Genomic DNA, 121896 nt, shown 5'->3' on the forward strand with positions numbered 1-121896 from the left:
TTGAAATGTCCATTTACATCAAGTACAAGTTAGCCAAACATAGATGAATCTTACTTGTACAGAAATTCTTCTCCGTTTTCAGCCGTCTCCAATCTTTCTAAGGCATCTCCTATACAGATCCTCGTTTTATTTCATACTTTGTCACTAAGTATTTCGGATTCATAACAAGGTTTTTTTGGTTTCGCAACGTTAGACATTTTTTATCCGATTCTGACATGTTTGTAGCTGCAGCTGTGGTAACTAGAGCAGAGCTGGCAATCCGGATGCCGCAACACTACTGACTTCGTGATTGGTGGATAGGTGGAGGACGGCGCATCAGACCAAAACACAACATCAACATCAGTTGAGGGCTGCAACTTCACTTTTTAAATGACAATATCCTGGCCGGACTACTGTTGTCAGTGATATAAGTATTTGAAATGAACATCATTTCTTAATGTCTAGTGACATTACACTATTTCTGTGTAGCTATTTCATTAGAATTAAATAAAACAATGTGAATTTAAGTGACAAGTCAAAAGTAACTGTATCAAAGTTACAAGGAAGGAGAATGTTAAAGTAACTTTAATCATACAATAAACATAAAAAACAACAAAACGAAAGGTGCGGCAGAAGGTCGACTGTGGCATATAAGCATAATAAAAACAGCAACGTAAAATTTCCCAGGCTCTCAGCCCCTATGCTTCATTCCACAGTAACGCTAATAAAACTTTTAATACATTAGCTCATCCATGAACATGATTTCTACCGGAATTTCATTGGATTGCTTTCCATCGGCTTGTGGAGGAGGTGAAGATGACAACTCCCATGATTTTACGCTCATTCACGGTGCCCTCAAGCTACGCCTTTAAATAAGCCATCTCTAGCGTCGAAACTTACTTGCATACTGTGCCTTTAAAGGGATACTCCACTTTTTTCGGAAATAGGCTCATTTTACAACTCCCCCAGAGTTAAACTGTTGAGTTTTACCATTTTTTAATCCATTCAGCCGATCTCCGGTTCTGGCGGTACCACTTTTATTATTACGCAGGAATGAGAGTATAGTTCATAGCCATATCAGCCTAGAAAATCGCAACTTTACATTTTTCGTCGGCCTTAGTGCACAATGTAACTACAGAAGAGTCAAGTTTTAAATAGGAAAAATATCGAAACACTTTGGTAATTTTTTTTGGAGAAATGCTAATGGTCTTGTCCACTTCAATGATATATGCTAAGCTATACTAAAAGTGGTACCGCCAGAACCGGAGATCGGCTGAATGGATTCAAAAACGGTAAAACTCAATAGTTTAACTCTGGGGGAGTTGTAAAATGTGCCTATTTCCAAAAAAAGTGGAGTATCCCTTTAAGAATTGCTTTTGTAAATGCACCATTAAAATCCTGAATTCCCTGAGGAATCAGAATTCCTTACGATTTCCACCTCTACATAACATTCGTACATTTTTAAGGATGAGTTCCTAATGCTTTTGGGGCCACTGTCCTTTTTTCTCATTTCTTTTATTAAATTATCTGGTACAAGTCATTAAATGACTTGCATGTTCTCTGTAAGAGCCAGAGGTTGAGTTTAGTTCGGTTGTTGTTACTGCTCTTGCTTTTGTAGGAACACCAGTGAACCGTGGTTTCTTTGAAGATTATTCCAGCAGTCTAGAGCCGAGTGAGTTCTTCCTCATCAGTGAAGAGACTCAAAAACACATCACATCTCCCGTATCCATCCACTTCCTCATTAATGATAATTTGCCACATATATTTAACCTCAGAAATATATATTCATTATCTGGAAATCACATAAACGCATTCAAAGGGATCTATCTAAATCTGGGATCTATGGTTGAGTGATTTAAGGTGTTTAAGGCTGGGTTCGCACTTACCTTTGCACTTGTAGGTTTGGAAGTTAAAATCAGTTTTGTCTGTGAGGGAATCACTGTTCTTTATCTTTGTATAAGGTGGTTTGAGTATCTCAAGCCAGTGTGGTAGATCACATCAGTGGAACTGAGTGGGTGTGTTGTTTATGGGTGGAAGTTTGATGAGCGAAAAAGGTGGTCCTGGTCCAAAACCTCTGGGGGAATTCACTGAATAGTTGCACTACTTTAGCATTCAATATGCCAAAATATTATTCACAAACTATGCACAGTACAGCACCATTATTGTTTAGATTTTTATTTGATCTTAATTAAGCAACAGATTCATCAACACAATTGTTTACTGAATTGTGATTGGTCTGTTCTTTCTTAAATCAACTGTATTCAACCATCTATTGGTGCAAAGACTTGTGGTGGGGATTTTGATTCATTTCATTGACTCCAATCTTCTGAATCTATTTATTGATTTGCTCACTGACTTTTTCTCCAGGTTATATCATTATGTCAGTAGGTCTTTTTGTGTTATGAGTGAGACCCTCCTTCATAAACACGACGACCCAAATCATTTAGTTTCTGAACGAGATGTCTAGTTAAGCTAGCACGTTAATCATTTAGTGATAATCATAAAAAAGTATTAAACATTTATTCTATTAGAAAAGGATGTAAACAAAAGAAAATATGTGTGCTGAGTGTAATGTACAGGTGCTAAAACTGACAACTAAACATCAATATTGGTGGCCGCAATTCATTTTTAGTGAATTCCACCTCGGATTTGTCTGGGATTTCTGGCTTTCTCTCTGTACCATCCCTCCCCTTTCCTGGGGATTCCTCTATTTTCTAAATTCCCCTTTCTGTCTAATCAAGTATCAAACTTCAATTCTCTCCCACTCACAAGCTTTATTACCCTCAATAAAATCACCAATCACAAGTATGTAGAATGACACTGCTCCACTCAGATTCTCACGCATGCCTTGCCTGAACACCACAGTACTGGTCATCTTTTCTGCCAATTGTGTGTTTGTACAAACGGCCGTTCACACTTATTACTCATCATCAGTGATGTCACGATGCTCACAGTGCCTTTTATTGCATGTTAATTTTGCACGTAGTAGTCACTATAATTTCAGTTCAATTACAACAATAATGGTAACACACTCCTTTTTCTTTTCCCACTTTCTCTGTCTTTTTTATCCTTGTTCTGTGTGTTGGTATGTGTCTGTCTGCCTGAAACTGTTCACCTTCTCTTCTTCTGTCTCTTTCTCTCTCAACCTCTCTGCTAATTTTCATTCGGGCCGTATGTGTGATTGTGCTTTGGATGTGGTCTGTTGCGTGTGTGCTGTTCTGTGTGTTTGTGTGTGTGGTGGGGGTGCCCCTGAAGTCCTGCTGCTGTCTGCCCCTCCGACAGTGCCTAGTTTTTGCTGCACGGTCGGGGTGGACTGGAAGTCCCTCACCACTCCTGCCTGCCTCCCCCTCACGACCGATTACTTTCCCGACCGCCAAACCCTGCAGAACGACTACACAGAGGGCTGCTACGACCTGCTGCCACACACTGACCTGGACAGGTAACAAACATTGGGTCAAAACATTATGTCTGTCATATTATTTTTAGTGATATTTTAAGGGATGCACTATAAATCGGCACTATATTGGTTATTAGCCAATATGCTTTGGTTTAAGTCAGATATTCCTATTATTTCTACTTTTTAAATAATCATGTTTAACTGGAATTCCTGCTGGAAAAACAGAATTACCCAAGACTCTCCATTAGTCAGGGAATCGCAAGAAGAAAATTGCACTAAAAGAGCACTTCAGCACCTGCCCACTTATCCAGATTTTTTTAAATTAATATCTTTTGCAGTGCTTCATTGGATTGTCGTTCATTCCCTCATGAAAGCTGCTACACAGCCTTGTACTTTTGTCTGATATTGTAAAACTTTTTTGCTTCAAATCAGTTTGTAATGTTGCGATTCACCTCATACCTGGTTTATTTGACTCCTTATTGTAGATAAAGAAAAAAAATCCCAATTGGACAAATTAATACTTCCATTTTTCATTGTCCCTGCTCATGAAACAATTAAATGTTATGCCAAAAAGTGCCCCTAATGTGCTGTTTTAAATGTTCCTAATTTTGTTTTGGAGGTATCCTACAACAGGTTTACATGCATCAAAAGTCAAAATGCACTTTAATTTTATCATAATATACATTGCACATCACCACATTTTTCAATGATTCTCGAACGACTCGCCCAAGGATTCAGTCTCTCTAAATTCCTCCTTTCCGCGAGCTGCTCTGTTCTGATTGGCCAGAGGGCCCATTCTTTTTTGATTGGTCGACCGCTTACAGCACATGTCGGAAACAAAACAGCCATTACCATAACTGAACTTCAGCTCCGGAGACTTCCTAAATCCTCAGCGATTGTACGCACTGTAAAGACAGTAACGATGACGTTGATTTTACCAAATTAATCCGAGCGCGAGTCCGATGATGAAGAACTAGTTATTTAACCCGGACCTCCATCGCAAGGATGACTTGAGCAGGACATTTCTCAGTGATATGCTAGATTGAGGAACATTATGATATGTTGCAACTGTGTCCATCAACAAACCAATGTATGCATTTCTAATTTATTGAAGTGCACGCGTGTGGAACTGTATAATTATCTGTATCAAACAGCGCATGCGTTAGCCAAGCACTAACCTGAATGACTGACATTAAAGTTTGTAAAACCAATCTCACTCCTTCCTTTATCTTTACTAAAAGTAGTAATAACAACAGACAGTCTGCATTAATGGATACAGTTTCAGGTAATAGTGGGCCCACAGCTGATTTGCAGTATTTCAGTAGGACGTGAGTTAGCCGGAGACCTACACAAAATAAAACGCAAAACTACGTATTTTGAACACTCTCGGTAGAAAATATATACATCAATAATGAATCATACTTACAGGTTGTGATTCTGATGAGAAAGTTGGCCCAAATAAAGTGAGTACAATCCCATCTTTAATGGATAAGCATTTTGTAAATCCCATTTAGACCTTACGAAGATTTGAGAGGCAATCATCAAAAGGTTATTCTGCTGTTGTATCGCTGTGGTGATTTTAACCACTGACTCTTCGCAGATCCTTTGGAACTGTTATAAAGAGAATTAGCTTTTGCAGAGCAGAAAACAGCAACTTCTCGACATGTACAAAACCAGCTACAGTGTACAGAATTCCTGACGACTCGTTTATGCGGTTCAGAGTCGATTCTTTCTTTTGGAAGACAATAACTTTATTTATCATGCATTTTTGACTTTACAACTTTGCAGACTGTTTACATTCATAGACGGCTATATTACACACTGCATGAAAGGTAATATTGGAAAAAGCATAATAGGTACACTTTAAAACTTTGCACTATTTGTAGGTTTCTAATAAACATTACAGTGACACTGTACGTGAACTGCTTTGTAAATAGTCACATTCTTGCTTCTATTGAACTCAACTTTTCATTCATTATTTGTAATTAAATACTGTATTAAATTTGACTGATGCTAAATTCTCAAGTATTCTTAGACTTTTGAACCACACTGTAGATTTGATATATTGAATATCTCAGTCCAAAATTGATGTGCTCTCCATCTTATTTAGACGCGACGATGAGTCTCCAGTGATGACAGCCCATCAGGTGTTTGAAGAGTTCATCTGTCAACGACTGATGCAAGGCTACCAGATCATTGTACAGCCAAACAGGAAGCCTAAGCCTGCTATAGCCCCACCACTCAGCAGCAGCCCCCTTTATTCCAGAGGTACATCCCCTGCTGAACACCCCTCAGCTTTGCATACTAGTTGGTTTATGAAACCTTCATGTCATAAATCATGCTCCAATGTAATTCAGGTGAGAGATTTGAAGGTCTGCTTTTTAGGGCTGGTGTCTCGGCGTAAACCAGAGGAGGAAGAGAGTCTTTACTGGCTCAGTATGGGGAGAACCTTTCATAAAGTCTGCCTTAAAGATAAGATCATTACCGTTACCCGCTACCTCCCAAAGTGAGTAGAAGCTTTTAGTAATTCAGATTCAGTTCATGGAATATGTTCTTCTAGAAATGCCTACAACTGTGTTTTTGTTTGTCTTTAGGTATCCATATGAATCCACACAGATTCAGTACAGCTACAATCTGTGCCCTCCGCATGCTGACGCCCACTTCCTGCCATTCTGGGTTGAGTTCAGCCACGAGCGGCTGGAGGAGTACAAATGGAACTACCTGGACCAGTACATCTGCTCTGCCGGCTCAGAGGACTTCAGGCAAGTGGTACTAGCATCACAACTCTGACACAAAACCTATGTACATAGATTCCCCACAAGAACCAATTCCTCTCTCTTCCACAGTCTTATTGACTCTTTGAAGTTCTGGCGCACACGCTTCTTGCTGCTGCCAGCGGGTGGAGCCAGGCGAGTGGCGGATGGTGAGGGTCACTGGGACGTATATGGGGAGGGGGCGGGGGCAGGGCGGGATGGCCTCTCTGGCAGTGGGGACTGGTCTCTTTTGGATGGATTTATCCGCTTTTTGGAAGGCCTGAACAGGATTCGCCGGCGCCATCGATCTGATCGTATTATCCGTGTGAGTGCACAGCTACAGGATAAGCACAAATGATTTATTAAAGGGATAAAACCACCCATCTGGGCAATACAATAACAATTATTATGTTTATTATAGAAAGGAGCTACTATTAAAGGGCTGCAGGTGACAGGGGCCCTTTCATCCTACAACCCGGAGCCTATAGCACCCCCTGTGGGCAAAAAGGGTACCTCTGCCCTTTCTGCACTTCTGGAGCTGGATCAGACACAGAAGTGAGTTGTGCTGGCAGATTTTGGCAAACCAAAGGAAATAAAATACCGCAGTGCACAATCAAGGAGAAACAAGTGTTTGTTCGTCCCACGTTTTATTTAGTGCCACATATGGTAAATGTTTTATAAAATGCCAGAGATTCCAGGTTTTTCCTAATACTGGTTAGATGTCTTTGATCTGCAGAAGTTTAGAAGAGCAGCAGCTTGCTGCTCAGCATGGTGGGAAACCATGTGGACCTTTCAGTGAAGCTGCCAGCGTTGCCCTGACAACCACCTATGTCGATAGCCCCCGTAAGGTGAGAGCCCGAGGCAGACCGCCGAACGGACTAGTTCATGGCTTCCTGTGTGTGTATGCTTATGCTTTTGAGTGGGGAAGAGGCCTATTGCGTTTGTACAATATGTATAGCTTGCTGGCTCTTTCCTCTTTTTTTGTGGGCTTTTTCGACTTTGTCTGCTTGGTTTGAAGACTGATCACAGTATTTGAAAAAAAAAACATTTGTATAAAATACAACTATTATAAAATGCCACAATAATATAATGTCTTTTAATTGGTAGTTGCATATTGTGTGATCTATTCAATACAACATTTTTAATCAATTGACAGCCCTACTTTTCATTTGGTTCTTTATGTCTTCCTGTATTTGATTATGGATATTATTTGCAGTGGGTTTATGTTTTCTTCCTCTTTCGTTGCCTCTCGACCTTTGCCTCTTCCTCTTTCATTCCTGCCTTGTTCTTGTTCTGATCTCTGGGGGTCATTTTCTCTCTTTCTGGTGTTTTCCTCCTAAAATGCTGACAGGATGCTGCCTTCATTTTGGACTTTATTCGTAGTCCACGTTCCTCCTACATCTGTCACTCTCAGGTCAGTCACTGCCCACTCTCTGCTTTGTGAAAGTCGTCTGTCTCTTGCAACTCGTGTGTGTGCGTATAAACCATGTGTGTATGTCTGTGTACTTGTCAAACCTCTCACTGGCATTAAAAATGTTAAGGTTGGTGTTTCTATCTAGTGTTTTTATAGTGAGAGTGATCATGAAGAGTCATCCCTGTTTGTTTATGTATACTAATCATCATTCTCATTATAACATAAAATGCTAAAGAAATTAGATTCTTTAGATCTACTTTGTTTAACATCTAACCTCTATGAGTTCTGCTGTAGACTGCACCACTCCGGTTTGGCCAGTGAAAAAATGCACGTGCACTTTGCATTTAATCTCTCTTCACATCCTGTTTTCATTTAGAATACTGCTAATCTCACGTAGCCACATTTTTGTCTAGCGGCATAGAGTAGTTACCAAAGATCCACATTGCAGCTAATTCTGGCCAGGAGCAGATGGAGAGAGGCCATCTGACCAACATGTATTTATCACAGTTTGCTTTTTTTTTTTTAAACATAAATCTCACATTTATGATGTCACGGTATTAGACATCTGGTATCTGGTTATTGTAATTCTGAAAACAAAGCAGAATGTAAAGAAGAGATTGAGGAAATTTTTTAATGGCACAAACCATGTATAAATTTCACAAATCCAGTCGCTAGCTCATCTTGAGTGCTCATTGTAGCAACCTGGTACCTTGTCAATATCGCTGGCAGACTGACAAAAACGGACATTAGGAAATTGTAAAGCAACCAGTCAGTCAGATTGGAGCTGGTGGTTTGAACCAGCTCTTGGCATTATACTGTGCAATATGCTTCATAGAGTCTATCAAGGGATGTGCTGTCTGATACTAGAGTACCACAAAGATGCATTCCTGCCAGTCACAGGATACTGATAAGCATGAAGATCTCTCATAATTTTGCACCTTTGTCAGTCTTGTGTAGTTCTGTTTTAGACTTGTTTGCATGAAATTAGATAATGTCAGATGTGCTAGTTCCTGTGCAGGAAACATAAGAGTGATGAAGGCAAACTGCATTTCAACATTTTATCTGTTACATTTCCCAATGGGTCACTCAGCTGCCCACTGAACAGGTTCCAGCTAATTCCATTGAGGGAGGGCTATCAGACAAAGGAGGAAACCAACCAGGAGAGAGAACATCTGCTATGTCCCAAGCCACAGGAGACCCAACCCCAGGCACAGGTTCAGAGACATGGTAAGAGAACACCTCACTTTATTCCGACAGTCAGAACATGGCTTCCCATATATTCAACTCAGAATGTTCTACTTTCATGTTGCTTTGTAGGGGGCAGTCAGGGTCCAGTGGTTTGAGTCTTTCCTCATCTTCCACACTAATGGAGATCCTGGAAGCCATTAAGCATCCCACGTGAGAGTCTTTGATTCTTTAATTATTTATCAGTCTTCTATTATGTCACCCATGTGTGATCTAAATTGATTTCCTGTGCTTGCAGTACTGGAGTGCAGCTTTTGCCAGAGCAGAGGGGCCTGCCTCCCAACTGCTTTGTCAGTGCTGAGGTTGTACATTGGCTGGTGAGCACTGTGGAGAATGTCACCACACAGGGCATTGCAGTAGAAATCATGCAGGTAAAATTGAGAACATTGCAGAAGTCACAGTAGTCTGTGCTTGTATTTAAAAACTTGACTTTATCTCTGACGCTCCTATAGAAAATGTTGGATGAAGGTCTAATTACTCATGCCTCCGGTGATGCTATGAGAACCTTTGTCTATGGCTTCTACTTTTACCGGATTGTCGACAAAGACAGCGAGAAGGGTAAGAAGCGACTTGACTGTCATGATTACTTCGCTAGGGGTTGCCAAGAGTCAATGAATCAAGGGACATTCACACTGACAGTGATTTGCAACAACAAAGCATCTAGATGTCTATTTTCAATGAAAAGTGGTGATTTTGGGGACATGAGACAAGTGATCCATAGTGATCTGCCACCTGAAACAGTTGGATACCTAGGCAGAGTAGGAACGCCTTCTAAAAATCAACAGCACAGTTATACTGCAATCTCCAGCAATCAATTTTTATCAATGTCAGTGTTGAACAGGGATTGATTCAGGGGGCAGATATCACTGTCTGCAATCCAGTTGGAAGCATGACTGTACCTTGGTGTTTCTACGCTCAATGAAACAGACTCTATTCCTTGTAGTCATTACAACTCAGCTGCCCCCAGCTGGAGCCAACGTATGGTCTGCCGCAGCTTTGGAGGACTTCGCCCTGTTCCAGAGGAAGTGGTTTGAGGTGGCCTTTGTTATGGAGGAACGTCGGCCCTGTGACTTACCGGCCTTCCTGCTACCCTGGTTGCCCAGCCGGCCGGCCTCGTACGCAAGTAGGCATAGTTCCTTCAGCCGCAGCTTCGGAGGACGCAGCCAAGCTGCTGCACTGCTAGGTACACACAGCCGGCTCTGACCCCAGAGCAGCCATGATCTGCACCTTAAGGCAGCATGCCACACTCGCTCCCCCAAAAGTTCAGGAAGGCTAGTGAAGTGAAGAGTCCCACAAAGTCAAATAATTTCTTGTTATATTACTAAAGCATTCAGACACCACCCATACCATCTTCTAGCGACTAAGCAACAATGCACGGAAACTTCCACAACTCAACTAACTTATAAAAATGAATGTTGCAACGACATCACTGTATAACTCTATACAGCGCTATATTCTTCTCAGGAAACACCAAGCCAAGCTTTTGATTCAGCCCCTTCCATCAAGAGTTTTTAACCTATTCAGTTCTAATAATCTGACTTTGTGTGACTCTTCTCCATTCTAGGACTGCATGCTGTTGTAGAAAAGTAGTCCCTTAGTTCATCCAATTTATTCCCAGCATGCCCAAATCATGTTGATGACATCATGACTCCCTTTTCTAACTGATTGAGGTAGACCGTGTTTGCAAATCTGCTATTATAACAAACACAATTAGCCATCAATCAGTGTGACGGTACATGCACTCTCTAAACGATGTGGTTCTTCCCAATTAGGGGACAAATTGTTTTGCAAGCTCCTCAAATCAGAGCATGGACTGATTGCCCCGGTACACCATTAATCCACAGTTTTAGGTGTGTCATATTGATGTCTTGTACACCAGTAGTGCATGCTGCGGTGAAGTAGTGGCTGTGGTCCAGTAGTGCCTTGGTATGGGTCCTTCCTGCTCTCCTCCATCTGTCCTGTTCCAGCTGGATGAATTGTGTGCCTCCATTGTTTCCAAACCTAAGCAAAGCTATTCTGCCAACCCGTTGCCTTCTTGCTTATTGTGCCGATGCACTCAGCTTTCAATGTTTTCCTGCCATGGAAGCTTCATACATCTTATTTACCTTCAATACTTTGCATTATGGAAAATCATCCCTGGTCTAAGAATCATTATTTCAATTCATTCACAATGTTTATTGTCTCAGATGTCATGATCTAAGCACTTACTGTCATAGACTCTATCACAGTTATTCTTCATTGACCCATTTATTATCTTAATGACTCTGTGCCAGACCTCATTGTCATTTCATCCTCTTGGCCATTTCTACTCTTCCTGTCTTTCTCTCTCTGTTTTTGCCCCTCCTCTCTCAGCTGCCACAGTTCCAGAGCAGAAAACAGTCACCTTGGACGTCGATATAAATAATCGTAGTGATCGGACAGAATGGTGCAGCTCCTATTACCATGGCAACTTCTCCATCAGTGTTGCCTTTGAAATTAAGCTGCACTGGATGGCAGTCACTGCAGCTGTACTCTTTGAAATGGTGAGCATGGGATTGATATAATTGGCAGTGAGGTGATGAGGTGCTGGATGACATTTTTATAATATCAGGACAATAACTAGAACTAGATGGTATCAAGAAACATAACATGTAAGGTTGAGACATAGTCCCAAAGCACTGCACTCTTCTTTTTCAGGTGCAAGGCTGGCACAGAAAGGCAGCATCTTGCGGATTCCTGCTTGTACCTGTGTTAGAGGTGCCCTTCGCTTTGTCATCGTACCTATATGGCGACCCTCTCCGTGCTCAGTTGTTTATCCCCCTAAACATACAGTGTCTACTAAAAGAGGGCTGTGATAACCTGTTTGAGGGTGAGGACAGAAAAAGTAACAGATGTTTATTGTGATGTTTGTAAAAGTCTCTCAAATCTAGCAAATACATTATGTGTGTTCAAATTTGTTTCCTTATGCACTATTCTATGCCATTTTATAGTATAAATAGTGCGAGTAGTGTGTTCACATTGAAAATTGCTAAAAGGAAAAGTGCACTTCAAATACCCGGATGATGCTCTTAATTAACTGAAAAAACAAAGTATGGAATGTTGGACACATAACTAATAATAAATAAACAAAAATACATAGTGCACTGATATTCTGGGTAATATTCTGTTTTGTATATTTATAATCAACAATTCTATCATTTAACATCTTGGATGGATTAAACTCTTCACAATACCTATGTCATTTATTGTTAAGTAGACATAGTATATGTAGTATATGATATCCTCCAATACGGCACTGCTTTATATGTGTAGGGTTTGAGCCAGAGACATACTGGGACAGAATGCAGTTGTTTCAGGAGGCCGTACTCTCCAGGTAAAGAGAGCATATAATTGTATTTTTCACTATCACTATTGCTCAGTCTTTGGGTTAGTGAATTGAACAAACTTAAGTTTATTTTTTAGAGTGGTATTGTTAGGGTGACCAGATTTCTCAGAGTGGAATATGGGACAGGCACCTCCACCCTTACCCCACCACACACATAAAAGTATCTTATCTACACGTATGTAGGCCTATATTTATCTGTGTGTGTTTGCGGGTTATAGCCTCAGATTTGCTTTGAGCAGAAGAAAATTTCGGATCATAGTCTACAATTTCTTGATCAATTTCGCAGTGAAGTCAGCTTACCCTTACCCAGTTGTCAACATTATCCCTCAACATTTCCATTGCTGCCTCTGTCAGCAATGGTAAAACGGGCTCACCGAAAAACGGACGGTATCACTGAAACTGGCGTCGGATCCTGCCTTCATTATCGTTAATTGAGATTTGAATGGTCATTTTGGTCTTCAAAATATACTATGACGTGATTGGCTACCTTTGATTAAGCTATTCCCACGTGACAGAAGACTCACTCTATCACTTAGCAATAAAGACATTTTAAGAAAGATAAAATACGGGACAAGAAGTACGGGGAATTCATAATATGTCAGGACTAAAAATAAAGCTGAAATAAAGGACTGTCACAGGAAAAATGGGACGTCTGGTCACCCTAGGTATTGTCCTGTGTGGTCTCATACTGAAATAACTTCCCTTTTTTGCTTTGTTTTTGTTTTTTTTGGAAGATTTGGCTTTGTGCAAGACAAGTTCTCAGCGTCAGCTTTTAACTTTCCATCAGAGAACAAACCCCAGTACATCCATGTAACAGGTACATGCTTTTATGAATAATATACTTTGGTTGGAAATACTATGATAGAAATATTTCTCGTTACTTTATTCTGTCCATCTCTTTGTGTTGCTCTCTCTATCGCTATCTCTGGGAACTGTTGATCCAGGTACAGTTTTTCTTCAGCTGCCTTACTCGAAAAGGAAATACTCCAGTGGGCAGCGGCGGCGCCGTAACTCCACCACCTCCGCCAGTCAGAGCCTGTTTGGTTCTTCTGAGGAGCGAGTGGGCTACAATTGGGCTTACAATACCATGTTGACCAAAGCCTGGAGAACTGGCGTTCTGGGGGACGAGAAATTGGCTGACCGCCTGCTACGAGATTTCACAGACTTTTGTGCCAACAAGGATAATCGACTGGTGACTTTCTGGGAAAGTTGTGTGGAGAAAATGAATGCCAGTGCCCCTTGAGAAAAGAGAATAGAGGAAAGGCAATGGATAATTTCAGAGAAAAACGAGACAGTTCGCCTTTACTTTAAAAGCTAATGTACTGCTGCTATCATTCCTATCATCTATTCAGAGGAAAATAAAGAAACAGCCTCATCATAAAACACTCAAATGTATGAGTCGTATGTTTTCAGAGTGTTTGCACATGAGCCTGCAATGCTTTTGGGCCGTTTATAATGGGTTTGAGTGTACGGCAGGTCTTCAGTAAGTTGTATATAACAGGATCAATTTGTTATTGCTAAACCCCATCTTAAAAATGTTACTGACCAATCATACATTAGTAACTGTTTCTATCCATATTATCAGACAAGATTTTTAACTTCTCTAATACAAATCTATAGAAGACTTGTGTTTGGATGGTTTTCAATGAACATTTTGCAGAAACATCGTAAAATGTTTTTGAAAGGTGGCAATTATAGAAACAGTTCCATTTACTTCACACTAATTTGATTTGTAGTCACTTTCAAATGTGGCTTCTCTTGTCGGATGAATGACCAGAGTTTGCATTGATTCTGCACAAGCAACAGTAACCAAGGTGAACAGGGTTTATCAAACGATCTTTTAATGGTAGGGTAGGTAATTTTTTTTTTCATAATCACTTTTTGTTATTCTGGTCTGAAACTCTTTCTCATCCTGATAGCCATCAATAATTGAAGTGGTCTAAATATTTAAAAAAAATGTAAGTCAGCACCAAATAATGTTTTTACAATGCAATGATACGTTGTCCTACCTGCCAGTCACCGTATGTATTTCCATACCTTCACGCAGGGATCACACATCATCAGCACGTTCCGTAAGGCTATGCAGAGTTGTAGACAGACAGACACCAAGTGCCAAAAACAAACAGCATCCGCCTATTACAGTTCCTCCTGGATCAAAACAACGATTATGCTGTTCAAGTCATGTTGTAACCGTAATTACGAGATGACAACCCATGACGTTCCACCCTCTCTTCACGTTTTCAGATTTATGCTGTAGTCAGGTGGTACAACTAGAGCTCTGTACGTTTTTTACGTTCATTACTAATGTAATGCAATGTGCTTTGAGACAAGAGATAGTTTAACGCCGTATCTTTTGACACTTTGCTAAATCTGTGTTAATTTGTTTTGAAGGAGGCGTGGCATTGGAGGGTGCGATCTAATGCTTTCAACGCTAGCTTGCTATTGCTAGCCACTCTGAAATATCCTACCCTACCTTTAATATCAGGTCTTAAATTTATTTTTGTGCTTGGCCCCATTGATGTACATTTTCATAACCTCTATGTTTAGATTGGTTTAAATTGTTTTTAAATACCCTGATAATTAGGAGCTAAGTAAAGGTCTTGATCAGGAGTTAAGAGATTTGTTCAATGTTATAACTGTCATGCACATCTGTAAACACCTTTGCATTTTGGTTATGTAGTAGAAATTTGAATAGTCATTGATCCCAAACAGGTATCATAAGACAGAGAACCTATTCAATGTATAAAAATATATGTGTGTACATGCTTGTGCGTGACGTTCAGGAACATATGGGTCAGTTTTGGCCAGTTTATTTCAGTACCAGTTTGTGTCTTTAAGTAGAAACTGAACAGCAGTAAGGACCTTATCTGGGTGGGTGAAAGGTACAGCGGGTGAGAAGGAACCTTGAAAACAGTATAAAGGCTGTCTCATTTCTTCCTGTGGGGTGTCACTCTCGTGCACAGCGTAACTTCTGTGTACTAGACTGAACCTATTCTTGCAAGAATAAATACTTATCTTTTTATTAATTTGACTCTGAGTGTCTCTTACGCAGTGATGATGTTTAACAGAACTTTTACCACAAGTTATCAAAGTAAAATCTGTTGGGACATAAGTTGAATTCTTGAACCAAATTAAAGATATATAAGATCCAACTTTGTTTACATTATCCCCAAGGTCAAATTGATCCAATTAAGCCCCACTGTTATAATGCAGTAACTGCATGTTTTCAGCAGTAACGTTAACAATGCAGAGACATCAGCCAGTGCACGAATAAAAACGTGATCTTTGTTAACATTGAAAATACGCATCTGTCTGTCCACATCAGTCCATTCATGTTGTCTGGACAAACATTGCTAAGGAAGTATGTCCATGCGTCTCATTATCCTTTGATCATCAGTTTTTAGACAAACAGAAGCATATTGCTTGCTTCATTTGAATACGGAAGAGTTTCTTCTCGCGCGCACGCGCGGTAAGTGCCGCTGCATTGAACAATGCAGCAAACCTCACTGCGCATGTGCGCGGCTGCAGGGCATGCGGCTATTTTTAGAAAATTACGTCATCCTGAAATAGAGCGAGTGCGCGCACCCCCCTCCAGCTCCCCCTCCACCCTGTTCGCTGGGATTGACAGGACGTTTGCAGCAGCAGCACCCCTCAAGACGAAAGAAAAAATAGTAATATTCGGGCGAAACTTGGAGGATATCGAGGGCTGGGAGGGGAAAGAAAGCGTTACACAAATATATAGAAATTAATATATAAATATATAAATCTGCACCTTCAACCTTTGGCTTGCCGTTCCAACCTCACGTGCGCGGCTGCTCCAGATTTTGCTCGCGGCAGTGTGCTGACCGGAACGCGCGCTCTCTCTCGCACAACCAGTGTGTTCTGCCGAGCAACGACCGAACCCGGTGCGGACCGACAGCCTTTGATCAGAGAGGATGGCAGATAGGGAACAACTGATCCAAAGAGCCCGTCTGGCGGAGCAGGCGGAGCGCTATGATGACATGGCCTCCGCGATGAAGCTGGTGGGTCATTTTTAATATACATGCATTCATGCACAATCAGTCAGATGCATTGGCTTTTAATTTTTATTATTATTTTAATAATGCTCAAATATGGGTGCATTTCTAGTTTGTACAATTAAATAAGCTTTCGCTACTGTCAAGAGCAGCTCTTATATATAAAGTATGCGGTGTTAGAGGGATAGTTAACCTCAAATGAAAATCATGTCATAATGTATTCACCTTCTTATCGCTGCATCTTCATTGCTTTGCTTCTTCCCTGAAACACAAAAGGGAGAGATGTTAGGCAGGAAAGTCTAAGTCACCATTCACTTTCATTGAATGGAAAACAGATGCAGTCAAAGTGAACGGTGACTGAGACAATCAGTTACTAGCACTAGCATTCTGCCTAACCTCGCTTTTTTTGTGTGTGTTTATGTTTTGTTTTTTGTAAAGAAAAAAGTATTGCGGGTGTGAAACGACATGAGGGTGAGAAAATAATGAAATGGTTTTCATTTTTGTATTAATTAAACCATTAAATGTTGGGTAAAAACCAATTTGCATTAAGAAATTAACATATATGATAAGTAACCAACAGACAAAAAACGGGAGCGATGACGCTACATAATGCTAATAAAGTGTAGGTTTCGGTTCGGTATCGAGCTAAACCGTCGTTATGGTGGATGAACATAGGCGGCGATATGATACCCTCATCCACATCCATTGTGTATCTGTGTCTCTGCGAAAATGGGATAAAAACAACAATAGCTACGTTTTAAACAATGAACGCTGTTATATAGTCATATAAAACTTTAAAACAATGTCTCAACAGTTAATGTTAATTTGTTGTCAAAATAAAGCTCAATATAATGTGAGCTAGGACAGCAGCATCAGCGGTCTGGTTTGACATCGGAGCACAAAGGATGAAAGTCAGTCAGTTAGTGTGGACCTGGAAAATACTCAGACCTGGAAAAGTAATGGAAGTCATGCCATCAAAAATATTTCTTTCAAAATTTCTGTTTAAGAGTAAAATCTTATTAAAAAATTAAATCTTATTCAATGATCATAAATTACATGATGTTAATTTGAAATAATTTAATCATAAATGTTTGGGTTTCTTATTCACATTGCGTTAGGAATGTATCAGTGACTATATGAGTATCAGTGAATATTAGCCTTTTTCGTTAATATCACTATTATTAATTATTATCATACAATCTAAATCTAAATTTTGGCTGCAAATAACTTGAGGATTTCTTCCAGTTCAAAACCTTTTCTATTCTATAAAAATATTTGTAAACAGAAATTGCGCGTTATCCTTTTTCCAGGGTCTTGATAGATTTTGATCAGAACACCTTTGTACAGCACCATATTGTCCCAATTTCAAACAAATATATACGTTGCGAACGTAATTGCCTTTATTGACCCAACATCTGGCCTTCTGCACCATCAGGTCACGGAGTTGAATGAGCCGTTGTCCAATGAAGACCGCAACCTGCTCTCGGTGGCCTACAAGAACGTGGTGGGGGCCCGGCGGTCATCTTGGCGTGTAATATCCAGCATAGAGCAGAAGACGGCTGCGGATGGCAATGAAAAAAAGCTGGAACTGGTGCGTGTCTACCGAGAGACCGTGGAGAAGGAGCTGGAGTCAGTGTGCCAAGACGTTCTCACCCTGCTGGACCAGTACCTCATCAAGAACTGTGACGAAACCCAGCTAGAGAGCAAGGTCTTCTATCTGAAGATGAAGGGCGACTACTACCGGTACCTGGCCGAGGTGGCCACCGGCGAAAAAAGGGCCTCTGCCGTCGAATCGTCCGAAGGTGCCTACAAAGAGGCTTTCGATATTAGCAAGGGCATGCCGGCCACCCATCCCATCCGCCTGGGCCTGGCACTCAACTTTTCCGTCTTCTACTACGAGATCCAAAATGCACCCGAGCAGGCCTGCCAGCTTGCCAAGGAAGCCTTCGATGACGCCATCGGCCACCTGGACAATCTGAACGAGGACTCCTATAAGGACTCCACGCTCATCATGCAGCTCCTGCGGGACAACCTCACCCTGTGGACCAGCGATCAGCAGGACAGCGAAGGAGGGGAAGCAAATAACTGAGAGATCAGCCATGTCCGCTCTCACTTCTAGCTGTAGTAGCACCCGTCTGACCCTTCTGCAGTCTTTTTTGATGCTATATCTTATTTCTCTCTGTCTTCTCCTTCATCCTCTCTCTTTCTTCTCCATTCCATCTTCCTCGTCTCTTTGAGACACTCCAATGCTCTTCTTTGGTTCCTCAGGGCAGCACTTCAGAACATTGATCGCTCTTTCACCTGTTTTACCCCTTTTCCGCCAACAGGATGCCGGTACCTATTCTGGACCAGTTCCACTGCAGAAAAGGTGGTCCTGGGATGGAAAAATGCCGTTGGCCTCTAAAACCTGCTTGTCTCGAACCTGAAACCGATAATGTCACATGTTCGCAGCAAATACAAGATGAAAAATAAAATTAGCCCCCAAAACAAAATGTATAAAGCATTCAGTTCACACATATTGTCTTTTTTAGGGCTGTCAGTTAAACGCGTTATTAACGGCGTTAACGCAAACCCATTTTAACGGCGTTAATTTTTTTATCGCGCGATTAATGGTCTTTTTGGCCTAGCAAACTTTGAAGTTTTTTTTCACATGCTTTTGCAATAGGACGCGGCTTGGACGTTTTGAAAGCGCAAGCGGATCTAGCTAGACCGGAAACAAAACAACAGGCACGCCGCACACACTTGTTTGGGCTTGCGAGCCGGATGCGCGAGCGCGAATCTCTCTGGTCGCGCGTGGAATATAATTTGCCGAGCACGAATCTCTCTGCTCGAGTCGCGCGCTCTCAGATACACGCTGCTCTTGTTAGAATTTTCTCTGGGCTCGCTCAGACAATATGTGCCTGCACTTAAAACGTGTTCAGTGCAATCGCGAATCTCTCCTCTTCCCCAGCTAACAATTTTAGGTTATAAGAACGTTTTCATAACGTTCCCATTAAGTTATAAAAACGTTATTCCTGAATGTTATAGGAACGTTCAAAACGTCCAGTTTTGAGTGGATGACGAGCGCGAGACACCGAAATGGATGCCAATAAGATACTGAATGGAACGTTTACTTTTAAAAAGTTGCCAAATGGTTCCATTGACGAGACCAAAGTGATCTGTGTGTTTTGTCGTTGTGAACTGAGCAATCATCATCGCAGCACGTCCAGTCTGAAATACCACTTGATGATGGCCAAACACACACACACACACACACACACACACACACACACACAGCTGATGCGAATTCTCCCCCCCCTCGTCAATATCAGGACCTCGTCAGTATTTCTTTCACCCTTTTATTGATGGACAGTGTTACATTGTGTGAGAGATTATTTGCTCCAAGTAAGAATGTTTTAGTGTGAAATTGAACACAATATATGCCAATGTTGTTTTCAATAAAAAACATTTGCACAAAGCAAGCCGATCCACTTTTCCATGTTGATAAGAGCATTAAAATGAGAAAAAATAATGGGACAAAAAGAAATCAAGAGACATTTAGAATAGATAAAAATGTGCGATTAAATGTGATTAATCGCGAGTTAACTATGACATTAATGCGATTAATCGCGATTAAATATTTTAATCGTTTGACAGCACTAGTCTTTTTATTCCTTATACATTACTTGCAATGTAAAATGCATTGCAAGTCTTACTGCCACCCGTAAGAAAAGTAAACTATTTGAAATGCTTATTTACGAATATCATACATGCAAATTGACTACTATGAAAACTATGAATTTTAATATATAATACTCATAAAAACAATGATTCAAATTACTTCGGATGTTCAGATGTATTTCTAAAAGATTCATAACAAATTCAAATGATTTTAGAATGTATGCACAAATCGAATCCTATTAATTTTGTTCGTTGTATATTGCTTATGATACAAAGATGCTAAAATTGGATGTTCAGTTGTATTCTCAAAACACGTAAAAATATATAAAGGTGTATATAACATATTCTTCTGAATATATTCGTCATGATGTCCTTAAAACACTTTAGATTACTTTGAATGCTTAATATATATAGTCTCAAAACTCATATAAAAAAGACGCGGCACGTTTATTTGTCAGTTATGTCACTGTTCTGCACTACAGCTGGTTCTGAGACCATTTTGGCGAAAAAGGGGTATTTATTTACCCTCATTTGCTCTGTTTTCCCACCTACTCCTCTTTCCCTGTCCTTAACCTCTTTTTCTGTATATGATTCTTCTTTTTCCTCCCAGAACGAGCCACTGATAGTCTACTGGGGCTGTATTACAGATACTTCCTATCTTAATTCTTGGTGAAAAATTTTGAAAAAGTTATATTTCCCAAGTGAAATTACCATGGTTAGTAAACAGAATAGATAAGATAGGATTCTAAGGTAGGGTGCTACTGTAATACAGCCCTTGGCCTCCACATGACATTTATTTAGTGTATACTTGTAAGGAATCGATCTTCGTAGAGACTCTGTAACACTTATTCCAGGATGACATATTGAGTATGTGGCACAGTATAGTGCTAATGTTACAGTTTACTACATTCTTCTTCTTCACTTGTCTTTGATCTGTACCTCCATCTCTGCTTAGATGTGTTTGTCTGTCGTTTCCCCAATCTCACCTTGTACACCTTGCTAGCCCTGTGAATTGTGTATACCTGCTGATCTCGAAACAGTATGTGGTCATCCAAAATGTGGGCGACACTGTTGTGAGATGCAATGATCAAGAGTCTTTTGAATAGGATTACATATGCAAGGTTATGACAGAATGACATTAAAGACATTGCTTACCATGGGAACTCTCAAAATGCTGTTTATCTCTGGCACTTTATTGTGGTTACACACATTTATTATAAACTTTACACTGTTTTGAACTCCTTCACACACATGGCTGAACAATATTGGTTTTCTTGCTTTTGGTCTACAATAATCTGCATTCATAACACAATCGCATGACTATTCGTAACTATTTCACATTTTATACTCATACTCGATCTCATTCATATGTTTTTGTACGACCTGCCTACACTGAGCGTTTGGTTTAGAGGTAATATGTTAATGCTTACTTTATTACAAAACGTACATTTTCCTATGAATCCTTTTGTAGGAATTTGTGTAAAATTGCAGCTTTGTAAAATACTTACATTTTCTCGTGAAATAGAGTGGGCAAATGAAGCTGAATTTAAATTCATTTTACTGTAATATGAAGTCTGTCCAGGACAACTGTCCTGATATCATCATAAATAAATCAGCCTCATTAAAAGAAAGAAATCCTTAATGAGTAGAGTTTGACAATCTTTACTAATAAAATAACATTTTAACAAAAATTCTAATTAATATCTGAAAAACTTAAATATCATTTTACCTTTTTATGACAAGCCAAAGTTAGTTCAGGGTGTAAAATGTCATGTGGTGCAACTCCCCAAAAATGTAATGATATTAATCAATTAATAATAATTCATGATATTTGTGTGTGTTTGTGTATATATATATATATATATTAGTCATGCTCAAAAGTCTAAATACACCTTGCAGAATCTGCTAAATGTAAATTATTGACAAAATAAGAGCATCATACAAAGTGCTAAATGTTATCTTTTAATTAGTATTGTCCTGAATAAGATATTTTACATAAAAGATGTTTTCATATAGTCTACAAGACATAAAAATTGCTGAATTTATAAAAATCTAAAAGTTTACATACCCTTGATTCTTAATAATGTGTGTTGTTACCTGGAGGATCCACGACAGTTTTATTTTATTTTATTTTTTATGATGGTTGTTCTTTAGTCCCTTGTTTGTCCTGAGAGGTTAAACTGCCCAATGTTCTTCATAAAAATCCTCCAGGTCCCGAAAGTTCTTCAGTTTTCCAGCATATTTTGCCTATTTAAACCCTTTCCATGAGTGACTGTATGATTTTTAGATCCATCTTTTCACACTGAGGACAATTGAGGGACTCGAACACAACTATTAAAAAGGGGGTGAAAACTTTTGAACAGGATGAAGATGAAGATGTTTATTATTTTGTTTAAATATATATATATATATATATATATTCATGTAGTGCTGCCCTTCGGAAGCAGCAGAAGATAATAATTTTTCCCCGAAAGACAAATTGAGTACAATTTACCTTAATCTTCAAATTCTAAATCAGTTCAATCATCAGTGAATGTTTGAACCAGTTTTAATTGTTGTGTTTGAGTCCCTCAATTTACCTTTTTTAAGATGTGTACTCTCAAGGTGCAAGGAAAACATGTTGATTATACATGATGACTGCACCACATGACATTTTTTAATGGTATGAAAGTTTTTCAAAACCATATGAAACAAACTTATTCATTAGCCTGTTACATGACCTACGTGACATCATCTTCATAGGAAAGCTGTTTCTGGGGTGGAGATGTTGATGGAAGACGTTTAATACAAACTTAAATAGAGTCTATTTTGATAAAGAATTCATTAAAATGCCTAAATCTTGTTGCCATTCTGAGAAACCCATCAGTCACCAGCTCTTTGGTCAGTGTAATCTTGCTGTTTTTTATTATGTAAAAATTCTGGCAAGAGATTCCTTTAACAGACAATAAATAGTGATATGCAAGTTACATTGTATGATAGATATATAATAGTATAATAATAGTGAATAAGATGAAGGTCGTGCAGAAGGTCAGATGTTTGTGATTATAAGACCACATCTTATAGATAAATGTTCATGGCTATGATGAGATATGATGGTATTTCAAATGGATTGTTGAGAAGTTGATGAAGCCAAAGATGTCAACCAAACCTTTTGCCATTTGATCTGTTTTTAACTTTAATCTGTGCACCTTTGTCTGAACTATGAATTTCCCTGTTAGATTTCCCAAAAAACAACAACAAAAAAACAGGATAGAGAACATTGAGATTTGGCTGCTCAACAAATGGTATCGTGATATAATCAACAAGACATTATTTTCATCTACTATCTGAACCTGATAATGTTCAAGGCATCATTAGTTAATGATTGATCCTTCAGCCGCACGTTCAGTGTTGTAGCAGGTTTCTAAAGAAAAATGTGGTTATCTAATGAACTAAAAGATAGTGGCAAAAATAATGCAGTTTCCTTGTTGATACACCCAAGAATGACATTTCGACAGTGTCAATGGTTATTGCTCAATGGTTATAGTCAATCTTACATTTAAGCTTATACAGTATGACTAAATGCAAAGGGTTTATAAAAGTGAAACTTACCAAAAGAGCATTTAAATGGACTGCATTTATATAGCACTTTAACAGACCCATGGCCGCCAAAGCGCTTTACATATTGCCTCACATTCACCCATTCATTCACTCATTCATACACCGACGGCAGTGTCAGCCATGCAAGGCACCATTCAGCCCGTCGGGAGCAGCTGGGGTTAGTTGTCTTGCTCATAGTCACCACGACACTTGGTCTTTTGGAACGGGGGATAGAACCGGTTTGTAAACAACCTACATGAACCATTGAGCCACTGCCGCCCCTCTCAATTTAAGGCTCAAGATTTGGCTGATTAGCATGATCCTGTCAGTTTCTGCTAGCAGATGTTAATTAATGCTGCTCAGTATAATATTTAACTGTATAATTACACTGTAACAAAGACACCTTAAAATTAATTTTAAGAATTAAGCCATAGCATCTACGGCTCATGCTACAGCGCTAACGTGAAAGTTCATATCCCAGCTCCTAAATCAGCTCCTTAGTTCAGTAGGCAGGGCACTTTCAGGGTGTTAGCCATTTTAAGTGCGGTCTCAATCGCCAAATCCTTCCAGCGCACTAAAACACTCCCTTAAAAGTCCCTCAATGCACCATGAAAACAATGGAGTATCGATGCTCACTATAGCTGCGTCTGAAATCGCTTATTCTCTTGAGTAGGTACTTATTTTGAATAAGTAATTACTTGGCGGCCGTTAAAAAAGTATGTTCTAAATAGTATAAATGTAATCCGGATGGATTACATTATCATGTGACCTACCAGCGTCAGTTGCGTCGCTTCACTGCCATTTACAAATTCTCTCCCGTGGCCTCATGGGATTGTAAAGTGTTAAAAGTTAGTAGTAGATAGGTCATCTGGTTACTTTTATTTCGGACATACTTCTTTTGTCACTTACTTTTTTTCTCCTTCTTTATAGTAGGGAAGTATGCGATTTCGGATGCTCACTGTATGCTCCCTTAACGGAAATTCTGATGTGTGAAACATAAATCACGTGAGCCAACTCACTGCACATAATGACATGCTATAGATATTTTTTTTAAATACAAACCATTATTTGTTTAACATACAGGTAGATGGTGAAACCTGCTGGGCATTTCTGCCTGTCGCACCTCCACCGGTGCCTAAGAGATTGAGACGTACTGAACGTGTACATGTTGGGGAACACTACAGAGGGCATTTATGGGTCATCAGCTGGGGACCACCAGTCACGGATGTTTCGCTCCTTTAACCCCAGTACATCCCATGGTGGCGGAGCGATGGCAGGGATTTCTCCCTGCCACCCCCTGCTGATGCCCTAGGTGGTATGTGACTGCCCTCCAACCAGCCTCCCTGCACTCTGCAGCCAGTTCAGAATATTTGGCCCGCTTCCGCTCATGGGCAGCTTCAAGTCCTCCTTCCCATGGGACTGTGAGCTCCACCATCAGGACAAACATGCAAGCAGCAGACCACATCACAAGGTCTGGACGCAAAGACGTTTCCACTATCTCCCTGGGAAAATGGAGCTGCTTCCCAAGGCCGACTGCTAGCGTCCACCCCTTGCCTGGTGTGAGGAGTCTTTCTGTGTCCTTCTGGTGGTGGGTGTTACCCCTCTCCCCAGCCCTCGCGAACTGGATGGAATGTGCGGTTAGGGCCGGGGGCCTGCTATTCGCTTCCTGCCTGCATGTTTCCACTACCTCTGAAAGCTTCTTCAGCACCAGGTCGTGCCTCCACCTGTAGCGCCCTTGTGCCAACGCTGTCTTGCAGCCAGTCATGATGTGTTGGAAGCTCGCATTGGGAGTGTTACACAGGAGGCAAGATTCCTCGTTGCCAAACCATCGGTGGAGGTTGCGGGGGCAAGGTAAGGTGGCATATGCTGCTCTGAAGAAAAAACTTAGCCTGGCCTGTGGAATCTTCCACACGTCAGACCAAGCCAGCTGCCTTTCTAGAAGGCCTTCCCACGACAGCCAGCCTCCCTGTTGGCCCTGGGACACCGCTTTGATGGTAAGTCTCTCATGTTCAGCTCTCATAACCTCTGCTGCCACCATGGCCTTCCTCTCTTCTTTAGATGCATTCGACCAGAAGAGGGGGTCCTGTCCCCAACCGAGGCCTGCCCGGCCGTCCTGTACTCTGCCAACCACCTCCCTGTGTTGCAGCCTACTTATTGCCAGGTCAACTTCCTCCTTGGCCTTCCATTTTCTCCCGGTTGAAACATGGGCATCCGCAATTCTCACCAGATGGTCTGTGGACTCTCTTAGCTCCATGATCAACCGCACCTTCTCCTGCTTATATCCCCCGCTGATGGAACGCAGGGGCAGCTAGAGCTTGGTCTTGCCAAAGAGACCCACATCAGAAAAGCATCTTGGTAGCCCGAGCCATTTCCTGATGTACGAGTTTGCCAAGCTATCCATCTTGCTCACTGTGGAGGAGGGAACTTCGCTCATCTTGAGTGGCCACATTATCCTCTGGTACAGCGTGAATTGGTAACACCAAACTTTGTATTTGCCTGGGAGCTGACTGAGGTTGATCCTGGCAAGGCCGCCTGCCAGCTGTCTCTTCACCACATTCCCCATCTGTTTATTCGTGAGATCTGCAGAGTAGATTCGGCCGAGGCTCCGGACAGGCTGGCTAGACAACATGGGGATTTCCTCACTGCCAGCACTAAAGATGGTGCGGTCACTCCTGACCCCTTTCTGAAGGGACAAGCTTTGTGACTTTGAGGGCTTGATTCTCAATCTTGCCCACTCCACGAGTTCATCAAACCTCTTAAGCAGCCTCACAGTGCATGGAGCTGTCTGGAGTATGGTGGTAACGTCATCCATGTACCCTCTCAGTGGAGGTAGCCTTTTGCCTGATGGCAATTTCACTCCTCCGACCACCTGCCTTGCCCCAATGAGGATGATCTCAAACGCTGCTACAAACAAAATGGGGGAGATTGAACACCCCATGGCAATGCCAACTTCGAGTCGTTGCCACTTTGTGGTGAAGTCTTTATGTGTGCAGCATATCTGGATGTCCTCAAAGTATCTGGATATCAATCCTTTACAGGGATCAGGGATGTAGAAGAAATCCAGAGCGAATGTAATAAGTTGGTGGGGGACAGACCCATAGGCGTTGGCAAGATCTAACCAGACGACATGCAGATCGCCCTTCTCCCTCTTTGCCATATCACTGAGGAATGTTCAACACACCCTGGAAAGCCTGGTATGCCAGCCTTCTGGCAGCTGGTATCTATAAACCCGTTTCGCGTAAGAAACGAGGTCATCCTCTTGGCCATGATGGAAAAGAATATCTTTCCTCCTACATTTAGAAGGGCTATGTTCCTAAACTGGCCGATATCCTTTGAGTCTTGCTCCTTGGGAATGAGGACAGAAGGGGCTCTCCGCCACTCTACATGGACAACTTCTTTTTTCCATGCTGTTCCTAGGAGTTACCACAGGATCCTCTTACGCCGGGACAATGCTAGTACAGCTTGTAAGGTATCCCATTGGGGCCTGGTGCTGAGGCTTCTCTAGCCTTCCGAACGATATCTGCGACCTCACTGAGTTTAGGGGGTGCAGTATTGAAGGGCACGGCTGGGGGGGCTGGGCGAGGAACATACCCCGAGGAACCCAGAGGAGTCATTCTACCAGCATCACTGAACTGCTGACTGAAATACCGTTCAAGCTCCTCCTTTGTTGTCTCCAACTTCCCGCTCCTCCTATTCTCCAGCAGCTGCCTTGCATGTTTGAAGGGATTCTTGAAGAAATCACTCCTCTCTTTCTCCTTTCGTTTCCTGCACTTACAAATGCGCTCAGCCCTTCGCAAGCCAGCCAGGCTTTCCTTCACTTCCTTCCACAGTGGCTTCAGACCTTCCTTCTCCTCTTCCTCTGCTTTCCTCCACTGCTTTCGGAGCTGGCGCCGCCTCTTCACCAGCTGCTCGATCTGTTGTTCCCTCCTTCCTTTCAGCCTTGCGCCTGCGCATTTCTTCCCCGAGATTGTTCCGAGCCTGCCTCTACACTCCTCATACAAGATGTCTCCGATAAAATTGAGCTTGGCCTCAATGTTGCCACGAAGTGAGTGTTCCAGAATGGTACTGAGATCCGCATCCAGATGTTGCCACACTGCCACTTCCTTGGCTTTTTGCCACTTGATCGCTTGTCTCCGCCCTGGCTCTCTTCTTTCCCCTCTACGGACTGGCCCTTGATTGTCAGGCCCAAATATTTAATTATATTTCAGCATAAACATACATCGCTAGGCAGATAGTAAACAAACTAGCTAACATAATGTTTTTATGGCTGAAATGTTGCACGTATATGTAACAAGCAAAGTATTTATCATAATGTACTTTAAATAACATTGAAAAATAATGTCAAAAAGATATCAGTTCTGTTGTTGTTCATAAATACCCGTAGTGATGTTGTACAAGGAAGATGTTGTCAAAGAGCCAGAAATAGTCATCAGTGTCCCAATATATGTAACGACTGACACAAATCAGACACAATTATTTGTTATAGTTAACAAATAATATTTAAAACTCACTCTGGGATCTGTGGTCCCATCTCCCAACAAGGGCAAGAAGGGTCTTTGGATATCATGACTACGATCAGATAAGTTGGTTTTATTGCTCAATCAAAAAATCAACTGCAGTAGCCACCGTTCAACCTGAAGAGGGCAGCACTCAGACGTTTTTACACCATATATTGTGGAATTAAAACACTTTAAATCCAAATGTCAAAAAATTTACTTGAATCAATGAACAGCATTTACAAAGCTCCATTCTTACAGATCATTACCTAAAAAAACTTGTTTTAGTGTTTAGTTACCCTTTAAAACAAACTTTGCTGCATTAATCATAGATGAACGGATCTATAAATGAACATGCACCCCAGAAAATTTAAGTTGGATGTTTCATCAGCTATTTTAACTTCTTTTGTCTTCAAGCTGCAATGCCACTTTGCACCTCAGGGTGTCCTTATAACCATTGTTACAGTGTATACACTAATGTCTGGATCATAAATTGCAGGAGTTGATCTTTAGCTGAATCAATGAAACCCATTAATTAAGATGCAGGTAATGTGGTTGAGAAAAGTGTTTTTACACTTTACAGGAACCCAGTCTCACACTTCCCACTATATAAGTTGATCATTAATGATTCTCAATCTCAGATTTTGACAGCTGTAAGTCACAAACACACTTGTATAATTAACTCTGAGGAGGTCACACCCATCTGTAGACGCACACGTATAAGTGGAAGCGTGTGCACACACGGTCACACACCTGCAGGTGAATGTTTGAGTCAGGTCTCTTTACCATCGTGTCAGAGAGGGACGCAGTGTGGTGCTCCACTTGCCCTGCTCAAACACCAACAAAATGGGGGCAGATTATTTTGGATTCTCTTATCTCCGCAATGAGAACAAAAGAAATATCACCATTTATATTAACAATCCAGCGGACATCTCGGTGATTGTTATATATTTTCTGGTGGTTCTGGCTGTGGGAGTATGGGTAAGTGGCCAATAGTTTATATCCAACAACATTTTTACCATTGACAGACTTGTGAATTGTTAACCTTGCGTCAACAACATTTAAATGAAAAAGGGCTGTGTGAGATAAATTTGATCAATTTGAAATTTGTTTATAATATAATATAATATAATATGATATAATATAATATAATATAATATAATATAATATAATATAATATAATATAATATAATAACTGGAATACAACAGGGGTGTTTTTTTGTGCAAAAAATGCTGAAATCTATCAGGAAATTAATTGTTGCAATGGTCTTTTTTGTTATAAATGTGGATACTAATAATGATACTTCTATCTATTAAACACTAAAAATATAGTTTAATAGGTATATACATATATTATATTACTAGCATGACTTTTTTATTCAACTATATTTGAACATTGGAAATACAGAACATTTTAAAACCTCTTGTGAAAATTCAAACATATTTGATCAAGCAACAAACAAGGCGATGTGAAATGTTATTGAGAAATGTGTCTGCAGGTATGACACCATATAAAGTCAAATGTGATTTTGTCTAAAAAGTTTAGTGTCTGTAACTCTTCATATGCTGAATTTAATTCCCTTTTTTTTGTTCAAAGGCAATGGTACGGACCAATCGATCAACAGTAGGAGGCTTTTTCCTGGCTGGCAGAAGTATGGTGTGGTGGCCGGTAAGGAAATGGACCTGGATGGTGGATGTCCAAGCTTTAAACCTTAAAAGCATTTTGTTTTGTGGGCCGGATGTGATGGACATAAACAAAATTACATTGTCTGATCATTTACTACATCAATAGTGGTCAATCAGTGTGCAAAATGTGGTGGATTTTCTGTCATAATGTACTACAGTACGTAAAAAAGACTGAAACGGCCATAAAAGTAGGAGCTGATAATGTATATATCACTACCATGACCAGTGATTTCACTTTATTACAGACATGGCATGATAATGACCTTGACTGCCCCTCCATTTCAGAACCTTGATATCGTGATAGGGTGAATGAAATCTTTTTATTGGGCCATAATGCACTGATGCCAGATGCAACCCACAATTCATTACAGCTGATATGCTTTGCTCATGCATGCAGTATTTATGGAGCAATCATGCTTTGGTCCATGCTAAAGTTGTCACTTTTTATGAAAGTTTGAAGCTTTTTTTTTTTATTTCCAATTTAATTGTTCCAATCGTTATTGTTTTAGTTACACCTCAGGTTGTGCACAAGAAGCAGTTTTATAGCTTATCATTATGGTGAGTTTATTGCCAGTTATAGTCAAACAGTAGACAGAGTTAATATATTCTGAAGCAGGACGCTTCACATACAGTTCCCACAATCCTTTGCTGATGGACTTTTTAACCATTCTGACATCCAAAAAGGCAGCAGATCCCTTAGATATGGATTTCTGTTGGGTACCCCTTACACTAAATATAAAATGTTTGTTTATTAGTATATGAAGCACAACTGAAGTATTTAAACTATTTTTTTATTTTTATTTTTCAGATTGGAGCCTCTCTCTTTGCAAGTAACATTGGAAGTGGGCATTTTGTGGGAATAGCAGGAACTGGAGCAGCTGCTGGTATCGCCATTGGAGGCTTTGAGTGGAATGTATGTGTAAAAAAGGCCTAATAATTACATTTATGATATGTAATAATTACGATGTGTGTCATGAATTTATGTTTTGGCCTACTATTTAAGAAAAAGAAAAGAAAAATAATGTTTTATAAGTATTTTGCATATAAGTGAGCTATATTATTGCAGTATGTTTATAAATAATATTTTATTAATAATTAAGGAATAATTTACAATAAATAATTTTGAATACAATTAATCATTCAAATGATAAAAATGTCAGATATGCAGAACTTTAATTATTATTTTATGTCTATATAATTACAAAAGTATAATTATTTATTAGAAGGATAAAAGTACACTATGCATTATTATTATTATTGTTATTATGGTACGATATTAATAATATATTAAGGATATTAACCAATTAAACATCAGTGTTAATTTAGTAATATTTATATAGTGTTATTGTAAAATGTGTAACACAGAGAGTAAGAATCCATATGTGAACACAAGTTTATTCGAGAAACACAAACGCAGAATAATCCAATCCAAGAAACAAGAGTATAAATCCACACATCAAAGGCAGGAGAGCAACAACAGGAACACACATACAGGATCAATGACCAACAAACAATAACTGAAGCACAAAGGTTCAAATAGACAGCTTATTGAGGGGCTGATTAGGGACAGGTCTTGGTGATTAGTAGTCATGGGAACTAATGAGGGTAACTAAGGAAAAAAAAAATTCAGGCAAGACAACAAAGGAAACAGGAACCAAACACAGAAAGAGAGCACGGAAACAATAGGAACTGAGAATACATTTCAACATAAAAGTTCTCTCAAAACACAAGACAAAACCAGGATCGTGACAATTATAGTATTTATTAATATTTCTAAATTAGCTTTTATTTGTACATTTTCAGGTTTCATTTTAATTTTATTTTAAGTTTTAGTCATTTTGTTATGTGCTTTTGTAATTTTTATTAGTTTTAATATTCCTTATTTAGCTATAATTTATTTTTATTTCAGTTAAAGTTTTAGTCATTTAAGTACTTTACATTTCAACCTGTATAACTAAAACTATTTATAAAACAAATTGCCTACCCTACCTTTAACTAACTTTTAACAACGACTTTTGCCTCAATAAACTTTTAATTACAGCTGATTAGTACTTAGTAAGGTAGTTGTTTGTGGGTAGGATTAAGGGATGTAGAATATGGTCATGCAGAGTAAGGCATGAATATGTGGTTTATAAGTACTAATAAACAGACAATATCCTAGTAATATGCATGCTAATAAGAATTGGACCCTAAACTAAAGTGTTACCCTATAGTTTTAGTTAACAATAACTACACTGATTGGATTATGTGTACAAGATATCAAATCAAATATCTGTAGTTACAGTCTGTTTTTAATTTTTCCCCCTCTCAGGCTCTTGTTGTTGTGATTATTCTGGGATGGCTCTTCGTGCCAATCTACATAAAGGCTGGGGTATGCTTACATTTCTTCCTCTCCAACCAGCATTACAGAACAAATCTTTCAAATATTGCTTACTAACACAACATGACTGTGTACTTTATCTCTGTGATATAATTTTTATGGTCTTTATTGACGTTATCTGCAGGTCGTGACTATGCCGGAGTACCTAAAGAAACGTTTTGGTGGGCAGCGTATCCGTATCTATCTCTCTGTGCTGTCCCTGTTTCTCTATGTTTTCACCAAAATCTCTGTGAGTCCAAAATCTGTCTCAGCCCTTACAGAAAAGTACAGGTATCAAATAGGCTACTAATATGTTAGTACTTTGAGAGGTAGCTGTCATGCAATACTTTAAGGATACTTTAACATACTCTCAGCGATGTAACATGCTACTCTTGTTAATAATTCTGAATGCAGCTTTTTTTTTACCAATTATGAGAGACTAGAATGCACGCATCAAGTACAAGAACATTTTAAGTAAACTACATTGTAACTAGTTGGTGTACCAGTCAAAAGATCAAAGATATACACTTTTCCTTACAGTATGCTTTTATATAAAGTTTTACCTTACATTTTAATTTTCCCCCTTATGCGTCTATTGACAATGATTAACTGAAAATTCAGTTGGAACTTGCCAACATTTTCACAATACGGTGCTGTCTGTCCAGCCTCTGTATTTAGTTTGCTGATAATCGTTACATAAAGTCTGCACTAACACAGGTTATAGTCTGAATGGCGGTGATTTCCATGTGGAAATATCTTTTATTGCCATGTGTTGTAAGATTTAGTATTGTAAGACTAAAAGGGGTTTAGATTATAAAGATAAAGACGTTGTTTTGAAAGGGACAGTTCAAACAATTTTTCCCCTTTTCCATTTCTCAGGCGGACATGTTTGCAGGAGCCATTTTTATCAACCAGGCTCTGGGACTGAACATTTACCTGGCCGTGATTATTCTACTGCTGATTACAGCTCTTTATACAGTAACAGGTCTGTTGATGTAAATAGTGCAAACTTTACCATGGCACATTGCACTGTATAGTAAATGACAGTATACAGTTGTAATCAGATTTTCAGCTGTTTGCAATAAACAAATCAAACAAAAGTAATTGAAATAGCTCAACACAACAAATGTTTCAAGTGTTTTCCCCAAATTCAACTGAAAATGCAACTTTTAATGACTTCTGCAGTCTAAAAATTATTCAACCCCTTCATGACAAGCATCTTTAGTACTTGGTAGAACATAATTTGCTGTCATGACCTGCTGCAAACGAGATGTATAACCAGACACCAGCTTCTGGCAACGTTTCTGAGGAATCTTAGCCCATTCCTCATGAGCAATGACCTCCAGTTTAGCAATATTCTTGGGTTTGCGTGCTGCAACCGCCTTCTTCAAATCCCACCAGAGATTTTCTATGGGGTTCAAGTCAGGTGACTGTGATGGCCACTGTAGAATCTTCCAGGACTTCTTTGGTATTTGAGGAATTCTTGGGATCATTGCCCTGTTGGAAGGTCCAATGACGCCCAAGCTTCAGCTTCTTCACTGACGGCATGGTGTTTTCTCCTAGGATTTCCTGATACTTCAGTGAATCCATCTTGCCTTCCACATGCTGCAGTTTTCCAGTGCCAGGAGGATCCAAAGCAGCCACAGAGGATCACCGAGCCCCACCATGCTTAACAATAGACAGAGTGTTCTTTTCAGCATATGCTTCATTCTTCTTCCTCCAGACATATAACTGATCCATAGGGCAGAAAAGTTCCAGTTTTGTCACTTCATAGAACAGAATCCCAAACCTATGTGGCTTATTTATAAGATTTTGAGCAAATTGGAGCTGACTTTTCTTGTGTTTTTGGGTCAGTAGTGGTAGCATGCGTTTAGTATCCACCTTATTGTGCAAGCTGAAACCTCAGTGTCCCGTGGCCACCAAGTCTTACTGCAGGTCTTTTGCAGTCACTCTAGGGTTTTTAGGAACCTGCCTTCTCAGAAATCTGATTGCAGCCATTGATAGCTTCCTTTTCTGCCCCGTCCAGGTAGTGTAACCACTGTTCCTTAAACTTTGAACTTGCGATTTATGCTTCCAATGGTGTATCTGGGAACATTTAGTGCCTTTTCTATCTTTTTGTATCCTGTTCCTTTTTAGTGAAGGGCAATACTATCTCCTATTAACTTTTTGGGCCATTCTTTTTACTTTTCTAACATGCAGTCAAACGTGACACTCAACAAACCTAGCCAGGTAAGAAATTTCATGTATTCTAGCTCAAGCACACCTGGTAAAACTAATGAAGCCCTTGATTAGTTGCATCAGATGTGCTTGAGACAACACCTGTTTTGCAGATTTGTGCTGTTGTGAGGGATTCTATTCAGGGTAGTTGAATGATTTTGAGACTGCAGAAGTCATTAAAAGTTGCATTTTCAGTTGAACTTGGGGAAACCAGTTGAAACATTTGTTGTGTTAAGCTATTTTGAAAACTTTTGTTTGATTTGTTCATTGCAAACAGCTGAAAGTATGTAAATTTTGCCAATAAACCTGATTTGCAATGGGGGTTGAATAAATTTGATTACAACTGTATATATATATATATATATATATATATATATATATATATATATATGCATTATACCCATTGAGATATATATATGTATTATACCATTGAGATATATATATATATATATATATATATATATATATATATATGCATTATACCCATTGAGATCATTGAGATCATTTTTTTTTTAAATGGAACGCAGGGAATGTGGGCATAATGCATTTATATATATATATATATATATATATATATATATATATATATATATATATATATATATAAATGCATTATGCCCACATTCCCTGCGTTCCATTTAAAAAAAAATAATTTCAGGGATGCGAAATTGTTGAATTTTTATATAGTTCCTGAAGTTTATACCACATCAGAGAGTAAAGTCTAGGGTTGTAGGACCATGCAGTGGGATACTTATTGTAGCGTGATATGTATGTGTTATGAGTAATTGCCCATTCTGAAAATAGATGATAAGCCTGTGCAAGGCAAGCTGCATTGTGACTTTAAACTTCTGTCATGGTCTGTTGTGTAATAGGTTTATCTCAGGAACAAACCAGCCTATCAATAAACCGTAAGAAATCAGACATAGTCCTGTCAGCTGTAAATGTTTACATGAGCTGTGGCTGAGAGTGGTCTTATGGCTGGTAAACTTCTGTTACTAAGGCTTTAGAGAAATATTTTTTGGGGTGAAACATTTATCAGCCAAATCAAAGTCATATGGTTTGACCAACATGTAAAACTGTGCATTAAAAAGCAGTAAGCTACAGGAAATTATATCATAGAGAGGACCCCTCCAGACCCTCATGAGTAAAAGTCAATATGTCCTTAAAATATCAGATAATTGGATATTTTAAGACAAGGCAAGAATAGCTTGCAGAACCTGGGGCCAGTTGCATAAACCTCTAAGACTAATCTTACAAGTTAGATTAGTTTAATATTTTTTTCTTTAAGACTGTTTATAGCTTTTTTAAATCAGTTACATAAAAACGTAGGCTAACTTGATACCAAAAAGCAAAAAGACTGACTGCCCATGACTAACTGCTAATGGGTCATACTAGAACTTAAGACACTACTCTTAACAGTGATTTCACCAAGTACCTGGGTCATCTTTGTTGATCCTGGAAGAACATTGCAATCAATCAATCAGATCTGAGGGACAAGTTTACAGTTTATGTCAAGTTTAAGCCTAAAACCAGGGTTAGGTGCTTCTACATCACTATTATTTAACTATCATTTCCCTCTGGTTTTAGGGATAATTTATTGATATGCTTAGGTTTCGGAGATGAGATATGGTTTGGATTAAATTTTCGGACAGGAAATTTGTTCAAGGATCAACTAAATATGTTGACCCTTGAACACATCTAACTCGAAAAAATTAAGATGTGCAGGATAGTTCACCTTTGTGAAAAAGAAGTACACTTTAGCATCCTTTTAAAAAGAGTACTTATTAAGTAAATAACATACTTTAGTGTGAAAAGAATATACTTAAGTGCAAACTAAACGCAATGTTTTTGGGCATTTAATTGCACGTTAAATGCAATGTCATGTATTCAAATATATTTGTAATTAGTATTAATGAAGCTAAAGCTTAATACATTTAAAATATATTATAAATATATTACCTTTAAATTTAATACAGTTAAAATTGTTATAAACGAAGTTTATGTGCTTTACCATGTTAGTCAACACTTCAAAATAAAGTATGTCAAAAGCTTATTAAAACATCATTTAAAATGTACTTTAAAGTAAAACTTTTGGTAATACTTTATTTTAGTGTCCTTGTTACACATCTTACATGTACTTACTATAGTAATAACAGTAAATCATGCATAACTACAAGCAATTTACCCTAAACCAACCTCTAACTCTAATTAAAATAACATGTTGTTTCTTAATATTACTCAGTACTTATTTGTATAAGTACAAGTGATATTAATAAACAAAGTATTGTATACAAGGAAACCTTAAGTAACCAAATGTTTAATGCAGCATTATTACAGTGTATTTTTCAAAAGTGTACTCAAGTGTGTTAGGAACAGTCATAAAAGTGACTTTAAGTGCTCTCTTTAAGTGCACTTACAGTGAGTGTCACAATCCTCAGTCACCACAGAACTACATTTCCCATTATCCCTTCTGGTCGCTACCTGCACTCCCTCAGCCATCATCACACCTGCCACTTACAATCACTCATCACCCACGCACCATATAAGCAGTCACTCTTCAGTTCACCTTTGTTTGGCCTCGTCGTTCCTACCAAGAACAACCAACCTGACCACCTACCTTTGAGAAACATACCTGTGCGATCTTCTCCAGTCTTCAGTCATCCGTCCTCTCCTGCCATCAAAGTATGCTATCATCTTCACCTACAACTGATAAGATCTGTCATTCACCATCTGCATTTCAGCATTGATCCACCAATTCAATACTCACCTGTTCCCATCACTACTTTCCTGCAATAAACCACTGTTTGGATATTACCTGTGTTTGCCGCCTTCTATTCCGTGACAGAAGACCAGACCTACAGCTAACACAACAACCATGAGCCAATTTCTCCGCCCAATTGATTTGTTGCTCTCCTGCACTTAAGATAGCCTCCGCATTGAGTAATACACTGGGGAATTCCTGGAGCTGGCTAACAGTATACATAGAAAATGTTGTGCTGATGGAGATTTTTCATAGAGGTTTGTATGAACCAAGATGCCGAAGATGCCATAGAGGGGTTTGAATATGTACACTTTAGAGCAATATATTATTTACTCCGTTCTACTCAGCCCAGCTAGTCCTGAAAGACCACTAATTCTTCCTTTGATTTCCGAGTCTGTCCCAGTGAAGTCCGCACCAGCCATTGAGCCCGTTTCAGCCCCAAAATTCAGTAATGAATCTGTTCCAGTGAGAGAAATTCCTGAGTCTGTTCCAGTGAGAGAAATTCCTGAGTCTGTTCCCGTAAGAGTCAAGTCCAGGGAGAAATGTCCCAGTCCATTATAGTGGGAGAAATGTCCCAGTCCGTCATAGTAAGAGAAATTCCCTAGTCCTTTCCGGTGCATGAAAATCCAGAGCCTGCCCTTCCTGTCTGCCCGGATGGGTTTGAAGATGTTGTCCTGTCCAGTTATGTGCATTTGGGCCACACACACCCTGGTTCCAGCCCCTGACTAGAGCCCAGTTATGGCTCCAGTCTTGACCAGAGTCCAGTGATTGCTCCAGCCCCTGACCAGAGTCTAGTGATGGCTCAAGACCCTGACCAGAGTCTAGTGATTGCTCCAGCCCCTGACCAGAGTCCGTTCCCGGCCATGAGGCTGCTCCAGAGTCCGCTCCAGCCCATGAGCCCACACCAGAATCTCCTCTAGTTCATAACCTCATAGCTTCCACTAGGTTATATGTCCCTGGCCATAGAGGCCAAACCAAGCTCCCTGAACTCCCTGCACATCCCTGGGTCCTTGTACTGTTGGCACCTCCATGGCTCCCTGAGCTACCGGCGCCTCTCTGGCTCCCATCAACTACAGGTACCGTTCTGGCTCCCTGTATTGCCAGTGCCACCCTGGAGGCTACCCATCCTGCCGGCTCGGCCCTGGTCACTGCTCCCCACTGACCATCCTGTCCAGCATCAGGATGCCCGCCCATTCACCCTATACTTTTAAGATCAGAAGTACACTATAAGTGCACATTCATTGCAGTTAAACACAATTAAGGGCAAGAAAAATTGTGAAAAAAATACTATTTGAAAATACCGATATAAACTTACATGCAGGGCTGGACTGGCCATCAGGCATACCGGGCATTTGCCCGGTGGGCCGACGTGCTTTTTGGGCCGATAGGCCTACAGATAATTCTTTAAAAAATATATAAAAACAATTTTTTTGTCTAAACGGCCCATAATACTCATACATCGGCGGCACATTCGTTTAGTTTTGCTTAATTGGTGGCGCTGGGATCTGTGTGCCAGTGTAATGCATTGGACAAAAAAAGTCAGCGTAGGTTTTTTTTTTTAACAGACCGGCCCGTGAAACACGTAGATCAGCGGCCCATTGGTTCTTTTCTTGATTGGCACTGGGCTGGTCCAATCACATCTTTAATGTGCTGGTCCAATCTCCCCCTTTGGGCTCTAAGCGCGCGTGCAGTGTCAGTGCGTATCTGTCAAAATAGTCAGAGATGGAGAAGAAACGCAAGGAATGTGCAGAGAAATAGCGTGAAAATGAAACGGCCCCTTCAAGTGTCTTATATTGAGGATATTGAGGATATTGAGGAGGATCAGGAGATCAGGAGGATATTGAGGATATTCATATTGAGGAGGATATTGAGGAGGATCAGGAGAGAATGAGTGAGTGTAGAGAACTGTGGTAAGCAGAACTAGGCTACTTTCAGAACACTTACGCTATGAGTGTAGGAACCCATTACCCAGTTACGCATTATTTACACACCTGCATAGTTGACGATTACGCATTTTACTAGAAGTGTAATGAGGCGCGTTTGTAAACCATGTTTTCCGCCAAAATAAAAGATCATGTGTTTATCTCTTTCAAGCATGGAAATTAGTACAAAACTAATTATAAAAGTTCCTTTTATTTTTCAGTGCATTTGTTTTATAATATATGGCTATTACTGTCATGGAATTAATATTATAACTATTATTATGTAGTAGTGTAATGCAGACAGACACTATCACAGCTAAAAGAGTTTTGAGTTTTTCTTTGTCCAATTTCCACACTGATTATGGGTTGGAGCTCTTAATTTTTAACTCTCAAAGTGCACCAGATTGATTAATTTAACATTAAAAAGCACAATTTTTTCTTACGGGGGGCTCCCCCGAACCCCCCTAAAGGGACAGAGATCCACCCACCACAGATTTACCAAAAATCCTTTGTCAAACACTGGTATTGCTATGCCAATGCAGCTTATAGTTTGTTTTAGGATTCATCATTGTGGAGTACTTCGAATGTATTTTACAATTAGTAGTTATTTCATCTATTAACTCTTACTCATTCCTACTCACTCATTAGGCTACATGGCATTAGTGGTTTTAATAGGAGATAGTATACATATTCAGGGGCGTGAAAAGATCGGTTGTGTTTATGATTATATGTAGTGGGCCAGTCTGGGCCAAAATGCCCGGGCCGATTTTTAGTCCCAGTCCAGCCCTGCTTACATGTATTCAAGGTGTAAGGAAAATATGTGGTTTCACTTTATTTTGATGGTCCACTTTAGACTTTCTACTAACTACTATACTATACTATAACTACTGTAAAGTCATTTTGCAACTACATCTCAGCTAACTCCCATTAGAGTGTAACAATCATCAACTCATAGGTTGAGTCACAATAGTTAAAATTAGGGTCAGATTAAAATGTGTGAGGTTGAGAGTGCTTTAAAAAGTATTTACAATGCTCACATAAATCTTATAACAACACAGTAAAACCAGGAAACCTCAGTCTGTTAAAAGCAGTCCATAACAGTGTACCCTAAAACAGACCGAATGAGTCCCAGTGTGTTGATAGTCCCAATGTGAACTTGTCCACCGGTGTATACACAATCCACAGCGATAATCCAATAAAGTTCTCTTTTTGTAGTGATGGTGAAGTAAAGCTTTCTGAACCAGCAAAGCTTTCCACACAATTGTATCAGAAAAAGGTTAATTACTCGATGCTTTTCAAATCAGAGCACGACAAGGACATCTGCTCGTGAAAGTGAGGGAAAGCGCTGCGTCGCAAAATGTTTCACAACCGACAAACGCATTAATCTTAGAAGCCAAAATGAATGAATGGATAGATAGATAGAATAAATAAACGAATCAATATATTAAATACATAACAGCAATCTATTTCATTTCATACTCCTAGTAACTCAAAACAATACAGATAAACTCCTAAACTCTCACAATACAATAAAGAGTTCAATGCAACGCAATACTCCTTAACAACCCACAAGGACGTGCCCAGTGTCGCGCATTTTTAAACCCTTGAATCAGAGTACGATGCAGTCACATGGGTGTGTGTGAAATGAAGCTTCTGACGTCATTGGTCACGTGATTTTGATAGAACGAATCAAGCATCGATACAACACCTAACTGAAAATCGCTTAATTTTTTTGACACACGCTTCAGAGCTTTGGTGTCATGGCTAACATTTCTAGCTTTCTGGAAAGGTAAGTCCTCAAAACGTAAGTCCTCAAAAGGTAAGGTAACTCCACAGTCCAGGCTCTTGGTGTTCATGCCATGCTGCTTCCTTTATGCTGTGTACTTCCTATTTCCTGGCATGTGAGTGATCACATTACTGGAAAGCATGATCACATGAGCAGACCTATGATCATTTAAAGACATACAGACATATAAAACAGATAAGAGGAATAAAATGGACTAAAGACAACATGTAAACCTATTAAAACTCTAATATACATAAAATCATTAATATATGGTATATAGAGTTGTTAAAACGTGTCATATGTGACAGTGTCAGAAGAGTATTAGTAGACTGTAGTAGACTGTTAGGTTAGGGTTAGGTGTTCAAGGGGTTCAAGTAGAATAAGTTGACATGTCGTTGCAAAGTTACTTTTAGTCAGTAGAATGTCTGTTGGTGGACCATCAAAATAAAGTGTTAGCAGATATTAATCAGACAGTCTACTAATACTCTAATAACTGGTAGCTGACATGTAATTGCAAAGTTATTTGCAGTCAGTAAAATTTCTAAAGTGGACCATCGAAATAAAGTGTTACTGAATATGTTATTACTTTTTACTAAATGGTGACCCCACAAGACATTTGTAAAGTCATTAAATTTAAAGTTTCTTTACAATATTATTGTAACGAGGTTAGATGTTGCGGGAATAAGGAGGCGGGAACCGGCGAACATTTAAAGACTTTAATAAATAAATAAAACAAAACATCAAATAAATCCAGGCCTGGCCTCTCTCGATCTCCTCTGTCGTCGCTCCTCCTTTTATGCTTCCGCTCCTCAGTAAGAGATATGAGACTGGTGCGTCGTGCAGGTGTTGCTCATCAGTAATCACGGCATCGGCCTTGCGTCGTTCTCCCACGGCCCTCGTCCTGCTCGCCACAATTACATATATAAAAAAAACACCTAACATGATGGCCAAAAGTACATTTCTAAAAACTTGATTTTTTCAGTTGCTTTGTTGTTGTTTTTTTACTTGAAAAACCTTCACTGTTTCTCCTACAGGTGGTCTAGCTGCAGTCATCTACACAGACACCCTGCAGACCATCATCATGGTTGTGGGATCATTCATTCTCATGGGCTTTGGTACGTCCGTTCACTTTTGTCCTGTACTTTAAGCTTTTTTGAAAAAAAAAAAAGTATGCTTAATGACTACTTGCTTCTTCAACATCAACCATTTTCTTTCAGCGTTCAATGAGGTCGGAGGCTATGAGAACTTCAAGGACCGTTATATGAATGCAATCCCGTCAGTGGTGGGTGCAAACATCAGTGAAGCGTGCTACACCCCTCGTGCGGACTCATTTCACATTTTCAGAGACCCCCTTTCTGGCGATCTGCCCTGGCCCGGACTGATCTTTGGTCTTACTATCCAGGCTGCCTGGTACTGGTGCACTGACCAGGTACTGGTTATTTTTTAAGGCTGCTGACTCATTTTTGTGGAGTAACACTTTAGATTGTGGCTACTTTCTCGTATTGCTTTATTCTGTGTGTATTAGTTTTTTTGGACATAAGAGGTATATTCTATACACATGCTAAGACATTCACACACATACAAATTAAATGCCTTCTGTTTCCACTTTTGGACGACAAACTGCACTTCTACCTTGAGTTTCTCAGGATGTTTCTCGTTTCATGTTTTAGTCACAGTGAGTCTAAGCTTAAACAGACATGCTTTTACTTTGACCCCTGATTAGTCCCCACTAAATAAGATGAGAGACACAAACAAGCAGGTTTAAACTTACCACAGTTAAGTTAGTTCTGTTGAAGACTTAAAACATAACTGTTTCAGAATCCCATGTTTGGTTGCCCTAGTTTGGTAATTGGGTGATTTAGGTGACATTAGTAAAAATGATCAATATTTTAGCTTTAAAAGATGCATGGAGACATTTAAACAGATTCACTCCTCATTAAATAAGATACACAAACAGCCAAAGAGAAGCAGATATAGAATCACCACCGTTAGTTTAGTTCAACAGCCCATTAACAAGACTTAATGCTTAATTATTTCAGACTATAGTATGGTAATTTGGTGATTTAGGTGACATTAGCAAAATTGATTAATATTTTAGCTTTAAAAAGATGCATGGAGACATAAACAGATTCACTCATGTCAAATATATTGTGATGGGGATGTTCTTCCTCTGAGGGGAGTTTATCGTTTAGTGAAGATTTTTTCCACAAAATGTCTTATCAGTCATAAAGGCTGGTTTTCACAAACAGTATTCCATATTCTTTGTTTGCACTCTGGCACTATAGAGAAAAATACAGCCATAAAAGTTTATTATAGTTCATGACGCACATTACCTGCATCTCAACAATTGTTTTATTTGCATCTGTTTTTGTTTCTCTATGCAGTGTTGATTCTGTATCATTTTAACCCGGGGTACCTGATATGTTTTGGCGGGAAAATTATTATACCTTAAATGTCCTAGGTATTATTTGTATATATGTATGTGTATACAGGTCCTTCTCAAAAAATTAGCATATTGTGATAAAGGTCATTATTTTCCATAATGTAATGATAAAAATTAAACTTTCATATATTTTAGATTCATTGCACACCAACTGAAATATTTCAGGGCTTTTATTGTTTTAATACTGATGATTTTGGCATACAGCTCATGAAAACGTCCTGGTTGCGTATGCAACCCACCGTTCCCTGAAGGAGGGAACGGAGGACGTAGTCGACGTGGACTGAAATGGGATCACGCCAGGGAGCCTATTGTCTTCGAGTATTATTGAACGAGCCAATACACATTGGCGTGCGAGATCTGCATCTCACACTCCGCCCTGCAGCGCGGGTATAAGTACGGAAGTAAATGCACGCACCATTTGCTTTTCGCTGAGGAGCCGAGCGTAACTCTGAGTCAGTGGTGGTCCAGCGGTAGTGGCAAGGGGACTACGTCCTCCGTTCCCTCCTCCAGGGAACGGTGGGTTGCATACGCAACCAGGACATTCCCTTTCAGTCGATAACGTCGGACGAAGTCGACGTCGACTGAAATGGGATCACCCTTTGAACACGGCACTAACGCTGCTTCCTTCCAGTGCCTAGACAAAAGCCTTCTGATCCTCCCGACGTTTTAGCGGAAGAGGACAGGGCTTAGGCCAGGAAGTCGCTGCTGTTCCACAAGACCCACTCAGTTAGACTTGGTAACACTGGGAAAGCGTGCCCAACATCGGAAGGAGGGGACGCTACGGAAGCCCAACCAACCCCGAAAACAGGGGGGGGGGGGGAATACGCATATGAACTGGGCGGAGGACCGGGCAGTACAACATATGGAGTATCACTGGGGTGGCTCCAGCCTAGAGAGGGGGGAGACAACACCGATTTACAGTGACGGCAGGACTCTGCCAAGGGAAAGACACAGGCTCACCTTGGGGAGCCATATCGTGGAAGAATACACATATGGGGTCGCCGTAGGGACCGTAACATATGGACCCAGCCTAACACGGGTTCCACACTGCATACGAGTGGTAGGCATAACACTGGACGTTCCGCCACGTCCGACGTTGGAGGGGTGTGGAGGAGCTCAACAGGTTCCGGATATGGGAATTCAACTGGAGCAGAAATGGCGCACGTATCCGGTCCGTAGGAGGGGAATGGCGCAGCAAGCCGACACTAAACCGGGGCTCACGGTGTTACTGGCTTCTATGAGAAGAGAGCACACGGGAAGAAACCGGTTCGACACGTAGGCTATAGAATCTAGCAAACGTATTAGGTGTCGCCCAGCCCGCAGCTCTACAGACATCTGTCAGCGAGGCACCCTGCGCCAACGCCCAAGAAGCGGCAACACTCCTTGTGGAGTGAGCTCGTAGTCCTGGGGGACAGGGTTCACCTTGGGACTCATACGCCAAGCTGATGGCATCCACTATCCAGTGGGCCAACCTCTGCTTGGAGACAGCCTTTCCCTTCCGCTGATCTCCGTAACAGATGAAGAGCTGCTCTGAGGTCCTAAAGCTTTGCGTTCTGTCCGCGTATAAGCGCAGAGCGCGAACGGGGCAGAGAAAAGCCAGGGCTGGGTCTACCTCCTCCGGGGGCAGCGCTTGCAGGTTCACCACCTGATCCCGAAAGGGGGTGGTAGGAACCTTGGGCACATATCCAGGCCGGGGTCTCAGGACAACGTGAGAGTTAGCCGGCCCGAATTCCAGGCACGACTCGCTGACCGAAAATCTGTGCAGGTCCCCTACCCTCTTGATGGAGGCCAAAGCAAGCAGGAGGACTGTCTTTTGGGACAGAATTTTTAACTCTGCTACCTGCAAAGGCTCGAAGGGCGGTCTCTGCAGTGCGGTTAGCACCAGAGATAAGTCCCAAGAGGGTATAGAGGGGGGGCGAGGCGGATTCAATCTCCTCGCTCCCCTCAGGAACCTGACGATCAGATCGTGCTTCCCCAGGGATTTCCCGTCTACTGCATCGTGATGTGCGGCAATAGCAGGAACATACACTTTGAGGGTGGAGGGGGACAGCCGACGCTCCAAAGCCTCTTGCAGGAAAGAAAGCACGGAAATGATCGAACACCTTCGGGGGTGTTCTCTGTGAGAAACACACCACTCAACAAACAGGTTCCACTTCAGGGAGTAAGCAAGCCTCGTAGAGGGAGCTCTCGCTGAAGTGATGGTATCTACGACTGCCTGTGGTAGATTACCTAGAACCTCTGCGTCCCGTCCAGGGACCACACATGGAGTCTCCAACAGTCTGGACGCGGGTGCCATATGGTGCCCCGTCCCTGAGAGAGCAGATCCTCTCTCAGAGGAATGGGCCAGGGAGGAGCTGTCGAGGGGGGGAGAAAAAGTTCGGGGAACCAGGTTCGGTTGGGCCAATAAGGGGCAACTAGCAAAACCTGCTCCTCTTCCTCCCTGATTTTGCACAGTAGTTGTGCCATCAGGCTCACTGGGGGAAACGCAAACTTGCGGAGGCCCCGGGGCCAGCTGTGAGCCAGTGCATCCGTGCCGAGGGTCCCCTCGGTGCGGGAATAAAACAACTGGCACTGGGACGAGTCCAGAGAGGCAAACAGATCTATCTGTGCTGCCCCGAAGTGGTCCCAAATCAGCTGGACCGCCTGGGGATGGAGTCGCCATTCCTCGGAGGCCACAATCTGTCGTGAGAGCTCGTCGGCGGCACGATTGAGCAGGCCAGGGATGTGAACGGCACGAAGCGACCTCAGATGCTTCTGACTCCATAGGAGGAGGTGGCGGGCGAGTTGTGACATGCGATGGGAACGTAGACCACCTTGGCGGTTGATGTACGCAACGGTCGCCGTGCTGTCCGTACGGACCAGTACATGCTTGCCGAGCAGCGTCGTCTTGAGGCGTCTCAAAGCAAGGAGCACTGCTAACAACTCGAGGCAGTTGATGTGCCAATGCAGGTGGGACCCTGTCCAGGTGCCAGCTACTGCATGCCCGTTGTACGTGGCCCCCCAGCCGGTGTTGGAGGCGTCTGTGGAAACCCCAGCATGCCTGGACACTTGTTCTAAGGACACACCGGCCCGGAGAAACGAAAGGTCCGACCACGGGCTGAGGGTTTGGAGGCAGGCCGGGGTGATTTTCACACGGAGCATGCCTCTCTGCCACGCCCACCACGGGACTCGGTCGCAAAGCCAGTGCTGGAGTGGTCTCATATGAAGCAGGCCGAGCGGCGTAACTGCGGCTGCGGCTGCCATATGCCCCAGGAGGCTCTGAAATTGTTTCAGATAAACCACTGTACTGCTCTTGATGAGATTCAGGCAGTTCAGCACCGACCGGGCGCGATTCTCTGTGAGGCGTGCCGTGTGTTGGACCGAGTCCAGCTCCAAACCGAGAAAAGAGATCCTCTGCACGGGGGCGAGTTTGCTCTTCTCCCAGTTGACCTGAAGACCCAACTGGCTGATGTGCTGGAGCAGCAAATCCCTGTGTTCGCATAACTGCTCCCGAGACTGCGCTAGTATGAGCCAGTCGTCGAGATAGTTGAGAATGCGAATGCCACGCTCTCTCATGGGAGCGAGGGCTGCCTCCGCGAGCTTCGTAAAGACACGGGGTGACAGGGCCAGCCCGAAGGGTAGGACTTTTTACTGAAACGCCTGACCCTCGAACGCGAAACGCAGGAATGGCCTGTGTCGCGGCAGGATGGAGACATGAAAGTACGCGTCCTTCAGGTCTATCGCTGCAAACCAATCTTGGGGACGGACACATTGGAAGATGCGTTTCTGCGTTAGCATTCTGAACGGGAGCTTGTGGAGGTCCCGGTTCAGGACTCGCAGGTCCAAGATTGGTCGTAACCCACCACCTTTCTTGGGTACAATGAAGTACGGGCTGTAAAAGCCGGTCTTCATCTCGGCTACAGACACCGGCTCTATCGCGTCCTTCGCCAGCAGGACAGCGATCTCCGCGCGCATGACAGGAGCAGATTTGCTCGACACCGAAGTGTGGCGAATGCCACTGTACCTGGGCGGACTCCGGCGGAACTGAATCGTGTAGCCGAGCCTGATGGTACGGAGGAGCCAGCTGGACGGGTTGGAGAGCAACTTCCAGGCCTCGACGAACCGGACCAAGGGGACCAGAGGCACCACAGGCACACCCGGGGTGGGGCAGCGAGGTGGTGGACAGGGACCCGGCTCGGAAGGCCCGTGGGCGGCCCGAAGCGGGGTCTGAGTGAGCCGTGCTGCACTTACCTGACTCCACGGGGCAACAGAGGATGGGTGAGAAGGCGGATGACCGGGTCCTCGAACGCATCGTGTTGCCGGCTGGCGAACAAGAGGGGGCTGGGGGGAGCAAGGCTGTTCCACAGGGTCGCAAACCGCCAGCCTCGCCCTCTTGGGACCCAGGGACGGAGACATTCTCTCTTTCGACAATTTGGGTACCACTGGACTCCGGAGAGCCAATGGTGGAACGGTGACCATCTGAAGAGCTAGTCCCCCCATCCCTGGGTGGCCTGTCTCAGGAATGCTTCTGACACTCGCCCCCTGGCTGGGCAGTGACTGAGACAGACCGGGCGGCCTGCCTGCTGCTGGTTCTACGCTAGGGCCTGGGTGAAGGCTGTTGTGGAGACCCCGCGGAACCGGAGGCAGCGGCAGGGGGACGCCCTCGGGGACGAACGGGCGGAGGGACTATCACCGGCGGCAGGGTGGAGGCAACAGCGGGCCGCCGGGATAGGGTGTGTCGGGGAGCCTCCGTCCGAACCTGGGTGGCAGAGAACTGTTGGGCGCAGCTCTCCGCCACGTCGCCGAACAACCTGGGAAATTGGGGAGTCCAGGAACCGAACCTTGTCCGCATCCGCCATCTCAACCAGGCTGAGCCAACGATGGCGTTCCTGGACCACCTAGGCGGACATCGCTAGACCGACCGCACATTCCTCGACACTCGTTGCCCGGAGGGCGAGGTCAATGGCAGTGCAGAGCTCACTCATGAGCGCCCGGTCTAAACTACCTTCGTGCATGTCCCTGAGTGTCTTGGCCTGGTAGACCTGCAACAACGCCAAGGCATGCAAAGAGGAAGCGGCTTGCCTGCAAGCTCTGTAAGCTCTGACCCCCAATCCTGACGCGAACTCACAGGCCCGCGAGGGGAAACAAGGATCCCCCATCCAGGATGCAGCGGCCGTTGGACATAAGTGAGTCGCAACAGACCGCTCCACTGGAGGGATAGCCTCATAACCCTTCACCGCTCCTCCGACAAGGGTAGTGAGGGAGGAAGAACTATTTAAGTCGTTTTCAGCAGTAAAAGGTGCCGTCCACGACCAAGTAAGCTCTTCATCCACTTCGGGGAAGAAGGGCACTGGGGTGGCGGGCTGAGAACCAGCACGGCCCGCCCCGAGATACCAATCATCCAACCGAGACTGAACAGGACACGGTGGAGGGTTCCACTCGAGCCCGACAGCCTCGGCGGCCCGTTTCAGCATAGCTGACAATTCTGGATCCGGCTCGGGCAACATTGAACTCCCAGAGGGAGACAACGCAGCCAAGTCGTCATCTCCAGAAGTCAGCTCACCCTCCGATGCTGCAATCGACGTCCTGTCCTCCAGGGGAGCCCCGAGTGAAACCGCTGGCCGACCCATTACAGATGGACCAGCGGACAACACCGGAGGCTCCAATGGCAGCAGTGGAAGGGAGGGGTGAGGAGCCCACAGGGAATGGTTACCGGGCGGGACATCCAACACTACCCTCCGGTCACCCATCCCACACAGCACCCGTGCAGGGTGGGGCGTGGTAATGGGGACTCGCTCTCCGCGAACGAAGGCGAGTCTCGCCCTCAACACTGCGACAGTCATGTTCCCACAGTGAAAACATGAGCTGTCCACAAAAGCTGCCTCAGCATGCTGTAAGCCCAAACACGTGATACAACAATTGTGACCATCAGAGAGAGACAGGGAACGACCGCACCCAGAAACGCATGGGCGGAATGACATCTTGAGAAAGACGCAAACGCACCCGTGTTGCTCTTTTAGGAAGGGAAAAACTCTCACCAGTGCCGGAGTACACAGGGGAATGACCGCGGCAACACCAACACAGGAATGGTGCACCCTGTGTTAGTGAAGCACTCACTTTCGCGCCCTCAACTGACCGTCAGACAAACAAACACAAACAGAAACTTGGTTGCTGTGAGAACAGCAGTTGAGAGCTTGAAGCTCGCGATCACCGCTGCACTCGCGCTGCAAACACCGACACCAGGAGAGACTTTCCAATGAAGCGCCGACACACTCGCTCGTTGTACAACAACACTCTTCAGATCCAGACATGAAGCTCGGCTCCGAAGCGAAAGGCAAATGGTGCGTGCATCCACTTCCGTATTTATACCCGCGCTGCGGGGCGGAGTGTGAGATGCAGCTCTCGCACGCCAATGTGTATTGGCTCGTTCAATAATACTCGAAGACAATAGGCTCCCTGGCGTGATCCCATTTCAGTCGACGTCGACTACGTCCGACGTTATCGACTGAAAGGGAACCCAAAATTCCTATCTCAAAAAATTAGCATATCATGAAAAGGGTCTCTAAACGAGTATTAACCTAATCATCTGAATCAACTAATTAACTCTAAACACCTGCAAAAGATTCCTGAGGCTTTTAAAAACTCCCAGCCTGTTTCATTACTCAAAACCGCAATCATGGGTAAGACTGCCGACCTGACTGCTGTCCAGAAGGCCATCATTGACACCCTCAAGCAAGAGGGTAAGACACAGAAAGAAATTTCTGAACAAATAGGCTGTTCCCAGAGTGCTGTATCAAGGCACCTCAGTGGGAAGTCTGTGGGAAGGAAAAAGTGTGGCAAAAAACGCTACACAACGAGAAGAGGTGACCGGACCCTGAGGAAGATTGTGGAGAAGGACCGATTCCAGACCTTGGGGGACCTGCGGAAGCAGTGGACTGAGTCTGGAGTAGAAACATCCAGAGCCACCGTGCACAGGGGTGTGCAGGAAATGGGCTACAGGTGCCTCATTCCCCAGGTCAAGCCACTTTTGAACCAGAAACAGCAGCAGAAGCGCCTGACCTGGGCTACAGAGAAGCAGCACTGGACTGCTGCTCAGTGGTCCAAAGTACTTTTTTCGGATGAAAGCAAATTTTGCATGTCATTCGGAAAATCAAGGTGCCAGAGTCTGGAGGAAGACTGGGGAGAAGGAAATGCCAAAATGCCTGAAGTCCAGTGTCAAGTACCCACAGTCAGTGATGGTCTGGGGTGCCATGTCAGCTGCTGGTGTTGGTCCACTGTGTTTTATCAAGGGCAGGGTCAATGCAGCTAGCTATCAGGAGATTTTGGAGCACTTCATGCTTCCATCTGCTGAAAAGCTTTATGGAGATGAAGATTTCATTTTTCAGCACGACCTGGCACCTGCTCACAGTGCCAAAACCACTGATAAATGGTTTACTGACCATGGTATTACTGTGCTCAATTGGCCTGCCAACTCTCCTGACCTGAACCCCATAGAGAATCTGTGGGATATTGTGAAGAGAAAGTTGAGAGACGCAAGACCCAACACTCTGGATGAGCTTAACGCCGCTATCGAAGCGTCCTGGGCCTCCATAACACCTCAGCAGTGCCACAGGCTGATTGCCTCCATGCCACGCCGCATTGAAGCAGTAATTTCTGCAAAAGGATTCCCGACCAAGTATTGAGTGCATAACTGAACATAATTATTTGAAGGTTGGCTTTTTTGTATTAAAAACACTTATTTTATTGGTCGGATGAAATATGCTAATTTTTTGAGATAGGAATTTTGGGTTTTAATGAGCTGAATGCCAAAATCATCAGTATTAAAACAATAAAAGACCTGAAATATTTCATTTGGTGTGCAATGAATCTAAAATATATGAAAGTTTAATTTTTATCATTACATTATGGAAAATAATGAACTTTATCACAATATGCTAATTTTTTGAGAAGGACCTGTATATAATATATATGTATAAATATTAAGCATATAATGCAATTTTGAACAAAATGACAAGCAGGAAAAAATCAACAACAAAAAAAAGAAGAATGGAGAAGAAGAATTTTAAGAAATGAATAAAAAAAATCAATACAAACTAATACATTAATACTTTCATTCAGCAAGGACACATTAAATTGATCAAAAGTGATAGTAAAGACTTTTAAATTTACAAAAAGTGATAGTAAGGACTTTTACATTTACAAAAGATTTCTTTTTTAAATAATTGTTGTTCTTTTGACCTTTCTATTCATCAAAAAAACTTACAAAATTATGATTTCCACCAAATATACTTTGATAATGTCATGAGGTTGAAGGAGAGAACCCAAACGCAGATGATATGCAGCAACAGGGATTTATTGAGGAACAAAACAGTAAACCAAATAACCCACGAGGGGGCAAAACAGACCTGAAGGGCAGTAAACCAAGACTAAGACAAGAAAATGAACTAGGACTAGACACTGACTTGAAGACTAGAACAAAAGAAACAACCAGCTACACAAACTCACAATACTTTTCACGAGATTCAGACAAAGTACTCACAAAGAGTTACACGCATTAGTTGACAATGTACCGACCCTCGACAGCAAACACAAGGGGATTAAATAGGGAGAAACTAATGAGGGGAACAGGTGACACAGACTAGGTGATGACAAGACGAGAATAACAAGGGGGCGGGGTATCTAACGAGACAACACAAGCACATGGCCCAAACAACAGGCCATGCGCTAGTACACAGAACATGGTTCTGCCATGATCCTGCCACAAGACTAGGAAAATCAAGAACATGATGGCAGAATCATGACAGATAATAATAGGAAATAATAAGAAATGTTTCTTGAGCAGCAAATAATCATATAATAATGATTTCTGAAGGATCATGTGACACTGAAGACTGGAGTAATGATGCTGAAAATTCATCTTTGATCACATGAATGTATAACATTTTAAGATATATTCAAACGGAAAGCAGTTATTGTAAACTTTAATAATGTTTAATAAATGCAGCTATGGTGAACATAAAAGACTTATTTAAAAAACCTTCTTTCAAATAATCTTTCTTAACTCTAACCTTTGAACAGGTGTGTAGTTATATTGAACAATAACTATTAAAAAAACTCTAAAGGTTTAAGTTAGCAAGCCCTTGTAAACTTTTTAAACAGTAATTTAAACAGCCAATAACTGGACTAAACGATTCTAAGCACTAAAATGTTCCTCTGGGTTATTCACACAAACACTCCATCTTGTTTTAGGTGATAGTGCAGCGCTGTCTGTCTGCCAAGAACCTGTCCCATGTGAAAGCTGGCTGCATCCTGTGTGGTTATCTCAAACTTCTGCCCATGTTCCTCATGGTTTTCCCTGGCATGATCAGCAGAGTGCTGTACACAGGTGAGAACGATTGGCAGCATCCTGGCTGAGATGAGTGAACTATTTTGTAAATGTTAGCATATACGTTGACTGAATCCTGACTGAGTGATATTACATGGCAACTTTAATGTGTGAGGTGATATGGCCAACTAGGTTTTGTAAGTCTCTCAGAACTATATTTTTGCCCATCAGAATATAGTCTGGTCCATGTATTTCTCACAGAATATGCTAGCAACTTACTATCATCTTGTTCTAGCAAACAATCGCCTAAATACTTAGCATTTCCCAAAAGCAACGTTAGCTAACTATAGTCGGAAGTTTTGTCCTTATCAGCATAGTTCAATGAGTCATTGTTTCCCAAAACCATAGTTCCAGCGAAAAATCGCAAACAGCATCGTCTTGTTTACTAATGTAACCCAGTTCCCTGAATTAGGTAACCGAGTAGTTATGTCAGAACGAGCTGACGAATTAGGATCTTGTCACATTCGAGTGTAAACAAAACAAGTCAATTGATATTAGCGAGTGAGATTTGCATCGCGAACCACTCCCTGCAAGACGGGTATAGGCTACTGTAACTGTATAAGGAAGCGTGCAGCACTCCCTCATTTAAGTTTTGGCTTCAGAGCCAAGACGGCGTCCTGGCCGTGTAGTGGTGGTACATTGTGGTACAATACTCTCTGGAGAGCTACTTCCGGGTTTGTAGAACACTGTTGAATGTTGATTGTACAGCAGAATCAAGAGAAACGTTCGGCTCTGATGCAAAAGCTTAAATGAGTGAGTGCTGCATGCATCCTTACACTCGCCTTGCGGGGAGTGTTCACGATGCAAATCTCATTTAATTGCCATTATTGCCAATGTTCATTCGCTTGTTGTAGTTGTTTAAACTTGAAATAAAGCAAAATAACAAAAAAATAAAATAAATGAAAATTGCATTGTCTGTAAATTTAGCAAAAAATCAAGCATTAATTCGATCTCAAACGGATTAGTTAAAAGAAGTTATTACTCCACCACCTGCATGACATCATTAATCAATGTGGTTGAACGACAACTTTGCGACAATACGATTTATTCAATAAATTAAGTATTAAGTATAAATGAAAAACTGTTTTATACAGTGAATGAAAATTAAAAATGTTGTAGTAACTAAAATAAAATAAGTTTAAGTTGAAATACTGTAATTCCTAAAACTGAAATAAAAAGTTAAAGCTAAATAGAAATATAAAAATAATAATAAAAACGACAAAAGCACATAACAAAACCACTACAATTTTAACTAAAATTAAAATGACAATAAAAGGCAAAATATGAATAAATACTATGTTACTATATAAAAATACTACTAGTGATTTGCATGTTTTAATTAGTTCTTTAATATGTTATTAATACCGTTCCTCAACTAAACTGATCATATAAAAATAATAAATAGCATTGTTTGATGTGACATTTCAGGGGGGTAAATCTGAAGATCGTGATTCCACAACAATTCTGTTTTGTGATATGAAATTCTGTCAATCCAAAAGTAATGCACTCCCATTTTTGTATGCAATGTGCATCAGAAGGTCAGTGAACAGTCAAAGACTACTAGTGAAAGCACTCTTTGTGTATTCTCTTGTTTGTGTTAGATGAGATTGCATGTGTGGATCCAAAAGAGTGTGACTTTTATTGTGGAGCCAGTGTGGGCTGTAGTAATATTGCTTATCCGAAACTAGTGGTGGACCTGATGCCAAACGGTAATATCCTGATATTTCTAGTTCTGTCTCTTTACATGCTTTGATAGATCTGTCTGGTGTTATGGGTCTAAACTGCTGTGTGTGTTTCTGAAGGTCTCAGAGGCTTGATGTTGTCTGTCATGCTGGCCTCTCTGATGAGTTCACTCACTTCCATCTTTAACAGTGCTAGCACACTCTTCACCATGGACATCTACACCAAGATCCGTCCCAAAGCCAAAGAGAAGGAGCTCATGATTGCTGGGAGGTGCGTTCTCGTGTCTGTTTGTATGTGTTGCATATTGATTTTCTGACCTTGTGAGCAGACAATTATGTGATTAAGCTCTGATATGCCTGTTGTACAGGTTGTTCATGCTGTTTCTGATCGGCGTGAGTATCGCATGGATCCCCATAGTTCAGTCAGCTCAGAGCGGCCAGCTCTTCGACTACATTCAGTCCATCACCAGTTATCTGGCACCGCCCATCGCCGCTGTCTTCACCCTCGCCATTTTCTGCAAGAGAGTCAATGAACCAGTGAGTTTTTTGCTTGTTAAATTCAGCTTGATATTTAAAAAAAAAAAATTCTCTCAAAGCCGCTCAAAGTCTTGCTGTACATTTTTTATCTATTGACACCTGGTGTTGATATTTCCTCACAGGGTGCTTTCTATGGGTTGTGTATTGGTCTTTTGGTGGGTCTGGCGCGTATGATAACTGAGTTTGCATATGGCACTGGCAGCTGTGTGAGCCCCAGTGACTGTCCCACGATCATCTGTGGTGTGCACTACCTCTATTTTGCACTGATCCTCTTCAGCCTGTCCTGTATATTGATACTGGGCATCTCCCTCATGACCAAACCCATTGACGACAAACATGTAAGCTCTTCTGATACTCTTCAGTATTATACAGTGTTCTTAATCATTCTTCTGTACCACCATATTTTCTTTTTCTTTTTTTCTTTTACAAATATTAAATATTCCTATTTTACTTGAAATACACATATTATATGTGTGTAGAATTTTTTTTTTCTTTTTAGATAAATTATTACTTTTATTTAGAAAAGAAGCATTAAGTTGATCAATAGACAGACAGACAGACATGAAGCAAGTGTATACTGTTGCTGTATTTTGTATCTATAAAAAAAGCTCCTTCTCTGTCACGGCCCCGCATTCTGTGGCCCCTTGTTTTTGTGCAGCTGTACAGGCTCTGCTGGGACTTGAGAAACAACACTGAGGAGAGGATAGATCTGGAGGTAGATGACTGGACTGATGAACAGGATTCCAACTCTATGGAAACAGAAGGTACGTCTGCACAAGCCACCAAATTCATAATCATTGATAGGTAGCACAGGTAACACTCACTGTTTTTGTGTGCAACGTGCATCACATGGTTTAGTGAACAGTATGTGGGCGTCTGTGGGTGGACCGTCTGATGCTGAGACTAGTTATGGCCATTTTAATTGACTAGATTGTAATTTGTTCTAGGAAAACAAAGGATGTTGATTGATCCAGACATGTCTTATTTGTGTAAATCACATTGAACATGTAACATTAGCTTTTAATAACCAATAACCACCGTTTCCGTTCATCTCTTGACCCTGCAGAGGTGCGTGAGGAACCCAGCTGTTGTAAGAAGGCCTACAACTGGTTCTGCGGCTTTGATCAAGGCAGTGCCCCTAAACTGACTAAAGAACAGGAGGCGGAGATAAAGTTGAAGCTCACCGACACCACTGAAAAACCTCTGTGGAGAAACGTGGTCAACGCTAACGCTATTATCCTCCTCACCGTCTGCGTCTTTTTGCATGGTTTCTTTGGTTAAAGATCACATCTGTATCATCTAACTCTGTTAAGGATATTAGACCTGTATTCTGTGGACAGAAATGTTACCTTATCAGTAACATCAAGCTAAATGTGATTAATCAGATTGTAAGAGGTTACAAAGTTCTTCTTGAAACATTCAATACTTCCTTATAATATCCTCAACAAAAATCCATTTCATCCTTATTTTACTTTGATTTGATGGCAGGAACCACAATACAAAATATTTTTTTCTGTAATTTTTAATTAATATAATATTGTTTTTAGCACCCAAACTGACTTTCATTGTAAACCCAAGACAAAAACTAATCATAATCATGTCCTTGTTTATTTGTCAAATCATTCTTAGCTGCAACAGTATCTGATTTAACACATACCCGGCAGTCTTTACTGCACATTTAACAATGTTTACTTGTTCAAAACCGCATGTTCTTCCTTTATATCTTTGACATATTACAGAGTAACAGTTTCAATTAATAATACGAAGTTCTAGTCCACTCTGTTGTATCTTTCCTGTAAAGTCTTCTGATACATTATGATCAAATCAATGCAGAGTCTTTTTCAGTGCTATTTTTAAGCTGTCTCTTATCTACCAAACTCCAAAAATAAGTTTTATAAATGGTCTTACTATTTGGCAAGGTTTGATTTTCTTGTAAGTTATATATATTAAATATATATATATATATATATATATATATTTTTTTTTTTTTTTTTTTTTTTTTTTGTCTGGGAGAAGGTAAGACATTTTATTTAATAGTAATATTGTTGCCGTAGTGTATACTCTGTAATATATTAATTTAATGTTTTCTGTCTTCATTGTAATAAAAATGAATACATTTTAGTGCTTATGTGTTCATTGAGGTGCACAGGTGTAAGAAGCCAGAATTGTGTTCAGAATTGCCGAAATTACCACTGAAAATAATTATATAAACTTCTAAGTGTAACGTGATGTGAGTAGACTCAATCAAATGCCTGAGCACCGGAGGAAAATTAATATTTAATTTTCATGAAGATTCTATCGATACATCTGAAACCAAAGTCCAGGACCATTGTGGTTTCCTTCAGCAACTCAAGACACAATGAGTGATCTATTAGTGTGATTCAGTGATAAATTTCCCTGAAGAAGATAAAGGAAACATTCTTTTGGTTGATGAGTTTCACATTTTAAACATTTGAAATGGTAGAATGTAATTCATGTTATCTGTTCACCATTTTAATACATCTGAAAATGTAGTTATAACATTGAATATATAAATGTAAATATGATAATATAGTTATGTCTGAAAATATAAATTGAACATGACTATTTGACTACATAGTTATCACTGAATTTATTCACCAAAAGTATATTGTGAATAGATGTAACAGCTAGTAACACTTCACACCAGGTTCTATTTGTTAACATTAGTTAACTGTATTAGTTAACATGAACTAACATACTTCTAAAGCCTTTATTAATATTAGTTAATATCTACATATACAGTGGTGGAAAGAGTACTGAAAAAAAATACTCAAGTAAAAGTACCATTACATTCCAAAAAATGTAGTGTGAGTAGAGTAAAAAGTACTTGTCCAAAAAACTACTTGAGTGAGAGTAAAAAAAGTAGCTTATTTAAAAGTACTGATGAGTAGTGAGTAGTGAGTACTGAGCTGCGGATTCTACCCCTTATAATAAACACTGTGCACTATAATTTATAAATTTAAAAAAATTGCACATACTGTAATTCACATTATATTTTGTTCTTTGTCAGAAAGATTGAAGAATGTCTATCATCCATCTTTTTAAAATGCATCAAATCAGTACACTCATCACCATTTAAATCATATTATTTGGGGGGAAGCATTTAAAATTAGGTGAAAAGCCACTGGGCCTGAGCATGCTATTGTTGCACATAAAATATCAATATTCATAACTGTGCAAAGAATTCAAAAACCTTTAGAAGCTCATATGATAGTTCAGCATCACACACCATGAGATGGGTTAAATAGAGAGATTAAAAAATACCCAATTTCTCTCCAAAACGGTATCAATGTTAGTGTTTTGATGAATGAGAATCACTAATATTATCAGATGACCTCACCTAATGCACTGAAAAAGGCTAAGATAGTGAGCTAACACTAATTACACAATTTAATTCCATGCTATTAAATATGTTACAATTTAAATGTAAATGCACATTGTTCTAGAAGGGGGGCATCATCCCTTACATTTTACACAGCTAAATTTACTCACATTGTAATGCTGATAATATAATTTGGAAGAAAAATTGTGAATTAAATAGGGAAGTTATATCCAGGAAACTTTTACAAAAGAAACAAACACACACACACACACACACACACACACACACACACACACAAATGCATGTCTCTTTGTAGTCTCGGTGAAGCTGTTTTATCAGCAGCATCCACACACACACACACACACACACACACACACACACACAAAGTTCAACATGAAAAATGTTTTTGCGCAAGTGCACTTGCCAAATGAAGACGGATTGTATAATCGATCAATCAAAAAACGTTGTTTATTAACGAGCTGTAGTCACGCAATGACAGAAATGCAGTTCAAGTTAACGCCATGGTTCATAGAGTGCACTGATTCTGAATCTGGCGGCATGGCGAGCGCGAGACGCGCCAGTGCACAGATCGTGACACGCGTCTCTCTATAATGTGATTGTGAAGTAAATGGGAGCGGGAATTCACCGCATTATGAACCCGTCACGCAATTCCCCCAACCTCAGACCAAATGTTAGGCCCTGTAGGCAGGCCAGGCCACCCTATATAAATATCATATTAAGCAGAAATGTGGAATGTACATTTAGCATATTAGAGGAAGACGCTGATATCTGGATTGAATTGATGCGTGAAGAATGCACTTCCACAGCAGCCACGAGTAAAAGCAGGAATAGGCGGTTAAAGTTTTCTATGCTTAATTTGATTTGATGACAGTCACGAGACCGATTACTCGATCCAATCACGTTGATGGATAAAAATTAAATTAAATTAAAACAAGCATGTAACGAGTAACGACCACAAACAGAAGGAAAATAGCGGAGAAAAAGTACCAATACATCACTTAAAATGTAGGCTACTCAAGTAAAAGTAAAATTACACAATTTTTAAACTACTCAAAAAAGTACAATTTCTGAAAAAAACTACTTAATTACAGTAACGTGAGTATTTGTAATTCGTTACTTCACACCCCTGAACATATACTAATACATTATTAAAATTCAAAGTTGTATATGTTAATATTACAGGCAGTGATCTAACAATGAATAGCAGATTATATATATTAACTTGAACATTAACAAAGATTAATAAATAGGCTACTTTAACGAATGTATTGCTCATATATATATATTCAGACATACACAGTATAAACAGTTTATATATATATATATATATATATATATATAAACTGTTTATACTGTGTATGTCTGAATATATAAATGTATTCATAATGAATATATTTATTTGACATATTAAATAAAAAAATAAATACCTTCTCATTCAGTGCTTGTGAAAACTGTGAAAACTACCATGCTAAGTGAATACTCCCATGTAAAGTTGACTAAAAAGAGGAATAAAAAATAATCTTTTGGAAATTGATCTTAATGACATAATTTTAAAAAATAGGAAAAATCCAGCCTTTAAGGACACCAATTTTCTTTGTGAATGAATAATGTATCATAATTAAATAAATGTTCTTCCATAAAATACAGGGTGCATAAGTCAGTACACTCCTATGTTAAATTCCCATAGAGACCGGCAGATTTTTATTTTTAAAGACCAGTTATTTCATGGATCCAGGATACTATGCATCCTGATAAAGTTCCCTTGACCTTTGGAATTAAAATAGCCACACATCCTCACCTACCCTTCACCATACCTAGAGATTGGCATGGGGTACTTTCCATAAGATCATCTCTCAATGCAAATCAAACCAGCTATTAGGCTAACTGAAATAAAACCATGCCAATCTCTAGGTATGGTGAAGGGTGTGACGTCATATTGTGTGTGCGTAGAAAGAATTCGTCCGCTGCCGCTAAAAAAGAAAAAGAAAAATCATCCGCAGCCGCTCTACCGCTCTAATAAGTCCACCGTCAGTGTTGTGTAAGGTAAGCAAGGCACTATAGGCAGGTTTTTTGTGTTAATTTATATTTCCTGTCGCTGTGCAGGCTCTTTTAGGAATCATTGGAACAAAACACATTTCAAGATTGACACTTAGCCTAACTCATTAAATAATGATAGGCTAATCCACTCCAATTCAATTTTTTCTTTAGTTTCTCATTTGCTTTGCTCAAATCTGACCGTATAACTTTAAAAACGAAACTAAAATATCTGTGCATGGAACTGTGTCGCGGGCATTTTATTGGGATAGGCTACATGTGCTTGCTTTTGCGGGCATTTTATTGGGATAGGCTACATGTGCTTGCTTTTACGAGCATATAGCCTCTTGATACGGGGGTAGATCGTGCTCCACTGACAGGCGATGCCTTTTTTGTTTTTCACATAGGCTATGCCAGGGATGAGAACGCTAGCTCCATCTTAGCCCTATCCAGTCAATCTGCGTGCACCAGTACAGAGGGCGGAGCTGAGCTGAGCGAGCGATTTAAACTCATATATGATATTTTATTTGATGTCATTGTTGTTCGGCTTATTTATATTCGTTTGGATATGCTCATATGTTGGTGTTTTGATATATTTTTAAAATATATGCTATAAAAAGTTATTATATCTAGGATAGTTATTTTAGGCTGTTGAAATGGGGGGGGGGGGGGGGAAGCTGAGATAGGCCTATTTCACAAAAATGGCCGCCAAGACCGGAAGTAGGGTAAACTTTTTTCCGGTGAAAACGCTAGGAGCAGGAGTTGCAGTCGGAGGACAAAATAATGCAGAGACTATTGCGGACCTTTTCAACCCAAAGAAGAAACAACCCTATTTATCACTTCACAGCTTTTCGTGTTTTGCGGGGTTTCATGGAACAACTGGGGAGAAGTTAAATCACGCCAGACACAGACGGCAAAAAGACGTGTGTGGAGGAAGCAGATGTTGAAATGGAGTGATGCCCTGAAACAAAACATGCTTATATTGCACTTGATTGTTATCCGATTTGCACGTCATGAACTTTTATTTATTATTATTAACTGTTGGCAAATTAAAATTGTTTGTAGAAGTTGAAAGCAGTTTTTCCCGTGAGTGGGACTGGAAAACCCGGAGTGGATCAGGAGCGGAGTGATAACAGAACGCTTACTGTGCGTTCACACCGCCGCCGGCGAGAGCAAAAATTCGCCCTGGCAGCGACGCCGTGCAAAGATTCGTGGACGCTCTGATGCTCTGATGTAGATCGAATGCTTGGTCTTTTTTAAAACTTAATTTAAAGGGGCCGCAAAGCAAACAAGGATGTCAATCGTTATTATTGCAGAAAATTGATCGATGGAAAGAACTTAACAATTATAGTGACACGTTTGCTAACGAAATAAACCAATTAAAAGCCATGTGTGTGGTGTGACTTTTGTGTTCATGGTTAAGTTATATTCTAATTTACATTCCCGCAGAAAAAAAGTTTACTAGCGCGAAAATCTTGCCTATAAATAGTGTTGCGCACCTTCTTATCAAATTCAAATGATCAACCTCTCCTCTATTTTGCTTGGGAACTAACGTGGTCGGAACCAAAGTTTACAGGACTGCGTTCTCTAGAATCCTCTCAAACGGAGCACTTCTACATTCCGATTCGTTGCCGCCGAACCGTGTCATAGCTCATTACCATAAAGTTAACCAGATTTCAACTTTTCTCGCTGCTCTCACCGTCCAAGACACGCCGCGCCGCTCTCGCCGGAGCTCGCCGCCGGGCTCTCATTGAAAATGAATGACTTCCGGCCACTTTGACGCTCTCGCCTAACCTGGCCCTAGCCAGATGAATTTCACTCCGCCTAGCTTCACTCACATCCATCTGGAACCTCTTCCATTGAGAGTGATTTCTCCAACCAACTTTATGGTTTAGCCAATCAGGACGCAGGGCGGGAGTTTCATAGATGTGACGTAGTGGAGAAGCGACCGTGAGACTGTTTTGATTCAGACAACAATGGCGGCTCGCATCGAGGAAGCAAGCGTTAACATTGATGCTGCTATTTCATCCGTGTTGTCCAATCTACCTAATATTGTTTCATTAAAAGAACATCAATGAACGGCTCTTAAGGCTTTTGTTGGTGGAAACGATGTTTTCGCCCTTCTCCCGACCGGATTTGGCAAGAGCTTGATCTACCAAATGGCTCCTCTGGTAGTTAAGGAAATGGGACTAGTGCAGCACCCCATCGTTATCATCGTGTCCCCGCTGTTTGCTCTCATAGAGGATCAGATCAGAGAGGCTGGAAAATTGGGTGTTACAGGTATGCAGCTGGGAGGAAGAAACGAAAACGACATCCTCGACGGACGTTGCCAGCTGGTATTTGGAAGTCCCGAATCAGCGTCACGGGTTGGCTTCGGTGTGAGTGGTTGAAATAGCACGTCGATAAAGATGACAGACAAGTGGCTTATCCAATCATATGCAAGGATTTTTGATAAGGCCCAGCCTTCTGAAACGCCATTTCAATGGATCCGTTCCAGATGGATGAGTGAAGCTAGGCGGAGCGAAATTCATCTGGCTAGGGCCAGGTTAGCTCTCGCCGGCAGCGGTGTGAACGCACAGTTAAAGTGCAGAGAGGAACGAGCTTTTGCTCCAGTCCAGACTTTGATCACATCCCCCTAAGCAGGGTGAACAGACACCTCGTCCTTAATTTAAGACCCATTCAAACTAAAATTAAGACATTTATTACACTATTTGAGAAATGTGAGCATATTTATGGCCTTAAAATTATGAAAAGTGAATTTAAGACATAAGGACAGTGGGGAACCCTGATATTGCCGGAAATCCGTCGTAGACTCTCTCGAAGCGACGGAGAACTTTTAATCCCTGAGTATATATTATCAAAGTCCTTTTACTTTGTCCAATTTCGATCTTTTCACAGCTCCCTGAAAACTATCAACAAAACGGACAACATCTGCTATTCTTACTTTTGTCAGATACAGTATATGAATGACTGAGAGAGAAAACCATAAACAGTAAAAGAAAACAAGCTGTTCACAGTCCTATTCTGTGGCACATCTAGCCAGTTGACAGCAATGCGCCTGGAACTACGTCATCACGTTGAAAGGTCACCGTGCGAAGGAGGATAGTTCAAATTGTATTGTGTTAAATGACATATTTATGTCTTTGAGTCATATTATTGTTTAAAATGGTCCTTAAGTGTGCGTATCCTGTGTGTTTAAATCTTTTAAAGCCTAAAGTTTTTGTTTTTTTCAAGCGTGATTAGGTAGTTCCCGGCGCGTTGTAGATTACCTCAATCCGAACAATTGTAGTTAAAAAGTATATATATATATATAAATATATATATATGTATATGTATATATTTTGTATATATATATGTATATATATTTTGTATATATATATGTATATATATATTGTATATATAAATATATATGTATATATATATATATATTTTTTTTTAAATGACCTATCATTTCGCTAGATAAGACTCTCTTCCTCAGCTGCGATCGTGCACAGCCGTTTCAAGCACTTCAAAGATCTTTGAAACTGCTTTGATTTGGACTTCAAAATGCTGGTTGACATTGAAGTCCATTATTCGAATAAAAATCCAGAAATGTTTTCCTCAAAAAATTTAATTTCTCTTCCACTGAGGAAAGAAAGACATGGATATCTTGGATGGCATTGGGGTGAGTAAATTAGAGTTTGTTACGGGGGGAAGCTTGTGGGGGGGGGGGGGGGGGGGGGGGGGGGGGGGGGGGGGGCATATTAATATATATTACAAATAGTTTTTCAGCGTGATAAAATACAATGTGTGGCGGGAGAGAGCCCTGCTTCTGCAGTTCAGGTAAATAAAGGCCCCGCAATTTATTCATGCCTCAATGCATGCTGCGAATCATGGAAGATATTTTGTACTATGCTGTAACCCGGCATGCATTGCAGCCTGAAACTTTTGATTGCTACCATTGTTGAGATTCATATGCCAATTCTTGATGTCTGCGTGTGTCTGACTGAAATAGAATTTCAAGCACAAACTGTTTCAAGCACAAACTGTTCTCAAAATCCTTCATATTTTCTGGTTGTCAAACCACAGATAGATCTCATTCTGTAGAATCAGTGATACCATAATCAAAAATACAACACATCACTCATATAAATATACATTAAACACTAAATGAGATCAGTGAATCAGGCCTCTAGAAGTCTAGATGATGACTGTGACAATAAACAAACAGTCACTGTCATCTAATCCCATTTCAGCTTTTTTGCCAGAAAAACTAATGTTCAAAAGTCAAGGGTCAAGAGCCCAATTGAAGCAAACACTGATCACCATCATGGTAACATCAAATAAAACAATACAATTTAAACCTCTGTCACTTTTTAATAAGAACTTCTGTAGATGGATGACAGAAATAAAGTCAATCTGGTTAGTAATAAGTGAAGCTGGTAATGCTGTTGTGGAGTTGTTTAATCCTCCTCTGCTGAGATCTTCGGAGATTTAATGTCTTCTTTTATCTTCAGTTGATTTCATCTTTTTCTGTTCTTCGTCTTTCCTACAGAGATTCTTATTGTTAACAGCAGGTGTTCATCAGTGTCTGAATTAACTCACTTGTTTTTCTTATCTCAGTCAAGTGGACTATATTGGTGAACTAATGTAGAAACTAGTAAATGAGGGTATATGGTGTGATTTGGAACACAGCCTCTGAGTGTTGATTTCGAGTGGTATTAATTCATGGGGTGCTTCTCATTTCTTATTTGTGCATCCTCGTTTCCTTTCCTCGCTTCCTTTCCTAGCGCCTCAGCTCCTCCCCCTGTAGGTTGTGAGGGAAGGACGCAAGGAAAGAAAATGAGGACGGAGGAATTGAATGAAAGTTTTTTTTATACATTGGAATACTTGATCACTCGAGCGTCACTTCATATCGTCATCAGCAGCGCTCAAAGGATCTGCCTTATGTTGTTGAAGTTTGTTTATTTAAGAAATGCATAATGAATAATAATAAAGCAAGATACCCTGTTGAAATATGTGAGATGTGTAGTTTATATAAACAGCAAGGGTAACGTATAAATTCAAATTATTGTGACCGATGTGAAGGGAGAGGAGAATGTATACGTGCGTCACGTTTAGTCAATAAAACACTTCCGCATAGGATACACCTGTGTATCCTCGCTCATGACTCCTCTGAAAGCCTCCTCACTCCTCGATCCTCGACTCCTCGCGGTGCAAATAGAGAATTGAAATGTCCTTCAAGATGGCTGTGCTTGATTGGTATCCGGGTCATAGGATGGAGGACAGAGGAGCGAGGAGACGAGGAGGGATATTGAGAATCACCCACGGTATTTGCAGTTGGCTACTTTCTCGAAAATGACAAATATCACCCAGAATGCATTGTTTGCTACGGTATTTTGACGTTAATGTTAATGGAAAACAGCATGTTACTGTCAAAATTTGGCCCTTTTTTAATTTATTTGAAGTTTTTACACACAATTTAATTTTGTTAATTCAAAATAAATCAGTTTAGTTGTGTCAACACAATTTAGTTGGTTTAGGTTAAATTACTTTATTTAAGTACATTTAACTTAATATTATTAAATTGTTTCAATGTTTGTCCAATTTAATATTTGTTTTAATTTTCTAAGACTTAATTGTATTATATTCAAACACAACATATATAATTGACAAATAAGTAAAGACTGGTTTACTACTTCTCTTTAATGTGGATTACTGAGTGCCCAGTAAGCAGAAGCGCTACTCTTCTGCATAATGGTAACCACAAAATTCAAAAGAATTACAAAAACTCCTCTAAATGTCCAACATAACATTAAATACATATACCAACATCTTTCCCATTACTGAAAAACACCGAAAATAACAATTAATCTCGCAGTCCCTTGAAAAGCATGATAGGACCCACTGCCACTGCCAGTTTTAACACAAATAATAAGTTAAGTAAACCTCAGTTTTAAATATATTAGGTAGATTGAACACAATTCAATTACGTTGTGACAAAATGTTTAAAAAATCATCTCACTTTAGCTCATTTTAATTAATTAAACTGAACAAGAGGCAAGCAAATATATATTTTTTGAGTTAGAGGGTCAAAAGCAGGATAGAACATATCCTTTTTCTTCCAAATTAGGATGGCGTTTGCTATAAAAAATATTGCTTACATTTTAAGTGGATCTCAAAGAAAATGCAGTTCATGACCCCTTTAAATCAAATCAGAATAATGGTAATAGTCTGCAACACAATGTACACATCATCAACTGTGTGGGCGTTAGGGGCCTTTTCAAGTAATCAGGTTAATAGTGATTAAATACATTTTCCCTCAAAATAACAAGTAAAAGCTAGCATTTGTGGGAATGTTACCTGCGCCTATTTGGTAAATAAAGCACAACTCTTTCTTCTCACTTCCTGCATATTAAATCGTGTGTGTGTGTGTGTGTGTGTGTGTGTGTGTGTGTGTGTGTGTGTGTGTGTGTGTGTGTGTGTGTGTGTGTGTGTGTGTGTGTGTGTGTGTGTGTGTGTGTGTGTGTGTGTGTGTGTGGCTGAATGGTCTGCAGAAACATTGGACTGCATGACCAGTGATGTACTGCAGGGGGAGCAAGGCTAGCTACAGCTTCCAGAAAGAGCTTGTATGAGGGGATGTTTTTATTCTTTGAAACATGTACACATGCCCTTAAACTACACTTTATGTGTGCAACTCATTAGATATGAATGCAACCTCAAAATGGGCAGCCTTATGAGGCAAATTGTTCACGTGTTTCACCTTTTGGATGCTAAAATAATCTCATTGACTTACACTGAAGGGCCCATGTTATATCTAAAGACCACAGACTGAGGAATGAGACTAATTTGACCCAGCACTCCCTAGCGAACACATAGCAACCACCCAGAGCACCTTAGCAACTGCTTACGGCATTAATGTGACATAAATGTTGTGTAGACACAAAATCTCGTTGATGTTGTTTGTGTGTGCACATACATACATGATTCCCCTCTTAGGGCTGTGGATTATCTGTAGGGAAGCACAAGGACATGTGTTAAGATAAAACTGATGAAAATCTCAGTCTGTTATATAACACAATCCCCCAGTCCCAACATCCCCCATGTTGTTCCAGCTCCACATAGATAAATAATGCACTACCGCAGACCTACCCTCTTCAAACATGTTACATCTGTACGTTTGCGCACCACTTTTAATGAAATATTATGAGCTAACTATCAGCATTTCAGCGTCATAATTTGTATTGTATGTTTGTGTATTGCATCTCTCAACCTGTCACCTGGTTGTTTACAATGCTGTGACAGCGTAAGAATGATCCAGAGCAAATTCAATGACAAAACACAAATGCTCTATGACTGCGTGTGTGTAGTTGCATCTGTACCCTGTTTGAGGCAGAGTCAGAGTAAAACAAAGAGATGGATGGAGACTGAGAGAAAGAGAGCTTGCAAAGGGAGGGGGGATGAGTTGGGGTCTCTGATTGGCTGTTGATGTTTTTTTTTCTGGTGAAAACGTGATCCAGCCTGCAGAGGCACTGCAGCAGAGAAAGATAGAGAAAGAGAGGGAGTCTGTGAGGAGGTTGAGTCGAGATACTCACAGAAACAGAGGCAAAGCATGCACTTGTGAGTCAGAGAGTGTGTGTGCGGGTGTGTATGAGTGTTTGTAAGAGAGAGAGAGAAAGAGAGAGAGAGACAAGAAGAAGACAGGGAAAGACATATGGCTTCAATGAAAGATATTGCAGTGAAATAGCATATAAGTGAGAATTCCCAATAAGAAGAGGACGGACAGAGCGTGAGAACTTTAAAAAGGAGGAGAGCGGACGCAGAGAGCCACGAATCCTCTTACACAACTGACTGACTGGGTGAATGAATGAATGAGTGAGTGAAGGACCAGGACCATCACTAGACAAAAAGAGCCCATCGTGGACAAGAAGAACAGAACGGTGCTTTATGACGCATTTGACATCTCGTCCTCCATCTTTCCCGTCCTACTCTCTTCCATCCATCCTTCTTGGAGACAGGCAGAGAAGTCTTTCCTCCGTCCTCTCGAATGCAACAGGAGCATCTGATGCGATTGGCTCTGCTCAGAGGGACAAGGTAGCTTGAAACAGCAGCTGAATCACAGGAACTTTGTGTCCCCATGTGAGAAAAACGTTAAGGTCCTGTGAATTGAACACACCACACCACCACCAAATCCAGAGACTCGCCACTAAATACGCACTAGAGACAACTACATACAGGTAAGCATGCTTAAAAAGGCAGTATTATTCTAGTATGCTCAAATGAGTTTGATCCTTTGCATGAGCATATAATCGTAAATGTTATTTAAATGTTCTACATTGTAAAACAAGAATGTGCAGTTTTTCCTTGAGGTATTTCTACCTAATACTTAAAAATACAACAACATTAAAATATATTGGCCTAATATTGGTGCAACATAATAGATCCAGGTTAAAACATTACAAAATACATTTGACTTTAATTTAATATATGTGTACTATATTATATTCTATATAAAAATTAAATAATCCAGGTTAAAACATTAAAAAATACATTTGACTTTAAATTAATATATGTGTACTATATTATATTCTATATAAAAATTAAATAACATTAAATATGTATATGGTAGTATACATTTTTAATATTACATTTTTTAGATGTTATAGGTTTATGAAAGTTTATGTAATAATATATTATAATAAATATGTATTCTACATATATATATATATATATGTATATATATATATATATATATATATATATATATACAGTACATATGTGTGTGTAAATGTTAAATATTGTATTGTAATTCATAAATAATCAAAAAAGATGCATATATATTATTATTAGATTCATATACATAATCTAGTAATAGATATTAATCTAAAAATCTAATTGAGAAATAAAGAACAAAACTACTGAAGACCTTGTTCTTTATTTGTCAATGGGATTTGTTGTTGTTGTTGTAGCATGTGGGTTTGTGCATCTCTGTGCATTTGTGTGCAACACTAGTGTGTTATATTTCTGCATTTCTGGGTCCCACATCCTCATGCAGGACTTGCACTTCAGTTCTTGTGTGGCCGTATTGACTGTGTTGTGGAATAGGGCAGGTTGCAATTCACGATTGCATGCACACATAAACACAGATTCCATCAATGACTCACATTATCCGAGTGGGCATCTGATCACATGGGGCTACTACACACGACACACATACTAACCAATATGTGTGGTTAAGACACAGGAGGACCTATGCTTGAGGGCGTTTGTGTTTGTGTGTGTGTGTGTGTGTGTGTGTGTGTGTGTGTGTGTGTGTGTGTGTGTGTGTGTGTGTGTGTGTGTGTGTGTGTGTGTGTGTGTGTGTGTGTGTGTGTGTGTGTGTGTGTGTGTGTGTGTGTGTGTGTGTTGCATGCACGGGTGCTGCAGTCCGTGTGCTGCGTATGCTGCTCTGGTTGCATAACCACCGCTACTGGCACACCCCTCCCACGACACTGCACTAAAAACTGCTAACACAGATGCACACACTCCCAGAATACTAATAAGCACCAAAAAACTCAACTAAACACCCAGAAGTCCCTGTCTGCTTCCTGGAGTGTAGATTCAGCCCCGTCACAATGAAGAATCAGCAATCGATACTGTCCGTCAATATCTCAAAAGAGGAAAGCAGGAATCTGTCTGTGCACCTGAGGTCATGCCAGAATCAGCTGAAAATAATGGCTTTGTATTGATAAATGTTATTGGTGTTTATTGTTGGTGTCACCATTTAGTGATGGCGGCAAATTGTTTACCCCGATTGATCAAATCAAATACTAGAAGATTCTTGTTTGATATTAGGATTGATTACGATTTCTGATTGTCTTAAAGAATAAATTGGACAAAATACATTTTACCAGTCTATCCTATTATAGTTTCATCCCATTAGGATTGCTTCCAAAATATCATTAGCTTATAGCTTTTGATGTGGATGTTTTGACAAAGACTTTTGGGTATATTGTTTATTTTGCATGGCTACAGTATGTAGAAAAATCCATGTTATAGTGGTAAGACAAGTTCAGTTTAATCATTAGCCAATGTTTTGCGATGATTAAGATTCACTTAATAGCTTGTTTGTCACTCTGCTAATGCTAACCTTTCAAAGCTAATTGGTTGTATTGTACGCAATTTTCTCACGATCGGCCAGTTTCTAACATTGTTAGTAATGATATTTGCGACATGTCCTGTAAAACAGACCAGGTGATCTGTCAACAGAGGGTAAGGGAACAAACTGTCTTTCCCGTGAATGAACTGTGGGTAAAATGGCTGACGCATGCTTTGAATGACAGCCACTGAATTATTAAACAGTTCCTCCTCAACGCTAAAACTAGCATGACCTGCGTTCTTTACAGCAGCTCGGCACACACAAAACAGCCGTTTCATTGAAGATGCAAACAAAGTCTGACAAAAACTTGATCATCTTACAGTACCAGAAAAAAAACATCCGTCCATATTTTCTTCTTCCAGAATCATCACATGGCTTCATCTGCTCCATCTTGATCTGATGTTTGCAACATGATTTCTCAAAGAAAACTGTGCTTGTTCTTGTAGATTTATAATACAGCCAAAAGACTCCATCAAATGCTATTTTGATCCCATTAGTATATTAATAGGTAAACTGTGGTTCTAACACATTTTCATATGTAGAGTAGTTGACAGCATTTAAAACACAAACCTTTAACATTAACAATTTTAGAAGTGCATGAATGTTGCACACCCTTTAGTTTGTAAAGCAGCAAATAAACCGTTTTTTAACAGGTGTAATGATCTCAAGATCAGACAGGATTCGTAAACAAATATGAAATAAAAGCACATTTTCAAAAGATCCAATCACATTTTGTAATCTTATTTCTATGAAAACAGATAAGGTAAGGTTAGTCGTCTTTGATGTAGTTGATGAAATGGTCTCGGATAGCTTTTATAACCGTTTTCTCATTCTCAATCATGGTTGTTTTTCTAACTCAAGAATTTTGCGATAAATTTAATGACCAGGACCAGACAAACCTTTGTGAAGTTTATTTTTTTATTATTTTTTTTAAGTAAGCTAGAGAGAGATTAAATTCAGTTTCTTACATCTCTCAAAATAGCGTACTGGTGATTCCTGCGATCTCATTGGTGGATTTTGGAACCCATGGCATTTTTCCTATTTATTTGTGTATAACGCTGTACAGCATTACAATACATATAAAATAGCATATTTTTTTTACCACCATATACTCCACAACTATAAATTAGTAATTTATTAGCGTTTTCTTGAACATATGGAATAATCTCAAGATCAGAAAGAATTCATAAAGGGGTTGTAATCCCTAAATAAATATGGAATATAATCACATATTCATTGAATCCATTCATCATATTCTGTAATCTTATTCCTAAGAAAACAGGTAAGGATAGACCTCACTGATGTGATTATGAATCAGTCTCTGAAAGCTTTTTTAAACCACGCTTGCATTTTCAATCATGGTTGTGTTTCTAACTCATTTAAAGTATTAAAATCTCAAGCCAAGAATTTTGCAAAAAATTGAATGACCAGGACCAAACAAACATTTGTGATTATTTTTTTTTTTTTAAGTAAGCTAGAGATATTTTACATTTTAAATTTTCTTACAACTCCCAAATGAGCATACTGGTGGTTCCTCTGATCCCAGTGGTGGATTTTGGAACCAATGGTATGTTTGCTTTTGTTTGAATAAAATTGTGCAACTATAAAATAATTACAATATAGAAGATTTCTGTCAAATCTATCATCATGTTTCTAACAATTAAAAATTAACAAATTTATTATATATTTTTATTCAGCAATTGTATTAACCTCAAGATCAGACAGGATTCATTAAGAGGATTGCAATCTCTTAACAAATATGGATTTTAATCACATATTCATAGAATCCAATCATCATATTCTGCATTCTTATGTTTAAGAAAACAGGTAAGGATAGACCTCACTGATGTGACAATGGAATGGTCTCTGAAACCTTTTGTAAACCGTGCTTGCATTTTCAATCATGGTTGTGTTTTAAAATATATTACAATCTGAAGCCAAGTATTTAGCGATAAATGTAATGATTTGGACCAGACAAACATTTCTGAAGTCTTTTTAAAGTTTGCTTGAGAGAGTTTAAATCCAGTTTCAGCTACTCAATTTAGCATAGCCTACTGGTGATTCCTGCGATCCCATTGGTGGATTTTGAAATCAATGGTATTTTCACTATTTATTTGTGTATAAAATTGTGTAACTATAAAATTGCACATTTCCATAAAATACTATTGTATAAGAACACCTAAAATGTGTGTTCATTTAATTAAAAGGGGACAGTTGGCATGGAGGCTTGTGTGTGTGAAGTAGTGTTGCTTTCGTCAACGAAAATTATGACACATATAGTGTGTCTGGGTCTGAAGTAGTGTTGCTTTCGTCAACGAAAATTATGACTAATTGTGTCATAATTTTCGTTGACGAAAGCAACACTACTTCACACCCACAAGTAGTGCAATTTTATAGTTGCACAATTTTATAGGCTACACAAATATATAGTGAAAATACCATTGGTTTCAAAATATCGTCGTCAACGAACCTTTATCACGTGACGAAAACGAAAACAGACGCAACGTAAATGCTGGTCATGTGACGATGACTATAATTACGGTAAATGTATAATGCAATATTGTTGACGAATAAAAACGAGACTAAATGTGGATTATAAAATAAAAACTATGCTAAAATGTCTCTTCATTTTCGTTGACCAAAACGACGAGACGAAATGTTATTTAACGTTATTTCGTCTCGTTTAGGCCTACTTGCGTTATTATTATTATTATTATGCAGCATTACTGTTTCCTTTGTAACTTCAGGGGCTGCATCAGATCGCACTGCGCAGACGTAGGCGACTTGACATCCTCAAGCCCCACTCGCGACATTATTTAGATAGAAGATGCAGCTGCGTGAGTTACGCCTGTTTCACACATAGACTACTCCGTGTGTAGTGCTTATGTGGAGCGTGTTGCAGTGTGTATGCAGGAGCAGCACGCGCTATTGTGCTTCCACATGTGCTGCGTTTGCAGTGCGCAATGGATCTATGGCTGTACCACAATCACAATATGTATTCTCTATTTTTTAGCCTACATCCATTATGTCGCGTTGTTGAGGTCCTGTGTAGATCTCTGCTCTGCTGTTATGCACGCACGCTCCTGGATCGCATTGCCGGACCGCATCCGCGTGCGGTGTGAGCGCTCTAACCTATTAACATGGGTACGGGGAAAAATACGCACCACATACGCACTGAAAACATGTGTGAAAAAGGCGTTAGCATAAACGACAACAAACAAAGTTAAGTCTGACACAGAGAAAGGGATTCGTCTTTGGGAGAAAAAGAATTGACATTTGGAAAAACTTTCAATTTCATGTGTGTAGGCTACTTCTAACATGTTTTGTTGGTAAAATAAATATTTTGTAAATTCAAATCAGAGCGTCTTCTGTGTCTGGAATGGATGTATTCTTGAGTCTATGATGTAACAATAATATAATAAGATAACTATAATAAGATCATATTGTTTGAAATGGGTTTTTGGCTAAAATACAATTTTGGTTTCATCTATAGGCCTACTAGGTTGGCTACTTATACTATATTGACTGGGTTAAATAGAATTGCATTACTAATGATGTAATGGAAGTAGTGACAGATCACTTTTTTCTTTATTGAGATTTGTTGAAAAAAACACACTAATTTGACTAGTATTAAATTACTATTCTACAAATGTTCAAATAAAAGTTTTTAGCAGAAATGGTCAGTAACAAGTCTATGAAGCAGCAAAGTTCAATTCCCTACATGATGTGAAAATATTTATAATAATATTCATAACTAAGCTAAGCTTCTGCTTCTGCTTCATCCCGCTCCTTTTCAAACATATTGTAATTATTGTTATAATACTTTATAGATATTGCTTTTTCTTTCGGTATATGTTGCAACATACTTATTGTATTTTTATATTTTATTTTATTTGTATCTTTTTTGTTGTTCGAAATAAAACATAAAAAATAGATAAAGAATAAATAAAATAGCAATGCACACCTAAAATCAGCAAATTACTTAAAAGCAGATAGTATATATCATAACATTGACAGTTTTTGCATTTCAAGAGTGTAAATGACTTAACTTTTATTTATAATATTTATAATTCATACAATTCTCTGACTTTATTTGTATAGCGCTGGTATATCTTAATACCTTCATGCCTTATAGTGACATTTAGCAGATTAGAGTTAGACAATAATAATTTTTACATTTTACAATCAAGCTGTTAAGATTTGCAATATAGTATCACTTTACACTTAAAGGGATAGTTCACCCACAAATTAAAATTCTGTCAGTATTTACTCACCCTCATGTTGTTCAACCCCGTAAGACCTTCGTTCATCTTCGGAACACGAATTAAGATATTTTTGATGAAATCTGAGAGCTGGATCACTCCTCCATAGGCTTCTAAGGGATTGAAACGAGGCCCACAGAGAAGGAAACAAATAGTTGAAATAAAGTCGTTATGAATTTATTTTTTGCGCACAAAAAGTATTCTCGTCGTTTGATAAACTTAAGATTGAGTCACTGTAGTCACTTGGACTATTTTAACGATATCTTAAATAACTTTTAGGGGCTGGCAAGTGTCAATCCCTTAAGAAGCCTATGGAGGAGTGATCCAGCTCTCAGATTTAATCAAAAATATCACAATTCGTGTTCCGAAGATGAACGAAGGTCTTACGGGGTTGGAACAACATGAGGGTGAGTAAATACTGACAGAATTTTCATTTTTGGGTGAACTATCCCTTTAATATACTGGGCCTATATTTCTTGTTACGTTTAATGTTTAAACTCATGTAAACATTTAAAAATATTGACATTTTTTAAATATTAAATGTCATTTAATAATTATAAGGCCTTTAAAAAGATCTTTCTCTGACTACCAGTCAACTCTGATTTAATTTACTGATAAATCCACATAACTGTGTTTGCATTTAAGATGCTGTCAATTGTTGATATTTTGTTTCAAAATCATGCACCTTATGTCCAAAGATGAATGAGATAATGAAGATGAATGAGCCTCGTGACTGTATGTGTGAGATTTGCTTTGGCCGTAAGGGCAGGGCTCAGGACAGGCTTTGAGTCAGAGGTGAACAGCTGATAGCATCGCTGGCACAGGACTTGATGCCCTCTTGCTGACTGCCTCACTGCACAGGTGGAATGTATCCAGAGAGAGAGAGAGAGAGAGAGAGAGAGAGAGAGAGGAGGGTGGTAGGGAGAGATGTGCTTGTGGAATGTTCTGGGTGGTACCTGTGTGTATTTTTGTTGTGTGTTGTATGTGTGTGTGTGTGTATTTGTGGGAGTGAGAGGGGTATGAGGACTGGAATGTTCTCGATATTTTGATGACTGTGCGTCCATCTGCCTGCTTGCTCTCAGTGTTGTAAATCACATTCTGTTCATGATGGAAGATAGAGATTTTCAAATAACTTCTGTAAGGAGACAAAAGGAAGGCAGGGCTTGATTTTATCCATCAGGATTTGATTGGATAATGTAAAAGCAGGCGTTATTTACCAGAATGAAGCCAGACCGAATGCGAGTTTGCTAAAACCATAACAAGCGATAACAAGCTGCCTAAATATGGACTCTATGGATTTCATGTTCTCTTTCGAAATGAAGTGTTTCATTTACATCCGGAGAGTCAATTGTAACACTCCCCCTTATTTGCCATAGGTCACCCAAACAGATAGTCCCGCCCCTAAACTCGCGTTATTGGTTGAGCTGTTGCTGTGTCAGGCTGATTGTCAAACAAACAGAGCAATGTTTTGATAGTGTTTGAACTTTGCAGAAAAAAATACCCAACAAATGCTTTACTTATAGATGCATATTAAACTAGGATAGAAAGTATTCTAACCTAAAAAAAAACAATGTAAGGCAAATTACCTTGTGTATTTGTGTCATGGTTTTGTCAGAACGTACTGGAATGTAATGTCTTGACAATGTGATGAGGTAGTGGAGAAACTCAAGAATGTTGTTGACTGTTACTCAATGTATTCAGTTACTAAGCCTGTCAATGTGTCTCTTTTTTTAACCCATATTTCTGTATTTAGTGCTTTAGAGGAAAAGGTAAGTAGGCCTGTGGAGTATCATTATGAACACAACAGAGAAATATGTACTCCACATTATTAATAAGCGAAGAAGCAATGAGATTTCACTCATCTTCAGTGCAACACTGAATATAAATTAAGTGACCAACAAAATGTCACATGGTAGTCCTACATGTAAATGAGAATACAGTAATCATTTAGTACTATGATATAAATAAAAAATTGCATAACAGTCTGATATCATCAGTCTCCTCGAAAGTAAATAGTAGAGAACATTGGCTTACGATGCTTTTGTGAAACGCAGCCCTGCTCATCTCAATAATTCGCTGTCTCTTCATCAACCTCTCTGCCTCTCTTCATCATGTTTTGTGCTGACAGGGTCGAACACACACATGATTTCATTAAGCGCAGCAGTGCCGTGGTTAGACGCAAACTGTTGGCCTGCTTTAATATGTTTTCTGCTGTCTTTCTCTCTCTCATGAGCCTCTTACATAACGGAGGAGCTTGTCTTATCAAATATGAAATCCTGTGTGGCTGTGTGCAATGGTAGCAGAGAGGCTGAACTGCATTTGCTCCTCACAAACAAAAAAATGAATAGCAGTTAATCGGTTCACAGAGCTAAAGTGTTTCGGACACTATATTTACTGATATTCCCTTACGTAACAAAATGATATGGGAATATACTGCAAAATATAATGCGATATATTACATAATACATTTCCATATATGGGAAACTACTGCTTTATATTTTTCAATACTCTGCAAGCAATATATGCATTGACCATGTATGGCTATATATTGGTACATATATAAATATTTAGAAATGAAGACACAAATAGCATTACATAATATTCATAAAGTTTTATCCTTTGATGTGTACATTTATTGCACATACATGTTCCCTTATAAATGTGAATGTATTGTACACACATATGTACACACATTCACGGAATGAGTTACAATCAGTGACAGATTTCTAGTTATCAGCATGCTTTGCTTCTGACTTTTAAAGGAGAGTAAATGTTATAAATAAGTGTTATTTCATGTGTTTTGCTCAATATTAATATAGGGGGAGATCTGTTAGTCTTTAATGTTCTATTATTTTGGAATTTAAAAGGTTTTCTGGTATGTCTGAGTTTTTAATTTAATATATTGATCATTCATATATTAAGAAAAATATTCTTCTTTGCGTAAGGGTTGTAGGATGTATACGTTTTGAGAGCACTCGACTCAAGTCACAGTTACAGTACAATAAAATCTTTTTAACAAAAAAAAGTACCAAGTTAGTACCATGTCTTTTTTTTTTTTTTTTTTTTTTTACAATGGTAATGCGTACACAATGGTACTTTTGGGGTTCCATGTAAATACAACTAACCTTTTGAGTTCTTTGTGAACGGACGTAAAGTTTCTCAACAAATAATTACTTTGTGAGCGAATGTAAAGTTTCTCGACAAATAATATATTCCTCATCCCATTTTCATTTATTTTATAATGGCCCTTTAGGGGCTCCGTAGCACAGTACTTTGTTAGAATGAAAACAAAACCCTGAATAAATGTGGTTTATACAGAGCCCCTAAACGGATATGATGAAATGTCTCGCAAAACTTTTGCATTCCCCAAGAAACTTTGCATTCACGACATTTGCATTTCCCTGAGAAACTTTGCAGTTTCTTGGGGGAACGCTAGACATTTGCAAGAGAATGCAAAAGCATTGACTTATTATTATTTCCTCCCGTCATATTTTTTCCACCAACATGTCCCTTTAGGGGCTCTGTAGTTTTACAGTAAAACAAGCAGCTGTAATTTTGACATTAATTAATTGTATATATCTTTTTTTAAATCTTTTTTTTTTAGATTCGGACTTAGAGACCACAAAATTTAAGGAAATAATAATTTAAAAAAGTTAATGTGTTTTTGTTGTTGTTGTTGCAATAATTAATTTCAATGCAATAATTTATGTAAAATCCAATTATTTATTTATTGTGTTCTGTTGAAAGCCCTAGTTTGTAACCGAGGAAAAACAAATCTGCATATAACTTAAAAGAATCTCCTACGTCACAATTATTATTTTTCTCACACAATAGAAATGCATCTTTATTTATGACAATATACTGTAGATACCTACCATAATATTTTAGGAAGCGATTGACATTTGGGGGTCCATTTTATTAAAACGTTTTATATTTAAAAAAAAAATTCACAGCTCTCAATACTGTACCATTCAACCGATTTCTGACTATTTGTTCACATACTAAAATAATTCTAACTCAAATCCAAATTTCACATATATTTGGTAGGATAATGTACAGTTCGCTTTGTGTTGGGGTCCTGATCACCCTGTTGGGGTGTATTTTGCGATGATAATGTCTGTTATGTTTGAGGATCTCTAAACAGAAAGGATTTACAATCATTTCACCCATCACATCTCACGGTTTCCAACGCCCATGCACCAGCTGACTATGCTGATGTCAGAAAGCTTATTCACACCTTTGTGTGTGTGCATGTGTGAACCAGTGAGAGCGCGTGGTTATTTTTGGCTCTGCCTCACAGCTCTGTGGTGCCGTGGCAACTCGAATGAATGTGACTGACAGTTACTGGCTGCCTCTGTGACCTCCAGAAAATGGAGGAAGGTTTGGAGCCACATCCTGTGTTCACATCCTAATTAAGCCATTGTAAACAACTAAACCAATAAGAGAGATGGGAAATAGAATAGACATAGGTTATGATGATGAGTTATTAGGTCTGACTGGTCACAACAGCGTCAAGAATAAGGTCCAAAACAAGCGTGTTTTTGTCTGCTCGCCTGCACGTGTCCATGTGTTTGTGTGTGCGCGCGTGTGTGTGTGTGTGTGTGTGTGTGTGTGTGTGTGTGTGTGTGTGTGTGTGTGTGTGTGTGTGTGTGTGTGTGTGTGTGTGTGTGTGTGTGTGTGTGTGTGTGTGTGTGTGTGTGTGTGTGTTTGAATGGAAGTCTTCGGATGTGAATCTTCAAGATGGGGGAGGAAAGAAGAATGCAGATAGTGGAAAGACGCCATAAATAGACAATCTAGCTTACGGCACATTCACATCATTTCACATCTTATTCCTGTGCTAAATTCAATTTCTCGACTGCTAAAATACTTTTTTAGGTGTATATAAAAACATGACCAGATATATCTGCAAAGCAGGGATTATCCTTTGACCCAGAAAGGCCTAAATTGTACTAAATTATGCTATACACTATGCACTTGTACTCTACCATCTATATAATAAGGTTATTTTATTCTTACCTTTATAGTCCGAAAAGTCCATTCAGGATAAACTTGATAGTACAGTCTGCAATAAACCATTTAATATGATGATGCGCAATGATAAAGCCTTTATGTAAACATTTTGTGAGGGATGTTCGTCCTCTCAGTGACACTGACACTGACATTAGGCTATATTATGGGCATGTTCACACAGCAACAGAATACGGCTGTCAGTTCTGTATTTGAATGATTAATATGGTTATTTTGACACACAGTTTGGTTATTTACGGGAGTGACACCTGCATTCTGCTGTATAACCATGTCTGCACTTGTCTCAAATGCTTCACTCACAACTTAGATATAAAAGCTGCTGTCTGTTAATTAAGATTTGACAGATGAGATTGCACTGTATTAACTGTGATAAGTATTTTCAGTGTTATTTACATCACCATCTTTGATATTTACTTTAGTCATTGTCACTCTAGTTCTGTCATGACAGATTGGTATGGTAATAGAGATTGGTACGGTAAGGGTTATGGCAATGTTAATGTATTTGTTCTTTCGTGGAATAGATCTGCTACACTGCTGCTGCAGAGCAAGTACAGAGACTTGCTACTTCCAATAAATAAACAGACATTGCTGTGAGCATGTAAGACATGCTGTATGCTGCTGCTGCACATGTAACATACCTGAATTAACCCCCTTAGCAGATCAGTAAAGGTGGAGCTGGGGAAGGTGGAGGGTTTCTAAAAGCGAGCTGTAGACTGCTAACAGCAACACTACCAGTATTTGTTTGAACGTTGAGCCGCAGCTCATTGCCGCTGATGGAACAGCAACTATTAAGCTGTGTCACAGTATGTAGATAATGATGATCGCTACCAAATGAGTTAGGTCTATCAGCCTGCACCATCTAGAGTTTAATGCCAGAACTAGGTATTTTCAGTAAAGAAAGTTACTTTTAAAAGTTATGCAGTAATGCACATACAATATTGTGTGACTCCCTAAAAAGTAAATACCTGGTTTACTTAGTTACTTTTTTTTTATTTCTTGCATTACGTTACTTTTGCATTACTTTTTCCAAACAAACACACACGCACACACACACACACACACACACACACACACACACACACACACACACACACACACACACACACACACACACACACACACACACACACACACACACACTAACCCTACCCCTAAACCTGCCCATCACAGTAAACTTTCTGCATTTTTACATTTTCAAAAAACATCACTTAGTATGATTTATAAGCTATTCTCCTCATGGGGACCAAAAAATTTCCCCACACGAACAAGGATTTCAGAATTGCCATCCTTATGGGGACATTTTGTCCCCATAATGTAGGGTTTACCAGGCCACACATACACACACACACACACACACACACACACACACACACACACACACACACACACACACACACACACACACACACACACACACACAAACACACACACACACACACACACACACACAACATTATTGGCTAATGTAATGGTCCTTTCACACCAAAAGTGAAATGAATCAGATTCAGGCTGAAGGAAATGCAAATTTACGCCTATACAGTAGCGGGCACAGCTCAAACATACCTAAACTGGCATCTTGATCGCAGAAGAATCGGACGCAGGTGAAGAAAGTTCAACACTTACTTAATAAATAATAAATTAAGAAACACAAATGTGATGTTTAACTAAAGTATTTTTTTCTTATTAGTATGGCTAAATTGGATCATCAACAGTCAGCAGAAAATATATTAGTTTTAAATTGAGATTAAATACATAAAGTATATTTGTGTTATTAAACATATTTACAGTTTTTTCCAGTCGCTAACAAGCGTTTGTCCAACCAGTTGTCACATTTTCAAAACTCTAAACACAATTAACACAGCATCGGCCTTTTGTGGCCATACCATTCACACATTTCATGTCGTTTTCACACAATATGCAGTCAGTGAACACATTTCCACAATGCTTACATTTTCTTACTGTAACAGACAAGCTATACCTCCCAACAAAATTATGGATTGTTTTTGTAATATTTACAAATGTTAACACACACCATCCCACAATAGAAAAAACAATAATCCCAATCTTAGATACAGTATAAAAACCTCTGCTTCTGCAATGATATCAGTTCAAAAACAATATATATCAGCTGATAATAAACAAACAATTGAATAATTGACACACAGCTGATTTATGTTGGGTAAATTGGGCCAACCATAGCTGATTCCAATCTGGCTTAGACTCAGTGGCAGGGATTATTTTTTTCTGTTACATTGACAATTATACAGTAAAAGAGGACTTTGAGGAGTGATGTTTTTGGAAACAGAAAAAGACAAACACTGTAATGTCTGGACGAGGAAGAGTAAGAGCAAGGGGCCCAGGGAGAAGAGCAGGCCCAGTGAGAGATGCAGTGAGAGAGGCAGTGAGAGATGCAGGCCCAGTGAGAGATGCAGTGAGAGGTGCAGGAGCAGTGAGAGATGCAGGCCCAATGAGAGATTAAGTGAGAGATGCAGTGAGAGGTGAAGGAGTGGTGAGAGATGCAGGCCCAGTGAGAGATGCAGGCCCAGTGAGAGGTGCAGTGAGAGGTGCAGTGAGAGATGCAGTGAGAGGTGCAGTGAGAGGTGCAGTGAGAGATGCAGTGAGAGGTGCAGTGAGAGATGCAGTGAGAGATGCAGTGAGATGTGCAGTGAGATGTGCAGTGAGAGGTGCAGTGAGAGGTACAGTGAGAGGTGAAGTGAGAGATGCAGGTCCAGTGAGAGATGCAGTGAGAGGTGCAGTGAGAGGTGCAGTGAGAGATGCAGTGAGAGGTGCAGTGAGAGATGCAGTGAGAGATGCAGTGAGAGGTGCAGTGAGAGGTGCAGTGAGAGATGCAGTGAGAGGTGCAGTGAGAGATGCAGTGAGAGATGCAGTGAGATGTGCAGTGAGATGTGCAGTGAGAGGTGCAGTGAGAGGTACAGTGAGAGGTGAAGTGAGAGATGCAGGTCCAGTGAGAGATGCAGTGAGAGATGCAGGCCCAGTGAGAGGTGCAGTGAGAGGTGCAGTGAGAGGTGCAGTGAGAGATGCAGGCCCAGTGAGAGGTGCAGTGAGAGATGCAGTGAGAGGTGCAGTGAGAGATGCAGTGAGAGGTGCAGTGAGAGGTGCAGTGAGAGATGCAGGCCCAGTGAGAGGTGCAGTGAGAGGTGCAGTGAGAGGTGCAGTGAGAGATGCAGTGAGAGGTGCAGTGAGAGGTGCAGTGAGAGATGCAGGCCCAGTGAGAGGTGCAGTGAGAGGTGCAGTGAGAGGTGCAGTGAGAGATGCAGTGAGAGGTGCAGTGAGAGGTGCAGTGAGAGATGCAGGCCCAGTGAGAGGTGCAGTGAGAGGTGCAGTGAGAGGTGCAGTGAGAGATGCAGTGAGAGGTGCAGTGAGAGGTGCAGTGAGAGATGCAGGCCCAGTGAGAGGTGCAGTGAGAGGTGCAGTGAGAGATGCAGGGCCGGGGAGAAGAGCAGGCCCAGGGAGAGGGCAAGGTAGAGGTGTAAAAATGCGTGGTGGTGGCATTCCAAGGGCTGCAAGAACAGTAGTCAGTGATGAAATTCGTGCCGCTATCATTGACCATGTAATCAACCACGGTCTTTCACTAAGAGAGGCTGGTAAACAGTAAAGGAAAAAAAAATGATTAGCTTTTTATTGAAATAATTTTTGAAATAATAAGCTTTTGAATGTGAACATTACTGTACATGTGGACATACAGTTCCTAACCAAGAAATTTAGTGTAAAAACGGTGGATTGCATGTTTTTCATGCAAATACCTGTAAAACTGAAACACAAAAGTCTATGAAGTTTTTGTAATGTCAACAATAGCCAGCAACAATAGCCAGTATTTTGAAACCTGGTGTACTTTGATTGACTGCATGTACCTTGTGAAGTGAAAACAATTGTTATTCTTTGACAGAATAATTTCATTCTGAGTCAGATTTCCAGTGTTTTGGTAAAGTTAGTGTGTGCAGAAAAAGAGGTGTTCTATTTTGAAATGAAGAGTTAGTATATATTTAACAAAATGTGTTTTTGAGAAGAAAATTATCCATTTGGCCAAATGTGTTTTGTAGGTGTGAGTCTGTGTTAAGAGTTTAGAAAAAGTATCTGAAGTATGGATAAGCGCTTGTTAGCGGTTGAAAAAAACTGTAATTATTACAGGTTTGCAAATAATCTGAGTTTGCATTTCACTGTTTTTATTCATTTTGAGGAATACTGAATCTGTTTTTGTCCAGTCAAGTCACCTTTATTTATATAGCACTTTTAACAATACAGATTGTTTCAAAGCAGCTTTATAGAGATAACAGGAAAATAATGTTGTAATAGTATTGTTAAATATAAAATTAAATGTCCCCAACGACAAAGGCGAAGAAAGGCGAAGAAAGGCGAAAAAGGCTACAGTGGCAAGGAACCAAATCTCCATCGATGACAGAATGGAGAAAAAACCCTTGGGAGAACCCAGGCTCAGTCAGGGGGCCAGTTCTCCTTTGGCCAACGAACCAAAAGTATATGATTATGATTTAGGCAGCGTTACAGGTCAGAAGTCAGATGGGATCAGAACTTTCACAATATTTATCCAGTTCCATCTAATGGATATTGTGCCAGTGTGATAAGTAAATGTCTGCTAACATTTAGTTTATCATGTTCTCCTGTTCCTCTGCATTACTCCCGATTTGTCTCAACACGTGGACAGTTGAGGTGTCAGTCAATGAATGGCAAGACAAAGTCACTTGTGTTACTTATTTGAAAAAGTAACTCAGATATTTTGTTGTGAATTTAAAAGTAATGCTTTACTTGAACTAGTTTTCAAGTTGCTTGAAAAAGTAATCTGATTACGTAACTTGCGTTACTTGTAATTCGTTACCCCCGACACTGATCATTGATATTAACGGCTGTATATTCATACAGACAGTATTCGAGCCACTGATGTAAACAGCTGTGTGAGCAGGACATTTGAGGCTTGTGGTTGTTAGATCTGACAGTGTGAACAATGGTACATTGCATGAAGATAACTTAAAAATTGCAAGCTAAATGTGTTCATCCATTAAATTAAATTAAACTCTCATTATTTACTGACCCTTATGTCATTCCAAAACTTTAGAATACAGCATAGTGAGAGATTTTCAGTTAATAATTACTTACATTTTGTGTTGTTCCTTAACCAGTGCTATCATAGCTTCAGAAGAGTGGCAAAATAGTGCATACTATTGTTGGTGTATTTTTTGTCACTTAACATCTGGTCTTGAAGTTCTCCATTTGTTTCGCAGAAAAAAATAGCCATACAGAGGGTGAGTCAATAATGACTGTAAATAACAATAAATTATGAATGATCTTTCATTTTGGGTGAAATATCACTTTAAGTGTTTATGTCACTCCCATGTTGGTTGTTTTTATATGGTGTCACAGCATGCTTTCATTAATTTCTGAGTTTCCAGTGAGTAATTACAAGTACAAAGACTGTTTTTTACTAATCGGAAGCTGGTAATTATGGTAATTCCAACAAGACATGAACGTACCATTCCCCTCCTCGACTTTGGTAGCGAGCAGAGCACTGTTATGCGACAAACTGCTCCTGTGATAATCATTAAAGTACTGTCACATGCATGCAGTGTAAGCAGCTTTGCTAATTTAATGGAAGTGCTCTATTTTATCACATAAGATGGCTAGCACAGTGTGGCTGTGGAGTAAAAGGACGCATGTTCTCTCTACCTTTTCTGCTGCATGTAGGTCAGCTTCCTCTCTCTGCTTTTTTCTCCCCTCCTCTCTTTTTTCTCTCTCTAATACATTCTCTATCATCATATCTTGCACAGCGCGCAGAGAACTCTTACAGATGTGTCAATGTTCTCACCGCTGTTAATAAAGCACACACACATTCACAAACCACACCCAACCACAAAATGTTTTTCTCAGACGATAATTCTTAATATTGTTACACATTTTCTCATGTTCATCTATACATCAACTAATGACATACTACAACTAAAACAGATTGTTTTGGTCCTGGACGCTGACTGGAAAACACATATAAAAAGCATATGAAACTGAGAACACACTGTATATCTGTGTCATTAATATTATTATAAAAAAAGCTACAGAATACTCAAGCCATGCTACTGTATAATGTGAATATATCACAACTAAAGAGGGGCTCTGCTGTTTTTCATGCCTAACAACTCCCTTTAGCTGTGACCATATTCACAAACTATTCCCAAATATGTCACAATACATTTGTGAATCTACAGTAAGTCACCCTGGATAAAATCTCTACTAAATGTAAATATAGCTCAGTGTTTCATACCATTCTTTAAGTCAATATGAAATTAAAACAAATAATTTTTTTGACTTAAATGCAAATTACTGTCTTATGATAAGCAATTTACTGGTAGCCTAAATGTTTGTCTTCATAATCTTTTTTCTGGAATGTCACACCCACTTTTCACCATACATTCAATTTATGCTAAATAAAATCAAGTCCCGTCCTACATTATTTCTTGTTGACCATCCTGTTTCATTTGGAAATCTGCCACATTATGAAAGTAAAATGGGCTGCGAACAGCAATTCTCATTTACTTTAAATAAGCACTGGCAGCCATTTTAGAGGTGTGGGCTTCTAAAATGTTGTGTTGTAATGCATGTATAGATTTATAGCAGTTGGACAGATTGTTTTGTGGTCAGGTCCTCAGTCTCTTCCTCCACGGTGCCCATGCCCCACAGGGCCCCAGATGGCAGCTGGTAGAAAGAGCAAGGGAGTTTTTTAGACTGGAAAAAGATGCTGCGGGGTTCCAGATATCTGCTGTGAATGGACATGTTGCGCAGATCACAGTCTTTTGCACAGAATCAGCTCTTTAATTTTCCTCATCCAAATTTGCCCATTTCTGTTTTTTTAGCTATAGATGACAGGACAGTTTTTAGACACTGTTCCCAAGAATGCATGCAAATGGCCTGGAAAAGGCTGAGCTGTGTCCTTGCATTAGCATCACCTGAACTGTTTTATTTTTTTCTCTAGGAAAAGAAACACCACTACCTATGAGTCTGCATATCTGTGCCACCCTGGGGAAAGTGCTGGAAGCAAGTATGGTCTGGCAAGACTCCTGAGACACTCTTAGACCTGTCACGTCACCAAAGAGTGGACGCACAATCTGTAAAGCTCAACACAGACCCCTTAAGGAATTCTGGTATTTTAAGGACTGGGAGAACGCCTTCCAGATCTTTTCGATGCCACATGATTACCTCCTTGAAAAGACTTTGCTTATCAAAACACAGGTCAGGGAGGTGTTAGTGCAGTCAATCAAGAAAAGAAGCAAGAAAAGGGCATGGTCATACCAGACCTGAAACAGGAAGAAGGTTGTGACATTGAGGTGGATGTAGTTTCTGTTAGGCTGGTTGCAGCAGTTCCTTTCTGAAACTCATAAAGCAACCTATGAGAAAGTCTACAGATGTTTGGCTAACAACAGTATTAAACTAAACAGTATTTTTTAGTAAGATCCTAAGATTCTCTTCAAGGTACTCTGTGTTTTGGTCCTTATTGCATTTATGTCCAAATAAATGTGCTGTAACAGTAAAAACACTGAAACAATTGCCAACATATCTTCTGATCTTGAGTGTGATTGACTTTTATTTGAAAGAAATAATATCATTGAATATCACATTACATCGAACTCTCAATTGTGCAATATCAGTGAACAGGGTGTAATTCATTGCCTCAAAACTTTGTAAACCACTGGAGCCACAGGCTGCAACTTCTTGTGACATCTGAAGCAAGTCACAGTCATCTATTGTCCTTCAGGGCTTTTTATACTGTGCACTGGCTGGAAGTCTTAGTCCATCTGTGCCGCATAAAGATTCAGGGTGACGCAGCCTGTAACCAAGGAGGGACTTTGAGACAGCAATGGACAAACCCATCCGTCCTCACGTCCCCTGCAATGGCTGAGTGTCCTCCCCCAGTGCACTGAAGACGTTCCCTGCAGGACCGTACGCTACACCCAGTTCCTCTAGCCAAGAACACCACGCCCAGGAGTGAATATCCTGCCTCCGGCGCCAACCTGTGGCCATCCCTATGGACACCGTCAAGATTATTCAGTCGGAGAAGTTCCCTCGGGAGTGTCCGATCCCTGTGACCCAGCCTCGCTACGCACCACCTCCCCGTGTGGCCTGGGATGGAGGTGGTGAGGGCGAGGTTATTGTTAACCAGGCATGTGGCGACCTGTCCATGGAGGTCAATGGGAACACTGTGGTCCCACCCAGACCCCTAGTGTCTCCTCCTGCCCCCGTCCTCCGCCGTGAAGCCAGTTATCTGGCCCAGCGCAAGACCAGCACGTCCGACATCTGCTACCATCAGTTCCACTACAAGATGGACAACGTAATCGTCAACCAGTACGTGCTCCGCTCTTCCTCCACCTCTTCCTCCTCCTCCTCCACCTCCTCAGGCCCAGTAATGCCATGCGAACCACTGGACTGCCCCACGTGTGGACACACCTATAACTTTGCCGGCAAGCGGCCACGTATCCTGTCCTGTTTGCACTCGGTGTGTGAGGAGTGCCTGCAGATCTTGTATGAGTCCTGTCCCAAGTACAAGTTCATCTCCTGCCCCACTTGCCGCCGCGAAACCGTGCTCTTCACCGACTACGGGCTAGCCGCGCTGGCCATCAACACCAGCATCCTCAGCCGGCTGCCACCCGACCCGGCGGGGGCCGTGCAGTGGGGCACCGACGGTGACCGCAGCTGCTATCAGACGGTCCGCCAGTACTGTCAGTCGGCTTGCACTTGCCACATTGCCAACCCTCTTTCCTCCTGTGGCATCATGTAGACCGAAGAGGGCTGATGACCGGCACAACTCATCCCAAAAGTTATCCACCTGTGCCCACCATCTGATAACCTTGAGTCACACACATCCACCGTCTCCGAAGGGTCACAGATGTATCTGTATATTTAATAGCACAGGATGCTATGTGGACTTGAAGTGAAAAGGACACTTGTGTGCAAAGACAGAGATATGAAAATATCAGAGTAAATGTATTTTATGTATGAAATGATTTCCCTATAGCCCTCAATCTCTTGTTTGGATGTGTTCGTCATTGACATCTCTTTACATGGGAATGCCAAGGGAAGTCTATCTCCCCCATACTGGGTATAATAAAGACTAATAAAGAATTTAAAGTCAAACTTTTTGTTTGGTCTAAACTTTTAGTAGCATATTTAAGTGCTGTAAGCAATTCAGCCATTTTGCTAACATTTTCTAAATCTGGGCTGCATTCAAAATCACATACTGTCTGAATAGATACTACTTTTGAATAAGGTAATTACTTGTTAAAAAAGTATGTTCTTTATAGTTCGTTATAACTTTTGAATGCGTGCACTTTTCACTTTGGCTTTTGAATTAGCGACCATGAGTACTCTGTGTATAGGGAGTGACAGTACTGACCAGATATTGTACAAGATTTACAGATATTTGTCAATGACGCTTAGATCTGTTGCACACCAAATCCTCCACCATAATCCTGAGTCATCTCTCCTTACTATCATCATGTGATAAGTGAAATCTGATGTACTGTACTGGAACCGACTACCTCAGCAAGCCTCCTTTAAGGGACTCCATAGAATGCTTTACTCATTTACCGTGCCTTTCCGAATTTGGATTTAGGCTTCGGGCACATTCCTAGTTAACTGTCCATTGCATGCGCACTTTAGAATCTTGGTAGTAGCAGGTCATCCTGGAACTTTTCGGCTACTATTTATACTATGAATTCGTACATACTATTACTCTTTACACATACCTTTCTGACCTACTATATAGTAGAGAAGTATGCAATTTAGGATGCAGCCTTAGTCACTGAATTAGAAAACTCAAAAATCATTTACAATTTTTTTTAAATCATTAAAAAATATATATAAGTAAAGTAAGACGAATCTGAAAAAGTACATTTTGTTTATCACTGACCTGATGGAGATAACTGACATTACAAATACATATACACATATTTACATATATTCCACAAGCCAAAACAAATGATCATGTTCAAAAGTTTACTACCTCCTCAAGCATCAATGACTGTTTGAAACCTTTTGTGATAGTTGTGTATAAATTCATATTGTGCATATTGTGATAAATTCAGTACTCATTTTGTATTGTGGAATATATTAAAAACTGTATCAATGCAAAAAAACTAAAAATGCAAAATATACAACTTTGCTAGGGCAATGTAATTTTACTGTATATGCGACAGGATGTAAACCTGCAAACACAGATGTATATTGTATATTTTATTACATAAAACAAGTATTATTAAAACACTTTACACGTACAAAATAAGGTAAAAGAAAAATTGTTTTAGCAGCAAAGGTTGATGCACTGAGATTGACCATGATCAATGATAATATACTAAATCAAAATGAAAGGATCCAGCAATGAATATGAAACAAATACAACAATTTGCAGTGCATGCAAATGTTCCATACCCAGACAGCGATATAGTGTCGGCCCAGATCCGGCCCACATCTGGTACACGTGGATTCCTCACGAACCAGGTGTGGGCCAGATCTGGACCGACACTATGTTGCTGTCTCTGTAGCAAATATAACAAATAAAAAGTGCATTGGCAGTTCCACAGAACAATGAAGTACATGAAGATTATTAGTACTACTCAGTACTTTTTTAAGTGCAAAGGACTTGACTAAAACACACACAGTTACACATAATAGTGCCATTATCCTCAGACAAATGACTACTTTGAAACACCATCATTAGGCATCAGTGTGATCTGAGTGTCACAGGCGTGTGGTTATCGTTCTGCTCCTGAAAATCTTTGGCAGTTTTGTTTTCTTCTTAGGCTGAAAGCTTTGAGTAAAGGTACATTCATGAAGATACACTTAATAAATCTACATTAACAAATGATACAATGTTACATACTCATTAACATAGGGATAATATAAAAATTTTGCGAATCAAGAGAAAAAAAAAATCAGACTTTGATTTTCTTGAATTCTTACCTTTTACTTTCGCTGTCAGACTTTTGTGTTCCCTGCCTTCTAAATGATGTAAATTTCAGCTTTTGGATCTTACTTAGCTTTTTGTGTTCATTTTCCAGTAGCTAGTTTAACAAAGAGAGGAACAGTGATATTATAATAAATTACAACATCCACATTTTCATGCTGCTCAATACTAATCCTTTTAGTAAAGGGATAGTTCACCAAAAATTTTTTAAATAAATAAATAAATCCAGTCATTATTTACACACCTCATGTTGTTCCAAACCTGTATGAATTGGAATATAGATATGGAGGAGGTGCTTGAAAAGTAACTTAAGTCCATATGACTTTATAAACCATTATAATATGCCATCGAAGAAGTCTTCTGAAGCCATAATATAGCTTTTTATGAGGAAAAGACAGAAATTAAAGTCATTATTAAATAAGAATATCTGTCATGGTCAACATTTCCTTTATTGTATGAAAAAAAAAGCTTTTTTATAATAGTCTGTTATCAATAACATAATCATACAGGTTTGATAAAGACATTGGTGTGAGTAAATGACAGAGCTTTCATTTTAGGTCAACCTATTCCTTTAATATCTATAATGATATTATCACTGTTCACTTACAGGATCTTTACCCTCAGGCTCCTCGACTAAGATATCAGCAATAGGTTCGTCTTGAGCAAACTTTGCTCTCCCTGTAGGGCAGAAATTTATTTTTAACAGACATCCACTAAAGCCAGAATGTCTCTTTTTAACATATTTACACTAATGCTGAGTTCATCTGTCAAAAACAATCGAGACTCACTGTGACGGCTGATGGCTGCTTGAGTGTCAGACACTGATCTGTGCCGAAACCCCATGGATTCCTTTAGGCGAGATGATCCACTGTCTGGATCTTCATGACCCAGAATCTGTAAACTTTGACTGGCTGGATCGCTTATTTCCTCCTTATGAAAGCTTACACACTGAAAACATTGAGTTAGAGAGTAAATGTGCTGGAAATATGAGCTTTCAGTATACAGGAAACAATAAGAAGTCATTGGACACCACATGACACTGACTTGATAAAACTGGAAAGTCTTTAGAGAGTTATAAGACCTAAAATAGCGACTTTTGTATATCAATGTCTCTAACCTTATTTTCAGCATGCTGACTCTTCAGGATCTCCAACTCCTTATGCAGGGTGTGATTTTGCTGCTGTAGCTTTGCGATGTTCTCCAGCATCCTGCACACCTGCTCCAGGTACAGCAACCCTGGAGAGAGCTTGTCCAGCCTGTATTGATCACCGTCTGCAAACTGCTGAGACAGAGAGATGAAGATCTGTATTCATTAAGATTCCCGGTGTTGGCAACGTAAGGCTTTTTATCAACTAATTTGGTGGGATATAAAAGGCAAAAGCAAATCAAAGAACATTACTTGTACTGTATAAAATGTAAAACATGGTCTCTGCTCTAGATTCAGATTTTGCTAATCTTATCATTAAATAGTTTACAGATTATATATATGAACGTCTATTCTGTGCTGCTCTGAGCTGTTTGAACAAAGGAAAGTCTCAACATAAGGAAGCAGAGCTTCTGAAGTCCCTTTAAAGGAAGTGAATGCAAATAAAAAATGTTAAAGCAGAAGTGTGTGAAACGGATTTACTAAAATGATGACTGAATGTTTTTAATCAGGTTTTCTGAACAAGCCACCTTTCAGCTATTGGTTGAATAAACAGATAGTCCCACCCCCAGACTTATTCAATTGGCTTAGGCGTTGTCACATTTTTGTTTGAAAACACATCTTTTTCTTTCTGTTTTGGCCTTCCGTCCACACTGAGACGGAATTTTGGAATTTTGGCGGCTGTGAAAACGGAGGTATTTGAAAACGATGACGTAAGTTTAGTCATGTGACGCATATTGAACCCATAGATATTCATGTTTATACCGGTATCGTGCCTGTAGTGTGATGTTCACTTTGCACAGTTGCTAAAATATGTTACTTTGCACACTCTTCATATCACAGTCCTGCAAATATGACATAAAATTCACTCACATTTGCTGTCCTGCGGTAAAACATGAGAGCAGTTGAGATTTAGAACAAACATATAATGGTGAGCGAGTGCGACCTGTATGCATCAGTGAATGGTGAGATATTTTTGCCAAATAAAATGATCATGCCAGAAGAATTGCGTGATAACTTTTTTATTTCTGTTCCGTCTGTATCATCTCAGTGAGCTTTTATGAGGATTTACACATGCGCTGTAAGTTGAATTTAGCGCTTTCCGACGTTTCAGTGTGGATGAGAAAATTTTGAAAAATGCTTGAAAACACTAGTGTGGACGGAGAGTGTTTTGAAACGAAAACTCTTGTTTTCAAATCTATCCGGATTAAGACGTAGCCTGAGATAATGTTGCTGATTAAACTGAGTAATGTTTGGATAATGCCACAGTGTTGGAACATTACAGGGAAATCAACCAACAAATGGCTTGTGATTGACTCTGCATAAAGCAGAGATAGAAAAAAGTATTTTAACATAAAAACCCACAATTCACTTTAATAAAGAGCAGTATGTGAATTATACAATGACTATATCTGACTATATCTGAAACCGGTTCAACATTTCCGTTAAAATCTACCTGAATACAGTTGACCTTTGTCTGAATGTATGTCAGTGTGGTTTTTGAACACTAGCTAATATAAACAAATTATAATTAAAAATTATTTTCGCAGTTTGAGTCAGAGCCTTATAGTTACTAAGATAATGAGTAATTGAGTTACTAAATCGCCTCTAGTTCCCTCATGATTTTCCCATGGGGTTTTATAATGGTGTTTCTCATTTCTAATAAGTAACTAGATAAGACAGTTTGGGGTGTGTGAGTGTGTGCAGTTTACTTTGAGCGAACTGGGGCGAATTAGTCTTCCAGGATTTGACGTCATCCCTGCACCACTCTATAAACTTTGTGACCGCTTACTCATGTGTCAATTAGCCCTTATAGACTCCTCTATTTAAAAAATTGCAATAACCACTATAAACACTCTCTGGTGACTTTTAACACCCAATTTCTTTCAAAATGATACAAGGAAGACATTTGTTATTTCCTTATTAGAATGAAAAGATTGTTTTGGTTATGGTTCTATAGAGTTTTCTTCCCCCCAGCGTTACCATTGAAGCGATAACGTTCAGACATGTCCCGCACAAATCATTCTTCTCAGCCTGCTGGCACCATTCCAGTCATTCCTCTCTCACCTGAACCGACCGGTTTACAGTCTTAGAGCGCTTGTTTAACATCGCATGACATAGATCCAACCCAGAGACACATAGAAATGATGTCTACACTGTGCATGTGCATTGTGTGCGTTCAAGAAAGATTCAAATGCGTGTTTCAGTGTGGTTGAATATGTAAGGGGGTAACCTGCTCATTATGTACTATATTATAATATATTATGTACCTGAGCTAGTCATAAAAGGTTATGCAACTTGAAGACTGCTTGTCATTTCTTGACCATGAAGACTCACATGACAAAGGCAAAGTGCATTCAGATCTCTATGCCTTTGGCCTTGACCATTTCACCTGTTACTCCTGGGGAGATTTATTTTAAAAAAATCTTATCAAATCATATAATCATAATCAAATCACATCATATCTTGGATCAAGGAATGGAACATTTCTTGAAACTCCTTTTTTGTCTAATACGTCGAAAACATCTTTGAAAATCACATTCAACTATGAATACATGAATCGGCCTTTTAAGCAATTCATATACAGTGGTGCTCAGAATTAATGGCAACCCTGGTAAATATGATCAAAAATGCCTGTAAAAAATAAATCTGCATTGTTTATCCTTTTGATCTTTCATTAAAAAAAAATCTCAAATCTAACCTTTCACTGAAGTAAAATAATTGAAAGTGTGTGTGTGTGTGGGGGGGGGGGGGGGGAATCACATTATGAATGAATGTTTTTCTACAAAACACGTTAGCCACAATTATTGGTACCCCTAGAATTTTTTACGAGTAAAATATCTCTGAAGTATATTCACATTAATATTTACCTTTTTTTAGCACACCAGGGTGACTAGGAACATGAAATTGTCTAGCTATGACTTCTTGTTTCACAGGAGTTTAAATATGAGGAAACACAAAGGCCAAATTCCCTTATTCATCCATCACAATGAGTAAAACCAAAGAATATCCCCATTTTGACCATCAGGGCAATAATTAAGAAATTCCAATCACCTAAAGATGTTATGAATCTGTCAGGAAGAGGATGTGTGACTATATTGTCTTAATGCATGGTAAGGAGGAAAGTTTGAGTGGCCAAAGACTCTCAAAGGATCACAGATGGAGAACTGCCGAGATTACTTGAGTCTTGGAGATCAAAAATCCTCCTCACTCCTCCAAAAACAAACTCCAGCATATTCAGTTGACACAACTGGACTGGATTCTATGGTCAGATGAAACTAAAAAAAAAGAGCTTTTTGGCAGCAAACCCACTAGATGTGTTTGGTGCAAACAAGGATAAAAAGTACCCCATGCCTACGGTTAAATATACTGCTGGATCGTATATGTTGTGGGCCTATTTTTTTGCTGGAGATCCTGGACATCTTGTTCAGATACCTGGAATTATGGATTCTAGCAAATACCAACAGATAAAAAAATCAAAAGCCTCTGCTAGAAATCTTAAAATGGGCCTTGGTTGGATCTTCCATCAGGACAGCGGTACAAAACAAACATCAAAATCAGTACAAAAATGGGTAACTGAGAACAAAATGAAGCTTCTGCCATGACCGTCCCAGTCCCCTAAACTGAACCTTATAGAAGATGAGTGGGCTGAACTGAAGAGAAGAAGCGCCAACATGAACTTGTGAATCTGAAGGATCTGGAGAGATTCTGTAAGGAGGAATGGTCTCTGATCTCTTGTCAGGAGTTCTCCAAACTCATCAGGCATTATAGGAGAAGACTCAGAGCTGTTATCTTGGCAAATGGAGGTTGCTAAAAGTATTTAATAACAGGTAGCCAATATGTTTGGAGAAAAGCATTTATCTCATAATGTGATTCCCCCCCCCCCTTAATTCTTTTACTTCAATGAAAGATCAAAAGGATAAACAATGCAGATTTATTTTTTACTTTCATTTTTGATCCTATCTACCAATGGGTGCCATTAATTCGGAGCACCACTGTTTATAGATAAATGTATGTAAAAAAAATAATAATAATAATATGTGTGTGTGTGTGTGTGTGTGTGTGTGTGTGTGTGTGTGTGTGTGTGTGTGTGTGTGTGTGTGTGTGTGTGTGTGTGTGTGTGTGTGTGTGTGTGTGTGTGTGTGTGTGTGTGTGTGTGTGTGTGTGTGTCTGTGGCCTGGTAAACCCTACATTATGGGGACAAAATGTGATCAAAGGTCATAGTTTAGACAATTATATTGTTGCAAAATATTAAAAATGCTTTTCTTTTGAACTTTCTTTTCATAATTCAGATTATATAAAAAATCCTGAAAAAAAAAATGTATCACGGTTCCCAAATATTAAGCAGCATAACTGACTTCAACTTTGACATTAATAAGATATGTTTCTTGAGCATCAAATCAGTATATCAGAATGATTTCAGATTTGATTACAGGAATAAATTACATTTCAAAATGTATCACAATGGAAAACAGTTATTTGAAATAGTTATAATATTCCATGTTATTTTTTGATTAAACAAATGCAGTCTTGGTGAGCATAAAATACTTACCGGTATGTCAAATCCTACCAATCCCTATTTTTTGAATGGTATAGTGTGTTTTTATATTAGGGCTGTCAATTTAACTTTAATAGTATACAGTATTATTTGATATAATTATTTGATGATTCATTTCTATATCATGTTACTGGTGCACATTACTACTACTATAACTAATGTCTGTTTTCCAAGACATGCAACAATACAGTACATGAAGTCTGGTGCAAATACTAGGTAAGTAATTCTGGAGTGTGAGGATGTCTGATGTTAAGTGTGTGACATGAAAGACAATTAGCATGTAATGCGCGTGTCAAGTACATCTGAAGCAGCTCACAATGAGGTAGCAAAGAACGTGTTCACAGGTGGAACAGCATGATTACATTAGTAATCAAAGTGAACTATTTTATGGCAAATAAAGAGATATGCTAAACAGTGTTCCCTATTGTAGCAAAATGGTTTCAATGAATATGAAAATGTTTATATTTTATATTTGCAGTCACTTTCTATTTTAATGTGATGTATCAAAAACAAACATCTTTAGAGGAAGTAGATTTTGACTGCTTACCACCAACTGGCTGTCTAAAGGTGGCCAATGCTGGTCATGTTTAAGAATTTTTCTGTAGAGCTCTGCTTTCTTGGGATCTGAAGGTTGTGAATGTGTTCTCCTTGGGCGGGCAAACTTATGATGTGGTCTGGAGCTGGTTGGGTGACATTTGGTTGGAAAACAGTCCGTGTTACAGCGATACAGTGGGCCAGTTGCCCCCCTTTCCATCTGGTGCAAAGATTTTCTCCATGATGGTGGTTCTGTCCTTCTCAAAGCTTGCTCCACCTTCAGACATGTTTTTGGAGCCACAGAGCCGAGAGAGACACATGAGGATGAGGAGGAGCAAATAGAAGGAGACGGGGATGAAGATTGAACATGATCCACTGTAGAGCCAAAACCTGGGTTTGATGCATCAGATGTCAGTGCACTACACTGGTGAGAATGGCAAGGAGTTGTACTAAACGTCTCAAATCCCGAGTCTTCGGATTCTGATTTTACACTGGATAATGGGACGGAGTGCCTAGACACAGAGTCTAATATATCCACACCATGTCCCGACTGATAGTGTAAATCCGAGTTGCCTTCAGTCACCCAACTCTCAAGAAGATTCCCAAAATTCCTATATAGGTTCATTCTCTCTTCAGTATTCTATTTCTATCCTCAGGCTCTCGTAGTCAATCAGAACACGTGACCTTCCTCGCAGCACCTTGACTTTCTCACAACTGACTAGAAACTTGCAGGTCGGTTTTTGAAACATTGAACTAAAAACACCTTTCAAGGGCCGCCCACATTCCAACTCCTATGTTTCTCAATCAGCTTCTGACAACTGCTCCACTTCCGGTGCCGTTCCTACAATCCTGAGCTCATGTTCTTGGCAGATCTGTCAAGACATGTATGAGGGTGTTGAAACTTTCACAAAGCCCTTAAACAAAGAAACTGCTGGTATGCCGAGAAGAATAAGCAAATGTCTCCATAGCATTGAAAAGATCACAATTTATCCAACACAGAGCCACTATAGACCCCCCCCCCCCCCCCCCCCACACACACACACACACACACACACACACAAAAACAAATCAAAGCAAAGAAGAATTCCAGTGCAATAGGCTACTTCCGTTTTACCGGTCCGGTAAAGAGGTGCAAGGCAGATTTAAGTATAGTTAAACAATTAAAAAATTTTATATGTGTTCTACTGTAGAAATTTTAAATGGCCGACAGTAATATGCAGTAATTCATAATTGAATGTGATGAGACAAAAAAAAAAACTTACATTAGACAAAAAATGAGTTTGGTCCTGTAATGTTCTAGACATGTTTATGCTCTTAATCCAACATCAAATGATGGTACTTTTTTAAATTCATAAATAAACAGTAGACGAGAGAAATGAACAAAAAAAAGGGTACTTCAGACTCATTTGATCACATGGGATATAATTTATATATATAAAAAGAATGCACTGAAACTAGGACCATAGAGTTTCATTAATTTCACAGCTATGCAGAAGCTGCACAGAGGTATAGACATTCCTTACCATTGATAAAATCAGCATTCCTCTCTGTGTAGGAAAAATGAACGTATGCAACATCAAAGAAAAACTGTCAAACACTAATAATGTTTTTCAAAGCAAATGTATAATGCACGCCAAAGAATAAATTTAATTCAGGCTGATTGGATTTATAGAATTATGACAATAATCTATGTTATTAACTTTATTATTCATGCCATTATGATTGTACATAATAAAATTGTACTTCAATTAAAGTTATACTGTAGCTAAATAGGTATTTGCACATGTTAAGGTATAAAGAAGAAACTGACCACAGCAATGTCAACACATTTCATTGAGGTCCATTGACTCTTTAATGGGATCCAGACCTCAGCCGTCCTGCGCTGAGAACAATGGTTAATCTGCATATCACACATTTAAACTAATATTTTAAAAACTCAGTGTAAGCTACACCAAGTCTCCGGGCTCATGGTATCTTAGATAACACCAATATATTAAAGGTGACATATAATGCCCCTTTTCACAAGATGTAATATAAATCTATGGTGTCCCCAGAATGTGTCTGTGAAATTTCAGCTCAAAATACCCCCCAGATCATTTATTATAGCTTGTCAAAGTTGCCTCTTTTTTGGTGTGAGCAAAAAAATATATATTGCTATATATATATAACATACTTATAACATACTACATATACAAGATAAGAATAGTTCTGTCTTTAGTTTTGTCCACTGGCTGACTCTCGTAGTTTGTGGCAGGCTGTTACATATTTTGCTGCTGTTGTGATTGAGCTAGAGTTTTCTCCCAAAATATGATTTAATTTTTCTGAATTTGGTAATGCCATAAAATGTGGTTCTAGTTTTTAGAATCTAGTGAAATAGTTGGATCTAATCCTTTGATAGTGATCTCAGTGTACCAGGAAGTGTTCTTCTGTCTCCACCTCTCTCAACACAGTCTCTGCTCTCTCGGATGCCATAACACACACACACACACACACATACGCACGCACGCACGCACGCACGCACGCACGCACGCACGCACACACACACACACACACACACACACACACACACACACACACACACACACACACACACACACACACACACACACACACACACACACACACAAAGACGCCTTTCTACAGCCAGACTGTGGTCACTCAGTCTGTATCTGGTTAGGGTCTTTCTCAATTATGCTCTTTCACACAGCTCAGGTATTCTGCTGGTTTATAATCTCTTTTCAGGTGTAAATAGAGTTCCATCTTCTTTTATAATTTAGTAGCATCTTTCCAATAGCTGTTGTAATTTTGTTTTTGTAATTGTATAATTAGTTTGGGGCAGATAGTGCTGTGCTGGTCTGGCTGTAGTTTCAGCATCAGCTGTGAGAGTGCGTTCCTTACACCGCAGGGCTACAGCCTGGTATGAGTCGGCTCACTGCACTTCAGGTGCTGGTAGAACTTCACAGCCGTTTTTTGGATACTGATCAGGGGTATTGTCCTAATTCAGCTCTGCACAAGTTGTTTGGTGTCGCTCTGTTTACTTTTGGATGATTTTACAAATTTGGGTATGCAGAGTTTCAATTTCCTCTTTTTCCCATTTTGAAAAAATTTGGGTTATATCTCGCTGCCATAGAGAGCAATTGGTTCAATTATTGCTTTTAGGATTTTTAGCCAGGTTTGAATTGGAATTTCATGTCGAATACTATTTTTAATCATGAAGAAGACTCTCATTGCTTTTGCTTTCAGCTCATTCACAGCCAGATTAAAGTTCCCTGTTGAACTCAGTTTTAGACCCAGATATGTGTATTCGTAGGTGTGTTGGAGGACTTCGTTTCCTGCTCTGAAGATGTATTTATTTTCCCTACACCTGGATCTATTTTGAAAAATCATTATTTTTGTTTTTGCCAAGTTAATTTTGAGAGCCCATGTTTGACTGAATGTCTCTACGACGTCGAGGAGCTGTTGTAGTCCCTCTTTTGTTTTTGACAAAATGACTAAATCATCTGCAAAGAGGAGACATTTAATTTCTGATTCAGTCAGGGTTGGGCCGGGGGCAGTGGAATTATTTAATGCTTTGGCTAATTCGTTTAAATAAAAGTTAAAGAGAGTAGGGCTCAATGTGCACCTTTGTCTGACTCCTCGTTGTTGGGGGAAAAATTCTGTTTGTTTATTCCCTATTTTTACACCACATGTATTGCTGATCAAATAAAATATTTTCCCTCCAATCCCATTTTCCAATAGTTTTATGAAGAGTCCTTCGTGCCAGATCGAATCGAAAGCCTTCTCAGTCAATAAAGCAAGCAAAGACTTTGGATTTATTTATCAATGATCGTGTGGAGGGTGTAAATGTGGTCAGATGTTCTGTGTTTGGGCAGAAATCCAATTTGACTTTTGTCCAGAATTTTGTGGGTTTTGAGAAAGTTCTGCAATCTTATGTTAATAATCGAACAGAATATTTTCCCCAGGTTGCTATTGACACATATGCCTCTGTAATTGTTTGGCTCATATTTGTCCCCTTGTTTAAGGATTGGAGTAATCAGGCCTTGGTTCCAGTTGTCTGGGAAATATCCTACACTCAAAACAATGTTGAATAATTTGATCATTGCGGTTTTGAATTTGTCATTGGTGTATTTGATCATTTTGTTTAATATTATTCCATCAATGCCACATGCCTTGTTGGGTTTTAAAACATGTAATCGATCTGTAAGCTCATTTACTGTGATTGGGAAATCCAGGGGGTTCTGATTGTCTTTAATTTTTTCTTTCAGGATTTCTAATTTGGTTTTTAATTCATTTCGAGCTGGATTTGTTTCAGTTGTTTTGTACAGATTTTCAAAGTGTGTCCTCCATATGTTCCCGTTTTGAATGGCCAATTCTTCCTGTTGTGGTCTATAGAGCCTGTTTCAATTGTTCCAAAAGTTACTATTTATTGACTCCTCCATTGCTTGAAATAATTGTTATGTGTGTTCTTCCTAGTTTACTCTTAGAGTTTGTGTGTACAGTCTGAGAGCTTCAGGATATTGATGGCGGAGTTTTTCGTTCATTGTCAGGATCTCTGTGCTTTTGATTTGAAAGATTTCGTACTGTTGTTCGAATATGTTTGCACTCACTGTTTCGTTTGTGTTTTTTGGTTTCCTTTTTGATGATTTTCTCTTCAAATTGCACATGGATGCTGATTGGTGGAATATGTTGGTAATGTCACTTAGTGCCAGATTTATGCCTAATTTATTCTGTGAATATGTGTTAATTATAAATTTGTCCAATAATAGTTTGATCGTTTGACTTTCTATTGCATTTCGATAATTTTCTGTGCTGTTTTTTTGTCCACTTGAGGGTGGTTGCAGCCTCAGTAAATGAGAGGGCTGTCTGCGTGATTTATTGCTATGAGTTCGTCTTAAATATAGCTAGTGTAATTTTACAGTGGTCTGACAGAGGTGTTTGAGGACTGACTGTGAATGCCCTGAGATGTACTGGGTCAATGTCTGTAATTAAATAATCTACAGTAGGCTACTGTTGCCCAGGGAAGAGTTAAGGTATAACAACCAAAAGAGTTCACTATGGCCCAGTGATGGACTGGTCTCTCGGTCTCTCTCGGTCTCTCTCTCTCTCTCTCTCTCTCTCTCTCTCTCTCTCTCTCTCTCTCTCTGTTTGTGTGTGTTTTGGCCTTTTACTGTTTTGAAAAGGGCAGCCTGTGAAGATTCATTTTTCATAAATCTCGTTTCGTTAAAATCTATCAGCATGTGTGGGGTGGGACTGGAACGTTATTAGGGTAAGCGATGACGGAAGTCTCATTTTTTGGAGAACTATCCCTTTAATATCACCTCTAAAACAAATAAATTTCACATCAGTAAATAGGCCAGGTTTTGTCCTCTTGGGTCAACAGAATCATTTTTATTCATAGATAACGCTTAACCTTTTTCATTAGAGCCAATTTCCTTTTTGTGGCTATAAATAATATATCCGGGTGCTGCATTTCTCCTAGTACCCACAAGAGGCTGCAGCATCACAACTAACTGACTGGTCATGTTAAGTTATTAACAGTCTATGGTCAACACACTGTACCAGCCAAATGCAACGACCCCATGCGATTTTAAACCGGTCAATGCAGTATCGACGTTTAGATAGAACAACAACTGCTGATAGAGCAAAGTTTATCATCAAACAATTTAATTAGAACTATATGTGTAAGAAAACCTCTTTTCTGTTCGTTTATCAAATCATTATTTTATTTTATTTAATGTAGGTGGCTGCATACTTTATCGAGTGCTTTCATCACGATGACCATAGAACACCATACGTCATTACCCGCTCTCTGACATAATAATGCCATGCGGACGCTCGCTCACCTTGACTCCCTCACTAGCAACCATTACACAAACACTCACAACAACTGCCGCGGGTTTGAAAAGATGGAGCAGTTTCCTCCAAAATTCAGTAAAGTGCTGGTGACACCCGACCCGCAGTACATCCCTGGGTGAGTTCTCAGTTATTTCTCTGAATTGTTATTAAATGGTTTGTTACTTATTTTGTTACAGAAGTTCACAGAGGTTGGTATTTTCTATAACGTTACAAAAAGCTAACGTTACTAACATTTCTAAATGTAACGTTACCTTCAAATGAAGCATACTGACAGCTGTCAGTCACTCTTGACTGTTGAACGTTATTGGATAAGTTCACTGGTGGTCATTGTAATCTCTATCTGTCTGCCTGTCTAAATGAATGAATCAATCATATTTTCAATATCATTGGAAATGCTAATATAATATTAAATCACTAACGTTAGGTGATTTTCCAACTTTACTAACTGTATCCCCCAGGGGATTTCAATCTCCATCATTTATTTAGCATATGTATTGTTTGTGTTTTATTTATTTAATCTTGACTCAGACTTTTAATTTTAAACCATTAAAATCCTCCATAAAAATGCTATCCTAGATGTATTTGATTTTCTTGCTTTAGATGAACACAAATTAAGAGTTTTAGGAAACTATCCATCTCTGTCCATGTAATGCAAGTTTATGGGACCCACAAAAGCTGACACTTCATAAACCACACAAAGCAAACACGATGGTAATCCCTACAACCCCAGTTGATGAATCAATGTCTTCTGAATTATAGGTGTGTGTAAGAGAAATACTAATATTTTAAACTTTTTTTTACGCTTTCGCCCAACTGTCATACACGGGTTCATGAGAAAGTTGTAAAGCACTACATCAGCATGTTGTGAATTCAGAAGCTCACGTGAGAAGTGAAGTGAAAGCATCACTTGGAGTAACTTACCGTCACTTTTCACTTGAGTTTCACAACACGCTTAGGCCTACATCACATCATAAAACCGTGTTGTTGTTTTTTGACAATTGGCCAAAAGTGATAGTTTAAAAATAAAAAAAATCTGAATTTTTCTTACACTCACCTATTGTTTCACATCAAAGGACATTGATTTGTCAACTAGGGTCATATGGATCACCCTTTTTATTTTGTCAAATTATGCAAAAAAGCCCCAAATGACACTACTATACTTATACTATCCTTGTGTATGAATTTTAAAAGGTTATTTTGTCATTCAACATTGGAGTCTGAAAGCCCCCTTCCCTTTCGCTACGCAGGCTAAGTTAACCTGCGACAGTTGAGTGCATGAAGTGTCCAACATTCCAAACTTTGTTTTTTCAGATAATTAAGGGCATCATCCAGGTATTTAAGTGCACTTTTTCTTTTTGGAAATTTCAGTGTGAACACACTACTTGCAGAAGAATGCAAATTGGAAAGCACCTTGTGTGTATTTAGAATACATATGCTAGCAGCAAAATTAGACAAAAGAGTCAAAAATTAGAATTTTTTTTTTTTAAACGACACTTCTGTCACAGAATGCATTGTGGAAATTACATTGTGGTGGCAATGATGGAAAATGACTGTATGCAATGCGTGTATGTCCACTATGTACAGTATGTACACATGGTTGACATATCATTATATATCCATAACATAATCATAATTCCCAACATCTGCTGATGGTTGTGTGCAGGTATGCAGGCTACTGTCCTCAGCTGAAGTATCACGTGGGCCAGACTTATGGTCAGTTAACAGCAAAGCTCCTGTCTTCCCCGGATGTATCTCACTCACAGAGGCTTGTACTCCATACTGGTCTCCCATCCACAGAGAAGGACACAGAGCCCTACGATGAGGCCTGGAGGAGCCAGCATGGAAGCAACAGGAACCTGGAGAAAATGATACCGGGATACACAGGTTATTAACAGCTTGGGGAATTGCAGTACTTGGTGTCAAGTTTGCAAATCTGTTAACATATCTGTCTGTGCTCCAAGGTTTTGTTCCATTGCGCCAAAACTACTTCTGCAAAACATATGCAGAAACCTGTCGAGATGCAATATTGGAGTTCAGCCAGGAACAAAAGAAGAGACTTCGTATAGCTTCTGCTGACCTGTCTTTTGCTGTCAACAACAGCGTCCCAGGCTTCAAAGTAAGATGTCACAGTCAGTTTACTCCTCTTTCACAGCTCCCCTGTGTAGGGTCACCCTGTTTAATTATACATGCTAAATATCCAGTATCGAAGCAGGTCGAGTGTCACATGCCTGTGAATGAAAGGAAGAACTGTTACTAAACAATCTCCAATCAGGATACTACATGATTTCTGGCAATTATCACCCCATTGTGATGAAACAAGCTGTGAAAGTCCCACCCCCTGATTAGACAGACAGACAGATAGATAGATAGATAGATAGATAGATAGATAGATAGATAGATAGATAGATAGATAGATAGATAGATAGATAGATAGATAGATAGATAGATAGATAGATAGATAGATAGATGCTGTTATTTGTTTTAGCTATATTCATCAGCTACCTTCTTCAGCTTGCAATATCTTTGTCCTTTGTTGTAGCCTGGAAGATTAAACAGCCCTCTGATTGCAATATCTAATGATCCTGCCCCCTACAAGGCCCCGGACCCCTGGATGCCACAAGGCTCCCCGTACCTCATGGAGGATAACAGTCCACATAAGTATTTCATTTCAGGTGAGCCAGAGATGGGCTTACCAAGATTACCAAGGTATTTTAATGAAATTTGCACCAATGTTTAACAATTGTCATTTTGACAGGTTTTACTGGCTATGTCCCCAAAGCTCGGTTCCTCTTTGGTACTGGATATCCAATCATCACCAACAAGGCACTAATCCACTTTAGCAAGGAAATGAAGGCAGGTCAGACCTCCCTCAACCTGCAAGAGGAGGAGTCTACCAGCTTGCCTCTGATACCCACAATATACCCCTCCAAATCAGGTCTCCTGCCCTCCTACACAGGTCACATACCAGGTCAGTGAAGATGGTAATTACTGTATGTTTCTTTCCAGAAGTGATGTTGTCTTTTCCAGTAGAAGAGCAATGAAAAGTTATCATTTTATATCAACAGGGTACAGATTTCAATATGGCCGTACATTTGGGAAGCTCACCCGTAATGCTTTGGGTCACACTGGTACTCAGAGGAAGAACACAGGACCAAACAGACTGAGCTGAAGACCCAACCGTGCAATTGAAATCAGTGATCACACATAACTCATCTAGGGACAATTAAAGTCATGTGGGTCATCTAACAAGCAACATGAAGCTGTGGAGTTAATGTTGTCATATTTAATGAGATTCACTATAACTTTAAAAGTGGTGGAATTGGTATGGTTTAGAATTATTATACAAAATCATATGATCACTGAAAAGCTTTTCATTTAATCCAACAAAAAGAAATTATTTTGACAAAATATATGCTTTTTACAAATACTTCCTAAATTCTTCTTGTACATGCATACCAAAAAAGCACACAATACAAACATTAATGACAACAAATCTTTATTATCACAAGGTTCCAATCAGGCACAACTTTAATATCAGGAAATAGAAAAAACACTGCCGTTAAAACTTATAATAATAGTCAAATAGTCACTAATAATCAAATCTTCCTCTTCAATGAGCTCTTGTTCATCTTTGCATCACTAACATCAGGAGTCACGCTTGGGCAAATGTAGTCATCAACAAATATCACGACTTAACTAGTTGTGCTGTTAAGTGATAAATAAGTAATATATAGCTACTCAGCATGCATATTTATCAAAGAAAATAGATAGATTTCATCGTGCAAAAAATGCAATAAACCAGCAGTTGTAATTTACTGAATACGAAAAAGGAAAACTACAGTATTAGTTTGTCATGTGTATACATTTATACTTTCATGCATGGAAATGGCTAAGTAATAGAAACTATTTTGAATACTTTTTTAAAGCCACATAGTTCAATAACAGCAGAAATTATATACTAGATGACAAGACAGCTAATGACCTGAGATGGAGATAAAGTGCAGGGATTGGTTGGAAAAGACTTCTGGGGACCTCAGTTCCAGTTTTGTGCTTGATTGCTGATAGACAATATACATCTTTGCACAAAATTTGATTGTGTAAATTTAATCTAAAAACCTTTATAACATCATGGCTTAAAAGTAAGTGATAATTTTGATACCTTTTAAAGACCAAGTTATAACAGAAATTCTCCTGATTGGTAAATCACTATAGCAATATTCTATCCAGGAACAGATATGGTGCACTTGCATTGGGTAAAATCTCATTCAGGTGATTTTTTTTATTTTGGATTAATTGTGCTTCTACTCTGTCTTGCTGAAATCAGACTCCTTGTGAGGTCTTAAAAGTTAATATTTCAGCTTTATTTGCTGTGTCTCTGTCATGGTTACCACTTGGATGAGCCTCTGGCCATTTCCCTGTCCACACTGACTGTGCTAGCAGATCCACTTTTGATGCTCCAAGCTTCAGCCATTCTGAGGGCCGCCTAGAAGAAGACAAATGTTCTGTCATAAAGACAACCGAAGTTAACAAAGTCAATTTATCAGAGGTTTTGGGGAATCACAGCTACTGACCTACTTCTCAGAGATCCACTAATGCTCTTTTGTGCCGTCTGTGGCCCAACTAGGGTTCCAACTCCAGAGCCAAAGAGTCTGGCCCAACGCAGTTCACTGAAGTGTTTCTCCTCCAGATGATTTGTTGAAGATTGTGGCATCTGAATGTTTTCCATTCCGATTGCTCCATTTTCTTTTTTCTTTGTTCCACACTCTGAGGTGGGTGTCTGATTTTGCCAAGATCCGTCGGTTACCCTTTCACTAACATCACTGTGGCCTGTTGAGCTTCTGCTGTTTGTCTGGATAGAGCTCATCTGAAGAAACTGAGCTGACTGGGCAAGAAGCTGATGAGATAGAGGTGCACTGTGCTTTTGCTTTTCCATACTTTGAGGTTCGGGTGGCAGATGAAGTTCAAAGGGCACCAGGGAGAGTGGCCGCAGCAAAAGAAGCAGCTCTTGAAACAGTTGTCCATAAATTGGCCCCTGGGCCAGAGCCAAGAAACCCCATTGGTGATAGTGTTCCGTCACAACATCTATGAATTGAGTATAAAATGAGCATTCATTTTAAAAGTATAAAATGTAGTAAGGAATTAAGTATTGTCACGACGGACAATACATTCCTTTGTAGTTGTCGCTAAACATTATAATACTTACCTACGCAAGTGTATAAATGATGGATCCAGAATTCCAAAGCACGCAAGCTAAAGAGCAATACGTTCATTAGCTAACTGTACTGTAGCATAACTTTAACAGATGTATTCAGCATTTGACCTACTTTAGCAGATCTATGATGAAGACTCTGAGCCGCATGCGACTTGATATCTGGGAACATTTTTTTACCACAGATACCAAGCTATCAGGGATTCGGGTAGATGAGCCTATGAAGACAGAAACATTGAATACCTTGGGAAAGTGTCCAATCAGCTTTTGAGGGCATTTCACTTGGGAATGAAGTCGTTTCATTTAATTATCATCTGACTGACTCCCACAGACCTGGTTGTGCCGTGGCCTCCACGATGTTCCATAGTTTGTTGAATCGCTTTCCAATAATTAAGTCAAATTTATAGGCCTTTAAACCATCTTGAAGGATGTTCTGGATTGCGGGGTAGAGCTGTTTAAGGACAAGGATGCTGATTGTGGTGCACAGTGAACTGTTTCCCAGTCTGATCTATATACAAAATGACAAAAGAATTTAAGAGATCTGATTGAGACTTAATCTTCTAAAAGGACTCTATGTCTGTACATTAAACAATATACACAATTTTTGCCTGGCAGTCTAATTAGAAACCATGGGTAATATTTCACATTTCTGTTATATTCAATGACACATCTATCCAATATATTTTGCACCACTTTCCATATTAGGTTTAAGAAAGATTTTTTTTTATTTATTTGAGTCCTGATAGTACCTTTTCCTCTGGGTCTTGTCTTGAGTTGAAATGAGCTATTATTAGATCCACTGCTAAACTCACAGCTTTCAACATACCTGCAGAAAAACAGAAAGAAATGAGAGGGATGGGAAGGAGTAAGAGATTCAAATTAATTCTGTAAAAACACATTCTGCTGATAAACAGTGTTTTTGATCCCTCAACATTCAGCCTGATGCTTTGTAAAGGAATTTAAGACTCAATAAATATTTACACAATGCAAATTAAAAATGCTGTATTTTTAGGTAATTTCTCTCAATCCCTCTAAAGGACACGGACAACTGTAAATGAAGATACGTGAACCATAATAAAAAAGCAACATATTGTACTACACACATTTCTGCTCACATTGAAACACACATACAAACGTGCCGAGTGTGTTAGCCAATCCAAGGCAGTGAGAGTTAAAAGTAGGTCACATTTTCCCCTTCAGGGAAGCAGAGGCAATGCTGCAGAGATCCACTTTGAATCTTTCTGTAGCAGAAAGGATTTTTGCCTTCAATGGCAGTCAATTGTACTTCACTTGTAGATCCGTGTTTTCTGCATTTGGAATTCCTATGCAGTACAAGCTACTGTAGAAATGTTCATATTCACATAAGTATCCATACATATCATGGGCACATTGCTATTCTGAATAACAAAAACAGAACATTATATATTGGCAATTGATAATAATAATCATGTAATAATGTAAGATGGGTGTTTAGTCATAAAAATATATGCAGAATATTTATCATCTCACTTCTCTTGTGCAGAAGATCAATTGAAAGAATATCTGAAGGAGCTTCTGGGGAAAGGCAGAACTCGTCAGGGGGTCTGTCAGTCATAGAGAATGAGTCACTGTGTTGACGCTCCCTCATAACACCTGCAGAGTTAAGGAAGCATGCATAAAAATTGACTTAAATGCATAACTTCTGCCAGATTGTTTAGTATAAATTTAGGTGCGAAGTTGAACAAAGGTTTTACGCACAAACATCCACAGCAGTACAGTAAGTGAATGGAAACAATAACATAATTTGAGATTCAATGACACTTACAAGGTGATTTCATTGGCCCAAATATGTAGTGAGCATTGGTCTTGGGTTCTTCATTGGTGCAAACCTGTGATGAAGCTTCAAGAGGCCAAAGGGATTTTTGTCCAGTGCCGGGTAGAGAGATGAGGGAGGAGATAGGAGATGAGGTCAAGGAGATGACTGATGTAATGGCAGGGGAGGAGCTTTGATGTAAAGGGTGGGATGCATCCAGAGGACCTGTAGTCTCCTCTATAATTACTGGTGGAGTCCGAGTCTGAACAAGGGGCACCTGCTCGAGAAAACAGTTGTGAGAAGCCTGTTTTCCAGACCAGGATTGTTTTTGACTTTGACTTGAGCAGGCCGTTGGACTCCCTTCTGTTTGCTCTGGGCTTTGAGGGTTTCTTGGTCTCATATTTGGACTCAAATGTGGATTTCTGTTCATCAAGTCCTGGTGAATAAGCCCTAACATTGTGCTGGGCTGGGTACAATAGGGCAGATTATGGGGCAAAATAGGACTTGATGTGCAGGTGGAACAACTGTCTGAACTGGTCGCTGCCTCCAGGTGAATGTTAGAGGAACTCCCGAGAGGAGAGGGTTGTACATGGTGCGGATGTACCTTGCTTTTGCAAGGAGCTTTGGATGGACCAGCCTTGGTGTACTTGTCGCTCATGTACTGATTGAGAAGAGAACCAAGAGTCTTGCTCTGTTGTTTTCCTGAGGGTGCCTGAAGCACAAAGGGCTGAATGGGGAGAAATGTGGGCCTTTGTGCTTTTGTGTATCGCACAACTTCTGGGGATGAAGCACATGCACCTGTAGACACAAGAAAAAAATTGTGGAAAATTGTTGCGGTTTTTCTATAAAACAAAGACCTGAATAAACAAAATATTAAGGGCTTTCTAGTTTTTTTTCCTTCTTGATTGGACTGATTACAGCTGTCAGCACTCATGGACTCGGCTGCCATCTCTAAATCATCCTGTTTCTGAATGGAGGAGAGATTATGGATAAAGTGTGAGCCTGATGGATCCTCCATGCTCTTTTTCATAGATGATTCACCATTTCCCTTCTTACATCGGACAATTTCTGCAAAAGAGGTGGCGTGTTTCCTAGATAGAGGTGAAGATACATTTGTGTCTAAATGGCAGGGACAGCTGGTTTGCAGGGCTCCCAGCTTCGATAAGGCAGAGCATTTCTGGCTGCCAGTCCAGCTCTGAGACTGAGTCGTCTTGATATAATGACAACTACCATGTTCTCTTGAAGCGGACGGACAACTTTTTATGTGTGCCATCCTCTTTTTTGTTCCCTTAGATTGGTCCTTTTTCTTCCCTTCATCACCCTGGAAAAGTTGGAAAATTGTTTGTTTCACTGTTGTGGATATCACTTGGTAGATGTAAATTATACATAAAGATCAAATAATTTGGCTATTCAAGGACAGTATACATGTTATAACACATTAATCCCTTAATCAAACCCTGAAACTAGAAATTTACCATAGGTATGGTACGATAATGGCTTAAATACCTGGTGTTCACTTTGGTCAACCTTTGGCTTCTCCTTTTCATCTCGCACTGAATGTCCAAAAAGGAAATATTCTGAAGGTGGTGAACAGCTTCCATGGCTTTGAGTCTCAGAGAAACTGGTCAAAGAGGACCAGGGTGGGCTGGGTGAAGACTGGGATGATAGGTCACATGTCACTAGTTTATAGTAATTCTGGGTGGAACCTGCTAACCGTGCCTGACTCTGCAGACACATGGTTAGGTCAGAAATTTCCATTGATGGGAAACCATCAGAGTTGGATGGATACATGTTGCAGTTTGGATCACTGCTGTGTGATGACCATTTGGGCAAAGGGTTTGAACTGTCTTGTAACACTGAACCTGATCCATGAACAGGACTACCTAGGCTAAGTGGAGTTGCAGGAACTGCATTGTTGGTTTTATTGTATATGGCACTGAAGTTAACTAGTACTCCATCTGAGCTATTACATGAAGAGTCATTGATATAGTCTGTTTGGTTTTGAGTAAAGGATTCAATAAGATTTTCAGTTGGAGCCCAGCTTCCAGGTTCCTCTAGAGTTTGCTTGCTAAAGTCTTCCACATCACCCCAATCCTGTTCATCACATTCCATTAATACAGGGGTTCCTTTGCTTTCACCGCATGTGTCAAGCTCCCTCCCTTGTTCTTTATTTTCTTTGGCTTGGCTAAAAGTATTCATATTACATCGAGTCACATTTCCTTGTAGTTGAAGGGATGACCCCTCATAGTACTTATGCAAGTTGTCTCCCTCCGAGTCCTCATCCTCTTCATCCTCATTAACTTCTGATTCAGGGATGAAGAGGTTCTGCAATTTGGGATTACCTCTGCGATGGGATGGCTCTTTATTTAGTTGAGGACTGGTTGATGGAGAGTTCTCTGAAAAAACACAAAGCATTGGGAACGATTTATATCCTCTAGAATGTTCAGTCCCCTTCTTGTCTGCTATTTCTGTTGAACTTGACTTACTTGTGTGGCTTAGACTGCCATAGTCAAGTGCTTCCCTTGGGAGATCTCCTCTCTCGGGTAGGGATATACTGTGGGTTAAATTCAGAGAGCGTGGCTGCCTAGATGTCTGTACCGAGTTATGTAGGTGCCACCCAACAGACTGGCCATGGATGTGGTACACAATCAGAGTTTCTCCTGACTTTGGGGAGACGTCCATTTTCTAAGCACAGCACTTCAAAGGATCAGTCTTTGCATGGCAGGCTGGTTAAGTGAAAAAACACAGTGAATACAAAGCTCAGTGTCTGCATTTTTATTGCTTTCAAGCAAGAATCTAATGGAGAAAATAAGCATTCAGTGAATTAGCTATAGTAATGCTTTTATATAAATCATGACTCCATACTTTACCAAACTTAAAGAGTTAGTTCACCCAAAAATGAAAATTCTGTCATTAATTACTCACCCCCATGTCGTTCCAAACCCGTAAAACTTTCATTCTTCTACGGAGGTTAATCCACTGGAGTCACATGGATTACTTGAACAATGTCTTTACTACCTTTCTGGGGCTTGAAAGTGGTAGTTGCGTAGCTGTCAATGGAGGGACAAAAAGCACTCATATTTTATCAAAAAGATCTTTATTTGTGTTCCGAAGATGAACGAAAGTCTTACAGGTTTGGAACAACATGAGGGTGAGTAATTAATGACAGAATTTTCATTTTTGGGTGAACTATTCCTTTAAAATCCAATTTTCCATATAAGCCAATAAATCACTCAGATTTGCTTAGATCTTAATGGGTGTGTCTAAATAACCAGCTTTTTTTAGTGAAAGTATTTGTAATTACAATAGATTAACTCCACCCACTTCATTTCCTTATATATCCCAGATCAGTGATAAAAACAATGGCAAAAAAACAAGCATTTCTTTTTGTTACCTCACAGAAACCGTTGGCTAGACCCCATATTAAACCTGAACACACACATACACACATTTACTTACACTATCTAAACGAAGACAGTATAGATTTCTCATGTTGCAATTATAAATCCTACAGACTAACCCTTAAAACCTATTGAGATTGTAAAACATCATTATGTAACTTTTCATTTATAAATCATTTTTCCGAATACGGTATGTCAGAATGTCTCAAAAAGAAAAATGTCATATTTTGCTTACTTATGGTGATACTTTTGTCCCCAAATAGCTTAGTAAAATAAACACTGTTATTTAAAAGATACTCAACAATATATTTGTATTTTTAGTTAATAACTTCTTTTACCTCTTTCTTCAAATTCCAGCCCTAGAATTCTATGTTTAAGTAACAGTAAATTAGGACCCTGAGTTCAGTCTGTTAGCATGGGGCAACTGCATCAACTCACCCAGCCGTGAAGCTCCATCAATCCGGGAGCCACCACATAGTCACTCTCATTCTGTCTACACAGTAACTGGAGCAAACACACTGCATGATCCCAACATACTGCTCTACATCCACTCAGCAGAGACTAAGCAAAGAAAAATAAAACATGAAAAGATTGGAAACGGGTAACGTCCCTCTTGTAGTTCCTCTTTAGTCAGACTTCTTTCTGCTCGCTCTGCACTCCTCACAGCTCATCTGTTCCTCATACCTCCCCTCCTCCCCCTGTACAGTGGTTCTGAGCCCCACAGTCCTTATAGCAACAGCATCACAGACCCCACCGAGCATGCTCAGTGCTTTGTTGTTGAGGGATCATATTTGAGGGGATGGCAGATTTGCCTCTGCTCTCAGATTTAACACTGACTCATAGAAGACTTTTCTAAAATTGAGATCCTCAATGAGAAACTAATGTTTTAAAATTATGCAGATCTCTCACATAGAAAATATGATGGTTAAAACCCCATTTTTTCCAAGAGGCTTAAAGGAATAGGTCACCTAGAAAGGAAATTCTGTCATTATTTACTCACCTTCATTTAATTCCAAACCACTTTCTACCGTGGAACTCAATAGATCTTTTGAAGACTGTGCTGGTTGCTCTTTTCCATGCAATTACAACGGCGACTGGAGCCTCAAAAAAGATGTGATAAAAGTGGTCCTTAAGACTCAGCCACTATCTTCCAAATTGAAGAACAAGTCATTATTTATTGATAATCGTCCCATCCATTGAGCTGTTAACTGCTGCGACAGGAGTTATTTATGAATCTTAAAACATTTTGTAATTAGGGTGAACCAATATTTTATTATTACACAGTGGCGGTTCTAGACCATTTAAACTGGGGGGGGGGGGGGGGGGGGTGCAAGCTGAGGGGCCAGTTACATTTAGACCTTATTGTTGTCATATCATTTTCTGCACTGCACTGCCGGCATTAACAGGCAAAATACCATGTTTATAATCATTCAACAATGTATTTGCAGTTCCATTATATTTTTACATTTGCATTACATATTCAGTATTAGTCACAGTAACTGTAATTGACATGATGTCCTTCTTTCTCTTCATTTTGGTGAGAACTATAGAGCAAAAGCAATGGGGACCAAGACGCTTATTTATTAATTTACTGAAAACAACTGACTTGCTAGGTAACTATGTCTAACCGTTTACAGGGTTCCTGCACACTTTTTAAGGCGAGACACAACAGGTGAATAGGGTAAAAATTGTAACGTACAGATATCACCATGAAACTTTACCATTTGATTACTCACATGAATAGGAGAAAAAATTGTATTACAAGTTTTCTGTAATTTTATGTTTAAACATGCTAATCAGGCTATATCTAATTAAATATGCACTAATTTGCATATATTTTGAAGTGACGTTTTTTGAAGATGAAAAAAAACAAGGTTCAAAATTATTTTTGCATTTTGTTGATATATTCAATGCAAGACATTTACAGAAGGGATTATGAATATCTCCTTTTGTTACCCTGTAAATCAGAAAATACTGCCAATAGCCTTAAAAGATTTCCGCCCTATTTTTAGGCATAAAATGTCATATAAATCAGGCCAAGAATGACCTATCAACAAATCCCTCAGAAAAAACCTTCACAATATAGTTAGGAATAGGACTGTAAAGTTTGGTGTATGTAGGTGCTACAGAAGTGGAAAATCGTCACTAGGAGTGTGAGAAAAAACTCATTTTGAGAAAACGGCCTTTAAAGATTTGTATGGCAAAATTCCACTAATTTCTATTGAAAGCCATGAATTACAGACAAAATATGCTTTTGGGGTCCATGTAAAATCAATGTATCACACTGTTTAACATCCAAAACTCATTATTGCTTCATCCATCACTGATCATAACATCCAAAACAACACTTCAACTCATCAAAACCACACATCAACAGTCCATCACACAGGTGAATATGTTTCTGCCTGAGGGACTCACAACATCTTTAGGATCCCACAATTACAGATTTGTTTAGTATTATATAGTAATTATATTATACAAAAACTGAAATGTGTTGTGTAATGTAATTTTTTTGTATAGTGTGTAAAGTATTGTATGTGATGCATGTATATAATGTCAGAGCGCGTCACGTGACGATTCTGACCGAATCATGTTGTCAGAAATTGGCATCAGCCGATGAGATTGCGCATTTCGAGTTAAATCGCCCGTTTTACTTTCATGATTGGTTGCTGATAAACAGGAAATGACCATATTTGGATCCGACAGCATTGCATAGAAGAGAGAGAGAGAGAGCTTTCTATGATGACAGGGTGCAGACAGCGATCGCGGAGCAGCATGATGATTTAGAACGCCAACTTTTGTTGAATTTATGCGAAATCTACACACGCAAACAGACAAAGTGTAGTAAAATAAAGACCTAAATGTGTATGTTGGACTTTTTTTCAGCACAAGTCTGAAAGAAAACATGTTATTAAAGACAATAGCCCAAAATCTCAAAATTGACCAGTGAAAAAAAACGGATGTTTTTGCCTGCCGTGTCTCGCCTTAAAGTCAAATTTAAGGCTTTTTAAGACCTGAATAAATCAAAATTCATACCGTGCATTAGGGGTGTAAAATATTGACAAAAATATATCTCAATATTTTCACTGTTTTGTTGATAATTAGATGATATTTTACTGATTGTGTTTTTGTGCTGGTGCCATGGCTGGTTTAGGCCTGTTGTTGACAGCAGACTCACAAAGATATTCATATTTTTTAATATTCTATGCAGTGTTCAGTTGACAGCAGGGACCGAAATTATTATTTTTCATTAATTTAATTTGCCACCTTAAATTGATTTCCAGGGGCATTTTCACCTATATATGGACATTCTTTCTAAACTTATTTAGAGTTATGAATCACCTTTTATGTCAAATACTAACATTCAAATTATTCAGTAATTATACTTATTTATACAATAATACTTAATTATACAACAATTATGAATTAATTTGACTGGTAACAGTGGTAGGCTATAGCCTACCACTGTTACCAGTCAAATTAATTCATTCAATCAAAATCCATCTTTGCAGTGCAGTCTAGAGGTGACACAGAAGCGACATTAACATATTTACACTCCATTTACATTTGACCCTTCGCAAAGAACAAATAATCCTCCCATGTTAATCTACTAACTCTCCTGACTGCTTTGTCGGACAAAATGGCCGATGGCGAATATGATTGGTCAGATCAACTGTCAATCAAGCTCCATGCGAAGGGTCAAATGCATAAATATAGCTATGATATTTTTTTTTAAATCAATATTTAAATATGAAATGATTTCTAATTTTAAAGTTTTAATCAAAGTGTACTTTAAATATGAAACTAAAACCGCCAGTAGGCGGCGGCAAGTCACTGTCTTAATAAGTGAGTTGAGGGATTCATTCATTCAACCGATTTGTTCAAACGGCTGATTCATTCGGGAAAGGAGCAAGTGATTCCTTCAAAACGCGGATTTCAGTCAATAAATCATCGCTGTCTGTTGCATTGAGACTGCTACGGTTTCATTTTAAAATTCTAGTCGGCGAAATAAAGGGAAAACAAACAATATTGAAAATATGGTATCTAAAAAGTAACTCCCAATTTTAACTTATTGTTAATTTAACTGTTGTATTATAACATCAATATCACAGTTGCAATTGTGCACTGGGAAAACGGCACTCTTGCTGATTTGATATTCTAATATAAGAACATATATGATATAAATATAAGACACAAACTAATTTGGGGACATAGCCTACCTACCGCACCAAAGTCCTTGACCGCACATAGCAGTGAAAGATAGACAAATGCGATGTCAGTTCACAGTGCCTCATATACAGTTAAAACATTGATTACAATATCATAATTGACAATACACATCGCACACCCGATACGCACATAAAAAATGAACTTGCAACTTAACTGACATTTACCAGCTTTCTCCTTCTCTCCTCTCTCGCGTGCAGGAGACAGACGTTATTCTGCCGCGATTCTCGCGAATGTGATGCGATTTGTCACGTGAACAAGCAAATCCACAAAGATAGAATATTAAAATAATTATAATACGTATACAACGATAGCAAAAAACAGTTTTGTAAAAATTATTTCACACTCCACATTTAGGGGGGCCACAAGGGAGGCCAAGCTTGTTGTCACAGGGGCACGGCCCCTCTGCCCCTCTAGGACCGCCACTGCTATAACATGAAGGAGCTGTTCAGTATTATACAGTACTTATCTTTGAGGTAAGTTACAGAAAAAAATGGCTGCCACGATAATCATCTGTTTCTGGTTGTCCTCATCCACCCCACATCACTAATGAGTTGAAAGACTTGCTTTTGATGATGGATAAACCATGGACATGGATATGGATAAACTCACAAACATCTGGTGTAGGCACTGATGGAAAAGGTGGCTAATTCCCCTCGCCTGAATGCTCTCTCAGTTCAACAACCAATTGGGGAAAAGCTCATATTTGTATCCACCATACACATGGTAAACAACAACAAGCTCATCAGATTATATATCAAAAAGCTATATATAAAAGGAAAATCGTATTCTAAATAGCATTTTAATAGTATAATTGTTCCAGCGAGTCAGGAACGAGACAGAAAACGAATCAACTCGCAAGCACATTTAATAAACAGGAAATCCAGGGAACTCAGAAACAAGGAACAGAAGTAACATAAACAACAACCGACAGCCAACAACTGAAACACAGGGGTTTAAATACACAGACAAACAAGCTAAACAAGATAACAAGGGGGCGTGGTTAATGAGAAACACCTGGGGAGACTAATAAACATGGACGAGGAACACCTGTGGACACTGAGCAACAACAAACAAAAGACAAGACACATGGCAGGATCACATGACAAACAAGGGATCACGTGATATACCAGACACAACAAAAACCCACACGTAACATAGCCCCCCCCCCATGGGCGGCTCCCGACGCCCCTTGAAACAAAAACACTAACGTTTAGGAGGGTGGTGAAGTGGAGGCGGTCTTGGGGGAGGGACGGAGGGCCAGGTTCGTGCAGGGGACCAGGGCAGAGACGACCCCTCGGGCGGCAATGGCGACGAAGACAGTCCATCGGGCGGCCAGGGCGGAGAAGACAGTCCATCGGGCGGCCAGGGCGGAGACGACCCCTCGGGAACAGACAACACACACACTGGCTCGGGAACAGACAACACACACACTGGCTCGGGAACAGACACCACAGACTCTGGCTCGGGAACAGACACCACAGACTCTGGCTCGGGAACAGACACCACAGACTCTGGCTCGGGAACAGACACCACAGACTCTGGCTCGGGAACAGACACCACAGACTCTGGCTCGGGAACAGACACCACAGACTCTGGCTCGGGAACAGACACCACAGACTCTGGCTCGGGAACAGACACCACAGACTCTGGCTCGGGAACAGACACCACAGACTCTGGCTCGGGAACAGACACCACAGACTCTGGCTCGGGAAGAGACAACACACTCACTGGTTGGGGAACAGACAACACACACACTGGCTCGGGAACAGACAACACACACACTGGCTCGGGAACAGACAACACACACACAGGCTCGGGAACAGACACTGGCTCCGGCTCGGGAACAGACACTGGCTCCGGCTCGGGAACAGACACTGGCTCCGGCTCGGGAACAGACACTGGCTCCGGCTCGGGAACAGACACTGGCTCCGGCTCGGGAACAGACACTGGTTCCGGCTCGGGAACAGACACTGGCTCCGGCTCGGGAACAGACACTGGCTCCGGCTCAGGAACAGACACTGGCTCCGGCTCCGGCAGACGTGACTTGAACAGCCTCTGGATCGGCAGACGTGACTTGAACAGTCTCTGGATCGGCAGACGTGACTTGAACAGTCTCTGGATCGGCAGACGTGACTTGAACAGTCTCTGGATCGGCAGACGTGACTAGAACAGTCTCTGGATCGGCAGACGTGACTTGAACAGTCTCTGGATCGGACGGGACCAGCGGCGAGGACTCTGGGCTGACAGGAAGTACAGGAAGGACTTCCAGGCATTGCGGGACGCGGGAAGTCCTCTTCCTCCTCCGTCTCCGAGAGCGAGAGGGCGCTGGGCTGGATGGAACCAGCGGTGAGGGCGCTGTGCTGGACGGGACCAGCGGTGAGGGCGCTGTGCTGGACGGGACCAGCGGTGAGGGCGCTGTGCTGGACGGGACCAGCGGTGAGGGCGCTGTGCTGGACGGGACCAGCGGTGAGGGCGCTGTGCTGGACGGGACCAGCGGTGAGGGCGCTGTGCTGGACGGGACCAGCGGTGAGGGCGCTGTGCTGGACGGGACCAGCGGTGAGGGCGCTGTGCTGGACGGGACCAGTGGTGAAGGCTCTGTGCTGGACGGGACCAGCGGTGAAGGCTCTGTGCTGGACGGGACCAGCGGTGAAGGCTCTGTGCTGGACGGGACCAGCGGTGAAGGCACTGTGCTGGACGGGACCAGCGGTGAAGGCTCTGTGCTGGACGGGACCAGCGGTGAAGGCTCTGGCTGGACGTGGCTGACGTGAAGCTCTGGCTGGACGTGGCTGACGTGAAGCTCTGGCTGGACGTGGCTGACGTGATGAGGATTGGGCTGGACGCTGAGATGTTGACGCTGAGAAATTTGTCTGGACCCATATCCTCCCCTGTGACCTCCACGGAACCCCCGGAAAATCGCTTTGCGGGTTCCCACAAAGGCCTGTTTGTCGAACTCCATGCTCATGCTGGGAAGATCAGGCGAGATTCGTACTGCTGGATTCATTTGTGGTCGGTTGTTCTGTTACAGCGAGTCAGGAACGAGACGGAGAACGAATCCAATCGCAAGCACATTTAATAAACAGGAAATCCAGGGAACTCAGAAACAATGAACAGAAGCAACATAAACAACAACCGACAGCCATCAACTGAAACACAGGGGTTTAAATACACAGACAAACAAGCTAAACAAGATAACAAGGAGGCGTGGTCAATGAGAAACACCTGGGGAGACTAATAAACATGGACGAGGAACACCTGTGGACACTGAGCAACAACAAACAAAAGACAAGACACATGGCAGGATCACATGACAAACAAGGGATCACGTGATATACCAGACACAACAAAAACCCACACGTAACAATAATAACTAACTACAGTAAATATGATTATGATCTGCATGTAATGCTTTGCATGTACACATGATGAGTACACATCATTCAGAGCTTCATTTGGACAAGTGGCATGTCACTCAAACCTCCTGTATATTTTCATCAAGCTCATCCGGTGCACTCAAGCAGACAACAAAGACAAAAAGAGCCTTGTTTTTCCAGGGGAAGTCTTGTAGTCATTTTTTGTAGATATGAACATGAACGCAACATGATGATAATCAGAGCACTGGGCTGAATCAAATCTCAATGTTTGTCAGTCATGTATAAGAAAATACAAAGAACAGCTATTTTATTGGTTAATTTTTATGTGTCTTTAACTACTATGTGATTATGTCAAACAATTGATTGATACAATGTACTTGTTGTATTCATATTGTACTGCAAAACACATGGGATACTGGTAAGGTTAGGATGGGTTTGGTGATATGAGTAGGCTAAAGGATGGGTTAAGGTGTAAGGAAGAGGTAAATAATGTAATAATAGATGTCATTACATGGATTAAGTACAATGTAAAAACATGTACACAATAAGTGCATTGTATCAGATCTTTAAATGTTATTACATAGTAGTTAAAGACTTAATTTTAAGTTAATATTAATATTTATATCCAATTATTGTTTTCTGTCAGGGCATGATGGTTAGTCTCAATACCGGGAGGAAATGACTGAGGCACCTAACCCGCAATCGCTCTCCACTGCTCTGGGTTTGTTTGTCCATGGTTTGCGTTGTGTTCACTACTCACTACTCCTAATGTGTGTGCACTATCTTGGTGCACTAACTTGATCCAGAGGACAAATTCTGAGTATTGGTTACCATACTTGGCCTTCACATGTACTTTCACTCCACTTTTACTTACAATTAAGTAGAATGATCAATGAATTTGACTTGATTGCTTAAAATGTTTTGTTCCATAAATGGATTGAGCTTAGTACTGTACATATACACTCACTTAAAGGATTATTAGGAACACCTGTTCAATTTCTCATTAATGCAATTATCTAATCAACCAATCGCATGGCAGTTGCTTCAATGCGTTTAGGGGTGTGGTCCTGGTCAAGACAATCTCCTGAACTCCAAACTGAATGTCAGAATGGGAAAGAAAGGTGATTTAAGCAATTTTGAGCGTGGCATGGTTGTTGGTGCCAGACGGGCCGGTCTGAGTATTTCACAATCTGCTCAGTTACTGGGATTTTCACGTACAACCATTTCTAGGGTTTACAAAGAATTGTGTGAAAAGGGAAAAACATCCAGTATGCGGCAGTCCTGTGGGCGAAAATGCCTTGTTGATGCTTGAGGTCAGAGGAGAATGGGCCGACTGTTTCAAGCTGATAGAAGAGCAA

At 39.9% G+C, this 121896-nt stretch overlaps 7 protein-coding genes and 2 non-coding genes across 20 annotated transcripts in view; 5 read left to right on the plus strand and 4 right to left on the minus strand.

Moving 5' to 3' along the window:
- The window catches only part of depdc5 (DEP domain containing 5, GATOR1 subcomplex subunit), a 22954-nt gene extending 9417 nt beyond the window's left edge, over window positions 1-13537 (plus strand). The window contains exons 25-43 of one of the 7 annotated variants that reach the window (XM_077242985.1): window positions 1598-1651; window positions 3235-3418; window positions 5487-5644; window positions 5762-5882; window positions 5971-6138; window positions 6223-6454; window positions 6551-6684; window positions 6866-6977; window positions 7481-7543; window positions 8634-8770; window positions 8861-8941; window positions 9027-9159; window positions 9241-9346; window positions 9732-9971; window positions 11141-11310; window positions 11465-11636; window positions 12080-12140; window positions 12887-12969; window positions 13097-13537. In XM_077242985.1, coding sequence (XP_077099100.1) covers window positions 1598-1651; window positions 3235-3418; window positions 5487-5644; window positions 5762-5882; window positions 5971-6138; window positions 6223-6454; window positions 6551-6684; window positions 6866-6977; window positions 7481-7543; window positions 8634-8770; window positions 8861-8941; window positions 9027-9159; window positions 9241-9346; window positions 9732-9971; window positions 11141-11310; window positions 11465-11636; window positions 12080-12140; window positions 12887-12969; window positions 13097-13395 — 2708 coding nt within the window. In that variant the 3' untranslated portion in view covers window positions 13396-13537. The remainder of the gene's footprint in view (window positions 1-1597; window positions 1652-3234; window positions 3419-5486; window positions 5645-5761; window positions 5883-5970; window positions 6139-6222; window positions 6455-6550; window positions 6685-6865; window positions 6978-7480; window positions 7544-8633; window positions 8771-8860; window positions 8942-9026; window positions 9160-9240; window positions 9347-9731; window positions 9972-11140; window positions 11311-11464; window positions 11637-12079; window positions 12141-12886; window positions 12970-13096) is intronic. The other 6 variants (XM_077242987.1, XM_077242986.1, XM_077242991.1 and 3 more) reach the window with 6 other exon arrangements.
- Window positions 13538-15710: 2173 nt separating this feature from the next.
- ywhah (tyrosine 3-monooxygenase/tryptophan 5-monooxygenase activation protein, eta polypeptide) lies at window positions 15711-21000 on the plus strand. The gene is made up of 3 exons (XM_077242993.1): window positions 15711-16174; window positions 17604-18688; window positions 19811-21000. The coding sequence occupies exons 1-2, from the start codon at window positions 16088-16090 to the stop codon at window positions 18255-18257; spliced, it is 741 nt and encodes a 246-aa protein (XP_077099108.1). The 5' UTR covers window positions 15711-16087; the 3' UTR covers window positions 18258-18688; window positions 19811-21000.
- A 7657-nt stretch (window positions 21001-28657) lies between these two features.
- slc5a1 (solute carrier family 5 member 1) lies at window positions 28658-56087 on the plus strand. The gene is made up of 15 exons (XM_077242992.1): window positions 28658-28884; window positions 29501-29572; window positions 30398-30502; window positions 31901-31960; window positions 32094-32198; window positions 32828-32933; window positions 41669-41749; window positions 41852-42063; window positions 52306-52441; window positions 54043-54150; window positions 54244-54394; window positions 54492-54660; window positions 54783-54998; window positions 55319-55424; window positions 55727-56087. The coding sequence occupies exons 1-15, from the start codon at window positions 28750-28752 to the stop codon at window positions 55939-55941; spliced, it is 1977 nt and encodes a 658-aa protein (XP_077099107.1). The 5' UTR covers window positions 28658-28749; the 3' UTR covers window positions 55942-56087.
- A 3883-nt stretch (window positions 56088-59970) lies between these two features.
- On the plus strand, window positions 59971-88615 carry rnf208 (ring finger protein 208). 2 transcript variants are annotated; one of them, XM_077243030.1, is made up of 2 exons: window positions 59971-60067; window positions 86460-88615. In XM_077243030.1, the coding sequence occupies exon 2, from the start codon at window positions 87510-87512 to the stop codon at window positions 88257-88259; it is 750 nt and encodes a 249-aa protein (XP_077099145.1). In that variant the 5' UTR covers window positions 59971-60067; window positions 86460-87509; the 3' UTR covers window positions 88260-88615. The 2 variants fall into 2 exon arrangements, with proteins under 2 accessions (XP_077099145.1, XP_077099144.1); XM_077243029.1 differs by lacking the exon at window positions 59971-60067 and adding an exon at window positions 67561-68274.
- LOC143750760 (U8 small nucleolar RNA) lies at window positions 71348-71480 on the minus strand. Its single transcript, XR_013207198.1, has one exon. It is a non-coding gene; the product is annotated as a U8 small nucleolar RNA (small nucleolar RNA).
- On the minus strand, window positions 71892-72025 carry LOC143750757 (U8 small nucleolar RNA). The gene has a single exon (XR_013207196.1). It is a non-coding gene; the product is annotated as a U8 small nucleolar RNA (small nucleolar RNA).
- Window positions 88616-89698: 1083 nt separating the features above from the next.
- Window positions 89699-97429, minus strand: LOC143750146 (uncharacterized). 2 transcript variants are annotated; one of them, XM_077243025.1, is made up of 6 exons: window positions 96693-97429; window positions 91561-91722; window positions 91232-91391; window positions 91051-91121; window positions 90440-90540; window positions 89699-90287 (listed from the first exon to the last, which is right to left on the minus strand). In XM_077243025.1, the coding sequence occupies exons 1-6, from the start codon at window positions 97302-97304 to the stop codon at window positions 90218-90220; spliced, it is 1176 nt and encodes a 391-aa protein (XP_077099140.1). In that variant the 5' UTR covers window positions 97305-97429; the 3' UTR covers window positions 89699-90217. The 2 variants fall into 2 exon arrangements, with proteins under 2 accessions (XP_077099140.1, XP_077099139.1); XM_077243024.1 differs by having other exon boundaries at window positions 91561-91725.
- A 4786-nt stretch (window positions 97430-102215) lies between these two features.
- On the plus strand, window positions 102216-108742 carry cimip2b (ciliary microtubule inner protein 2B). The gene is made up of 6 exons (XM_077242998.1): window positions 102216-102650; window positions 104199-104419; window positions 104497-104651; window positions 105075-105207; window positions 105291-105503; window positions 105601-108742. Exons 1-6 carry the CDS (start codon window positions 102505-102507, stop codon window positions 105702-105704), a joined length of 972 nt encoding a protein of 323 aa, XP_077099113.1. The 5' UTR covers window positions 102216-102504; the 3' UTR covers window positions 105705-108742.
- On the minus strand, window positions 106015-113682 carry LOC143750127 (AP-4 complex accessory subunit RUSC2). 4 transcript variants are annotated; one of them, XM_077242997.1, is made up of 12 exons: window positions 113376-113644; window positions 112023-112262; window positions 111043-111932; window positions 110767-110857; window positions 109549-110334; window positions 109254-109376; window positions 108494-108570; window positions 108078-108252; window positions 107860-107962; window positions 107739-107785; window positions 107107-107617; window positions 106015-107018 (listed from the first exon to the last, which is right to left on the minus strand). In XM_077242997.1, the coding sequence occupies exons 2-12, from the start codon at window positions 112216-112218 to the stop codon at window positions 106856-106858; spliced, it is 3162 nt and encodes a 1053-aa protein (XP_077099112.1). In that variant the 5' UTR covers window positions 112219-112262; window positions 113376-113644; the 3' UTR covers window positions 106015-106855. The 4 variants fall into 4 exon arrangements, with proteins under 4 accessions (XP_077099112.1, XP_077099110.1, XP_077099111.1 ...); XM_077242995.1 differs by having other exon boundaries at window positions 109549-110857; window positions 113376-113682; XM_077242996.1 differs by lacking the exon at window positions 113376-113644 and having other exon boundaries at window positions 111043-112258.
- Window positions 113683-121896: the final 8214 nt, after the last annotated feature.

Source organism: Siphateles boraxobius, unplaced genomic scaffold (genome assembly GCF_051911475.1).
Source record: "Siphateles boraxobius isolate OS27281-9 unplaced genomic scaffold, OSU_SipBor_1 25, whole genome shotgun sequence".
NCBI lineage: Eukaryota > Metazoa > Chordata > Actinopteri > Cypriniformes > Leuciscidae > Siphateles > Siphateles boraxobius.

Bases quoted from the DNA above. Each gene is read 5' to 3' on its own strand.
- LOC143750127 (XM_077242994.1), bottom strand. From the start codon at position 112,218: ATGGACGTCTCCCCAAAGTCAGGAGAAACTCTGATTGTGTACCACATC. The intron at 110,858-111,042 runs GTATTTAAGCCA...CAACTTTTCCAG, and splicing joins TTGACCAAAGTGAACACCAG to GGTGATGAAGGGAAGAAAAA. The intron at 108,571-109,253 runs GTGAGATGATAA...GTTTTTCTGCAG, and splicing joins TGATCTTCTGCACAAGAGAA to GTATGTTGAAAGCTGTGAGT.
- ywhah (XM_077242993.1), top strand. From the start codon at position 16,088: ATGGCAGATAGGGAACAACTGATCCAAAGAGCCCGTCTGGCGGAGCAG. The intron at 16,175-17,603 runs GTGGGTCATTTT...CTGCACCATCAG, and splicing joins TGGCCTCCGCGATGAAGCTG to GTCACGGAGTTGAATGAGCC.
- LOC143750146 (XM_077243024.1), bottom strand. From the start codon at position 97,304: ATGAACCTATATAGGAATTTTGGGAATCTTCTTGAGAGTTGGGTGACT. The intron at 91,726-96,692 runs GTAAGCAGTCAA...TCTCTGTCTCAG, and splicing joins CTTTAGACAGCCAGTTGGTG to CAGTTTGCAGACGGTGATCA. The intron at 91,122-91,231 runs GTGAGTCTCGAT...TCTGCCCTACAG, and splicing joins AGCAGCCATCAGCCGTCACA to GGAGAGCAAAGTTTGCTCAA.
- slc5a1 (XM_077242992.1), top strand. From the start codon at position 28,750: ATGGGGGCAGATTATTTTGGATTCTCTTATCTCCGCAATGAGAACAAA. The intron at 28,885-29,500 runs GTAAGTGGCCAA...TTTTGTTCAAAG, and splicing joins TTCTGGCTGTGGGAGTATGG to GCAATGGTACGGACCAATCG. The intron at 52,442-54,042 runs GTGAGAACGATT...TGTTTGTGTTAG, and splicing joins CAGCAGAGTGCTGTACACAG to ATGAGATTGCATGTGTGGAT.
- cimip2b (XM_077242998.1), top strand. From the start codon at position 102,505: ATGCGGACGCTCGCTCACCTTGACTCCCTCACTAGCAACCATTACACA. The intron at 104,420-104,496 runs GTTATTAACAGC...CTGTGCTCCAAG, and splicing joins AATGATACCGGGATACACAG to GTTTTGTTCCATTGCGCCAA. The intron at 105,504-105,600 runs GTCAGTGAAGAT...TTATATCAACAG, and splicing joins CTACACAGGTCACATACCAG to GGTACAGATTTCAATATGGC.
- rnf208 (XM_077243030.1), top strand. From the start codon at position 87,510: ATGGACACCGTCAAGATTATTCAGTCGGAGAAGTTCCCTCGGGAGTGT.